The 143,568-nt window shown below is 45.6% G+C and overlaps 2 protein-coding genes and 1 non-coding gene across 9 annotated transcripts; 1 reads left to right on the top strand and 2 right to left on the bottom strand.

Moving 5' to 3' along the window:
* Positions 1-12,465: 12,465 nt before the first annotated feature.
* On the bottom strand, positions 12,466-25,373 carry Pigv (phosphatidylinositol glycan anchor biosynthesis class V). Of its 6 annotated transcripts, none has more exons than XM_057785306.1 (4): positions 25,041-25,373; positions 22,015-22,130; positions 16,794-17,915; positions 12,466-13,891 (listed from the first exon to the last, which is right to left on the bottom strand). In XM_057785306.1, the coding sequence occupies exons 2-4, from the start codon at positions 22,090-22,092 to the stop codon at positions 13,622-13,624; spliced, it is 1,470 nt and encodes a 489-aa protein (XP_057641289.1). In that variant the 5' UTR covers positions 22,093-22,130; positions 25,041-25,373; the 3' UTR covers positions 12,466-13,621. The 6 variants fall into 6 exon arrangements, with proteins under 6 accessions (XP_057641289.1, XP_057641288.1, XP_057641290.1 ...); XM_057785305.1 differs by having other exon boundaries at positions 24,757-25,070; XM_057785307.1 differs by having other exon boundaries at positions 22,015-22,163; positions 24,763-25,070.
* Positions 25,374-33,291: 7,918 nt separating this feature from the next.
* Arid1a (AT-rich interaction domain 1A) lies at positions 33,292-113,719 on the bottom strand. 2 transcript variants are annotated; one of them, XM_057783663.1, is made up of 20 exons: positions 113,656-113,719; positions 80,560-80,772; positions 78,009-78,464; positions 75,650-75,766; positions 51,163-51,403; positions 50,820-50,909; positions 49,767-49,934; positions 48,808-49,120; positions 48,028-48,173; positions 47,823-47,932; positions 46,057-46,266; positions 43,892-44,099; positions 42,399-42,531; positions 42,063-42,238; positions 41,445-41,595; positions 41,233-41,367; positions 41,057-41,153; positions 39,712-40,603; positions 39,276-39,406; positions 33,292-36,292 (listed from the first exon to the last, which is right to left on the bottom strand). In XM_057783663.1, exons 2-20 carry the CDS (start codon positions 80,758-80,760, stop codon positions 34,571-34,573), a joined length of 5,697 nt encoding a protein of 1,898 aa, XP_057639646.1. In that variant the 5' UTR covers positions 80,761-80,772; positions 113,656-113,719; the 3' UTR covers positions 33,292-34,570. The 2 variants fall into 2 exon arrangements, with proteins under 2 accessions (XP_057639646.1, XP_057639645.1); XM_057783662.1 differs by lacking the exon at positions 113,656-113,719 and adding an exon at positions 110,225-111,391.
* On the top strand, positions 82,959-83,077 carry LOC130884543 (5S ribosomal RNA). The gene has a single exon (XR_009058066.1). It is a non-coding gene; the product is annotated as a 5S ribosomal RNA (ribosomal RNA).
* Positions 113,720-143,568: the final 29,849 nt, after the last annotated feature.

The raw sequence follows: 143,568 nt of genomic DNA, 5'->3' as shown, positions 1-143,568 counted from the left end.
AGAGGGAGTTCCAGGGCAGGTTCTCTATGAAGAGAACCCCCTGCATCAAAGAAAAAGAAAAAAGAAAAAAAAATTCTTTTCTTTTTTGATTTTTTTGGTTTTTAGAGACAGGGTTTCTCTGCAGCTTTAGTGCTTGTCCTGGAACTCACTCTGTAGCCCAGGCTGGCCTTGAATTCCACAGAGATCCACCTGCCTCTGCCTCCCGAGGCTGGGACTAAATGTCGCCACCACTGCCTGGTAGAATCTGTAATCTTTATTCTTTATTTTCTTATCATCTTGGTGAATATCATCATGTATACTGATGGAAAAAAAAACTAAATAAGGGTGTTGGAGCAATGGCTCAGTGGTTAGGAACACAGCCTGTTCTTCCAGAGAACTCAGGATCAATTACCAGCACCCTACAGTGCCTCACAATGGTCTGAAACTTCAATCCCTCTTCTGCCTTCAAGGACACTGCACACATGTGGTGCAGACAAAACACCCACATGCATAAAATGAAAATAAATTTAAAACCTTTTTGTTTTTTTTGTTTTTGTTTTTCAAGACAGGGTTTCTCTGTGGCTTTAGAGACTGTCCTGGAACTAGCTCTGTAGACCAGGCAGGTTGGTCTTGAACTCACAGAGATCCGCCTGCCTCCCGAGTGCTGGGATTAAAGGCGTGCGCCACCACCACCCGGCTCTAAATTTAAAACCTTAAGGGAAACAACTGAATACATACCTAAGCTATCTTGTATCGCCCATTGAAAACTCTAGGACCCGACTGCAGCTCTGGAGGCACATGAGCACTCTGTACAGTGGCCTCAACCTTCTTTTCTTTCTTTCGTTCGTTTCTCTCTCTCTCTCTCTCTCTCTCTCTCTCTCTCTCTCTCTCTCTCTCTCTCTTTCTTCTTTTGTTTCCTGAGACAGGGTTTCTCTGTGTAGTACTGGCTGTCCTGGAACTCACTATGTAGACCAGAATGGCTTTGAACTCAGAGATCCACTTGCCTCTGCCTCCCAAGTGCTGAGATTAAAGACATGCACCACTGTTTCACTTTAGGGCAACAACGGATGGGAGACCGTGACAGGCCACGGGAGGCAGCCCATTCCACCACCCCAGGCCTCTGTGGATCCCAGGTGAGTGGGAGGCGGTGGGTGAGAGACCTCAGTGGGTTGGTGGGCAGCTGGTCTCACAAGCAGCTGCAGAGGGTGAGAGACAGATAGGCATGCCATGCAGAGAGAGGGTTTGAGTAAAGTTTACTCAGTAAGTTATGGAAGGAAAGGGAAGGGGGAAAGATAGAAACAGAGAGAAGGGGAGAAAGAGAGGAGGGGGGAGAGGAGAAGAGGCAGCAGCCACCTACTTCTTCCTAAGACGGACAGAGAGCTCAGGCTACAAGGAAGAGCTACTTGCCTTGGCTGAAGGGGGGAGTGGGCAAGGCTTGTCTCTTAAAGGGATAGGACAGACCTTTACAGCCACCACCACCTGGCAGTTCTCAACCTTTCTAATGCTGTGACCCTTTAGTGCAGTTCCTCATATTGTACTGACCCCCAACCATAAAATTGTTTTGCTGCTACTTCATAACTGTATTTTTTTACTGTTATGAATCATAATGTAAATATCTACTATGTGACCCCCAAAGCAGTTGTGACCCACAGGTGAGAACCTCGGCTCTGTATTTAGTCTACATTGAAGTCATTAAAAATATTTTCTTGCTGGGTGGTTGTGGTGAACAGCTTTAATCCCAGAACCTGGGAGGCAGAAGCAGGAAGATCTCTGTGGGTTTGAGGCCAGCCTGATCTACAGAGTGAGTTCTAGGACAGGCAGGGATAAACAAAGAAACCCTGCCTCAAAAAATCAAAATAGCCGGGCGGTGGTGGCGCACGCCTTTAATCCCAGCACTTGGGAGGCAGAGGCAGGCGGATCTCTGTGAGTTCGAGACCAGCCTGGTCTACAGAGCTAGTTCCAGGACAGGCTCCACAGCCACAGAGAAACCCTGTCTCGAAAAACAAAAAAAAAACAAAAAAAAAAAAAAAAAAATCAAAATAAATTAAAAAAATGTTGCCTTCTGGGCCAGTGAGATAGGTCAGCATATAAAAGCACTTGATGGCCGGGCGGTGGTGGCGCACGCCTTTAATCCCAGCACTCGGGAGGCAGAGGCAGGTGGATCTCTGTGAGTTCGAGACCAGCCTGGTCTACAAGAGCTAGTTCCAGGCCGGGCGGTGGTGGCGCACGCCTTTAATCCCAGCACTTGGGAGGCAGAGGCAGGCGGATCTCTGTGAGTTCAAGACCAGCCTGGTCTACAAGAGCTAGTTCCAGGACAGGCTCCAAAACCACAGAGAAACCCTGTCTCGAAAAACCAAAAAAAAAAAAAAAAAACACTTGATGCCAAGACTGGTGCCCAAAACCCATATGCTAGCAGAAGAGACACAATTTTCACAAGCTGTCCTTCAACCACCAAATGCCTGCAATGGCCCATGCACCCCACACACACATAAATAAATAAGTTCAATTACAATTTCCTTTCTGCTTCCCAGAGCTTGGCTTTTATAGTTTTGTTTGTTTCTTTTCTTCGAGACAGGGTTTCTCTGTAGCTTTGGAGCCTGTCCTGGAACTAGCTCTTGTAGACCAGGCTGGCCTTGAACTCACAGAGATCCGCCTCTGCCTCCCAAGTGCTGAGATTAAAGACATGTGCCACCAGTGCCCAGCAGCTTTTATAGTTTTCATATTTATTTTATTATATGTGTATGAGTGTTTTGCCTACATGTATGTATGTGCATCATACATATGCCTGGTGCCCATGAAGATCAGAAGAGGGCATCAGATCCTTGCAACTGGAGTTACAGATGACTTTTAAGCCACCTTGTGGGTGCTGAAAACTGAACTAGGTTTCTCTACAAGAATAACAAATGGCCGGGCGGTGGTGGCGCACGCCTTTAATCCCAGCACTTGGGAGGCAGAGGCAGGCGGATCTCTGTGAGTTCTAGACCAGCCTGGTCTACAAGAGCTAGTTCCAGGACAGGCTCCAAAACCACAGAGAAACCCTGTCTCGAAAAACCAAAAAAAAAAAAAAAAAAAAGAATAACAAATGCCCTTAGCCATTGCCATCCCTTTAGCCCCTGTCACAAGCTTGAAGCAAGAGAATTGTTTTCAGTTTGGTGTATATGACAAATTCCAGGCCTGTAAGGGAGATTCCATTTCAAAATAAAACAAAGTTCGAAAACAACAACCAAAACAAAAGTAAAGGAAAGGAGGATGGAGGAAGGAGCAAACGCTATTTCGGGCCTGTAGCGGAAGCTCTGCAGCTCTCTGGTGGTGACTTGTGCTGAAGGACCTGAGCGGGTTGTCTGTCTCTCTTCTTCTGCCTTTTTGAGCGATGCCCTAACTGAGTAGTCCAGGCAGGTCTTGAACTCTTAATCCTCCCACCTCAGCATCCTGAGTTTACAGACATGTGTTACCAGCATCCTGGCTTCTTCTTTCTTCTGCAAGGATTCAGATGCAATCAGATGACTGTCGATGGCTCTTACGGTTGGTTATCACTGTCAGGTTGGCACTTGGTCACGAATAACCACAGCTGATATTTGGTTACTTGTGATGCTGTGTGGCAGGAACTGAGAGCACTGAATACTGCATTGGCATGGAGGTTAGCATCCAAACTCTGTGACATGGCAAAGCTGGTTTCCAACTCTCATCTGTTTCCTTGGGACCCTTCCTAATACCAATTTTCTTTTTTTTTTAAAGATTTATTTATTATGTATACAACATTCCTTCCATGTATGTGCGCATGCCAGAAGAGGGCACCAGATCTCATTATAGATGGTTGTGAGCCGGGCGGTGGTGGCGCAGGCCTTTAATCCCAGCACTCGGGAGGCAGACGCAGGGGGATCTCTGTGAGTTCGAGACCAGCCTGGTCTACAAGAGCTAGTTCCAGGACAGGTTCCAAAGCCACAGAGAAACCCTGTCTCGAAAAACCAAAAAAAAAAAAAATAGATGGTTGTGAGCCACCATGTGGTTGCTGGGAATTGAACTCAGGACCTTTGGAAGAGCAGGCAGTGCTCTCAACCGCTGAGCCATCTCTCCAGCCCCCTATAGCTATTGATTAAGTACACAATTGTTAACCAGGTATGGTAGCCCACATCTCTGTGACTTTGATGCTAGCCTGATCTAGACAGTGAGTTCCAGACTAGCCAGAGCTACATAGTGAGACCTTGTCTTTTAAAAAAAAAAGCAATAAGCCGGTCAGTGGTGGTGCATGCCTTTAATGCCAGCACTCGGGAGGCAGAGACAGGAGGATCTCTGTGAGTTCAAGGCCAGCCTGGGCTACAGAGCGAGTGCCAAGACAGGCTCCAAAGCCACACAGAGAAACCCTGTCTGGAAAATAAAAAGTGATAGCTGTAACGGACGACTATGACTATGTGGGTAGGTGAGGGTGGAAAACTAGGAGAGCCAAGGAGAGCGCAGTTGGCAGAGTGCTTGTCTAGTACCCAGGAGGCCTTGGTTCAGGTGTGATGGCACACACCTATAATCCAAGAACTTGGGAGGTGGAGACAAGATGATCAGAATTTCAAGGTCACCGGGCAATGGCAGCACCCACCGTAATGAAACTGGATAGGCCTTTTATTGGCACTATATCCTGGAGAGTCTAAATAATGTTGGCTATAAACTTGCCCTTTCTTTGAACTGGGCATAGTGGCACACACCTTTAATTCCAGCACTTGGGAGGCAAAGGCAGGCAGATTTCTGTGAGTTCGAGGCCAGCATGGTCTACAGAGTGAGTTCCAGGACAGTCACAGGGCTACACAGAGAAGCCCTGTCTCAGAAAACAAACAAACAAAAAAAAAAAAAAAAAAAAAAGGAAAGCAAGCAGGAAGCACCTGTGCATAAGGACCAGGGAGTGAAGCCAAGAGCTTGCATTTGCTGAACCAGGGAACCCTGGAGGGGCTGGGCAGAGCGGCTCCACCCTTGTCTCCGCACTTGCTGGTCGCTGGTGTCTGTGGGTGGGATGCTGTGGAGCTGGTTCTGCGACTTCTGCTGGGAAACACACCTCCTAAGTTCATTCAATAGCAGCTGCAGGAAGGAGCTGCAACTGCAAGACAGGAGTGTTCGGATCCTAGCCCTCACATCACTGGAAGCCAGCTCAAGGAGCAAATCACTCCTTTCCGCCTCTGGCCTCACTATCGCCCTCTCGCGGCCTTTATTAGCAGAGCCAAACACTAAGCTTAGCTGCTGAAAGTGGTTATGTGATTTTCTCTGCAGAGAGTTAGTGTCTCATAGCAGGAAAGGGAACAGGGGTGGGGAAAAGAAGAATTTGCAGTGCAGAGCTAAAACAGTAGTAATTAGCATCAGAGAGGTCTTTATAATATGTATATGGAGCTGGACAGTTGGCTCTTCCAGAGAGCAAAAGTTCTATTCCCAGCACTGACTCACAGAGGTCTGGAACTTCAGTCCCTGGGGAATCCGGCGCCCTCTTCTGGCCTCTCTGGCCACTGCATGCACATGGTGCGCAGACTTGCATGCAGGCAAAAAGACTCATTCATCAAATACATGTTAAAAGATATACATTTGTAGCTGGGCAGTGGTGGCACATACCTTTAATCCCAGCACTCAGGAGGCAGAGGTAGGCAGATCTTTGTGAGTTCGAGACCAGCCTGGTCTAACAAGAGCTAGTTCCAGAACAAGCTCCAAAGTTACAGAGAAACCCTGTCTCAAGAGGGGAAAAAAAAAAAAATATATATATATATATATATGTATGTATGTAATGGAAAATTACATTTTATTATTCATTGTCTGCATGTGCGTTCCTGCCCTAGTGCTCATGGCAGCTGGAGGACAGTTTGCAGGAGTTGGTTTTCTTCCACCCTGTGAGTTCTGGGGACTGAACTCAAGTCATTGGGCGTGGCTGCAAGTGGCCACTGAGCTGACCCTGAAAACTATATTTTAACCCCCATAAACCTTACAACTGTAGACCCCCATATAGGAAACCAGTGGTGAAAGCTGACCATTTCCCAAGGAGGCCATACTCTTAAGGCCCAGCCAGTCATCACAGGAGAACTTCCAGAGTTCCCTGTCCCAGGAAGGAGGGGAAGCCAAAACCAACAATGGGCCAAGGAATCCTTCCAATAGGAAAATCAGGGGCTAACCGAGGAACTCCCCCTAGCCCCGGGGAGGGTTTGCTCTGCCTGACCAGTGAGAATTCAGCAGGATTTTGTTTCAAAGACCCGCCCTCCCTTGCTTCCCTTTTCTGAATGGAAATCTTACCCTCTTGCCCCACCCCCACCGGTGGACACCGGATGTATCTGTGTCTGTCATTTGTTACCAGCGACTGCTTGAGAGACTGCGTGTAGATCGATGGTGACAGGGACTTGGAGTAAAGTATTCTGTAAGAAAAAACAGGTATTTGGCTCAGAAAGGCATTGACATGCAAATATCTGAGTCTTCATCTTCCTGAACACTGGGCCAAGCTTCACTTCCTCATAGGGCCTGCCAGGTTTAGCAAGTAGAAGTACAGGATTTGAATTTCAGATAAACAACCAAGAATTTCTCAGCATACGTATGTCCTGTGCAATATTTGGAACATGGTTAAAGTAAGAAATTATTCATGATTACCTGTGTTCCCTCTCTTGCTCCCGATGTGGTCACGTGGCAGGTTTGCTCAGTGCAAGGTTGTTAGGAGCAGTATGTCCTCCAGGCTGGCCCCTCAGTGTGTGTGCTTCAGGAAGCAAAGACTGGCTTCCCAAGGCCTTGACAGGATGGGCCCCGCTCCCCAAACCTGTACTAGACTACAGTGTGAACTAGACAGAGACCTCTAGGTCAGAGAGATGGCTCAGTGTGTTAAAAGTTGCTGGCCACGTGACGAGAGGGATTTTACTGCTGTTAGAAGAGGACCAACTCCCAGGAGTTCTGTGTGTTTGTGTGTGTGCGCATGTAGGAGACAGAGACAAAGACAGGATGCAGGACACAGTAGGACGCAGTAGCTCATTGCTTTAATCCTGGCACTAGGGAGGTGGAAGCAAGCAGATCTCTATGAGTTCTGGGTCAGCCTGGTCTGCATGTTGAGTTCTAGGCTGGACGGGGCTACACAGTGAAATCTTGTCTCAAAAATGGACTTCTTAAGAATGAACCACTGAATTTTAGTAAGTTTTTTTTTCTTTTGTTTTGTTTTTCGAGATTTGGTTTCTTGTGTGACAGCCCTGCTGTCCTGGAACTCAGTCTGTAGACCAGGCTGGCTTTGAACTCAGAGATCTGCTTGCCTGTGACTGGAGTGCTGGGATTGAAGGCAGCTGTCAACATGCCCAGCTTTAGAAAGGGCTTTTTTTGTGGTTGACAAGCTTACCTTCATCTTCATTCCTAACCCTTATATTCAATATCTTTTTCTCTCTTTTCTTTCCCCCTCTTCTTCTCTTCCTCCTTTTCTTTCTTTTTGTAGTGGGGACTGAATGCAGAGCTTTTTAAAAAATTATTGGGAGCCGGGCGGTGGTGGTGCACGCCTTTAATCCCAGCACTTGGGAGGCAGAAGCAGGCGGTTATCTATGAATTCGAGACCAGCCTGGTCTACAAGAACTAGTTCCAGGACAGGCTCCAAAACCACAGAGAAACCCTGTCTTGAAAAACCAAAAAAAAAAAAAAAAAAGGAAAAAAAATTATTGGGAGTTAGGTGGCAGTGGCACACACATTTAATCCCAGCACTTGGTGTGTGGGGGGGGGCAGATCTCTGTGAATTCAAGGCCAGCCTGGTCTACAAAGGATTTCTAGGATAGGCTCCAAAGCTACACGGAGAAACCCTGTCTCGAAAAACAAAAAACCAAAAACTAAAATAAAAGGACTTATTTATTATGTATACAGTGTTCTGCCTGCATGTATGCCTGTAGGCCAGAAGAGGGCACCAGATCTTATTACAGATGGTTGTGAGCCACCATGTGGTTACTGGGAATTGAACTCAGGATCCCTGGAAGAACAGCCAGTGTGCTTAACCTGTGAACCATCTTTTCAGCCCCTAAATCCAGCTTTTTATATGTGGGTTTTGGTCATCAAACTTGAGTCCTCATTCTTGCGTGATAAGCAGGGTTTTTTTTTCTTTTTTTTTATGGTTTTTCGAGACAGGGTTTCTCTGTGGTTTTGGAGCCTGTCCTGGAACTAGCTCTTGTAGACCAGGCTGGTCTCGAACTCACAGAGATCCACCTGCCTCTGCCTCCCAAGTGCTGGGATTAAAGGCGAGCGCCACCACCACCCGGCCGTGATAAGCAGTTTTATAGAATGAATTATCTCCCCAGCTCTTCTCTCCCCTCCCTACGTTATTTGCAGCTAGCAATGATGTTGTCATGTTAATAACAAAGACGTTGTCACTATGTACTATCCGATGCACTGTTTGCAGGACTACTCTGTGGCAGGCACCCATGCTACCACACCCTTGCAGTCTGGTGCATTAACTTTCCCTGGGGAGATATGAGCACATGCCTGTCCACCTAAGGCAGGGCACCAGCAGCAAACCTAAGATACCAGCTTAGTGAACCAGTGAGTTTAGTTAGGTCAGCCAAGAGGCCAACAGGAATGCAGGCAGCTTCAGGACCAAAGAAAAGTGCCCTCTGCATCAAACATCCATTAAAGGCTGACATATCCCCAGGGAGGGGAAAGACCTTGCACAGGACCTCTCCCTCTGTGCTCTCTCCCTCTGTGGGGGAAACTTAATGGGCTTGAGCCTGTGCAGATAATCACTGGCCAATGTTAAGGTTGCAGCAGCCTTGCTAAGTCTGGATGATTTACAGATAAGAGGGCCAGCCTTTGCCCAAAGCCTTACTGCCCCCCCCCCCAACTCTCTCTTCGTTTGGAAGGTCCCAGCACTACTGAACACTTCTCTGTGGATGGCTCCTGCCCCCTCCCCTGGGATGGGAGTCCACTTTTCCCAGCACATGAACGATACCCTCAGCATGACCAAAACACGCAACTATTCTTTTGTTAATGTGTTTCTAAAGCTTCCCATTTGGTGCTACTGAATTTTCACAATTATTCTGCAAGACTGCTATTCCTTTCCATGTTCAGTGCACTTTCTCCTCCGTCCCAGGAAAAGGAAATCACACACACACAAAATGACATAGATTTTGTATGTAACCCTCTTTTGTATTTCAAATAGATCTATACTAGTTAATATGTAAATGGTATATAAATAACTGTTGTACTTCCCGGGCGGTGGTGGCGCACACCTTTAATTCCAGCACTCGGGAGGCAGAGGCAGGCGGATCTCTGTGAGTTCGAGGCCAGCCTGATCTACAAGAGCTAGTTAGTTCCAGGACAGGCTCCAAAGCTACAGAGAAACCCTGTCTCGAAAAACTTAAAAAAAAAAAATTGTTGTACTGTTATTTAGGAAGTAATAAAAATAGCCAATATATTCAGTACTGATTTCCTTTTTCAACCATTTGTTTCTATTTTTTATTTGGTTGTGTTTCTGTTTTGTTTGTTTTTGGAGACAGTCTCATTATGCAGTCCTGGCTGTTCAGGGACTTGCTATGTAGGCCAAGCTGGCCTCGACTTCACAGAGATCTGCCTGCCTTTGCTTCCCAAGTGCTGAGACTAAAACCCTGCCCCATTCAACTATTTCTGATGGGTGTGCTAGTACACATGGACACTCCCAACCTGGAGGATGGAGAGTTCCAGGCCAGCCTGGGCTATGTAGTGTTTAAGGTCAGTATGGAAGTAAGTCAGTACCAGGAGATGTCTCAAAAATCCCAAAGTAACATTTCCCTTACTGTCCTGAGTGACTGAGTTTGTGGATAAGAAATCTTTAGGTGCCGGGCGGTGGTGGCACACACCTTTAATCCCAGCACTTGGGAGGCAGAGGCAGGTGAATCTCTGTGAGTTCGAGACCAGCCTGGTCTACAAGAGCTAGTTCCAGGACAGGCTCCAAAACCACAGAGAAACCCTGTCTCAAAAAACCAAAAAAAAAAAAAAAAGAAAAAGAAAGAAAAGAAATCTTTAGGTAAGGAGGCACAGATGCCTGAAGTCAGACTTGAGAGTTCCATGTGTGTTTCAAGTTCACACAGCTCATACACGGTGGGCTGATCCTGAATCCGGATCTTACAGTAATACCTTGGCTCCCTTTAAGCTGATCTCTCCCCTTGCTTGCTTGTCTTGACATCTGCTGTAGTCCTTCTCTGGCTGGGGCTGTAGTTCAGTGGTACAACACTTACCTAGCCAGGACCCAAACTCTGTCTTCTGCAAGAGCAGCATGCACTTTTTACCACTGAGCTACTTAAAGTTTTTAAACTGTGTTTCTGTTTCCAGAAGGCTTTGGGTCCCCAGGGGGTAGAGTTACAGGTAGTTCTGTACTTGGATCTTCTGCAAGAGTAGTACACGGGCTTTTAACTACTGAAGCATCTTTCCAGCCCCTCCTTTTTTGGGGGGAGGCACTGAGGCAGGGTGTCATCATGTAGCCCTGGCTGTCTTGGACCTCACTCACTCTGTAGACCAGGCTATCCTGGAGCTCACAGAGATCTGCCTGCTCCACCTGAAGATTTGCAGCACAGTAGTAATTGGTCTGCACAACTTTTCTGCTCAGCCTCACAAGTGCAGGAAATGCATGTGTGTGCATCACACCCTTAATTAAACCTTTAATCCATCCTCGATATAAAAAAACTCAAGTAGAGTCAGGCAGTGGTGGCCAAGCCTTTAATCTCACCACTAGGAAGGTAAAAGCAAGCAATCTCTTGTAAATTTGAGGCCAGCCTGGTCTACAAAGTGAGTTTCAGGACAACCAGAGCTGTTACACAGAAAAACCCTGTTTTGAAAAACAAACAAAATTCAAGTAGAGAGATAGGAAGCCAAAAGTGTCCCCTATGCTTTAGAATTTGCCACCTCTGGACCAGCAGGAGGGCTTTTCACTACCAAATCTGAGCCCCAGAACTCACATGAGGACACTTCTGACTTCCCTGTGTGTGCTGTGTTCATGCTCACACACACACTAAAAGTGTTGCTTTTAAAAGAATTTACCACTTCCCTAGTGACTGCATCTGTGTACTGGTCAGCAACTCACTACAGACATTTGAGGTGTGCCTGGGTCTTCCTTAGCCCAAAACAGGCATTCATAAATAACCGGCAAAAAGAATCCATTTACAATCTCTTAAGCTTCACATTTTTAGGTCCAGACTTCCGCTCCAGAGGGAAGACCAAACCCCCCCTCTTCTCCCACCTTCATTAATGAACAAAAAGACATCTACCTCTCGGTCTGCGGAGATCTGGTTTGTATTTTAGCAGGGTCTTAGAAGGAAATGACTTTCTCTAAACTGCAGGCGCCCAACCCAGCTGCGGCATTCTTAGACCTCGGGTAAACAGGAAGCTTCCTGCCTTGGGCCCTTCATGTTCTTCTCAGACTATTAAAGACTGTTAATAGGCTGGTAAAAGGACAGCTGCTGGCCATAAAGTCAGCCCATTCCTTAGAACCCTAGCAACCAGCCCTCCCAGGTCAGTGAGACCACGCCCTTCTCCAGGTGTTGCTCGCCAAGAAGGGGTCCTCAGGTGTAGGGTTTCTGGGGTGGTGAGGTCTAGAGACAAAACAATGAGAACACAGCCGCTCTGTGGGAGGTGAGTTGCCTCTCCCAGGAGGGGGACAGTCGCTTCTAGTTAGTCCCCAAGAGGAGACAAAAGTGAAGCAGACACCAAGGGATCCAGTGAGTGCTCCGGCAAACGGGGACCCCAGATCCACCCACAGTAATTTTGGGGGGGAGGAGGGAGTCCTAGGATTTGCAGCTGCGGGTGAAGAGGCGCAGTCTTTGCCAGCTGGAGGGACACTAGGGCAGAGGTGATCGTCCTTTGCCAAGAAGGGCACTCGGTGTCTTGGCAGAAGGCAGAGGGCTGCCCCAATCTGTGTACATTTTCAGTAGCATTTGACTCTGGACCAAACGCTTGGCTGTGCTAGTGCCGTGGTGATGGGTGGGAATGCTCGTTGGCCAGGCTGGCTGGAGGCTCCCACGGAGGGTGCTGGGCCTCAGCCAGGAGCTTCCCTTCAGCTGGCAAGTTGAGCTTTCTGTCACGGTTGGAGGGAGTGTGTCCAAATTCCAACTCTCAGCTTTCCAGAAGCTGCTGCGGATTGCCATCTGTTTTGAAGAAGGCTGCTTATTGGAATTTCTGGCTCAGTGGGAAGAAGGATCACGATACAGAGCCAAACTCACCTGGCTCAAGACAGGAACAGGCACTGCTGGGCAGGGCCAGCATTCTCTAAAGGCACTTCCTGCCTTGGCATTCTGGGGTGCTGGGAAAGGTGGGAACCATCCCCCTCATCAGTGACATTACTATTAGTAACCAAAAGAGCCAGGCAGCAGGCACATGACCCCCTTGGACTTGGCTACAATGATCCCCATCAGGGCTGTGGTATTAGTGCCTACCAATCAAGCAGGAGCTTTTGAGGAAGGAAAGAGTGGGTGTCATTACTCCCAATGGCAGCTCCTACTCAGGGCTGTTCCCAGGGGTGGTGGAGGGGCTCTAACTGATCAAAGGAAATGGAGGACTTTCCACTAGGGTCACATTTGAGCCTCCAGGTGTTCAGATTGGGATCTGTTTAAGGTAACCTCAAGATTCAGAGCAGGTAAAAAGCTCTGGAAGTAGTTTAGGATGACATAGTCGGAACATGAGGATAAGGATCCAGGGTTCGGATCCTGTGCTCTGCTCCAAATCATTTATTATTGAAATTAGGGCCTCACATGCTTTATTACTGAGTTCTAGCCAAGCCCTATAATTTATAAAAAGTAACTTAGCAGAGCCTTGGCACACACCTTTAGTACCAGCACTCAGGAGGCAGACAGGTGGATCTCAGACTAGCCTGAACTACATACACAGGGGGACCCTGTCTTAACTCCCATGATCCACCTCTCTCCCCAAATAAAAGGTAATTCATTGCAAATACAAGTTTTTAAATTTTCATAGTGAGTAGGATTTTTTTTAATTTTTTAATATTTATTTATTTTATGTATATAGTATTCTGTCTGTGCGTATGCCTGCAGACCAGAAGAGGGCACCAGACCTCATTACAGATGGTTGCGAGCCACCATGTGGTTGCTGGGAATTGAACTCAGGACCTTTGGAAGAGCAGGCAATGCTCTTAACCGCTGAGCCATCTCTCCAGCCCCAGTGAGTAGGATTTTTAATATAAATGCACACATCATAAAGAAAACGTTTCACTTAGAGCAGGTGGTTCCTTTTTCCTTTGCTGAACTGTCCCCACCATCTTGGGGGGACCACGCTGTTGCCTAGAGCTTTGATCAAATATTTAAATTTACACATGGGCAGCCAGATGTAGGTAGAGTTAGAGGCCAGCCTGGTGCGAGTTCCTAGACAGCCAGGTCTACAGAGAAACCCTGTCCCAAAAAACAAAAACCTTCCACATGGGTCAGTAGGAGGGTTAAGATTGTTTGATGCTGCTGACCCGGGAGATTCGAGGCGGCTCCACTCAGTAGAGAAAATGCTCCTTCTCTAAACTTGTTCCACCCTGGACAAGAAGGGGCTGGCTGCTGTGCTCACACTCTCCATTCCTGCGTGGCCCCCAGGGGTCAGGGTAGATCCTAACGGACATGCGCTAGGGTGTGCAGGCAGTCCAGCCAGTGTGTTTGGAAGCTTTCAGCCCCTGGGTTAAACCAGCTTCCAGCTTGTCCCTCGAGACTCCAGGTCAAGTCCAAGGCAGGAAGTTGCAATGGAGTAGTAGTCCCAGGAGCCAGTACGTCAGGAAATAGCCTAGGATGCATCTTGTGACTGGAGAACAGGCCTTCCAGTTGTACAAGAGTTTCAGGATACAGTTTCTGGGGGCCTTTATTCCTGGTGGGGCGTTTTCCTCAGGTACTGTGTCCACAGATCTCAACAGTGGCTCTTGATTCTGAAGCAAGTGAGCTGGAAACCAGTACACAATAGGAGTAGAAGAGCCCAAAAATCGTGTGAGAACCTAAAAAAAAAAAAACTGATTGGAGCATCAGCGATGTGACTGCAGATCTTCCTGAAAGAATGGTGTACCGCTAACCCAACCTTGAGTTACCAGTAATCAGTCTCAGACCAATTACCACAATAACGGGCCAACCAACACTAAAATCTCTATAGTGTCTGATTTTAGTCCACAACCCCTAAATTTTAGTCTGGTTCATTCTTCCCCATCTCACAGTTCTGAGCCAAATCTCCAAGGGCTCTCACCTACCTTGCAGACTCTGAGCTAGCCTGGCACTCACTGAAAAGCTGATCCAGTCACAGACCCAGACGGCTATTTTTTACGTTCCCTAACCATGTGGCTCAAATAACATCACAAACTGTCAATCCCTGCCTGTGAACGAAGGACAAGACTTACTTTCAAACCCCTGATCCTGTACTGACACCACCACCAAACACTGGACAAGATGTTTATTGCCTGTGCTCAAGACACCCTAAAAGACCACCATGGCAGTCTGTGTCCTGGGGAAAGGCTCCAGAGAAGCTGTGTCTACTCCTACATTGCAGCTGAACCAAGTCCTCTCACAGCCTTCACACCTCTGCTTGTGCCCACCCCGTCCCCACAGCTGCCTGGAATGTTTTGTAGATAGGATTTCAGTAGTGCAGGTGACCTCAAACTAGTACCTGACGATGGCCTTGAACTGATCGCTTGAGTTACTCAAAGTAGTTCTCTGATTGGCTAAACTTTCTGCCACCAGAGGTCCCCCTGGCTCTGTTTCCCTAGCACAAATATCATAGATGAGCACCACGCCTGTTTTTTTATGTGGGCTATGAGGTTGCAACCTCCTGTGTTTGCACCATAGGCATTTCAGCAATCCATCCATCTCCCCACTCCTACATGCTTCTTACCTGAGGGTTTTTTTTAACTCTTCAGAACCCATTTTAAATATGATGCTTTAGTGAGTTAACTACTTTTTCACATTCACAATAAATACACTGATTGACTGTGTGTGTGCTCAGTTCTCTTCTACCATGTGGATGCCAAGGACTGAACTCAGGTCAATCAGGCTTGGCAGTAAAGGCCTGTACTTTATTTCAGTGCTGGAGACTAAGATAGGACTCTCACATGCTAGGCAAGTGCTCCACCACTAAATTATACTCTCAGTACAATCTGAACATTTCATTGGATTCTTTTTTTTTTTTTTTTTTTTTTTAGTTTTTCGAGACAGGGTTTCTCTGTGGCTTTGGAGCCTGTCCTGGAACTAGCTCTTGTAGACCAGGCTGGTCTCGAACTCACAGAGATCCGCCTGCCTCTGCCTCCATTTCATTGGATTCTTGAGCAGGTTCTCCAATGTTGTTCTAGCTGGCTAGGAATGGACTACAAAGACCAGGCTGCCGGGCGGTGGTGGCGCACGCCTTTAACCCCAGCACTAGGTAGAAGGAGGCGGATCTCTGTGAGTTCGAGGCCAACCTGGTCTACAAGAGCTAGTTCCTGGACAGGCCCTGAAGCTATAGAGAAACTGTCTTAAAAACAAACAAACAACCCAGGCTGGTTGGCCCAGAACTGGGGACAATCTCCCTGCCTCTGCTCTGCTTCCCAAGCACTGGAATTACGTGTCATGTCTGGGGTTTTTTTTTTTTTTTAAATGTGCATTGGTGTTTTGCCATGGGTGTCTGGTTCCCTGAAATTGGAGTTATAGACAGCTGTGAACTGTCATGTGGGTGCTGGGAATTGAACTCAGGTCCTCTGGAAGAGCAGTCAGTGCTTCTAACTGCTGAGCTTCTCTCCATCCTGCTTGAGTGGATTTTACTTTTTGTTTGAGATAGGGTGGCATTTTCCTTTAATCCCAGAACTTGGGAGGCAGAGGCAGGTGAATCCCTGTGAGTTCAAGGCCAGCCTGCTTTACAAGAGCTAGTTCCAGGACAGCTAGGACTGTTGTTGGACTCGAACTCACAGAGATCCATCTGCCTCTGCCTCCTGAATGCTGGGATTAAAGGCGTGCGCCATCATCACCCAGCTGCATATATATATATATATATATATATATATATATATATATATATATTTTTTTTTTTTTTTTTTTTGGTTTTTTTGAGACAGGGTTTCTCTGTGGCTTTGGAGCCTGTCCTGGAACTAGCTCTGTAGACCAGGCTGGTCTCGAACTCACAGAGATCCGCCTGCCTCTGCCTCCCGAGTGCTGGGATTAAAGGCGTGCGCCACCACCGCCCGGCCTCTCATTATTTCTTTTTTCTTTTTTTATTTTTTTTCCAGCTGCATATATTTTAAAAAATAACAGTAGTACTATAATTTGAAACAAATATGGTTTCATATAGCCCAGGCTGACCTAAACTCACTATGTAGTAAAGAATGAACTTAACTGTTTTTGTTTTTTGAAACAGGGTCTCACTCACTGTATAGCCTTGACTTGCCTGGAACTCACAGAGCTTCCCCTGCCTCCACCTCCCAAATACTGGGATTACAGGTGTTTTTTTTTTTTTTGCAGCGTGGGGAAAGAACCCAAGGTCTTTGTGCGGTCAGGCAAGCAGCCTACCAACCGAGCTGCACCCCAACCCCTAATTTCATCTGTCTAATACGTCTGTCTCTGTGTTTACACCATAAGACTCATTAAGGCAGTAATTTCAACCTACTTATATCCTATCCTCAGAGTTCTAATTTAGATTCTGGAACAAAGAAAGCCCCAGGTCTGTGTTTGTCTGGCTATTTAGCCTACGCGGATCTGAACTGCTTTGTAGTCCAGGCTACCTTCAATTTAAAATCCTCCTGCCTCAGTGCTGGGATCATAGCTGCGCCTAAGTATACCTGACTGCCAACAGTTGTTGACTAAATTAGGTATGGGCCATCGAGAGAGAAAGTTACCACCCCCTGCTGTATTCAAGCAGTCATTCCAGGGAGAAACCCACCTCACCTGAACATGCATGCACAGCCCTCCAAAGAGCAGCAGCACTGCAGCATGGACCAGGTACACAAACACCTTTGGACTGAGGAAGCCAGGATGGGACTTCTCTAGGGTCTTACTATTCTTGCATCTTTGCAGCCCAAGTGTAAGGCAGAGCCGAGGGTGGGTGGTCACATATGTCCAGGTTGCCCACACAACCAGTACAGTTACTGGTGTAGCTAGTAGAAAATTGGGCACCTGCCTGAGCTCATAGTATCGCAGAAGGCCAACATTCCAGTAGACATCCTGGATATAGCTGTATATTAGGGGAAGCTCCCAGGAGCACCATGGGGGCTCATTTTCTCCTGTAATCCGGTAGCCTTTGTCCACAGCTAACTGTACTAGAGGCTCAGGAATGGAATGGGCAGAGCCTGGTAGGCAGAACTGGGTATAAGCATAATACTGAAAGAGAGCAAAGGGAAGGCTGACAGTGAGTGCGGACAGGCAGAGAGAGGCCATCAGCCTGACGAGCTGTTTCAGGGGGTTCAGCACCATAAGAGAAGAGAAAAAGCCTCTGCACTGAGAATATAGGAGGAAGCCGACACTGACTAGCCCATTGGAGCGCACCCCAGTGGCAAGAGCAAAGAGCAGCCCACTTGCCCATCTCCGGCCCCTCTCCAGCTGCCCCATGGCGCTGAAAGTCAGGAAGGCAAACAAAGCTTCCGAGTAACCAGCTGCCAAGAAAACATTGGCGGGGCTGAGGCAGAAGAGCATGGCTGCATAGTAGGCCTGGCGAGGACAGTGCAAAACCAGACAACCCAAATCATGAAGTGTGAGTGCAGCCAGCACAGAGAACAGGAAGTTGAGAAGTGCTACTGAGACCAGCAGGCAACTGCGCTGGCTCAAGAGGCCCTGCAAAGGTCTCAGCAGTTCAGTTCCCATCAGCAGGGCCAAGGGGAAACCAGGGAAGAAGGCAAAGTTGTGCTCATAAAGGTAGCCGTGCTCAGCAATAAACAGGAAGTGTTCTGCATCCCATCGAGACAGACCACCCAGGAGACCTTCCACAATCTGATCCACAGAGCCCGAGGGGGCCAGGCGGGGAGGAGAAAAGGCATCAGCGTGGTGATCTGGGACGATGACATTGAAGAGTGCCTGTAGGGTGAAGGAGAACCAGGGTGTTGGTAAGTAACTGGAAGGAAAGAATTACCATTCAATAAAAAGGGAAAACTGACTTGACGGTATGGGGTGTGTGTGCGCGCGTGTGTGTATAAGGAGCTCCAGTGCTAACTAGTTAATCTAGCACAGAGGTCAACCAAGTAGGAAGATGCCTGAGTCTACAAATGAGAAGTCAGATCAGAATTCATATAAACTGGAAATGGAATAGGGATGGTACTCCCAGGTGTGAGAATGAAGGAACCTGCCTGGGAAGGAAGGAAATCCTGAGATGGAGCTCATCAAGGATGAGGATGGAGTCCTCCTGACAAGGAGATAAGGATCCAGCAAGGAAGAAAGCAGGAAGCCGAGCAAACTGGCATAAACCTTGAATCTCTAAACTCAGGAGCTAGAGGCAGGCAGGTATCTGTGGGTTCCAGGCCAGCCTCATCTATACAGTGAGTTCCAAGAACAGTGAATGATGGTGAGCTGTGGGAAGCCCAGGTCTTAGAGAACAGTGTCTTAGAACCAAGTGAAAACCAGGACTGAGAAACTGTTGAATGCTGCTGACAGGCCCCAAGTAAGACAGGAACCAAAAACCGATCACAGACTTCAACAATGAGAAGGTCGCTAGTGACTGAGTAGAGCTACTTCAGTGGAACAGAAGGGAGCAACCACCGAGCTAACCGAAGGGGAGAGGGAGCATGCAAAGATCTGCAGAGTTTTGCTGTGAAGATGAAGGAGAAATGGGGTGGCAGGGTTGAACAACCGAAAGTAGAAAGGAGGGCTGGAGAGATGGCTCAGCGGTTAAGAGCATTGCCTGCTCTTCCAAAGGTCCTGAGTTCAATTCCCAGCAACCACATGGTGGCTCACAACCATCTGTAATGAGATCTGGTGCCCTCTTCTGGCATACACACAGACAGAATATTGTATACATAATAAATAAATATTTAAAAAAAAAAAAAAAAAAAAAGAAAGTAGAAAGGAGTTTCAGATGTGGCCGGGGGCTCAAACTTGAAACAGAGCTGAGAATGGCCTTGAATTTGATCTTTCCGTCCCTGCACGACCCAGTGCTTGTTATAGATGTGTGTCACCATGCCTGGTGTGTGTGTGTGGGGGGGGGGAGTGAGAGATCAGTGTTTGCTGTCACTGGAATAAGTCAGTGAAAAGAAACCACGGAACAGGAGGGAGGCTGGAAGGAACTCTGGGCAGGGAACAGGGGCAGCACCTACTGGACAGAAGAGGGAAGAGACCTCACCGGGAAAAGCTGTTATAGATGTGTAAAGAGCCTGCAGAGACAGCTTGTGGGAGGTTCTCTTTCCACCACATGGAACACAGGGACCAAAGTCAGGTTATTGGGTTTGGAGACATGTGGCTGCCCTCTGAGCCATCCTGCCAGCCCTGGGTATTGAATTTTTAAAGTTTTCATTTTTATGTATGTTCATGTGTGTGTGTGGCAGAATATAAAATCCAGCGCCTCACACACGCTAAGTGCAAATTCTACCATTGAGCTCCATCTCCATCCAACACTGCATTTTTTAGAAAGTCCCCCAGGTAACTGTGATGTGCAAAAAACATTTGAGATAACAGGAGGGAGGGTGAGTGGGCTATGGAAACTCATCAAGATTTTCAGGTGGTATTAATGGCTCACTTGATCTTGTACTTTAAAAAGGCTAGTTAATATACTTGCATTTTTAAAAAAATGGGTAGTGTAGACACAAAGGCGGCAGACCACTATGTTCACCAAGACTCAACTTTTGTCTTATGTATAAAACAGGGATAATGGAAGAAGAGAGTTGCATGTATGCATAGGAATGATCACCACAAAGGAATAGATTCAGCTTAGGAAGAGGAAGCTGAAGGCTGGTGGGCAAAGGCCAAAGAAACATGGTAGGTTCCATGGATCACAAAGCCAGAGAACGTTACGGAAGGTCTGAGGAACAGGGACGAGCAGCAGAGACAAGAGAGACAGTGGCCAGAGAACGAGAGAAGCCTTGACAGACTCTCGGGCAGGGGTTGGCTATGGAGCACCACTACGGGGAGGTGGAGACAAGGTGCCTGAAAGAAAGTGGGACGATGACCTGAGGATCAGGGTGCCGACCATATCATCCTCTTACTACTGAAACCATAGATGTCAACAGAAGACAGAATGCCTGTGAATCGGGAGTCAAAGCCTTCACTGACAGAGACGCGGCAACAGTGGCAGTATCTAGGGATAGAATCCGCTAGCATGAGCTTTTGAGCTGGAAGGGGCAAGGAGAGAAAGTGAAATCCAATTTATTGTTAATGTCTTTCTGCCTCATTAGGTTGTCAGTTACTTGAAGGAAAACATGACCTTTCACTCATAATTTAGCACAGTTTTGGGAATAGGTACTTACTATAATTTTGGTGGCTGAGCTTCAGGGATTTGATTAAATATACTGTTTCCAAAATCCCGCTGAACGAGAACGCAGCTGGTCCTGGCTCCCTACCCTAGATGCTGACTTGCTGCACTGCTCCTTTGGCTCTGCCAGGAACTCAGCTGATGCTGGTCCAGAGCCATCACTGAGTCAGGCTCCCCAGCCTAGCAACAAGAGCACTGCCCAATTAAAGGCTCATTCTCTTTTTGGTCAGTTTCTTTCTTTTCTTTTCTTTCTTTCTCCCCCACCCCCACCCTTTTAGTTTTGTTTTTCCAAGACAGGGTTTCTCAGTGTAGCTTTGGCTGTCCAGGAATTCACTCAGTAGATGAGACTGGCCTTGAACTCACAGAGATCTGTCTGAGAGCTGGGATTAGAGGTGTGAGCCACTACTGCCTAACTCTTTGGTCAGTTTCTTCATCAGGCCACTGCAAAGAGTGGAAAGAAATGGGATGGGGGTGACAATCACAGGTAAGAGCACAGCCTTCAGGTTAAGGGCCCCAAAGCCAAAAGAACCTGAAGTGCTTCATTTAATAAGGAGGAATAATTCAGAGCTAGAAGCTCAGAGGGAGGAAATAAAACGTTTCTACAAAGGAAGCAGCTAGGAGCCCCAGATATGGGTGATAAAGAAATATATATCATGGGTTGGAAAGATAGTTCAGTGGCTAACAGCATTGACTGTTCTTCCAGAGGTCCTGAGTTCAATCCCCAGCAACCACGTGGTGGCTCACAACCATTTACAATGAGATCTGATGCCTTCTTCTGGTGTGCAGGCATACAAGCAGACAGAGCAGTGTATATAATAAATAAAATAAATCTTAAAAAAAATAGACATCATTATATCAATACAGTAACTCTAGGGTGTTGACAATGATCATAAACTCATAGACCTGCCAGACGCCGGTGGTGGCGCACGCCTTTAATCCCATAACTCGGGAGGCAGAGGCAGGCGGATCTCTGTGAGTTTGAGGCTAGCCTGATCTACAAGAGGTTGTTTCCAGGACAGGCTTCAAAGCTACAGAGAAACCCTGTCTCAAAGAACAAACAAACAAACAAACAAAAAACAAAAAACCTCATAGACCTACCAAGTATAAAGCACTAGACCTACCAAGTATAAAACACTAAGCTAGGCACCAAATAATTCATATATATGTGACTTTGATTAAAGTATGTATCAAGGCAGACTAGGGAAAAGGGTGGCAAAGGGCAAACATACTGAGAACTGAGTAGCTAGGACAGCAAGTGGGGAACCATTCCTGACAAATATTCATAGATGGTCTCAGAACTTTGGAAGGGCTTCCTCTCTCCCAGTCCACTAACACAGTACTCAGGCTCCAAGTCAGGGTGCCCCAGCAACACTTTGAGCTGTTACAAACACCTCAAAGTATCTCTGTTGGTGAGACCATCAGATAAATAAAGTCTGTGAGAAAACCTCTAGTTTGGATAGGGAGTTAGGGAGCCTGGGGTCCAACTCTAGCCCTTTTTCTTGCTACACAGCTTAACGTGTCTGGTTCACGTGTAAGACACAGGTTAATACCACTATTAAGGCTCTTGCCCTCTTTTCAGCTGCCAGGTCTAAGTCTGTCTGGGTCCAACCACATGAAGAGGTACAGCAGGAAGTGGAGAGGTGAGGACCATTTATTCTACATTACTAGCTCAGTCATAAGGCAACAGCATGTTCAGAGCAGGTGTCAGAGACTGACCTGTAGCGTTAGGGTCAGGATGCGGCAGCTGACTGCAAATCTCAGCACCTCTTTCTGGGATGGGTCCAGGGGCCACATCCTCTCGCCACGTCTGAGCTTCCTCAGGCTTCTAAACTCTAACACCCAAGGAAGAAAATGTCACACATGGGCTGAAAGAAAATAAATAATATTTTCTTCACAGGAGCCACCCCCTTCAGCACTTCTATGACAACATAACCATCTGACTTCCCAGAGGGAGACTATCTTGAAGGCAGATGGATCACTGGGTGTCACTCTGAAACACTGTATTCTAGTATTCAGGTAATTTTTACACAGATAAGCAAGAAGCTGAAAAGTTAAGTGTCCAGAAGTTTTAAAAGCCTGTTGAATGCTTTTATATAGGAGTCAAGTCCCAACTCTGTCACTGGCAAGTTCTCATTTAGTCCCTCTGAGATTCATTTATATGTACTATCCCCACCCACTCCCAGCTCCCAAATCCATCACATGGCAAAACGGACTAAACTAAAAGTGCCACACAAATCAATGCTGTGGCTGCTATTATTTGGCGTGTGCCCTTTCCCTCTTGCCCAGAATAATAAACTAATTCCCAAACCAGAGTCCCCAGAGTGGGGCACAGAACCATCTTAGAAGCCTGTAATAACTCCACATGCCAGCGCAGCTCTGTGATGTGTGTTCAGCTGGTCTGTTAAATTAAGTGGAGAAGGGAAAGGAAACCGCTGCTCGGCAGGACTTCAGCCAGCTCCCATTGCTAAAACAAACTTAGGGCAAGACAGAGTCTACCACCAGGGAAGGAGTAAACGGCTATTTCCCATCTCCACAGGGGTGGCAACAATGTACAAAAACCAAAGCTATTACCAGACACAGAATGCAAGTCAAGGCATTTTCTATTCTTTTTCTTCCTTCCTTTTTTTTTTCTTTTTTGTTTTTAAGCAGTCATGGCTCCTACAGTGTTGAAGCAAGAACCACAAACCTCCTTTTTCTTCTCTCAGGTGGCTAACACCTCCCAAACTTTTAGGTTCCACTTGCTTTCTGCAACGTTCTGATTCTCACCAGCGCCTGATCACCACGCTCTCACAGCCTCCTCACGGCCTCTTGCCCTGACATACCACTGTCTGTTCTGTATGAGGACAGGGACGGGCCCGAAGTGTAGTCCCGGGAAGAGCAGGGAAGCTGACATCTGTACTGTGTTCTGAAAACAGGACGCAGCATGGTCAGTTCTCTGACTCCAGATCTAAATATCACCGGTCCAGATATTCCTCCCGTCACAGGTCATGTTAAAAAGAAGATGGGCCGCCGGGTGATGGTGGCGCACGCCTTTAATCCCAGCACTCGGGAGGCAGAGGCAGGCGGATCTCTGTGAGTTCGAGACCAGCCTGGTCTACAGAGCTAGTTCCAGGACAGGCTCCAAAGCCACAGAGAAACCCTGTCTCAAAAAAAACCAAAAAAAAAAAAAAAAAGAAGATGGGCCAACATGTAAGGGCACTTGTCACCACAGTGACCCACAAAGCTAAAGGAGAGAAGGCACTCCCACACGCTGTCCTTCCACCTCCTCACACAGGTGTGCCATGGCACACATCTAGCCACACACATATACACAAACACATGCACACAAAATAACAATTAAAACAAACAAAGCAAAGCAAATGACAAAGTCACAGAAGCCATGGGAGAAAATAAAATCCTCTGCCAAGGGAACAGGACTGGCTAACGGCGACAGTACTTCTCACTTGGCACAAGGGGGCACCTAACGCTTGCTTCATCACCAGGAGGCCAGGGGGAAAAGGAGGGCCCCTCGCGAGTCCCAACTCCCGCTTTACCCTGGGAAGTTCAGTTAAAGTTAAGCTTCTGAACAGCCCCAGGAAGGAGTACTTTTCTGACTGCACATGTATCTCCAACACAAGATTCATTAAACCCAAAGAAATCACAGAAACACGCACACCCAATCTCTTCTGTCCTAGGATAAATTCATTGTTTTTTCTTCACCAGCCTCCCCACTTGCATGCACAAGGGAGGCAGGGAACAGAAAAATACTGAATCCACCTCTTCCTCTTTTAAAACCTGGCCTCAGTGGCCACAGGAGATGCAACCCACTCTTAATTTTCGATCAAACCAAGTAAAATCAGGAGTCAATTATTCCTCTAGCTATTTGCCAATATCCGTTTGAACGAAGTCCCTCGCCAAATCACACTCTTAACTGGTAGGACGCTTAGAACCAACAAGTTTCATTCTTTAATTTTCCCGTGAGATAGACTTTGGAGATCTCATTAGACACTAGCTGGACGGAATATAATTACCATTGCCATTTTATGGATATGAAAACTGAGGCTCACTGGAGCCACATGACACACCCACTACTTTTAAAGTTCCTCATGCACTGCTTCCTAAAACCTTATGCCCAAAGTCATGAGCGCGTTCTGCCACAAACACAAAGGGTCTGCATTCCTTTCCAGCCAGGACAACCCAGGTCTCCAACACCTAGCCCAGTACTTCTTTCGAAGATAGCGCATGTTGCTGCTGGAAGCTTATGGTGATGGGCCCTATCTGGGAAAGCCTGTTCAACTGGAGCCCTGGCCTCTCCAGGCAAGGCTAACATCTCGGTGGGGTGATGCGCTCTGACCAGGGTGCTCGGGGACAGAGGCCTCGCGGAGCGCACGGCCTCCTTCTACTAAGCCCCACGGGGCCTGCAGCTCGTTCCAGCCTGTTCTTTTCGGACATACTTCCTACCCGGGACGGGGTACTGACCCTCACCCCAAGGCAGCCACGGCCCAGGACTTCGTCCCGAGGGAACCACAGGGCCGGGCCAGGCAACAGGGCCGGAAGCAGACGAGGGCCGGAGGCCGCAAAGGAAGAGGCGGCGCCGGGGGCCGCTATGGCGGAGGGGCGGGGCTCCTCGCGGCTCTACAGCCTCCGCCTAATTTCTCTCGGCCTCCGTTTGACAGCTTCCCTCCCGGGAGAACTCCAGAGCTCCAGAGCTGGCGCCGGGTCTCCGCGCCCGCGCGTCCAGACCACCCCCGCCGAGCTCAAACCTCAGCACCTCCATCCGGGTCCCGGGCGTCCTGCGCCTGCGCGCTGGCTCCTCCGACGGCGGCCCCGCCCAGCTCCTGCCCGGACTCGGAGCGCCCCGCCTCCCTGCTCGGCGGCCATGTTGACCCCGGCTGGGGCGGGGGCCGAGGGTGTGCGTCTGCCCTTCCCGGAGTGGTGACACCTGAGGAGTCTGCCTCTCGCTCGCCGTCAGCGTGTGTGCAGGCGTCGCGCTCTCAGCCGGCGCTCGCGCCCCAGTCCCATCCCGCTGTGGGCCAAGGCTGGACCGGGTGCTACCCCAGGCCTGACCAGCGCAGCGGGAGCCGCACGTTCTCTCCTGTCCCGCCACACCAGCTCAGCACAAGTCCTGGCACACATTACACAGTATGAATAGGCCAGAGACACCCCTTGTGGCTTTTTTTTTGTGGCAAGCAGCGATACCCAGCGCCTGGGCGCGAAGAAAGTGGGGGATCCCCCCCTGACTTTCCCTTCCTCTGGCTATGGAGGACCTCTGCCCAGCTTCAGTTCTCAGCCCACCTCGGGTGGCTGCAGAGGACGAGGAAGGAAACCTCAGAGAACACCCCCGAGGACTCCTCCCTCAAGCAGTTTCTGTCGTAGGAAGTGGCGCCAAAAGCAGAAAAAAAAAAAAAAAAAAAAGGAAGCCAATTCAACAAAACCGTCTGTTGGGGAGGAGCGGCCAGTTGGTACCCCTGTAACGGAAACTGTTAGAACGACTTTGCACCCTCCCCAAAGGAAATAGATAATAAATCCTTCTCCGTTGGATTTCTTCTTTCTCAGGATTCCAAAGCCGCCTGTGGTTTCAGTTATCTGTCCTCTCAACGTAGTTTGAGTCTGGGTTAACCTCTGGCCACAACCCTGGCTGAGGGAGGGGTTTATCTTCTGCAACAGCCACTAATGTGGGTGGGAACAAAGAGATGGTGGCTATCTCTCCCAGCAAAGAAAACTAGCCCACATCAGTTTGGTGGAGGCTCAGGAGCTGTATCATTTCAGAACCGGGACTTAAAACTGCCCCGTCCGCTAGCTGTAAAGTGAATAAGGCATAAAGCACATTTTAGTGGTTGGTGAAGAGAAAAAAGGAGTTTACAAAGTCATTCTTTCAGGTTTTTCAGCGTAGAAACAGCGCCTTGGTTGCCAGTCGCGTGAGTGAAATGGCAACGCCTCTCTGGGCACACTGGTGACTAGGGCCCAAGGTTGTGTGACTTGAATCTCTAGAGGCTCCCACCGCAGCGCTCTCTTTCAAGGCAAAACAGAGAAATCAGCTGCTCTTGTTGTGTGAACTCATGGGGGAAATGCTCAAGGCTCTGTCTGTCCATGTCAATTCCCTCAGAATCCACGTGTAAAAGAGGCAAGGGGTCCTCTTGTGAGCAGTGAGACTGTTTGCTGAAATACCCTTTGGGGCAGAACTTTGACTAGCTCTTCGGCTGCACTTGACTGCAATTTTCCCTTCCTTCCTTCCTCTTGAGTCCTCTTCCTCTTTCTCCCTTCCTCCCTTCCTCCCTTCCTCCCTCCCTCCTTCTTCCCTTCCTCCCTCCCTCCCTCTTTCCTTCCCAGATACCAACCCCTCCTCTTCTGCTCTGTTTCCCGGTTCATTTTCTGGCTTCTGCACCTACAGGAAAACAAGGAAGCTGAATGTTGTGCTTGCAAAGCCCCGACACCAACACCGAGGTGGCAGGGTGGCACGGGAGGGTTGTGGGGCTCCAAGGCTGTGTGAAAAGGTGAAAGAGGCAGCTCCTCCGCGGTTTGCCTTCACAGTCTGCGGTTAAAATGGAGCCTGCAGCAACACAGCCAGCTGAACCAAGAACTAGAGAGGGCAAGGGAGCCAGCCAGCCATGTCCCTGGGCTCCAGAAAGACTACACCTCCCACCTTGCATTAAAAAGGAAATACCTGACACCAACTGGGAACAGTTTCACAATACAGGTTCCTAAGCTCATCAATGCCACTATTTCTAGAATCCTAAAAGGCAAGAGGATGACATCATTTTTGTTCTTTGAACTTGCCTGCCTCTCACTATTTGCTGATCTTTTGATGTTTATTTTTCTTATTATTTTGCTTGAAACATTATCACATCAGACCATCCTTTGGCTTCAGAGACAAAGTATATCCATCCACATCCACCACCCTGTTGTCTGTCACTTACTGTTTTAGCCCCAATTATTTTATCCTGTCCGTATTACTCCAGTACCTGCTTTCCTCTTTTGGAATATTAACTTCTGAAATACAATGGAAGACCAGGGCAATCTTTCAGCCAAGTTATTAGAGCACTTGTTGGTGACAGAGTGCTTGACCTAGACTCAATCCCTAGCTCTACAGAAACAGTTTTGTGTATGATGAATGAATCAATTTAACCTGAGGCCATATTTTATACATGAGGAAATCAAGGCGCACTAAAGGAAGTGCCCAAGGTCACACATGTCTTGAATTCAGGTCCCAGCCTTCCAAGCTGGCTCTGTTAGTATTATTATTGAGACAAAAGTCTTGCTATGTAGCTTAGGCTGGCCTCAAACTTATGATCCTCTCTGCTTCAGCCTCCTGAGGGCTGAGATTACTACATGTGTGAGGTACCATGTCTAGCTACTTAATGTTGCTGTAATTGTTCCCAAGTTTTTGCTTTCTATCTCTTCCTGGCTAGGAGTATTTAGAAACTATTTATACCCTATATGAGGTGCATCAAGTCCTACTCTTACCTACCGTCTCTTTCTTCCATTGGGTCCATACCACAGGCAATGAGGAAGATGTGTTCATAAACCGTTGCCCTCAAGTGATTTATGAAGTGATTAGCAGAAAATTATCTTTAAAGACAGACTGTTCCAACCCCATGTCCAAAGAATAGTTTACCTGCTGAAGATGGAGAGAAGTCAGGCTCACCTCCCTGAAGCATTCTGACAATGTATTCCTTGTAGCTTCCTTGCCTTGTTCCTACCTCCACCCCTGAGATGCCTGGGCTGGGCTCAGAACGACCCAGTGTATGTATCTGCTCTCTATAGTTGTACTTCCAGGCATTCCATTTTCCAAAGCAAGCTGGGCGGTGGTGGCGCATGCCTTTGAGCCCAGCACTCAGGAGGTAGAGACAAGCAGATCTCTGTGGGTTTGAGGCCAGCCTGCTCTACAGAGTGAGTTCCAGGACAGCCAGGGCTGTTACACAGAGAAACCCTGTCTGAAAAAACAACAAAACAAAACAAAACAAAATCCCAACTTTCCAAAGCCACCTCCTTCCTATGGAATTACAGTAGCTGCCCCTGACCTGGGACACCAGATCTGAAGCCACACCATTGTAATGAAAGTGACCATAATGCCCTGATTCCTGACCATCTGCTGCCAGGGGCAAGGCTAAAGATCACGACGAGCCTTTTAGGAACTTTGACACATCTCCTCACTTGTATGTACAACCATCAGAAAGTGCCCACTGACACTTTCCAAGGATGCTGGGCGGTATTTACAGCCATCCTGATCTCTGAAATGACACTGATTAGGTCCTGGACAATTATCAGAAGTATCCTGTTTGACCTCTGCCATGTCACTTAGAGATGCTCACCCACCCCAGGTTACGAAGGCTCTTCCGTTTCCAGTTACAGGTGCCAAACACTGACGCTTCAAAAACCATGAACGTATTACAAAAACACGGCCTTCAGTGTTTGCCTTTCAATAGTTAGAAATCTTGATTCCACTGAGAAGCCTGGTGGGAAGGCCCTAGCTCCTTGGGGGTGGCAGTGGCTGCCAAGCAAAAGAGCCAATCAGCTTCAGAGTATTGTTTAGGCTGGACTTGGCTGCCGTCCAGCTCCGAAAGAAGGTTAAGGTCATTTGGGGGTGGGGTGGGGGAGGGAGGAGCCTGGGAAAAGAACTACTGGCCACACCCGGGGTTCTCTACTGGCCAGGTTCTGTTTACTTCTCAAAGGCCAATTACTCCCAGCTCAGTGGTCAGCAGTTCTCTTGGCCAGTGGTTAAGGCCAATCAGAAACTGGAGACTGGGCTAGGCTGTCCCTGAATTGCAAGAGAGCAGATTAAAGAAACCCAGGAAACAGAACTCCTAGGTAATGCTCCACACACAGCCCAGAAATGCACTTTCTAGATTGCAAAGTGCGAGTTCAAGGCCCATAGCAAAAATAACCATTAGCAGTATTACTAAGTAAAATAAAGATATGAAACGCACCCCCTTTTGTTTTTATCAGAAACCATCTTGGTTGACAAAGACTTTTTTTTCTCGGTTAGTACTAATTTGCTATTCCTGTCCCTGACTCAAATATTAACAGCCACGCCAAGTTCGATGAGTGCTTGACTAAAATTCTTTTGCCTCATGCCAAGCACACTAAAAACCACTCCCAGAAGCCTGCTGTGGATGAAGTAAGTGTGGCGTGGTACTGAGAACAACTTGGGCCCTGGTCAGGTGGGTCTTGTTTTACATATGAAAGGGAACCACTGCACTTACCTTGGAGACACAGGGCTGCTGGAGGATTATTTGCAACATATTTTGTTCAGCAGACAAGTATCCAACAAAAAACCATCTTAGACTTCACTTATGTGAATCATATTTTGTTAGTATCTGTGATTTCTCTAGAAAAAAAAATCTGAACTTTAATTTTCTTTTCTTTCCTAAGCTTTGGAAGGGATGATATAAATAGAGATGAACAGAAAGGGGATATTGCAATATTGACCAAAAAGCAACTGTATCTACCACTATGATGCCTCTTGACTAGTTAATTTTTTTTTTTTTTTTTTTTTGGTTTTTCGAGACAGGGTTTCTCTGTGGTTTTGGAGCCTGTCCTGGAACTAGCTCTTGTAGACCAGGCTGGACTTGAACTCACAGAGATTCGCCTGCCTCTGCCTCCCGAGTGCTGGGATTAAAGGCGTGCGCCACCAACGCCCGGCTTGACTAGTTATTAAGTAGATATCGTGTGCCAGGATGCATGTCAGAAAGGGACGGAGCAGTGATCCTCACACACTGCTCACATTCCGGTGGATGAAATCACAATAGGCCAGATGCTAACAAGAGCCTAAGACAAGCAAGAAGGGACCTAAGTCAGCAAGGGGAGATTGAGTTGAAAGACGAGCAAGAAGGAAGGGACCTAAATCAAGGGGAGATTGAGCTGAAACTCAGATCTACCAGCCTCTGCCTCCCAAATTCTGGGATTAAAGTTAAAGGTGAGCGATTACCACTGCTTCAGCTTTTCTTTTTTTCTTGACATTTTAAAAAAGTATGTGTTGCCGGGCGGTGGTGGCGCATGCCTTTAATCCCAGCACTTGGGAGGCAGAGGCAGGCGGATCTCTGTGAGTTCGAGACCAGCCTGGTCTACAAGAGCTAGTTCCAGGACAGGCTCCAAAACCACAGAGAAACCCTGTCTCGAAAAACCAAAAAAAAAAAAAAAAAAAAAGTATGTGTTAAATTTTGCCTGCATGTGTGTGCCTGGTGCTAGTAGAGGCCAGGCGAGGGGATCAGATTCCCTGGGATTGTGGTTACAAACGGCACTGAGCGGCCATGTGGGTGCTGGTGCTCTTAACTTCTGGTTCCTGGTAACCATGTTGGGCAGTGCCCAACTACCTGCAACTCCAGGGAATCCAAAATTCTCTTCTGGATTTTTAACCCTTGAGCCTTTCCCTACTTCCCAACCACTTCAGACCACAATTTCAATTGAGGTAGCTAATACAAGGTCACACAGCAAGTTTGAGGCCTGAGACTTTGTCTCAGAATCAAAGTAAACCAGGTGCTAAGGAATATAGGAATATGTCTACCTCTATGTGTTCTTTTGCATGTGACGGTCAGAGAAAATTCAGAAGCAGGGGAGCAGGTTCTCTCCGAGCATGTGAGTCCTGGGGAGTCAGAGGCTAGTACAAGCTGAGCCATCTTGCGAGGCCCCACTCTTTTGGGGAGGTTGAGCTACCTCAAAGCCTTGGACACATTAGGCTTGTGTTCTAGCACTGAGCTTTGAACAAAGATCACAAGACTCTGGTAGCATGAGCCAGCAGTCATCTGATTGGAGTCGGCCCTGTGGAGGGAGGGAAGGGCACCTCCACAGTAGACAGTCTGGGGAAAGTGGAGCACTAGAGAGGTGGCCGCCAGGTAACGAGCAAGACAGTCTCATGCCAGAAAGGTTTGGGATTTCTCTTTTCCTTCTCAGTTTTTCCAGATAGGGTTTCTCTCGTTTAACAGTTCTGGTTGTCATGGAATTCACTTTGTAGACCAAGCTGCCCTCGAACTCATGAATACTGGGACTAAAGGCAGGCACCACTATGCCCAGCCTTTTTTATTTCCCCCTAGAAAACAGTCTATGTAGACCTAGTTGACTTGTAACTCCAGGCAGTCTAACCTCAAACTCAGTCACCTGCCTCTGTCTGAGTGCTGAGATTTATATATGCCATTATACCCAGGGGCTCAGGATTTTTACTGTCTTCAGCATTACAGAACTTTGTTCTGACTTTAAAGGTGGGTGTTATACCCAGGCAAAACACAAGAGGGGAGGGTTAAGAATTTGGGAAAGGTTGGGCCATGGTGGCGCATGCCTTTAATCCCAGACAGGCGGATCTCTTTGAGTTCAAGGCAAGCCGGGTCTCTAAGAGCTACTTCCAGGACAGCTAGAGTTGTTATAGAGAAACCCTGTCTTGAATTTGGAAAAGAAGTGACAGCGTCATGAGCTCAAATTGCAGTGGGAGGACTGAGGATGACCTCCTGAAGATTGGTAACTGGTTGTAGAAGAGTCAAGGGTTGTTGTGGTAGTGCACACCTTTAGTATCAGAAGGCAGAGAGGAGGCCAGCCCTGTCTATAATGAGAGTTCCAGGACAGTGAGGTTCAAAATCACGCAAAAACAACAAAAACAAATGAGTCAAGGAGAGTTTCTGGCCTAACATGTTAGGTTGGACCTGCCATTTACCGCAAAAACTGAGCAAACCAGGCCCTCTGGGGAGCCAGAGCACGTTTCCTCTACACATTCTGCTCAAGTTTTCAGTAGTGGTGCTAAGTCTGGAGTCAAGAGAAAGGCAAACTGCAATCCAAGTGCTAGGGGCTGCTTCTAGGAAAATGGCTTAGTAACAATTTCTGAAAGAACCTCCCTTTGTCACAGTGGGTGGAGGAGGCCACCACGTAACGAGAGCATCTAAGGGGAAGTAGGATCCTGCCAAAGGTCAAGCTCCTATTTATTCTTTCCTGAAGCAGTATGTGACTATATAGTTCTGGCTGACCTGGAACTACTTAGACCAGGCTGGTGTCAAACTCAGAAATCCATCTGCTTCCGCTTCCCAAGTGGTAGGATTAAAGGAGTGTGCTCCTACATGCAGTTATTAGCAAAAGATTTTACGGTTTAATTTTATGTGTATGAGTGTTTTGCCAGCGTGTATGCATTCACGCCATGTGTGCCTGGGGGCCATGGAGTTCAGAACAGGGTGTTGGATCACTCCTGGAACTGGAGTTACAGAGGTTGTAAGCCACCACGTGGGTGCTGAGGGCCAAATCAGGATCTTTGTAAAAGTAAATTCTCACCGGGCGGTGGTGGCGCACGCCTTTAATCCCAGCACTTGGGAGGCAGAGGCAAGAGCATCTTTGTGAGTTCGAGGCTAGCCTGGTCTACAAGAGCTAGTTCCAGGACAGGCTCCAAAGCTACAGAGAAACCCTGTCTCGAAAACAAAACAACAACAACAAAAAAAACTAAGTTCTCTTAGTCACTGAGTCATTTCTCTGGCTCTGGTTAAAGATTTAGTTTTTTTTTTTTTAAAAGATTTATTTATTGATTATGTATACAACATTCTGCCTCCATGTATGCCCACACGCCAGAGGAGGGCGCCAGATGGTTGTGAGCCACCATGTGGTTGCTGGGAATTGAACTCAGGACCTCTGGAAGAGCAGCAGCCAGTGCTCTTAACCTCTGAGCCATCTCTCCAGCCCCCTAAAGATTTAGTTTTTAAGTATGTGTGTGAGTCCGCATGTGGGTCTGTGGATATGAGTCCAGGTGTCTGGGTCTGTGGATCTGAGTCAAGGTGTCTGTGTGAGGGTCTGTGGATGTGAGTCTAGGCATCTGTGTGTGAGTCTGTGGATCTGAGTCTAGGTGTCTGTGTGTGGGTCTGTGGATGTGAGTTTAGCTGTCTATGGCTCAAGTCAGATGTCAGACCCCATAGAGTTGGACAGAAGGCTTAAGGTTGTGAGCCACTCAAACATGGGTCTTCTTAACTGCTAAGTCATCTTTTCAGGCATAGGTAAAGTTCTTAAATAATTTGAAAATAAAAAAGCCTCACAAAGTCTTACCAAGATTTAATGTACATTTATTCTTAACACGTGGAACATATAGTATAAAGATTTCATACTGAATAAATGATATTCATTAAGCCAAAAAAGGAAAAAAAGGAGGAATTTACATCAAGTTTTTAGCTACATTGTTGAAATACAAATATGCAGATTTTATCACTGAAAAAATCTCAATGTGTTTCTTCATCAGGAACTTCAACTGAACCTAGAACTTTTTCACACCTCGATTAGAAAGGAAACAAAACAAAACAAAAACCCAGAAAAAATAAACTATAAGTTGATTGGCTGCCGAGACAGCAAGGACTTTTTACAGAGACCTGTACAGCATCGCACCAAGGGGGGCGATGTCTGGCAAGAGATTAAATAGCTGTGTCTCGCTTTGTGCAGGTCACCAACTTGTTAACTCGTCATACTATAAAGGGGTGGCTGGGAAGGGGACCAAACTGTGGCGATTCAAGGGTATGTGCAATGTACAACATCATATATATACACACGTGGCAGCGCAGCCGCTGCAGCTAAAGGTTAAAACCAGTTCTAAGAGGTGATCTCAGGGTTATTCATACAATCAAGGAGGAGAGAAAGAGGTCAGGGTGTTGTAGGTTCACACATGATACTTTGGGGGAAAAGCCTTTTTTTTCTCCTCAACATTTAACTAAAAACATTTTTTAAAAACTACAGCTTGCTGCTGACCCAGCGTCTTCTCTCATTCCCATGTGAGACATTATTATTACAGTATGTTTACAGTATCAGGTGTACAGTACAGTACATGAAAGGGTCTACACTCTACTGCACAGGCCTCTCCAGTGAACAGGGTCTGCTCACAACTGCGAACGTCTCGGCTCCTGCGAGATTGTGAATGGACAGCAATAAACCACACAGTTCAGCAGTCACCTTTTGTCCTTCAGGGTTTTTTTGTATTTTTTTTCCTTTTTTTAGCCATTAAAAACAGTTATGAAATGTGGCATCCCGTTGATGCAAGAACCAGGAAAGCCATTTTTCCCCAAACTCACTGTAAACAACAGTAACTTTGGTTAAAATAAAAAAGTCTTCTATGTAGGCAGAGCTTTGTCTTTTCAAATAGGGTAGGGTCCTGAGGGAAGCAGGTGAGGATGAGGAACAGAAAGGTGTTAGGGAGTGGGGGTGGGGAGAGACTTTCCCAAGGGAGAAGCTGGACAGCACAGGGTAAACTGGATTCTGAGGTGGTTTTGCATAAATAAAGGGCAACAGTCAGTTTCTAAGTTCTCCACACACTCACACACACACAGGGAGGGGAGGTGTCCCACGGCTGTCATGACTGGCCAATCAAAAACAGTACATCACAAATGACTTGTGAAACCAATGAGTTCATCAATGGTGATACCGAGATGTCCAACAGCCGTGACTCATACAGAGTGAACTCTGAGTGGTTCTCGTCCACCTTTGCCAGGGCAAGCAGTGCACGGGCAGCCCGCCGCATCATGTCCACACTAGTTGGTTCAAAGGGTGGGTTCTGCATATGGAGGAGGCTGGCCTGGCTCTGCTGGAACTGTGTGGCAGCAAGGCTGTCCTCTAGGAAGCCTAGGAGGTTGCCGATGCTGCCCTTCTGCACCGCAATGGCCCGGGCTGCCAGGCTGTCCCCCTGTGCCAGATTGGCCAGCAGTACCACAGCCATCTCCCGGCATACTGGGTTCTTTCGATCACTGAGGAAGCGCACCATGGTACTATACAACTTCTCCAGGCGGCTAAATGGGGGCGTGGCCAGGATCAGGTCCACATTGTTGTCCTGGATGCTGAGCTTGCTGAGGGTTTCTAAGACCAATCTCTGGGGAGAAAGGACGGCATTGGGGCCTAGGGTGGAGAAAGGGTCCTGGGCTTCAGCTGAAGGGCAAACTGCCCAGTGTAGGAGTCCGTCCAGCACAGGCAGGCAGATGCTTTCAGGGTACGGGGATAGGTCCAGCTGCCCCGAGATGTTGGCCAGCGTGACCAGCGTGTTTTCCCGGAGCATCTCCAAGCAGTCCCACCACCACTCCACCTTGTCACAGCTCACCCCTTGGTCCTGCTCCTCCTCCTTCTCGTAAGTTAGTGGTGCCTGCTTCCGCTCTGGATGCTTATGGTGCAGTAGGATCAGCTTGCCTAGGATAAGCAGCAGCCCTGGGTGTTTGGACATCTCAAAGTCGTTGCCTGGCACAAATGACAGGCTCCGGATGGTATTGGAGACGCAGACACAGCGCTTAGCAAGGGAATCCTGCCAGTCCAGAAGGGTACACAGTGGGGTCTCATCCTTACTGTGGGGCTCATCCTCTAAAATCTTGATGTTCCGGTGGCTCTGTGCTGGGCTAATGCCAAATGGAAATTTGCTGCTCTCCTTGGTGGCCTCTGCACTCTTTGTTCCCTCATCAGTCAACGTGCTAGACCGGGTGGACAACATGTCATCCATAGTGGCTGTGATCCTTTTTTCTGGAAGGGCATCAGGCGGGGGGCCCTCCTGCTCTGCTGTCCCTTGTGTACCCTCTACTGTTGTGAGGTGTTTCCGAGGGGGCGTTGGGCAGGGCACATAAGGCCGGGAAGGCAGCAGCTCTACCTTGCTCTCAAAATGGGTCTGGATATGCTCAGTGGTATCCCCACCACCAATCCGCCAGTGCAGCAGGCCACTGTCAAACTCCTGCACACGCCCAAGCTTATCTGAGCAGTCCACCACAAATGGGTCGTTCTTCTGCACAATCTTTACTGGAAGCTTGTCAAACTTACTGACTAGCTTCTCCTCACTATTCTCTGAAGCTGGCTTATCCTTGCCTAAGAAGGCCATCTCCTCATCATTTTCAACCACTTCTTCCTCCTCCTCCAGTTTAGAATCTAGGAGTTCTTCATCTTCTTCCTCTGTGGGGGCTGGACTAGACACCTTGCTGAATCTCCCAGGATCTAATAGTGTTCTCTGTCCTGGGTCCCCCACCTCATACTCCTTTAAAATGCCAAAGATCTCAATCAGGCATCGACGGAAATATTCCACAAGGAGCTCTAGCAACCCTGGGAGCTGAAAGACAGAGAAAAGGAAATAAACCAGGGGAAGAGTCCGTGACCTGAGAGTCCCGAAGCTCTATCTAATTGTTTTCATTTCAAGCTAACCATCTCTCACTTAGGAGGTAAAGCTGTCCCCTTTATAAAGGCCTCTGCCCGGGCAGACTGTAGGGCTTCACTTCTCTCACCCATCTTCTCACAAAAGGAGCACAAAGCCTCCCCTCTGCCCAAACAATGGCCGCATAAGCCTGCCCTAGCAGGCTGGAATTGTTAGCCACACATCAGTACCGCCCAACACCCTGAAATCTCTTCTTTCTGAATGAATGTTTGCTTTTTACCAGGTCCCTGATCACTGCCACTGCCCATCTAGGGTGGTCTCTATACTTCATGGCCATATGGAGCCCAAGTCGAAGCATGCTGGGATAAGCCCTTCCCAACACAAGCTAGAAAAGGAACACACTGTCAACAGATGTTCATCTAGTCTCCACTAATTTTCAGTAAGATTCACTTTTGGTTGAATTCCTTTCATCCACCTGATTTTTGGAATTAAAAAAGCCTTGGTTTGAATACTGCCTTTCCCAGAAGTTAGCTGTATAAAATGAGGAAAACCTGCAAAACTTTATAAAGTTGTTCTAGGATACTGAAAATCATGAAAATTTCTTTCTTTACTTTCCTGCGTACAACAATATCATTCAATGAAAAGTCAGTCATGCTTTGGTCAGCTTCAGGGCATCACAAATGTAAGCCCAGTTCAAGGCTAGTCTGGGCTATGTAGGGACACATACGGTGTAGGGTGCTGGAGAGATAGCTCAACTTGGGAGGTAGAGGTAGGCGGATCCCTGTGAGTTCGAGGCCAGCCTGGTCTACAAGAGCTAGTGCCAGGCAGGCTCCAAAGCAACACAGAGAAACCTTGTCTCAAAAATAAAACCAACTGCCGGGCGGTGGTGGCGCACGCCTTTAATCCCAGCACTCGGGAGGCAGAGGCAGGCGGATCTCTGTGAGTTCGAGACCAGCCTGGTCTACAGAGCTAGTTCCAGGACGGGCTCCAAAGCCACAGAGAAACCCTGTCTCGAAAAAACCAAAAAAAAAAAAATAAATAAAACCAACTAAATAAATAAACAAAACAACAACAACAAAAAACCTAACCTAACCAACAAAAAGCTGTAAACCTAGCCTAGCTGGGTAATGGTGGCATGTGCCTTTAATCCCAGCACTCAGGGAGGGAGAAGCAGGGGGATCTCGTGAATTCAAGGCCTGTCTGAGCGAGTTCCAGGACAGGCTTCAAACCACACACACACACACACACACACACACACACACACACACAAAATAAAATAAAATAAAAAGAAAAAACAAAACAAACAAACAAACAAACAAAAAACCCCTAATTCTAGTTCTAGGAGATTCAACACCACTAAATAAGCACTAGACATATAGGTGGTACACAGATACATTCAGACAAGACAGGCAGACACATACACACACAGACACCCCAGATATATAAGTGATAGACACATGCAAGCAAACACACACACAGACACCCCAGATATATAAGTGATAGACACATGCAAGCAAACACACACACAAACCCCTCCTCAACCTCATGCAAGAAAACTAAGACTAGCAATGCCTTCATTTACTTAAGAGTATAAATGGGAGGGAGGGGGAAACCTGCTATGGTCACAATGACACAGATACCACAATGTTATTTCTGGTAGATTGGAAATATCCCTAGTAGTCTATCATACTATCTAGGTAAACAAAGATGACTTTGAACATCTGATCTCCTAAATGCACACCTCCCAAGTGCTGGTATTTGTGTGCCACCACACCTGATTTATGCGGCAATGGGAGTTCATCTCTGGACCATGCACATGCTAAGGAAGCGCTTCACCATCTAAATTACAGTCTCCAATCTTAAATTTCTTTTTAATTAAGCTATAAATAAAATCCTTTAGAGTCGGGTGGTTGTGGTGCACTCTTAAAACCTTGTCTTGAGGCCGGGCGGTGGTGGCGCACGCCTTTAATCCCAGCACTCGGGAGGCAGAGGCAGGCGAATCTCTGTGAGTTCGAGGCCAGCCTGGTCTACAGAGCTAGTTCCAGGACAGGAACCAAAAACTACAGACAAACCCTGTCCCGAAAAATCAAAAAAAAAAAAAAACCAACCAACCAAACAAACAAAAAAAACCTTGTCTTGAAAAGACAAGATAAAATCAATATATGGAAGGGAGGAGGGAGGACTCCAGGAGGAGGAGTATGACTGCCCGCAAGAGGGAGGTGGAGTCAGCTCTCTCTCTTTACATCCTAACATGGGAACTACACTCGGTCTCCACTGGCAAGTTCCATCTTGCTGGATTACTTTCTTTTTGTTTTTTGAGCCAGGGTTTCTCTATGCACCCTTGGCTGTCCTGGAACTCGCTCTGTAGACCAGGCTGCCCTTAAACTCACAGAGATCCTCCTGCCCCTGCCTCCTGAGTGCTGGTGTGTGCACCACAAGCACCAGGCTGCTCCCAGCTCAGAGTAAGTAGTACCTTTTAAGAGGAGGCAGAGGCAGGCAGATCTCTTGAGTTCAGGGCCTATAGAACAAGTTCCAGGAAATCAGAGCTACACAGAGAAATATAAAAAATTTTCTCAAAAAATAAAAGCAAAAACCTTCCAGTTGAGCATCTTAGCTGGGCAGGCTAAGATAGAAGAACCAAAGTCTGAGGTTAACCTGTCACAAAACAAAACAAACCTCAACAAGAGCTGGAGCAACAATAAAACCCCAACAACAACCTTGCTCCCAAACAAAACTCTTTCGAACTTAACCTTACACTAACAACTCATGTAAATTAATACTGTTCCCATGTCCAGTGTAAAGGGAAGCAAAGTATACACAAAGATTTCCAGCAAAGTGACAAGCGTGTTAGCTGAGGCTGGCTTTGTTCTTGTAGTCACTTAATATTACGGACAACAACAATGTCCAAGTCCTCCCCACCCTGCCCAGAACCTGTACTCACCTGACTGAGGTTGAAGGTCATAATGCTGTTGTCATCATATAGGAGGATGTTAATGGTGTCTAACGCCCACGTGCTCTCTGCCAGGAGCCCAGACTTGAGGGACATCATTACCCGCCATGCCTCCGGGGTTCCTGAAATAAACCTCTATGTTGTCTATCCACCAAGCCCTGGCTGGCTAGAGGCACCCTAAGCCTGTCCCGTTAGTCAGGCTATTCTGACTTCATTGCTTCTAAGCTGCCCAGGACACCAGTATGTGGCAGAGTCCTAAAGAAAAACCTAAAATCAGCTTATTTCTTCCACCCTTCAAATTCTTTTCCTTTATTTCAGTAAACACTCTAACTTATTTAAGCATATCCAGAGTATCAGGATGGAGGGAACCATGTGGAAGATGGAAGGGGTGGTAGGTTCAGCCACCAGACCAGGGAGCGCTCCTTACCAATGTCTTTCATTGTGAGCCGCCTTCTCTGCTTCAGCACAGGCTGGGTAGCTTCCACAGAGCCAGGTGGGAAGGTGATATCCCGCCGAATCATAGGGGGCTGCACAGGGGTGGGTGCTATGTGTGACGCAGGTACTGGTGGACCTGCCTTCTGCATTTTCATGCCAGAGTGCAGGAATGGAGATTTGCTAGGAGAGGTGCGGTTCTCCATTGGCCGGACAAGGGGAGCGGGGCTGGATACCTGAGGAATGTGATTCTGCATGCTCGGTGGGGGCTGGTAGTTAGATGGAGGGGGTCTTGTCATGGGGGGTACAGGGGCTGAAGGACCATATGGAGGTTGGCGTGTGCCATGGGAAGGCCATGGGCCTTCATGGTTGGCCCTCTGATCTGTGTGGAGCATTTCATCTGTTCGGTTCACACCATGATACGCAGGACCCTGGGGGGCAGAGCCTGTGCTCTGTCTGTTGGCATAATTGTAGGTCATGTCATTACGCCCCTGCCACATGGTGCCTTGCTGAGCAACCTCGGCTGATGCCTGTATAGGGCCGCCCATCATTTGTGGTGGCATGTTCTGCTGGGCATTGGAACCAGGAGGTGCAGAGACCCGGTCTCGGCCAAACTGGAATGGAAATTGGTTCTGGGGGCCGCCTGCTGGTCGGCGCTCAGTAGCAGCGGTGGCAGCAGCAGGATAGGCATTGCTGTACTGGTTGTACACATCTTGTTGAGGGGAAGGCTGGGCAGCTTGTTGCTGGCTGGCAGACTGGGACTGAGCTGCAGGCAACTGTTGCTGTTGAGGCTGCCCTTGCCCAGTGCTATATGGCACACTGTACATCTCCCCTTCATGCCGCTTGGCAGGAGGGCCATATGTGCCATCCATTGGCCTCTTATAATTCTAAGGCAGAGAAAACACAGGGCAAATTAATATTGTGTATTCAGTCACAAAAATAACAAGTGCTATGGATGTCTTTCACTAGACATTAACTCATTTTTCTTTTGCTCCTTTGAAAGACAGGACACAGATGCCAAGAGAACAAAAGAAAACACCTTTGCAAATTATCTTTTGAAGCTGCTTCTGAGAGCAACCACTATTTTCTCTTCTAGGGTTCTCCCTCCAAATAGAAAAATAAGTAAAACTTCAAATCCAAATACAATCGGTTTCTAGCCCTTTTAGAGAAAGGAGAGACTTGACACACGGAGGATTCTGAGATCTGACTCTCTAGGTAGAACAACCTAGTTGGGCAAGAGGAATATCAAGGTAGTAGGCAAAGTGGATTTTGTAGACTTGGTTGCTTACTGCTTTTATGGGGAACCTGTGGGGTAGTGCATTCCCAGTTACCCTCCTTACCTGTTGCTGCTGTTGATACATTGTGGTCTGCTGGCTGGGGAAGGGGCTGCTGGAAGGGGTGCCTTGGGTGGAGAATTGATTGCCATAGGAATCATGTCTGCAGAAGACAAAGTGGGTTAGAGTGGAGAATGACAAAACATGAGCCAACAATGGTAAAGGAACAAGGACCCACTCACCGTTGCTGCTGCTGTTGCTGCTGCGGGGGATAGCGGCTAGGAGAATACATCCCCGAGTCTGGGGTGGAAGGCATGAGATTTGGCTGGGGAGCCCCAGTGCCCATATTTCCTTCAGGCCCAATTCCAGGCTCCGTCCTAAATAAAATTGGAGAAGGGAATTGAGTACACCATAGCTTGGGAGCACCAAGGGCAGGACAAGTGCAGTGGCTTACCTCACTCTGTCGTAAGGACCTCCATAGGGATAGTGCTGTCGTGGTCCCATAGCCACATTTCCCAGCCCAGGGCCAGCAGCACGGCTGTAGGGGTCACCCATCCCGCCGTTGGGGCCCTGCCCTGAGGACATGAAGGGATCACTTCCTGGGGCTGAGTATAGAAAGGAAGGCAATGAGAAAACTGGCAGGTTGGTAGGCTAGGCAAGCTATATAGATAGGCCTGTCCCAAAGTTCCAGGCTCTCTACAAAACATGGTTTCCTTTCTATTGCTTTTCTGACAGCCTCAATGGAGAAATACAAAAGCCTCTAGAGCGGCTAGGGAAAGCAAAAGAAGAGAGAGGTCTTAAAAAACAAAACAAAACACCCCAAAATGGAATCAGGTGGTTTAGGATGTAGCTCAGTGGGAAAATGCTTGCTTAGTATATGTGATTCCCTAGGTTTGATCCTAGCATCACATCAGAAAAGAAAGAGAGGAAGGCAGGCAGGGAGGAAGGGAAGGATATGATCAGGGGATAGGATACATAGAAAAATCTTAGAAAGCTACCTCAGTAACAACACCAAGCCACTCAAGCTCTCATCTGCACAAACATAAGCCAACAACACCTAGCAGTCAGTCACCTTTCCTCATGCTGCCATAAGGATCCTTATTTGGCTCATAGGACATGCGCCCCATCATGTCAGAGGTATTCATACTGGGCTGGTACCCAGGGTTTGGAGTCATGGAATTCCGCTTCTGGAATGTGGGGTCACTTCCATCAGGAAAGGCATCCTGGATTCCAACTGAGTTGCTCCTGCTGCAAAGTAAGAAAAATGAATGAAACCCCCAGTAGACCAATCCCTCATCTAAGTCAAGAGACAGAGGAGTCACTGCTGGGCAGGTTAAGGCAGGAACCGTCCTTGGACTACACGTTCCACCCCAAACACACTCTGAGCTCTACTGCTCATGGGCCTTACCTCATGCCTGGTAAGGGGGGAATCTGACTATGTGGTGTAGATGCTGGAGTTGGAGGCTTCAAGTCTCCTCCTTCTGCCATAGAACTGCTGGTTGACTGAGGAGTTTGTGGCCCCTGCATAGATCCTGATCCCGCTGTGGACAGAGATGCAGAGTGAGCAGCTTACTTGCCAGAAACATATTTAACTCTCACAAAAAAATGAATGCTGTAGAATCTGGGGTGTGCGCATGTGTATATGTATGAGTCTATCTGATTTCTTTTGAGACAGGATCTCATACTGTGTAGCCCAGGGTGGATGAACTTCTTATCAGCCTCCAGAGTGCTGGGATTGACATTGTGTCACCTTACTATTTTATGTTTGGTTGCATTTATAGCTTAGAAATGAAAGAGGATGTGGCCATATTTCACCATGCCAGGTCATTAAGTTACAGGTATTTCCTGTCTGCCTTGCTTTATTCTCTAAAGAACTTATCTGATATTATAGATACCACGATGATGGTGAAACAAAAAGTAAAACCCAGGGTGCAAGAGTCACACGGCCAGAGCCTAAATGTTTGTTTGTTTCTTTCTTTCTGTCTGTCTGTCTTTCAAGATGGGGTTTCTCTGTAGCTTTGGAGCCTGTCCTGGAACTAGCTCTTGTAGACCAGGCTGGCCTCAAACTCAAAGAGATCCACCTGCCTTTGCCTCCCGAATGCTGTGATTAAAGGTATGTGCCACTACCACCCAGCCAGAGCCTAAATGTTTCTATTAAGCACTCAGTACAATGTCATACTCAGGTTTCAATGTTCCTTTAAAGGCATGAGCACAGAATCCCTAGTTAGCAGTGCTTCCACGGGTCACAGCTTCCCAGCATTGGGCACACATGGACAAGCCCCCCCCCCCCAGCAGATGAGTCACTTCAGCACCGCATCACTCTCTGAGGTCCACGACAGGGGACATGTGTTTGTTCCCACCTTCTAAGGCCCAAGCTAGCCTAGGCCCCAGCCTCCTCTGAGAAAGGAGGGTAAGCAGAAGCACCCCTATCATCAAAAAGTTCCATTCATATTCCTTCCTACCCCTCCTTCCATTCATTACCATCTTAGCTCTCTGGAGAATTTAGGGCTCTAGTCTGAACAGCATTCTAAGGCGCTGACATCAGCAGGCCAACGCTCCCAGATGGCCCAACCACACTGCTATTTGTCAGTTTTCCCTCACTCCTCAGCTGTCCCTCCCACTCACTAGTTTACAAACATTTGGCAAGATGCCAGGTGTACAACAGGAAAATTAGAAAGTGAAAACTTAAGACTGCAGCACAGCACCTCCCAAGGGAGTCGCCACTGTTGCTCTTTAGTCTGCCAACCTGCTAAGCCACGTGGATGGGTAAAACACACATCTCTGGCATCTGTTCTGCTCCCTGAAGGGAGGCGGGGGAAGCACACCACTACTTAAGGAACCCTGCAGGCTCTTAGGGTTACGAGCCTCAAGACTGGCAAACCCTTGCTCACCCACTCTTACCAGGAGAAGGAGGCTGGATCTTGGGCTGGGACTTCTTGGAATCAGCAGCTGCAAAAATGTCTGGGGGAGGGTCTTCTCCCCGCTCAATCTTGCACTCAAAGGCATAGAGACACTGGATATACTGCTTCTTCAAGGAGCTGGCTGCACTGCTTGATGTACCCACATTGAGGTTGGTTGCAAGTTCTCGCCATTTTTTGTTCTTGTTGACCTTTAATACCAACCAGAAGAGTCAAAAATATACTTGACCTGGCCTTCCAGCCTTCAAGCTACAAGACCAAACTGGTTGCTGCAAGAAACTAAAAAGTTCTAAGTAATTGCAGATACCACCACCAATACTGGAACAGAATCCAGCATTTGGTCTTTATGCTCCAAACCTTGGCATCTGATAGGCTGACTTTGTTAAGCTAAGGACTCACAAGATTGCCATCCTCCAGTGTGAGGTAACGACTGAAGAACACTGGGTCCACAGTTTTTTCTCCTTTCTCTCAGCCATGGGGCACAGTGACCAAGACCATTTCTAAAGGCTCCTTCTAATATAGCCTGTGCTAGCTGGGCAGGTTTCTATTGTGTAGTCTTTGGTATTTTTGAGACAGGGTTTCTCAGTAGCTATGGAGCCAGTCCTGGAACTTGCTCTATAGGCCAAGCTGGCCTCAAACTCAGATCTGCTGCTTCTGTTGGGATTAAAGGTGTGCACCACCATGCCCAGTTCCACTGTGTATTCTTTTTTTAAATTTTTTTAAAATTTTTTGGTTTTTCGAGACAGGGTTTCTCTGTGGTTTTGGAGCCTGTCCTGGAACTAGCTCTTGTAGACCAGGCTGGTCTCGAACTCACAGAGATCCGCCTGCCTCTGCCTCCCGAGTGCTGGGATTAAAGGCGTGCGCCACCACCGCCCGGCTTCCACTGTGTATTCTTAAACACCATTGGAAACTTATCCCTCTAGTGCTGAGAACACTGATATTGCAGTACTGGTCCAAAGAAAGATCACTGGATTGTGATACAGGTGACCTGGGAATCAGAGAGAGCCCCTACACTGAAGGGAGGTGACCATGAAGAAGAACATCTAAGGCGGTGATGATGATCGTGGCACCATGGCTGTCTTTACAGTCAGCAATGGTCTGTGTAATTCTGTTTTTCTCCCCCAACTCCCATGCCACATGCCCCATCTACTGGGATGGCCCCATCACTAATCAGTCAGCCAAGCTCAGAGATTAGTCTTGCCGTTCTCAGCATCTTCACTTATAGACAAGTTCTGTCTTTAGAATACAAAAGCAACTAGATTTCCTTTTCAAACTGGAAGACAAGCACGGGCTCAGAGATTCCTTCAACACCTCTTCCTGTGTTCAGTGAGTTCAGGGGCCCAACTACCAGAAGTAAGGCAAAGGTATTAAGCACCAATCTGCTTTGCTACAAGCTGTACAAGTACCCAACTAGAGTGAGAAGTAGGAATGTTCCAGGGTCACCTCAGCAGCCCTAAGTGGCTTTGCTTCCCACGCCAGTTCTATGGCAGTTAGCATGTGCCCTGTTTTGTTCTGTTTTCCTTTGTGGGGGAGGGTAAATCATAATGGACTGCTAGCTGGCTTCGTTCCAGTCACTTTCTTTTCTGCTGGTGACAGCTGTTTTCCTTTTCTGATTTAGGTTTGGAATAAGTCTCTCCCTGTCAGGCTCTTCCACTCCGCACCCAGGAGTTTCTGGTCTGGACAATAAAGAAAACTTCACAGAAGAAAATCCTGAAAGGCTACACTATCAGTCAGCATAGCCTCACAAGTGAGCCTTCCAGCAAATGCAAACAAAACGGCAAAGCATACAAGGGCATTTGGAGCAAGGACTGACCCAATCTCTGAAGTAACAGTATAAAATAACTTGACACATAATTTTTCACCATTCTGCTTCTTCCTCCATAACAACTTAGAAATTCTACTTCTGAGATGTTTCTTGAATTCAAAGGGTCAAGGAATCTGGCTGGCGTACCAACTTACAGACCAAATGACTCAGTGGGACCCTTGATAAAGCTTTCTTCTCATTATTTCTAACATTTGGCAAGACACATTGTCCCTGTTTTACCATATGATTTGCAGACATGGTTAAGGTCACATGTTTGAAGTGTCTAAGAGCACTATCCCTGTGAGATGCATGATGCTTTCAGAAGCCAACTGTCTGGTACTTACCTGAGTCAATCCACCAATCTCCTTCACAGACACATAGAGGCGATAGAGGTCCAGAGGTTTCCTACCCACAGCAGGCAGATTAGTCATACCCATGGCCTTTTCCTCTGTGAAGGCCAGGTAGCGGTCCACCCACATCTTCCTCTCTGGCTCACCACCCAGCTCATACAACTTGGTAATCTTCTCATTGGTTGTAGTAGAAGAGCTGGATTTCTGGAGGGGTGGGTCAAAATCAGAGACTCATCAAAGCCAAAGCCTATGTACACAAAGGGCATCAGAACCCTTCTCTGCCCCTCTCCCTTTGAGAGAGCAAGTCTTCTAAGAACCCAGGCTGGCTGTGGAATCCTCCTGCTTTGGTCTCTTCAGAAGTTACTGGTTCTTTTATGGCTATTCTAGATGTACAAAAGTTCACTAAGATGGGTTTGGTTAATTTGGGCATGTGACTTTTTATTTGAAAATTTTTTAATATTTAAAAATTACATCGTGCCAGTGGTTATTTTGTCTATAGATATGCCTGTGCACTACATGTGTCTAGTTCTTTTTTTTTTAAATATTTATTTATTATGTATACAACACTCTGTCCATGTGTATGCCTGCAGGCCAGAAGAGGGCACCAGACCCCACTACAGATGGTTTTGAGCCACCATGTGGTTGCTGGGAATTGAACTCAGGACCTTTGGAAGAGCAGGCAATGCTCCCAACCTCTGAGCCATCTCTCCAGCCCCATGTGTCTAGTTCTTATAAGACCGGAAGAAGGCATTGGGTCGATCCCCTGGAACTGGAGTTGGAGTTGAAATGTGTGTGCTGGGAATTTTTGAACTTATCCTCTGGAAGAACAGCCAGTGCTCTGATCACTAAGCAATCTCTCCAATCCCCTAATTACATTATTTATTATTATTATTATTATTATTATTATTATTATTATTATTATTATTATTATTATTATGAGCCAAGTCTGGCTATCCTGAACTCTCTCTGTAGAACAGTCTGGCCTGAATTCAGAAATCCACCTGCCTCTGCTTCCTGCATGCTGGATATGGGCCAATCCTCCCACCTAAATTGTTTTCTTTTTTAAAAATAATCAAGTACTAAGTACGGTGGTACATGCGTTTAATCCCAGAACTCTACACAGTGAGGTCCAGGACAGCCAGAGCTACATAGTGAGACCCTGTCTCAATTGATGCACCAACAAAACAGATGAACAAGGCAGGAGCTCACCAGTTAAGCATGATTGTTGTTTTTAGAGGACTGGAGTCTGGTTCCAAATTAGATGGCTCACAAGTCCCTGTAACTCCAGCTCCACGGGATCAAACAGATCCTCTTCTGGCATCCATAGGCATTTGCACATATACACACATGAGCACACACATGCAAATCCTAATAGCACACCTAGATCCAACCTACAAGGTGGTCAAGAACTGAAATCCCCACCATTTTTGCTGCTCTGAGTCTAGGAAGTCTAGGAATAGAAGGGCAGCCAGTTGCCTACATCACACATTAACATCAGTGGATAAACAGAGGAGGCTAAGCATCAACGAGAACATGCTATACTGCGGAGTCTCGTGCTTTCTCTATAATGTGATATAGACAGTATGCTGCTACTTACACAGAGATCCTATAGGTTACCTCAAACAGCTGCATGAGAGATTATTCTAGAACTATTTATGCTTGGGGAAATTTTCTTGTCATTCTCTTTCATTTTTCCTTCTTATCATTCGGTGAAGAAGGTAAGATATAAAGCTGAGAGGACCGAAGACAAAAATTATTACCTTAGATTTGGATTCAGTCTTGGGTGTCCCATCTGCCTTGTTGTTCATTTTTGTGGCTGGAGTTAACTTAACATCCCCAAGGCCCATCATCTCTGGGCTGGCTGCCATCCCTGGAAAAAAAGAAAGAAATTCAAGTCCAACAGATTTTGTTACAACTTAAAGATTCTTGAAGAAATCTCTGGGATAAGCAATGAATTATACTTACCTGCTGAATTGTTGGCCATGGTCCCACCCATAGGATATGGGGGTCCCTGAGGGTTGATCATGCCAGCCATACTATTAATCCCCTGTCCATAGGGAGGTCCAGTTCCCATCATGCCCCCTTGATTCATATTCGGGTAGCCTGGTGGCCTAAGGAAGACGATGGAAATTAATACAACAAAAGTTTAGGTTAGATTTAGCCATGAGCTAAATAGGGTTGTACAATCATCTCAGAGCAGAAAAGTCTAAGTCTCTCAAACCAGACTCAGGCCACACCTAGTTATTCTTATCTTCTATTTCCCACAAAAGGTTCAAGGAAGGCTTGAGCTCCATATACCAAACACTGAAGGGGTCTAATCCTTGGAGAGTAAAGTCCTTCCGGTAAGCAACCTCTAAAATTGCTGCATTTCTACTTAAAGGCCCTCTTTATGGCAAAAGGCCTATAAGACACACTCAATTCCAATATTTATTTGTCATGCTGAGCACCCAAATCGGAATTCAGCATTCTCTCTCCAATCATCCTTTCTTGCCCAGAGTCCAAGTAGTTAGGACTATAGATATAAGTTCTAGGCATATACTGTGCCACATCAATTTTTACTCTAAGATCCTTAACAAGTGTGTGTGTGTGTGCACACATGTGTGTCTCTGTTTAAACTGTAAGAAAAGAGTATTCTGAAGATCTTTCAATAAAATGTATGTACATAAATCTGTACATGCACACACACAATGTTTTGCTCTAGGACCAAATGTATACATGAACATCCCTTCATTTCCCAAGTATTACCTGTTTTGGATAGAGTTGGCAGCAACATGCATGGCAACAGCAGATTCTTGAGTTTTCCGGTTCATTCCCCCTGGTGGGGGACACATCCCTGACCCAACCTGAGGTGGCATGTTGGCCATATTAGGGCCATAAGGCCTGTTGCCCATTGATGCATGAGTCATTCTCCCTGGAGGAAGTGTGCCATAAGGTGGGATTCCAGGTTGCCCGTGCATTTGACCTCCAGCACCCATAGGGTTCATACTTCCAGCCATGCCTGCATTGGGGTAGTTGGCATTGGGCAATGCATTATAGTTAGGCTGCCTGGGGTAGCCTCCTGAGAGGGAGGAAAAGAGGACAGAAGTCTTGGTTAGTGAGCCCTAGTACTTATCAAATCAGAAACTCCAAACAATGAGAATCAATCAATATTTTGGTCAGGAAACGAACAGCTAGCTCTATGGTTTAAAAACAAAAAGTAATAAAGGGGAGGCCAAGGGCATGTGAGGATATGTGTCTGTTGTCCTGCTCCCAAATTGGGGAGTGGGGTTTATTGCAGATTAATTGCAGGGCTTTGAGCATACTAGTTAAGTGTTATATTATTGAGCCACACTCCAGCATGACTGCCCAGCACAGATAATGGCTGGCTCTATCACTATCCAGGCCTTTCAGATTCCAATAGAATGTTTTTTTTATCTACATATTCTTTTTGCTCCCACCAAAACATTTTATTTATTTGCGTGTATGTTTGTGTCTATGAATGCACACAGATTCACAGCACAGTTCTTTTACCCGATAAGTCATCGTGTTGGCCCAGAAATTCAAAGACCTTTTCAAGGTGACAGAATTAAGTGAAGACAAGATGGAACTTTGTCTTGCTCTACTTCAGGGTCTAAGCTGGGTAAATAAGCCAGGAGGACCCCAGCTGATACCATAGTGGCTGTTTTCTCCTCTCATCTGTCTCCTTCACTTGGTAGCCCATTTACCTTGTGGCCCATACTGACTCCCCTGGGGGCCATAGCTCCCCATGGAGTTCTGCTGGTAGGAGCCCATGCCTGTGTGCATCTGTCCTCCAGAAGGCTGACGTGGAGATAAGGCCGAGCCGGGCTGAGGGGAAGTGTACTGGGGCATCTGAGGGTTCCTCTGCATATAACCTATTTGTGGAAAAGTAGCCATGTAATTATCTCTCACTACAGTGGAAATAAATACTTTCCTCATTTTGCTGAGATGTTTTTTTGGCACTGAATCTCATTTACCCCTTCAGGTATTTTTTTTTCTTTTTCGAGACAGGGTTTCTCTGTGGCTTTGGAGCCTGTCCTGGAACTAGCTCTTGTAGACCAGGCTGGTCTCGAACTCACAGAGATCCGCCTGCCTCTGCCTCCCGAGTGCTGGGATTAAAGGTGTGCGCCACCATCGCCCGGCTTCCTTCAGGTATTTTTAAAGTGATATGTCATTTACAGAGGGTAGACATATCAAAATTTTTCTTTGAGACAGGTTTTCTCTGTGTAGCCCCAACTGTCCTGGGACTCAGGCAGTACACCAGGCTGGCCTTAATCTCAGAGATCTGCCGGCCTCTGCCTCCCCAGTGCTGAGAATAAACGCGTGTGCCACCACCGCCCCATATCAACTTTCATGCTGAAAAAGAGCACTGACCAAACAAACAAACAATGTAAATGATCCAATGAGTAAAGACATTAATGCTGAGTCTTCAGAAAACGCTTACTAAAATTAGGCAAGCTACCAAAATGCTAGTTAGCACTGAGACATGCAGAATGACTACTGGGGATGCAAACATGGCCAAGCTCATTGGAACTTCACAGTTTGCTGCTGGAATTATTCTAAGCATTCTGCAACGTGGGTCTCTCAAAGTTACTGCACAGGGCAGTAAAGAAAATGCTTTAGCACCAGGTACATTCAATTTGTAGCCTGTGGGACAGTTATGAATTTGGCCTAGTGTATTTGTAGTTGACATCATGTCACACTATCAATGGTTTATCTGACCTTGCTAGCCCTCTCCCTATTCCAAGCCAAGTTCTCACCTCGATCTTGGGCAATGCTTGATTGGTTCATGGAAGGATGCATGATGCTGTCCGATTGGCCACTGGGTGGCCGAGGTGGCATCTGGTTGCCTGTTATAGACAAAACAAGCACAAGTAAATGAACCATGGCTCAGCCTGCAAATTAATTCTAGCTAAGAGGTAAATTTGGAGCTGGAAATGCCTAACACTTCCTATGTCATCTATAAAGAGGTATCTACCCAAAGCTTTCCCACTTCCCCCTTTCAAATGCTAAGAAAATCCATGCAGACATGAATCAATGCTCCCTTACATCACTAAGACCAGCCAGTGTTCCTTCTTCCCAAAGACCAATACTTGAGGGTACCTGGCACTGCAGCAGGCGAGAGTGGTCCTGAGCGAGACTGAGCGACACTGGCAGGAGAGCCAACAGGGGACGGGGAGGGGCCTCGGATGCCAGGCAAATGAGGGGAGGTATGAGGAGAAAAAGGAGACTGAGCTGGATTACTCTGCTCTCCTTGGCTGCTGGAAATCCCTGATGTGCTCACGCCAGGACTCAGAGCTCCTTCTGTCCCCATGGGGAGATCATCTATTGAACCAGAGAGATCCTGAAACACAGACATAAAGATATAAATTAGTAAAAGGAGGGCAAACACACTACATGCTTGGTCATAGTACTAGTTTCCATAGAGAAAACTTCACTAAGGACCACAAAGAATGCATTTGTGATTTGGTGGACATTGTAGACCCAAACTATCAATACTTCTAAACAAGGTGGTACACATTTGTAAGTCTAGCACTTAAGAGACTGAGACAGTTTTATTGTGAGTTTAAGATCAACCTGGACTACATAGGAAGAGCCTGTCATAAGACAAAACAACACACACACAGAGCTGTGGGGGTACCCAATTCAGCCAGACTGTTCTATACACAGAGAGTTCAAGCCAATTAGGAGACCCTATCTCAAAACAAAACAAAAACCAGTCATCTACCTGCTATCTAGCCAACCAACCTATCTTAATTCTGATATTGTAGCACAAGTATCCACAAACATTGAAAATGTTTATCAATAAACCTCTATTTATAAAAATGGGTAACTGGGCTATAAATTGTAGTTTTCTGGTCTGTTCTAGCCCCAACCAAGACCTTGTAACACATCTGGGAATAGGAAGTGCCCTTTCAGTGAGACTGGGCCACTTTCATATCACTGTTCTGTTTACCAATTGTTCTAATGATTTCCCTTTGATTTTTTGTGCACTGGTGTTTTGTCTGCATGTGTGTCTGTGTGAGGGTGTCAGATCTCCTTAACTGAAGTTACAGACAGCTGTGAGATGTTATGTGGTGCTAGGAATCATGCCAGGGTCTTCTGGAAGAGCAGCCAGTGCTCTCAGCTCCAGTCCTTCCCTCGCTCTATTGTAAATCTCCATTACCTAAGGACTCTTTCCACCCAAATCTCTCTAACACATGGTAGAAGAGAAAAGAAAGGATATGGAACATGGGAAAGAGAATCTCTTAAATGCCAAGAAAGTCTGGCACTAAATTTCTAACTCCTGATGGACAGAAGTTTGCCAAATTAACAAACTCAATGTTCTGTTCGAGGTAGCAATCGGTTCCCTCAGGCACTATAGTCCTTACTCCTTTTAAAGCTGGTAGTTTCTGAGATGACCTCCTTGCTTACTGGGATAAGAAATTAGTATAGCCGGGCGGGCGGTGGTGGCGCTCGCCTTTAATCCCAGCACTTGGGAGAAAGAGGCAGGCGGATCTCTGTGAGTTTGAGGCCAGCCTGGTCTATAAGAGCTAGTTCCAGGTAAGGAACCAAAAAGCTACGGAGAAACCTTGTCTCGAAAATCGAAGAAAAAAAATTAGTATATTCTGTAGGATAATAAAATCAAATACCCATTTTATTTATTTTTTTAAGACAGGGTCTAATGTAGCCAAGGTTGGTCTTGAATTCACTATATAGCTAATGGTATCTTTGAATTTCACCTCCACGTTCTACAAGTGTAGGTATGCACCAGGAGAGTTGACTTTCAAGTTCTATTCTTATGCATTTATTTTGCTTGTGTTTTGATATGGTGTGTACACTTGCACATGTAGACACCAGGTACTGTTCTCAAGTGTCATACACCTTGTTGTTTCTTTTTTGTTTTGTTTTGTTTTGTTTTTGTTTTGTTTTTTGAGACAGGGTTTCTCTGTAGCTTTGGAGCCTGTCCGGGAACTAGCTCTTGTAGACCAGGCTGGTCTCGAACTCAGAGATCCGCCTGCCTCTGCCTCCCAAGTGCTGGGATTAAAGGCTTGCGCCACCACTGCCCGGCTTTGTTGTTTCTTTTTAATTAAAGATTTTATTTACTATATTATGTATACAGTGTTCTGGCTGCACACTACAACAATGGCACTAGATCACATTATAGATGGTTGTGATGTGAGCCACCACGTGGTTGCTGGGACTTGAACTCAGGACATCCAGAAGAGCGGTCTGTGCTCTTAGCTATCATCAGTCCAACTCAGTTTTTTAAAGACAAAGTCTTCAAATGGAACTGGAAGTGAATAAGGAGACTAAGATGGCTAGCCAGCAAGTCTCAGGATCTGTCTTATCTGTCTTTGCCTTTCTGGCACCAGTTTTACAAAAGAGTGTGTACTACCATGCCTAGTATTGTTCATCTGTTTTTTTGAGAAAGGGTTTCATACATGCCTGTCAGGTAGAAACTTTCCCAACTCAGTTCACTCTCTAGCCTCCAAACCTGAAATCTGGTTCTGTTCATCTGGCTTTGAAAAATTAAGTGTTCTTTCTGGACCGTTTGTATTCATACAAGTAAAATACAAACATTATCTCAGTAAACACATTTCAGATAATGCCTAAGACCCTCTTGAATATCTTTTGGCTGCCCTCAATAGTAGATGGTTCATGTCCTTAGAGACTTTAGGAAGAACTGAGAAAGTACACAAATGTCCAGGACACACAGCAAGGCTACAGGTCAGCTGCACTTCTGTTAGAGAGCAAAGTTCATAACAGACCTAATAGGTAATTGCTCAGCCTTGGCTGACTGAGTCCAGAAACACCCTACACATTCTGAAGAATGTTATCAGTTTTCATAAAATGTCTTAAGGTCCTAGAAGAAAAAATGCTTAATAAGCTACTGTCAATAATAGCCCCACGTCAGATAGGATATCCAACCACAGAATGTACCAAGGAAGGAAGTATTAATTTGATCTCTCTTGATTGGTCTAAAACCAACTTAACAACTTGTTATATTTGTCAAATGGTAACTGCTCAGCACAGCGAACATTGGTTTGAAATGATTCTAAGCAGAACATTTAAGAATCTGAAAGAGCAAGAGCCAATATTAACAACAGCTACTATCTGACCAGCTGTTACTTTGCAAGGCATTTGTGTTTCACTCTGTCATGATCCAACACCCTCCCCTCCCCCATTTCTTTTCTCTCATTATTTGAGAGGGTCTCAAATAGCCCAGGTTAGCCTCACACTCCTTAAGTACCAAAGGCTGACCTTGCATTTCCCAATCCTTCTGGCCTCAATTTCTCACGGGCTAGGCTGGGGCTCACTCAGCCTCCTTTCCTCCCTCCTGCCACCCTCTCTTGATACAGCTTCTCGCAGGGCAGTTCAGGTTGGACTCAAACTAAGTGTGACTTTGAATTTCTGATCCCCTGCCTGTATCTACAGATAAATGCCACTGTACCAGGCTCAGTCTGAAATTTTCTTTCTTTCCTTTTCTTTTTTTTATTTCTTTTTAAGACAGGGTTTCTCTGTCTTGTTTTGGAGCCTGTCCTGGAACCAGCTCTTGTAGACCAGGCTGGCCTCGATCTCACAGAGATCCACCTGAGTGCTGGGATTAAAGGCATGTACCACCGGGTTTCTATGGCAACTAGTGTGGCTACTGGGATTAAAGATGCGTGTTACCACTGTCTGGTCTATAAGGCTGACCAGTGGAGCTGTTTTACTCTGATATTCAGGGAAGCTTTATTTGTTAAAATACAAATAAAATGCCACTACACACAGCTACATACATAAACACAGGCAAACCCCACTCACAAACATCCACTATACACATATAAATTAGTTTTTTTCTAATTTGAGAGAGAGAAGAAACAGCATTATATAACATCGAAGCAGCAGGAAATGTTGAACATATTTATTAGCCCCGGCATTAATCACATGGTAAATTTTTTTTTTTTTTTTAAATTAGGAATAAGGGTTTAAGTCTCCCAAAGCTGCCTCCCAAACTAACCCTGTTGTGGGGACAGATACTACCCTGATCTCATGACTTTTATTGCTTGGGACACACCTCTGCTTTCTACTCTACAAAGAAGCCAGTTTTTTCAGGTCCTGTTTCACAAAAAGCTGACATCTGGATCAAGTCAGACCTCCAGTGTGCCTAACAAGTCAGGTCTCTACAAACATGCTCACACAGACACAGTTTCCTCAATCTAAGCCCCTATTTTCTTCAGTAGGGGCTGCCTTTGGCATTTCAGAACCCCAAGTTCTTAAAATGCTACCAAAAAGACCCATGTAATAAGTATTTCTTGGGAGAGGAGGGGGTTGCCAAGCGAGCTGTAGCAGTGCCTCTTTAGTAGAAAGCTTTTCCCCTGGGTTTGCTCTTCTCCAAGTGTAATCCCATTGAGAGATGGGAGGCGAGGATCAGCCCACTCAGTGCCCTTGCCAGTTCCAAGGAAGCAGCGAGGCCAGAAGAATTTCCTCACGTGTTTCCAACGTGTTTCATGAATTTTATTGCTCATCTACCATGCAGATCAAAAGCGCTGGAGCAGGTCCAACTATTTCACACAGAATCTCACACTCCAGGCTGGCTACAGCCCCGAAAGCCTTCATTTCTTCACTTGAAATACTGCCCAATGTTATTTTGGGATGTGACCTGACAGAGGAAGCCCATAGGGACTCCATGACGATAACTGTTCCAGCTGTGATTGGTTGCCCAGCCCTAGAGCGTGCCAGCATCGGTTTGTCAGACTCTGCTGACAAACAAAACTCAGCAGCTGACACCTTCTCTTCACGCCACAACAAAACCGTGCCTGAAATCACAGTCCATACCTCATGGTGGAGTTGGGGGCTCAGTTCTCACAGGGAAAAAAGAAAAAAACTACAAGATCCATCATGAGCCAGCTTCCTGGTTAAACAGTTAGCTACTAGTTTAGGGTTAAAGAGAACAGGAAGATGATCTCCCAACAGAACTATGCGAGGATGATAAGACTAGCAATCATATACTCATGGAGTTCTTGCATCTATTTAGTTTTGAGGAACTTTTACCTAGCTTTGTGCTGTTACTGGCAGGTAAAACGTAACAGAACTAGCTAAGGGCTGAGGACACTGCTCACTTGCATGCACTTGATACTCAATATGGAGAGGAGGAGAGAGCAAGCCAGGTAAATCCTACCCTGTACACAAGCACTCTGAATGATCCTTATTAGAAAAGTCTAAATTCTTAACAAGAAATAACCAAATCTATGCTGTTAATTTGTCAGTTCCCCTATAGTACAGTCCCACAGACTCAGAGACACAGCAGGAAGCTGCTCCCAAGCTAAAGAATAAGAAGAAATCCTCAAGAACTCAGAAGAAATGTGGGGGGGGGGGGGAACGGACCCTCACAGGGCAGAAGGAAAGAGGAAAAAACAGATTCAACAAACTCAGGAAAAAGGACCGAGACAATTAATTTTTACTTAGAAAACTAAGAGATCACGAAGGTTTAAGCAAGGTGGTGTTTACAATCCAGGAAGGAGGATTAAGAGTTCAAGGCCAAGCCGGGCGGTGGTGGCGCACGCCTTTAATCCCAGCACTCGGGAGGCAGAGGCAGGTGGATCTCTGTGAGTTCGAGGCCAGCCTGGTCTACAAGAGCTAGTTCCAGGACAGGAACCAAAAACTACGGAGAAACCTTGTCTCGAAAAATAAAAAAAAAAAAAAAAAAAAAAAAAAAGAGTTCAAGGCCAATCTAACCTCTAACCTACAAAGTGAAACCTTATCTCAAAAAGATAATTTTTGATGCTATCTTAAAACAAACAAACAAGAAACCATGCTCCTCATTTATCATTCAAGGGTAGTACTTCTAGAACAGGCAAGCTGGTATTGGATACAACACCAAGAATGAATCAAAACACGGAACAGGGTGTGCCTCTTCTTAGTCAGGCCCTCTGCTAGACCAACTTTGTTCTAATCCTATTATCAACCAAAAAGATAAAGCTTAGATAGAGAAATCAAGATATTTCTGTCTTCTAGACTACAAGTCTTCCTACTTTGCTCCATTCACTTGTTTAGGGACCCCATTTCCCAAGCAAAAAGACGGGAAGGCCCCTTACTGAATATTTGAAAGAAGGCCACTAAATAAGCTTTAACTCAACTCCCACCCTCCCCAACAGGGCAAAAGAGCATTCCTTTAAACAATGACCAAGTTAACTCACTTCTTCCTTACCAAACCATACAAAGAAGGAGGCCAATTGCTTTAAATGTCTTATAGACGCAACAACTCTAGATCACAGTCGATTTCTGCCTTGGGAAGGTTAAGATTAGATGCAGTAGTGTGCTCTCACAGCCCTAGCTACCTGAGACAGAAAAGGAGGAACATCCAAGTTCACAGCTAATAAATATGACAATACAAAGAAACCCCAATTTCAGAAACAAAATCTAGATTTACACACCTAAGATCTACCAGCCATTCTGTTAGATATCTATCTTATTATTTTCTTTTTTTTTAATATTTATTATGTATACAATATTTTGTCTGCGTGTATGCCTGAAGGCCAGAAGAGGGCATCAGACCTCATTGCAGATGGTTGTGAGCCACCATGTGGTTGCTGGGAATTGAACTCAGGACCTTTGGAAGAGCAGGCAATGCTCTTAACCGCTGAGCCATCTATCCAGCCCCTCTTATTATTTTCTTCTGTTACTTTTGAGAAAAAGTTTCATTATGTAGTTGATGCTGGCCAGAAACTCTTGAATAGCTCAGATTGGCAGTCTTCCTGCCTCAGTCTCTAAAGTGCTGGGATTAAAGAAGATCTAGGAGATGTATACGGTCACATTTGGCTTTACAATATCTACTTTAAATCAGGAGCATAGGATAACTTCGTGGTTCATAATCTTCTCTATACAAGTGAGGTTCTTAATCATTCCCACCCACATCCAGAGCTGAGGAGCAAACCTAAGGTCTAGAGCTTGCTAGGCAAGTGTCACCATTGAACTACACCTCCAACTACTTTATCCCAGCTCTTCATTCCCCCACCCTCCACAGGGTTTCTCTGTGTAACAGTTCTAGCTGTCCTGGAACTTGCTTTGTAGACCAGGCTGGCCTTGAACTCACAGAGATCTGCCTGCCTTCTGAGTGCTTGGGATTAAAGGGGTGTGCCACTGCAGCCAAGCTTTTAACTTTTGATTACACTCTACTGTAGCCCCTTCTTTTATACTGCACCAGTGAGTCTGAGAAACTAAGCAGGATTGGACTATTAGCGACCAGAAAATGCCAGTCACACAAAAGACAAGATGCTTGTTAAACGCTGCCTGATGAATAATAGTCTCAAAATATTCCCCACTGGAGTCAGTCAGTCTCTAATGGTTATCTCATCTTTATCCCCATTCTTTCTTTTTTTGAATTTTCAGGACAGGGCTTCTCTGTTTCTCCGTGTAACAGCTCTGGCTATCCTGGAAATCAATCTGTAGGCCAGGCTGTCCTCAAACTCACTGCCCTGCCCAGTTCTATTCTACCTTTTACGTGGTTTGGACAGGTACTGCCATCCAGAGCAGCGACTCTCCCATCTGAGGAATGAGAAGTACATGGCTCTGAGACTTAGAGAAGCTGTTGCTAGAGTCAGAGCAGTCAGGAAGGGATGCCTGAAAGGGGCTCTTGGGATGGAGGCAAGGCTGCTATCACTGAAGAAACATCACTCTAACTGTAAGGACAGCAAAAGAAAGACCTGCTGCTCCCTAAGCCCCACCCATTGGGGGTGTATTCGCCTTGGGCTAATGTTTACTGATAAATCTTCAGGGCTGATCCCAGCAGCCCTTTTTTCTCTGCTTTTCCTGTTCTCCCCGGGGAACCTGTGGTCCTGTAAGTCTATTTCCTTATTAAAGCTGTATATATTTTTATAATCTGTCTACATTCATTTACGTCGCCACATTTGGCGTCCAACGTCGGGCTATTTTGCCCTCAGCAAATCTCAAGGCAGGTCTGACTCTGGATGGAGGCTGAGGGTGCAGCTGAAGAAAGGGTTTAGGAAAGACTGTTATGCTGCTTACATTGCTGTGCTTGAAGCTCCTGCAAACAGCAGCATGGCTACTACAGCAGCCATTGATTTCAGTTAGAGGTTTAACCACATTGAATGCTTCTGCTCAACGTCTGTATGTGTACCCCCACCCAACACAAGGAGCTGGCAAAGGAGAGATGTGAATATACTCTCCATAGCTGTCCTTATCCCCAGGAAAATTACACATACCATCTCCAAGGAGGTAAATGAAAAAAGGGAGGAGCCCCAGTCATAGGAGGCAGTCTTTAGATTGCTCTAAGTAAAGACCCACAGTTCGGAAAACCTTTTAAATCAGTGCTTGGTATTCTTATATGGACCAACCTAAAAACTGGGTGATTTAAACCCCACTATATACATGGATCCTGTCTCCCTCAAAGGCTTCTCATGTGAACCAGAGAGAAACATCAACTTGGTAACTACCCCTTGGCCAAAAACACCTATGGTGTTCAGGTAGATCTACACAGAGAAAACCTGTCCCGAAAAACTAAAACCAAACAAAATCTATGGTGTTTTTTATATCATTAGCTAATCACTAGTTAACAGACTTCCATCTGACTGGGGGTGGGGTGGGGATTATACTCAGACCTGAGCCTGAATTCTATCAGTGCACATTAGTGGAATAGGGTGTTCTAACTCCAGTGGGAAACAAGGGCATTAGAAAGCTAGAAAAGGAAAGGACCCAGCAACCGCTGTTCTCCAAGTCAAACCTGTCAGGAAGGCTAAGCATACACAGCCTGCTCCACCAACAGCATCAGTATTGGCCTGGAGCTCAAGAAGAAAAGGAGAGGAGCAAGGAGAGCATGAGAAGTCCTACAGAGAAGAGGACATTGTCTTAGGTTCATCTGACTCTTCCCTCAGAACCACAGCAACCAGAAAGCAAGGAAGGCCAACTGGGAAGACTAAGTTAGCAATGTGCTGAACATAAATTGGAATTAGGGACTGACAGTCTCCAGTTTGTAAAGATCCAAATTTATATTAGCCAGATCTTTGCTACCACAGTCAGGATAAAAGTCTAAATATCTGGGTAGAACAATTAGTAGATCTGATAATGGGGAACAGACAAGATTCTGAAGGCAGAAAAAGCAGTCACCAACCTCAGTGTCCTTTAAAACCAGGACAACAAGGCAGGGGAGCCTTTGTCAAGTTCTAGAAGACAATGTGGTGGAAAAATCCAAACCTTCTTATTGCTTCCTATCAACACAATTTCTTTTATTGAAACCTGGTTTTTACCCTGTCACCAAACTAGTGGGAAATTACTTTAACCCACCTCAGAAGACAACATTCAGAATCTCTTGTATGTCAAGCCTGGCCTTCAGTAACAGATCTGCTGATTTTAAGCCTTCAATCCCTAGGTTCCTACCTCTGAAAAGGCATGGTTCCTCAGCATCCTTGGAAAATGTCAAATGGAAAGACGCTACCAACTTGGAGGTGGCCTCTACTTCATGGTAATCAAAGATTATGTCACAATACTTGTCAGTTCCATGCTGGTACTATGTGAGGAAGACGGAACCACAGGTGATGGACAGCACCAGAACATACTGTGTGGGCTTAACACAGCATACAGATGGACAGCAAGTGCTTAGGAATAAAAAAGATGACTCCACGCCAAGGGTCTTTCCTTCTAGACTAAATCTGACAGATTCTAAGCTTAGCTAAAGGGTGTCCCCGGTAGTTTCTTTACAAAGAAGGTATTTCTAGGTAGATTTGGCTTATACTTCCAAAAGTCCACCTACCCCACCACACCCCTGATTCTGAAGGCAGAAAAAGCAGTCACCAACCTCAGTGTCCTTTAAAACACGATTTCTTTTATTAAAACCTGGTTTTTACCCTGTCCCCTTACTCAATAACAAATAAACAAAATAACGGTAACGACGGATTTCTGGGCTGGCTTTCTGATTTGGGTTGGTATGCTCTGCAGAGCATTATAAAAGCGCCAGAAATGGACTGGGAGTACGATGTTCCAGTCCCATGACACAAAGGCGCCAGACTCACCCGTGAGCCAACTCAGGAATTCAGAAGACTCTGGGTTTGAAGACCTCGTTGCTTCCAGAGTAAATGCTGCTTACATCTTCCCACAGAACAGACCTAAATTCAGAAGCTACAAGCAGCTCTGCTCTTTACCTAGAAATGCCACCCTAAGTCTCTCCCACACCTCCTTTCCGTTCTCAAAGCAGTTTCTGAATACTTAGCATTCTCTCTCATTCCCTTACCCTCTCTGAGGTCCACTTATTCATTTAAAGGATCTCACTGCTGTTTCTTTGCAGGAATTGGTGCCAACAGTAAAAATAATGCACTGGAAGTGAGAGAACCTCACGTTTTCTCTTACTCAATAATATTTATTATCCTCTAGCACTTCATCTTTTCTGGATCTAATTTCTCCATATGTAAAGTGGGAAGCGGGAAGATGGAGGGCAACAGTGGCTGTCAGTGTGGTTAATACTCATTCTGCCCACATCTTACCTTTTTCCTGTATAAATTAAAACAAAAACGAAAATCTTAAAGAAGCTGGATCACGTCCCTCAATCCTTTCCTCATTATTGAATGTTTCTCTACAACCATACCCAAGCACAGGGCTCAGCACTAAACACTCCGCTTCAGTATTGAAGTGACCCCACAAGAGTAGCTACACAGGAAATAGTACAGATTTAAACAGAGTACAACTCTGTTAAGCAAATGATTTTCTTGGGGGTAGGAGGGAAGTCCTTTAAATATATCAGTCTAGAATCGCCTCCTTTCCCTCTTTTTACAACCTCCCCGAACTCTCTCTCATTCTAAGCTGAGCTTTGTATGTGTATGCTGGGGAGGTTGTACATGTGTATATGGTGTGTTGGTACATGCCTTTAGACCCAGCATTTTTAATCCCAGGCAGAAGCAGGTGTAGATGGATCTATTTGAATTAGAGGCCAGTCTGTCTTCATAGGGAGCTCCAGGTCAGCCAAGGCTACATAGTAAGACTCTGTGGCAGGCAAGCTTTGCATTCCTATGTTCTCTATAGGCTGTTCTGAAGACAGCACTAGGAGGATAACCGCGTGTCTTCCTCAATGGTAGAAAGCATGTTTGTAAGCAGCGGTGCACACAACACGGAACTGCGGTCTTAACAACCTAGAGCACTCAGTGGGTAGGGAAGAGAGCCCCATAGTTAAGTTTCTGGTCTATAGCTTCCTCTAGCAGTTTAGGGACAAACTGAAAAGCAAGTCAAAGACATGTGGTATTTTTCCCATCAGTCCTCTTAGGTCTGACCAACTCAGGAGTCACCATATTAAAAAGTTCAGCTGCTGCCGGGCGATGGTGGCGCACGCCTTTAATCCCAGCACTTGGGAGGCAGAGGCAGGCGGATCTCTGTGAGTTCGAGACCAGCCTGGTCTACAGAGCTAGTTCCAGGACAGGCTCCAAAGCCACAGAGAAACCCTGTCTCGAAAAAACCAAAAAAAAAAAAAAAAAAAAAAGTTCAGCTGCTTTTTAAACTGAGGTTGTTCTAAAGAAAACAAAAGGTTCCAGCAACAAGAATCTGTGTGAGACACACAGGCAGGAAGCATAGCTCAGCCACCAGAGACTAGAATAGAAACAGGAAATGGGCCCAGGGACAAGCATGCAGTTATGTGCAGCACAGGCTCCGGAAAGCACCAGGCAGGCAGTATCAGGGCTAGAGCAGTGTGACTAAAATGAAGAAGTGGATTGGCTGGCTCTGCCAGAGAGCAAAGCGTTCTAGAAAAGGATGGCTACATATACATGGTACACCCTGCTCTGAGCAGTCTCAGCAGACCTGGCAGAATGAAGGTGGGGGTGGGAATTCCTTTTCAAGGCTGTGAGAGCATTCTGGTTCAATTCCAGATGTGGCCTGGCCGGATGGTGAGGTAACAGATCACCCTTTTGTTTACTAAAACTGCTCCCAGTATTTGTCACCCTTAGAGTATAAACCAGGAAATCAGGCATGGACTGTTACTAGGAAAAGAACAAAAGGGAATAAAAACAGCGTGATTAAAATCTTTCAAATCTCCCAAACTTTTAAGCATTCACAGCATTTGTTGCTCCCACTGATAGAGCACAAAAAAGCTGGCCTCTAAGCTCAGCTAGGTAGCAATATCTAGGATCATTTCATAAAGGCTGACTGAATACATATCTAAACTCAGCAGGTAACTGAGGTCACAGAATTTGAAGTACTCAAGTAGAGGTAAGAGGCATGAAGGTCTATGTCCCAGAAGACATTGCAGTGGAGGCTTGAAGCCACAGCAGAAATCTATATGGTCTTTAAGAACAAAGGGCTAAGCATGCTGCCCACTCGAGTATCCTAGTACTTAGGAGGCAGGACAGGGGTTCAAGGATAGCCTGGGATACACAGAGTTCCAGTCCAGTATCTGTTACATAACAAAACAACAAATAGAGAGAAACGGACACAAAGAAATAAAAACATCTCAAACAAAAGGAATGCAGCAAAATAAATAAATGAATGAATGAATGAATGAATGAATGAATGAATGAATGAATGCAGCCAAACAAACCAGGAATTATGAGAGCGTTTAAGGTATAGCAGAGGCTGCAGAGTGGTGCTAGGAGCTGCAGCCCCTGAGCCGGGATCTCAAAAGCATCCATAATCAAGCTATGCTATCTTATAACTAGAGACTATTTACATGGTCAATAAATTGTACTTCATTCTAAAATCTCCAGCGTGGTGTTTCCTTATTTCCTTTGAAATTATTTCCTTAAAAATTCCTAACTCTGGGCTTCTAAATCATTAAACAAGAAGGGATTCTTAAGAGTTAGACCAGCCAGGTGTGGTGGTAACACCTTTGATTCCAGCACTCTAAAGGTGGAGGCAGGCAAAGACAAGCAGATCTCTTCAAGTTTCAGGTCAGCCAAGGTTTCATAGTAAGACCCCGTCTAAAACAAAATGATCTCAAAGGACACATCGACAACACAATCCCTCCCCGCAAAGCCCAGGAACCGAGGGCACTGAGTGATTGCGAGCACCAAGGACGGGATTTGCTGGAGATTTGTGTCTCCTAGAAATGTCAGAAGCGACTCCCATGAAGAGTCACCAACATCGCTGCCTAAATCTGACTGGAACAGGGCAGCACCATAGGCGTTTAATAAGGAGGAGAAAACTATGAAGCAACAACTGAAGACAAAAAACTACAAAGAAAGAGTAAGAAAAATATTCTTCTCCAGGGAAGAACACAATTAGTTACCCAAAACCAAATTGCATTCCTGAAAATATAAACATAAGGCTGGAGAGATGGCTCAGTAGTTAAGAGTTAAGAGCCCAAGATGATCTTCCAGAGGTCCTGAGTTCAATTCCCAGCAACCACAACCATTTATAATGGGATCTGACACGCTCTTCTGTCATGCAGGTACACATGCAGTCAGAGCACTCATACATAAAATACATAAAATTTTAAAAAATATTTAGAAATGTTTATTCTGTAAATTGTTACATACAAGTAACTATACAGACTAAGCAAGTTGAATTTAGAAATATATAGATACATATATATGTAACAACAATTAAAAAAAACACCAATAAATCAGGGATGATGCCTCAGAAACTGCATTCCCAAACAATTTCCATATCACAGGACAATACTTTGAGTAGCAGGGAGATGGGGAGATGCTTTGTCATACAGGGGTCTGCTCCCACCCAATGCCTATTCTCTGTAGTTCTCCAGACTGTTCCTTCCTCAAGCAATCCTACAGGTCACCCTGAGGGACAGTTACCCTTTCATATCTTATCATCTGGGATTCACAAGATCTGGGAAAACAGAAGTGAAATGCAGGTCAGCAAGATAACTAGCAGTAGAAGCCTGAAGGACCCTAACTAGATCCCTAGAGGCCACTTAGTAAAAACTCCAAAAATTGTTATGACCTGCAGGAAGCACTGTGGTATTTGAGAATGCACACAAACACATACATAGTAAACAACTGTGAAGTGCAAATCACCCACTGGTCTTCCATTAGGACAACTCAAATAAATGTTTTATGGTAGAGTGCAGGGTGTGGTGGCACATGCCTGTAACACCAACACTCTGAGACAGACGCATGAGGGTTTGATATCGGAGAATAGGCTAAACAGACAACTGAGAAATTAAGAGTACTGGCTATTCTGTTGGTGGGCCTGGGTTTAATTTCCAGCCCCATGGGAACTGAGGCACAGTCTTCTGTCTCCTGCAGGTAGCAACATGCATGTGGTACACGGGTATGGACACAAGAACACCCATACAAATAAAAGTAAAAATTCAAAAAACACAATGCTGGAAAGATGGTTCAGTGGTTAAGAGCACTGGCTGCTCTTCCAGAGGATCCTGGTTCAATGCCCAGCACTCACACAACAGCTCACAATTGTCTATAACTCCAGTTCCAGAGAATCTAACACATTCACACAGACACACACACACACAGCAAAATACTTAATGCACATAAAATAAAAGTAAATAATCAGTCGGGCAGGGTGGCACATGCCTTTAATCCCAGACAGAGAGGTAACAGAATCTGAGTTGGAAGACAGCCTGATCTACAGACTGAGTTCCAGGATAGTCAGGGCAACAAAGAAACCCTGTCTCAAATAAAGAAATAAATAAAATGTAAATAAGCACATAAATAATTTTTTAGGAAATCAAGAACACTGAAACAGAGGAAACTATCTTGACAAACAAAACATGATTCATCTATCTATGCCATTATACTGGGAGGCATGCTAAAGGAAATGCTTTACTTGAAATATCAGCTGGATTTAAATTATGATTTTGACTTTTGTATTTTTCAGAGAGAAAAAGAAATGGGTCTATTTCAAATCCTGCTTCCTGGGATCACAGATTTGGACTGTAGCTGTTTTCAGGTCTCCCTCCTACCTTCTTAGATTCCGAATCTCTAAGATAGCAATTCCTCCCTAGACTTTCCCCTTTCTAGAACACATAATCCAAACTGGGACATTCGTCAGTGAAATCTTTTTTTTTTTTTTTTTTTTTTTTTTACTTTTTAGATTTATTTGTCCAAACATGCCTCTATGTTTGTATCAGTACCACATGAACACCTTGTGCCTCAGGTCAGAAGAGGGTGTTGGATCCTCAGCACGAATCATGCGGGTGGTAGAAACTTAAGATGGGTCCTTTGTAAGATCCCCAAGTGTTTTTTTTTTTTGGTTTTTTGAGACAGGGTTTCTCTGTGGTTTTGGAGCCTGTCCTGTAACTAGCTCTTGTAGACCAGGCTGGTCTCGAAATTCACAGAGATCGGCCTGCCTCTGCCTCCCAAGTGCTGGGATTAAAGGCGTGCGCCACCACCGCCCGGCTCCCAAGTGTTCTTAATCACTGGGCCATCTCAAGCCCACTTTACGTAAGTAATATCTAAAGGCAGTTAGAAATTCCTCTTTCTGTTTCATCTTGGCATTAGTTAGAAATTCCTCTTTCTGCTTCATCTTGGCATTAATAATACTCACTCCTACCAAGTCAGGGATACAGGATTTAGATCTTTGCCAGCAGGCTTTTTGTATTTGGGGGAGTAGTGTTGACACATGGTTTCTCTGTGTTGCCTTGGCTGCACTGTAGATCAGGCTGGCCTAAAACTCAGAGATCTACCTGTCTCTGCCTCCTGGGTGCTGGGATTAAAAGTGTGTGCAACCACTGCCAGGCCCCATCAACAGTCTTTTAAACCATATTCTCAGGCAGGGCAAAGAGGCCTCCATAAGCTAAGCCAGGAGCATCAGATTTTTTTCCTCCAGATTCTATAATCAGTCTGCTAGCATCTTTACCCTTTCATCTTCTGTCCTATACTAATGAAGCAGGGGATCTGGGCTGACTCAGCCACCTCTCCTGTTCGGTGGCTATCAATTGCTCCTTCACTGTGTGTGGTGGAGCACCTGTAATACTCAGGACTCAGAAAAAGGATCGTCAGTAGGTTTTAGGCTACCCAGGGTTAGCTACATGAAACAAGAAAGAGAGGGTCAGCCAGGCGGTGGTGGCGCACGCCTTTAATCCCAGCACTCGGGAGGCAGAGGCAGGTGAGTTCGAGACCAGTCTGGTCTACAAGAGCTAGTTCCAGGACAGGCTCCAAAGCCACAGAGAAACCCTGTCATGAAAAACCAAAAAAAGGCCGGGCGGTGGTGGCGCACGCCTTTAATCCCAGCACTTGGGAGGCAGAGGCAGGTGGATCTCTGTGAGTTCGAGACCAGCCTGGTCTACAGAGCTAGTTCCGGGACAGGCTCCAAAACCACAGAGAAACCCTGTCTCGAAAAACCAGAAAAAAAAAAAAAAAAGAAAGGAAAGAAAAGAAAAAAAGAAAGAGAGGGTCAGAAGGAGAGCGGGGAGAAACAAGAGGGTTCTTCATTATTCCTCTGTTCATTTTCTTTTCCTATGTAAAAAGGATCCCAATAAAAATGCTTCATGACAACCCACCTGTGTGTTTGCCTTGATACGGACTATTTTCCCCTTTCCTTTGGCTCCAGAAATATACAATCCTGGTCCTATGCCGATCGTGCCGATCTCTGTGGGCTGCATCCACCTGGTGACTACAGGCCCTGTTCAGGGCCCCATCTGGCTCCTTTCTCTATACTCAAATCCTAGCCCCCGAGGTCTACTTCATTCTTTGGTTTAACTATTAACTACCATGCAAGACAGCTCTCCAGCATCACCCAGAATTACTCCTATCTAGGTTTTAGTCTTTCATCTATGACTTGTAACTAGGCATGTTTCTGGATCTTAATAAAGCTAATTACTCTGTAACATAAAAATGGCATTTGGCCAGAAAGATGAGATAGATACCCTCCCCCTTTCTCTGCCCTCCAAAGACCAAACTGGTCAATCAATGTTTTAAATTGTGCACCAAGTACAGCACATTTATTTTCAAGTCTATAAATTCTTTCTCGCATGTGACTATGCAAACAGTAGAAGGAGCAGACCTTATCACTAAGTTTAACTTTTTGTACTCCCTTATTCTGACCTGAGGCTTTTCAACCACAATGCACACTAATTGTTTTCTTTCTTTTTTTTTCTTTTTTGTGGTTTTTCGAGACAGGGTTTCTCTGTGGCTTTGGAGCCTGTCCTGGAACTAGCTCTTGTAGACCAGGCTGGTCTCGAACTCACAGAGATCCGCCTACCTCTGCCTCCCAAGTAATTGTTTTTTAAAAAGCAAGCAAACAGCACCTCAAAACAACTGCCTTCTGTAGGCCTTTAACAGCAGATCCCAAGGGCTCCAACCCTCCTCTCTATTACTTCCCACTCCAGGAAGACTGTCCAAGTATGTTCTGTGTCTTCAGTGCACCCCTTCCACACTCTTATTGTCCTCTTTGGTCAGCTACCTTTTTTCTTTCCAACATCTCAGATATATCTACTCTAGAGCACACTCGGCTTCTCATTATGGAGATACACTTGCCTCTGAGTACTAAGATTAAAGTCATTCACAACTTCACTTGTCCAGACTTAATTTTTTCAGCTAAAATTTCATTAAGTTATTTGGGCAGGCCTTGAACTTGGAATCCCCACGCCTCAGTCTCACAAACAGCTGTGCCACCAAGCCCATCTGTGCGGTCATAAAAAGGATCACTGACTTTATCAAACTGACAGCACTCATCAAAGGACAGTCCGGGCACCTGCTCTTCTGTTAAAAGTTTTCCTCAAGAAAAGTTGACCAGGGGCTGGAGAGATGGCTCAGAGGTTAAGAGCACTGCCTGCTCTTCCAAAGGTCCTGAGTTCAATTCCCAGCAACCACACGGTGGCTCACAACCACCTGTAATGGGGTCTGGTGCCCTCTTCTGGCCTGCAAGCATACATGTAGACAGAATATTGTATACATAATAAATAAATAAATATTTAAGAAAAAACCTGTGAAATGTATATTTGCCGGGCGGTGGTGGCGCACGCCTTTAATCCCAGCACTCGGGAGGCAGAGGCAGGCGGATCTCTGTGAGTTCAAGGCCAGCCTGGTCTAGAAGAGCTAGTTCCAGGACAGGAACCAAAAAGCTACAGAGAAACCCTGTCTTGAAAATCAAAACAACAACAACAACAAAAAAAAAAAAGTTGGCTAGAATCCTGGGTTTTGATTCCAAGAGAAGTCAAAAACAATCTTTAGTAACTATTTCCTTTCTATCATAGTTATAGTTAAATGTGTGCCAGGTTTTACTCCAGAAATGGAAAATTTACCTACAAAATATATCAAAAAGTAGAAGCTAGGAGACTGGCCCAGCAGAAGAGCACTTTCTGCTATTGTACAGAATCTGATTCACTTGCCAGAACACACATGGCACTTTATAAACACCTATAACTTGAGCTGCAAGCATCCATATATACATGTATGCAAACAAAAACACACATCAAGAGTAAATTTTTTTAAGAAAAATAACAACCTCCTCCGTATGCTGTGCATGTTAGCATAGATCTGAAATCTCAGCTTTTAAGTGGCTAGAGACGACGAGATAAAGATGACCACACATACATATACGCATATCCATCCTCATCCTACAGAACACAAAAGAAATTTTATGTTATAACATTAAACCTACAGATAAAGCTGGGTGGTGGTGACCTACGCCTTTAATCCTAGCACTCAGGGAGGTAGAGGCAGGAGAATCCCTGTGAGTTCAAGGTCATCTTGGTCTACACAGAATGAGTTCTCGGACAGCCAGAGATACACAGAGAAACCCTGTCTTGAAAAACAAAAAATTCAAACAAATAAACCAAAAACCATATAGCAAGCAGTGACATGTCCAGGTCCCCCTCCCCATCCCTTATGGTACACTGTTATGGACACTCTTGGAAGGGGAAAAAAAAGAACTAAGAGCCTATAGCAAGACAAGAGAGAAGTTAATAGAGACCTGGAGGTTAGCAACAAGAACAGAATTGATGCAAAAGGCTTTTCTAGTCCTTCCTAAAATTTTAATTTAGTTTTACTGTATGTATGGTACCTGCATGTGGATGTACAAATGCCGCGGCACAAGAGTGAAGGAAAGAAGACAATGTAGAATTGGTTACACTCCCTCTACATTACTCAAATTCTGGGGATGGAGCTGAGATAGCGCCTGTGCAGTAATCTGCTGAGCCACCTCTCAGTCCCCTCCAAATCCTTTTCTGAGGTAGAACTAGATTTGGTGGCCTTACTAAGGAAAGGTAATGGAAGAGGCCCAGTGACAAGCGTCCCAGAGCAGGAGAGCTCACTGAGTATTAGCTATGTAGTACAAGGGCTAACCTAAGAATAAGTTGCTCTGAGGCCTCACTTCAAGACAGTCTGTTGCTTCTAAATTAGGGGTTAGGAAAAAGAAGAGAGAGGCTAGAGAACAATTTGGAATATTTTATTTCAAAAGGTGCCATCCACCTTGTTTTTAGAGACAGGGTCTCTCATTGGCAAGAACTTGCTGGATTAGCAAGCCAGGATTCTTTTGTTTCTACCTCTCCAGTGTTGGCATTATTAAACACTGGCCACCTTTTACATGGATGCTGGTGCTCAAACTCAGGTCCTTGTGCTTGAAATGTCTACCAACTGAGCCATTTTCAATTCACTGTCTGGTCAGGTGAGGCCAGTCTGGTCTCCATGTTCCAGGACAGGCTCCAAAACTACAGAGAAACCGATTCCAGAAACCCTATCTCAAAAGAAAACAACAAAACAAATAAAAAGCTCTACCTAGTGCAGTGTGTTCCAACTGTGGCATTTTAAAGTGGAATCAACAATAACAACTAAAAAATGCAAACTTTGACGCCGGGCGGTGGTGGCGTACGCCTTTAATCCCAGCACTCGGGAGGCAGAGGCAGGCGGATCTCTGTGAGTTCGAGGCCAGCCTGGTCTACAAGAGCTAGTTCCAGGATAGGCTCCAAAACCACAGAGAAACCCTGTCTCGAAAAACAAAAACAAAAAAAACAAACAAAAAAAAATGCAAACTTTGGTGTATGACTTTATACCAACTGAATCAGAATTTTCATTATGTGCCATATAATTTTAATGCATGCCAAAAAAGTGGAAGTTAGCTCTATCTATCTTCCCTCGATAGGGTTTTTAATCTTGTACTCATTTTCCATGTCCTATCACAGGCGTATTTTCAAGAATTTTCAAGACCAAATATAAACAAACAAATATGTCCCTGTTTTAAAAAAATTAAGTGTGTATTACTCTGGGAAAGCGCACACTTGTTTAAACAGCTGCTTTTTTTTTTTCAAAGATAAGGCTTCACAGGATAGCCTCTAGCATGATCCCATCTAACCTTCCTAGTGCTGAGATAATGGGTATCTGCCAACCACAATGCTCAGCTAAAGAGAAAAGGAATTCACACACACCTCATATGGGCTTGTACCTAAGTGTATATACATTTGCACGATTGTACATGTATGTGCAGGGGAGATCAGGAAAGAGTTCTATATTTCCTAGAGCTGGAGTTACAAGCAGTCGTGAGCAGCTTGATATGAATGTACGCCTGCCCAAACAGAATCTTTAAAAAAACAGCTCTAGGCACAAGTGGTGTCGCATGATTTTAATACCGGTTGGTACATGCAAGGAAGAAGGAGGTTCCAGGTCAGCTTAAGCTATATAGTGAAAACCTGACTAAACCTCTCTCCTTTATCTCTAAACAAACAGCCCCAGAACTCCGAGTCAATCACAAATCAGACATCAGTTTTCAGGCTAGTCTCCAAAGATTCTGCCTGGAAATGAAGGAGAATCAAGACCTCACCTGTTCCTTATAAGGATCTTCTTGACATAAAACGGCAAACTAATGTATAAGGTGGATAACAAACCTTAACCTCATTTCCTAAGGCCATGATCAGTAAGGCCAAATACTTCCTCTAAAAAGGAGTATGGACCAGTCATGTCTCCCCTAACTTAGCATTAAAAACAACAATCTAGCCGGGCGGTGGTGGCGCACGCCTTTAATCCCAGCACTCGGGAGGCAGAGGCAGGCGGATCTCTGTGAGTTCAAGACCAGCCTGTTCTACAAGAGCTAGTTCCAGGACAGGCTCCAAAACCACAGAGAAACCCTGTCTCAAAAAAAAAACAAAACAAAACAAAAAAACCAAAAAACCAACAACAATCTAGTAATAGGGCCAAATTGTCCCCATCAGACACAGAGCAACATTATAGACATCTCATTTATTTATTTGGGGGAATTATTATTTAATCACAACATCTCTCCCCTTTCCCTCCCTCCAAATATCCCCATAAACTTCTTCCCACACTTTAAAATTCTTGGCTTCTTTTTTCACTAGTTGTTTATTAAGGACAATTTTCAGGTTCATTTCCAATGAGTTGAGAACCTATCACATGCCAGGCACCATGGCAGTAGTAATAAGCAAGACCCACCAAATCAGCCTGAAGTAAGCATGTGTTAAATAAGCCAATTTAAGTCAGGCATGATGGCTTGTGGCAATAGTCAAAAGCACTTGGGAACCTGCACTACACATTGAGTTCCAGGCTGGTCTAAGCAACAGCAACAAAGATCTATCTAAAAACAAAGCAAATCAAGTATAAAAATAGCCTTGGGGGACGGCGGTGGTGGCACACGCCTTTAATCCCAGCACTCGGGAGGCAGAGGCAGGCGGATCTCTGTGAGTTCGAGACCAGCCTGGTCTACAAGAGCTAGTTCCAGGATAGGCTCCAAAACCAGAGAAACTCTGTCTCGAAAAACCAAAAAAAAAAAAAAAATAAAAATAATAAGCCTTGGTTTGGTAGCATGCACCTTTAATACCAGCACTCAGGAGACAGAGGCAGGGCTTAAGGCCAGCCTGGTCTATGGAGTTCCAGGACAGCTATGGCTACACGAAGAAATCCTGTCTTGAAAAACCAAAATAATAAACCATGGAGCTTCTACCACAAAGCAAATGACCTGTTTGGCAGGTTCCATAACAGAAGCCCAAATCTGGAAACTGCACTTGTTCTTGGGGTTCCCAGAAAGACAACTCTCCCTATTCCTGGAAGGTTGACTTTCATTCAGTTACTGAATCAGATGGTTTTAGGTTCCCATTCATTAGAAGACACATTAGCATGCTTGCCTATAACCCTTCTCAGGAAAACACCAAATATTTTCCAATCAAAAGGTCAGCAGATCAAGGTTAACCTGAAACTACATAGAGAAACTTTCACAGAATCAAGTCACAGAATCAAGAAGCCTTTTGAAGGTCAGCAACTTTATTACAATGACGGAAAACCATCAGTCTGAGTTTTGGCCCCAAAAATACACCATCCAGATTTGGCCACAAATACATAAGGGATATTTAGACATTCATGTCAAATTCGGGCGTGAGCAAGGTGCCCAGTGCATTTGGTACCCAATGATGCAAGCCTGGTGACCTGAGTATGATTCCTTGAACCTACATAAAGGCGGAAGGAGGAAATGGATTCCACAGGTTGTCCTCTGACCTGCAGGTGTGCACTATGGTACGTGGGTGCACACAGACACTGATCAAAAGGATTCCTAGACAATAGTGAGAAGTATTTTTCTTGTTACTTTGGTTGTTTTTCTGTTTGTTTATTTATTTAATTTTTTTGCTTTATGGTTTTGTTTTTGTTGGGATGACAGATCTCATCCCAAGAAGAGCCCTTCTCTCGGCTTCAGGAGCCTGGATTAGGTCTCTGCAGACAATGGGAAGCTTTGTGATGAAGAGCTACCACTCTCTATGTGTCCATAATAGTCTAGGAGCTAGCCGAGGATGGTAGCTTATGATGATAATCTCAGCACTTGAAAAGCAGAGGCAGGAGAATTACAAGTTTGAGGCTAGCAAGGGATACATACCTATTGAAATCTTAACTGACAACAAAATAGAAGACCCAGGTGCCATCTCTCTAAAACCTGAATAACCTGGAAGGTTGCAAACATCAAGAAGCCGACATAATTTGAAACAGACTCTCACACTATTAGCCAGGGTGACCTTGAACTCAGAGAGATTCTCCTACCTAAGGTCCTCCAGTGCTCAGATGACAACCATAGCCACCACAATTCTTCCTGATTTTAAAAGACTTTCCTGTGCATATGCGGAACTACTTAACCCCTAACTGAAACAGAATTTGTAAAAGTGAGCTTGCTACCTACAACCTATTTTATTTGTGTCCAAGAAACTCACTTTTAGAGGCTTAGACTTTGCTCAGATGTAGTAGTAAAGGCCATGAGCAAACATTCCCACAACAGCCAGTAGGTATCCAAGCATTTCCTGTACCCTCTGGAATGATTACAAAGCCAGACACATTAAGCCTATTATAAACCAAGCACACCTCTCTATTAATCAGCTATATTAATCAATCAGCTATTTACTATCACTTAAAGTACCTTAGTGTCATTTTACAGATGTGAAAACAAAGGCACAGAAAAGTGATGTGGCTTAGGTACAGGCTACAGGCATGGTAGCAGAATTAAGAGTTACCGGAACTCTGCCTTCAGATTTCAAACACTTGGTTTTTTTTTTTTTCTTTTTTTGGTTGAGAAGGGTTTCTTGGTGCAGTCCTGGCTGTTCTGTAGACCAGGCCTGCCTCTGCTTCCTGCGTTCTGTAATTAAAGTTATGTGCAACCACCACCCGGCCAAACACATCTTTTCTAAACACGCATTTATTTATTGGGTGTTTCACAGCACACATGTGAGGTTGGAGAACAACAGGTTATCAGGCTTGGAAGCAGGTGTGCATCTTTACAGCCTACCCAAAGCCCAAGCTCTAAGCTGTACTGCCTTTCTTTTTCCTTTTCCTTTTTTTTTTGGATTTTTCAAGACAGGGTTTCTCTGTAGCTTTTGGTTCCTGTCCTGGAACTAGCTTTTCTAGACCAGGCTGGCCTCAAACTCAGAGATCCGCCTGCCTCTGCCTCCCTAGTGCTGGGATTAAAGGCGTGCGCCACCACCGCCTGGTGCTGTACTGCCTTTCTGAGGGATGGTCAGTTAACTCCACAAGCACACATTTGATTCCATAATCAAGTAGTTAGACATCAAGCACTCTAGAAGACACACATTCACAGAAAATCATCACTAGAACAACCACTTCTACTCAACTCATGCTCAATGTGACATTGCAAGCCTGAATGTATGTACCAAGGTACTACCCATTAAACTAATTTAAAGCAGAATCTAAAAAGTAAGACCTGAAAAAGCAAAGTTAAATAAACAGAACTAGAGAGATGGTTCATCAGTTAAAAGTTCTGGATATTCTTGACAAGGACCTGGGTTTAATTCCCATTCACACCATTGTGAAACTCTAGTACCAAGGGATCCAATACACTCTCCTGGCCTCGGAGGGCACCAGGCATGCATGTGATGCACAGGTATATGTTGAGACTGAAGTAACATTTAAACTAAGATAATTTAAAAATTTTTAAATGTCAAAAAAAGAAAACAAAACAGAGCAGAGCTTCTTACATCTACATTTTCTGTCCCTTCACACACAAGAGGCCCAAGATTTTGAGAAAACAAAACAAAGGCTGTAAGTGAAGGCACAGGCAGGTAGATCCCTGTGAATCTGAGACAGGATTACACACAGTCACAGAACAGAACAAAAGCAGAGGCTGGATATGGTGATGTATATGTATGTAGCTAGGTGCTCTGGAAGAAGCAAGAGGACCAGGAATTTAGGGGTCACCAAAACATCCAAAACCTCTTTTAGTTTTTTTCCCCCTCTTTGGTCCATCACCCTTGCCAGATGGTAGAAATACTCACAGGCAAGCTGGAGGGTCTCGACTGAAGACTCAGGTTCATATCTTCTTGCCCTCCTTTACTGGAGGTCATTGAGGGGGCTGAGGATGCCTGAGATCCAAATGAATCTTGAGAAAGCTCCTGTAAGAAAAACAAAAAAATCTGTGAGGCCCGTCCCACATGGTGACACACACCTTAAATCTCAGTGCTTGGTAGGGAAAGGCAGGCAGATCTGAGTACCACACCCTATCTCTAAAACAATAAGCAACAACAACAATAGAGAAAAGAGAGCGCAAGCGTGCAAGAGAGAGAGACCCCAATAGACCAACCAGACTGGGGCTGGAGAGATGGCTCAGCATTTGTTGCTCTTGTCGAGGACATAGGTTCAGTTCTCAACATCCACACAAAGGCTCACAACTCACAACCATTAGTACCTCTATCTAGTTACAGAGGATTCAACACCCTCTCCTGGTCTCTGTGGGAAACAGGCACACACAAGGTACATAGGAAATCATACAGGCAAAACACCCATGCATACACACAAAGAAAATCCTAAAGAAAGAGAGCAGGCAAGCTTGCTTCGGGATAGAAGAGCTGTGGTGCTTTCTTACACAGGAGAGTCATGTGTGAAAAGTGCAACTGCACACACACATAATTTCACCTGACAACAGTTTAAGCTGTTATTCTTAAGAATGTCAAAGAATGCCCAGCACTAGACAGGTTACAACAGAATTACAGCAAGTTCAAGGTCAGTCTGGGCTACATAGTGAAGAATTGCCACAAAAAAAAAAAAAAAAAACCACCCAAAAAAACTAAAAAAGCCCCCCAAACACATTAATGTCAACAGTGGAATTTGATGGTATTGTTGTCTATTTACTGCTACCCAAGGAGAGCCATTTCTTGGGGTTGAAGGCAGAAATATAACTAACTGTAAGTTTAATATCTTATCAAGCAATGGATTAAGCAATATGGTTTGTTTAAAAACAATCAAAAAATGAGGCTAGAGCCCCTATCTAAAATGAGAGTACTGACAGATGATTTATTTTTCTTTTTTTTTTTTGGGAGGGGGGGTGTTTCACTGTAATTTTAGAGCCTGTCCTGGAACTAGCTCTTGTACACCAGGCTGGCCTCAAACTCACAGAGATCTGCCTGCTTCTGCCTCCCATGCGCTGGGGATTAAAGGTGTGTGCCACCACCAGCAGGCACAGATTATTTATTTAAAAAATGTCACCACCACATAAAAATACTTAAAGAGTCAGTCATTTTTCCTCATGGGGCTCTAAAAAGAATTAAAAGACAGCGGATCTCTGTGAGCTTGAGGCCAGCCTGGTCAAGAGCTAGTTCCAGGACAACAGAGCTACAGAGAAACCCTGTCCTGAAAACCCAAAACAACAACAACAACAGCTCCCCCCCCAAAGATTTATTCTCTAATTCTTAAAATCAAAACCACCCTCAAAAATTAAGAATTTCAGGGGGCTGGAGAGATGGCTCAGAGGTTAAGAGCACTGACTGTTCTTCCAGAGGTCCTGAGTTCAATTCCCAGCAACCACATGGTGGCTCACAATCATCTGTAATGAGATCTGGTGCCCTCTACTGGCCTATAGGATATATGTAGGCAGAATACTGTATACATAATAAATAAATCTTAAAAAAAAAAAATTAAGAATTTCAGAGTTGGGTTTGGTGACACAAATCTCTAATCCCAGCACTAAAGGCAGAGTTAGGCAGATCTCAAGTTCCAGATCAGACTTTGTCTAAAATAAACAAAAGAGCCGGGCGGTGGTGGCGCACGCCTTTAATCCCAGCACTTGGGAGGCAGAGGCAGGCGGATCTCTGTGAGTTCAAGACCAGCCTGGTCTACAAGAGCTAGTTCCAGGACAGGCTCCAAAACCACAGAGAAACCCTGTCTCGAAAAACCAAAAAAAAAAAATAAATAAAATAATAAAATGAACAACAACAACAAAAAAACAAACTTTAAACAGAGAATTTCAGAATCCAGAATATTCTGCGCAACAGAACAGAATGGCAGCAAAAATAAACTGCATACAGTACAGCTAACTAAGTGATTATTTTGGAAAATGATCAAAGTTTTCCAAATCTAGATGCTTACATTCTTGATATGCTGATTGAGAGGGTGGGAATCAGACCCACTGCCTTTAATTTCCTGTCTACCGGATTTTCCATTGCTTTATTTTTTCACAGTAAGAACTACAAGTCTTTATGTAGTTCAAAAGGGTATACAATCAATCAATCAATCCCGATATACATTTCCCTAGCGTTTAATTGGCTTTTATGCATATGCATATGGAAAGTGCTGTCATGACACCAAGTTATAAGCTGCCTCTGGTTGAGCACAGGTAGGACAAGAGGCAAAGCCACTCACCTGTGGTGGAGGGAAGCGCTGCTGGGAGTAGGCAGTTTGCTGGGACTGCTGAGGCTGGGGCTGAGGATATGCAGCCTGCTGGGAGAGCGTCGAGGATGCTGGCTGCTGAGGTTGCTGCTGCTGGTAGGGAGACTGTGCCTGTGGTTGTTGTGAGTAGGGGGGCTGGCTCTGGGGGTGCTGTTGTGCAGTGGACTGCTGGGAGGGGTACGGAGTTGGGGACTGCTGATGTGGAGTCTGGGATGGCTGCTGGGAATACGGAGGCTGAGAGGACTGAAGCTGTGGTTGCTGAGTCTGCGGCTGCTGCTGATACGAAGGCTGCGCATGAGGGGTCTGGGATGGTGGTTGCTGGGAGTAAGGTGGCTGTTGTTGCTGGGGATGAGGACTTTGCTGGTTATAGTATGGAGTCTGGCCCTGCTGACCATAACCACTGGGGCCTTGCTGTCCATAAGGTGGAATCTGTAAGAAAGAAAAGATACTTTTAGAACTGACTCACCTAGATGAAGAAAGGTGATGAGCAGAGTAGTCAAGTATCATCACATACAAGGTCCAGGGGTCTTCTAGTCCTCTCTAAACAAAGTCTCAAAGAATGGCCAAACTTATTTACACATAAGACTGAATTCACCCACTAAAACTGATGTTTTATTTAACATTTGGGCAACTCACACGAGCTCAAGAACAGTTCTTTTCCCCAGTGAGCCTATTCATTTTTTATCATGGCCTAAGTTATTTTTATGTTAGGAATTTTATTCTAACTACAATGAAGAGGCACTAAATGTCTAGTGCAAACAATTGAAGGAATAATATTTAGTAATCTGAATTGTGTACAAATCACTAAGATACCTTGGCTCTCTCTTTCATTTAGTTTCATTTTTAAAATATCTAGGGGCTCAGTCACTGTGTTTGCCTACCATGCACGAAGTCCCCAATACTACACAAACCAGGCAGGATGAATTCAGCTTATCTCTACTTCCATCCCACTACTGGGGATCAAGAAGCAGGCGATCAGGAAATTCAAGGTCATTCTGGAATGCATTAGAGTTAGAGGTCAGCCTGAAATCTGAGATGACACAAGGAGAGAACTCCATGTCATCCTTTCTCATAGAAAGACAGCAGGGAGTGATAGCTTACATCTTTAGTCTCAGCACTTTGGGAGGCAGAGGCAGAGGCAGGAAGAACAGCCTGGTCTACACAGAAAAAAAAAAAAAAAAGGATAAAGAAAAAAAAAGCTGGGTGATGGCACACTCCATTGATGCCAGCACTTATGAGGCAGGCAAATCTGTACAGTCGAGCCTGGTCTACAGAGTGAATTCTAGGACAGTCAGGGCTATACACCCATCTTGAAAAACAAAACAACAACAAAAGAAACATGTATAAATTTCGTCTGAAGACATTGTTTGATTTTTGCTAAAGTTTTGGAAATAATCTCTGACTTCATACAGTCTTTATCTTTTTTAAGTGGTAGAAAATCTGTCAACACAGAAACAAGGAAAAGATGATAGATATTGGGGTAGCAATATGGCTTAGCAGATAAGACACTTGCCACCAAGCCTGACGACCTGAGTTCAATCCCTGGGATTTATCTGAGCAAGTAGTCCTCTGTTTTAAGAACTGGCATTCTGCTCTCATGCCCAAGTAAATGATAGTAATATAATTTTTACAAAGGTGACGGTGCAGGGATTGTGGATGGAGCTAAGTAGCAGAATCCTATCTAATACACTTGAGGGCTTTGTTTAAAGTCTCAGCATGGAAAAGCAAAACCAACCCCCACCCCAAACAATGGCACGGAAATCAGATAGACTGACATGAGAGAAGTCTCATCTGTAACGGAATTGTCACACCTTTGCTGGTCATTACAGCTCCTTCTTTCTTCCACACTCCGTCCCTAAACATTCTCTTTTAACTCAGACAGCTTATGTTACAGGCCAGGAGAAAGGTAAAGGCCTCCTCACCAACAAGGCAAATGGCACGAATGGTTTCTACTATAATAGCAATAAATAGATCCTTATTCCATTTAGTCTCCCAAGGGAAGACCAGCCAGGTAAGAAAAAAAAGGTAGATTGGGTACCAATCCCAAAATATATTGAGACAGAAAAACACATGTAGATGGTAACTATGCCCATACCCGAATAATCACGCAAAACTATATTACAACACTGTTTGACCAATAGCTTAGGTGTATTCCTAGCTAGCTCTTACATCTTAAATTAACCCATTTCTATTTATCTGTGTTATCACTATGAGGCTGTCTGTGGCTTACAGGTAATGTCTTGCCATCTTTCTCCTTTGGTGGCTACATGGTGTCACTCTGTTCAGATTTCCCGTCTGGCTTTACTCTGCTAAACCATTGGCCAAAACAGATTTATTCATCAACCAATAAAAGCAATGCATATACAAAAGAATGTTCCATATCAGACAGACAGACATAGGATAGTGCGCACTATCTTGTCTTGTCTATAGCTAGCCTACGGGCATATTTAGGGGAGGTCTGAAAGCCATTCTAATCCTCACACAGCAATTTTAGACAGCAAAGAAGGTCAAGGTCATCATATACCTGCTGTGCATAAGAGAGGCCGCCCATGGCACTCTGAGCCCGGCCCTGCATGGTCATTGGGTACCGCTGTGGAGTCTGGGACCCATATGGCTGGCCCGGGTACCCATGTCCTTGTTGCGGTCCAGAAGGAGGTCCCTGTTGTTGTGAGTATGGGTTAGTCCCACCATACGGCTGAGGTCTCATCTTTCCCATCTGATCCATTGGACTGGATGGCTACAAAATAAAGAACATTTTCATTAATCTCAAGTTTGCACAGCCTCTGGCCAGCATGAACACATAGAGGTCTTTTAAAGTCCACATGCCACATAAGAAACCAATATCATGGAAAGGTAATGGGACAGATCCAGTAACCCTTAAGGAGTCATTCAACTCTTCAGAACTTAGAATTTTATAAATAAAATGATAATGCTATGTAAAAGCATTTTAGAAGGTTCAAAAACTGAGATACAGAGGCATCCTAGAAAACTGAAAAAGAGATGGGGTGGAGCTGGGGGAGAACAGATTCCATAGTCCATTTTTATTCGCATGTTTGTAATGCTACGTATGGCACAAAGTAGTTCAATTTATGGTTTCTTTAAATGAGCAACAAGGCTAATAACTGCTGAAAGAACAGTAATGAAGTTGGAGCCTTATTTATTTCAAGAGAAAATCCATTTCATTTAAAACTGAGAGAATTAGAAAATAAAAAAGGACATATCCTTGTCTTCTCAAAGAACAAGATATAAGGCTCAAGAAATGATCAGTAGTTAAGGAAACAGAGTTTGGTTCCCAGCATTGCGTGGCTCACAACCACCTGTAACTTCAGCTCCAGGGAATCTAATGACCTCTTCTTATCTTAGCAAGCACACATCCCAAAGCACACACGCATGCACGCAACAGGACATATACCCACACAAACACGCTGAGACACAAATAAAAAGAAACCTTTAAATAACAGTAGCAAGCTATAGGTTGAGTGTGGTGGCACACATCTCTAATTCCAGCACTTAGAAGGTAAAGACAAGATGATCAGCAGTTCAATGTCATCCTAAGATGCAAAGTGAGTTTGAGACCAGTCTGGGTTAAAGGGGACCCTGTCTCAAAAAGCCAAAAGGAACAAAGTACAACACTAACAACATAAAGCTCAAAAGTTCAAAGCACAGGCATCAATGTACAAATACAGCTTTATAGTTGGGCATGGTGGCTCACACCAATAATCCTAGCTTAGGAGCCCTCAGCTAGATAAGGAGTTCCAGGACAACTTGAGCTGGTAATGAGACCCTGTTGATTGATAGATAAATAGACAGACAGACAGACAGACAGAAAGGAGAGAAATAAATAAATAAACAAACAAACTTGAAAATTCATGTGATTTTTCCAGTCCTTTATGGTGTGACAGGTTCAATCAGCTCATTCACTTTCTAACATAGGTTCATCTTACTGGTGCTACAGAAGACAGTCCTAACAAACTTTCCTCTGCCAGAGATGCCTGTCTGTATCTTCTTGTGATATGAAAAAGGAGAATTCTTATAAAAATCTCTCAAATACACTCAGTTGCAGGATACGTTCAGAGCCTAAAACAAATCTTGAAACAAAATCTTAAATTGGGAGTAGGGGTAAATTTAAGTATTGTAGGTGTAAATATCATTAACTCTCAAATGAAGGTCAGTAAATCAGCAGCATACATCCAATCACTTGGAGAGCTTGTCAAACCACAGAGCACCGGCATCCATGTGTGGTTCAGTAGGTTCAAACAGGAACTAGGATGTGCATATTTGTAACAAGTGCCCTGGTGATCATATTTTTAAGAAGTACTGCTGTAGGGCTGGAGACTCATTCTAGTAGGAGGCTTTAGGTTCAAGTCCCAGTTTGGGGAGGATGGAGTCTAAATGTGGGTGTTTGGGGGTGACTACAGGTCTAGATCATCCTTGTGGTTCTTTTTAGTTCTATTACTCAATAAATAATAAATTACTTGACAATTTAAGATGTGTTTCATTTAAACAATTGCTTGCCTCTTCCTTCCTCCATCTCTCTCTCCTTCTCTGTATTTACTATACTAGAGAAAGTACAGCCATTGAGAAGGAATATCCAACTATCAAGAACAAAAAACCCAGAAACTAGTGGAGGGCTATGGTGGGAAACACCTGTAACCCCAGCTACTTAGAAGCTTGAAGCAGGAGCGTCACAGATTCAAAGCCAGGCCAGTCAGAACTACATAGATGTAGCTTTGTTTTGTTTTCAAAGAAAAACAAAATGAAGCAGAAGCAAAGTTCTCTCAAACTATGGATAAAGTTCACCTAAAAAGGTAACCATGGTGGGAGCACTACTTCCTTCTCAAACTAGAGAATCACAGGAAAACTGCCGCAAATCACTATCCTTCAAGGCTATCTATTTCCAACTATCTTAACTTCTACATCAGAGTCTACGGCCATACCACCCTGAACGCGCCCGATCTCGTCTGATCTCGGAAGCTAAGCAGGGTCGGGCCTGGTTAGTACTTGGATGGGAGACCGCCTGGGAATACCGGGTGCTGTAGGCTTAAAAAAAAAAAAACTTCTACATCAGAAGCCTGAATAATGCTTCCAATCAGATTTTGTCACCTACATGGGTTATTTTGAGGCCATTTAGGACATTTAAGTCTAACAGAAATTGGGCTAGTGAGAAATAGCACAATTTTCCTCAGTATGAGTGGCAATAGTGCAGAGACTGGGGAGTGAGGGGAAATACTTCAAATGCCATACATCACACCTCACCTCCTTCCAGGTTACATAGGCTGTCTGGCTGAGGCCCTCAATTGAAGACAATGAGAGACTAACTAGCACACTCTGGCTATCTGTCTGCCTAGGCTGGCCGGAACACCAGGAGCAGCTATTACTTACCATGGTGTCACTATGGAGCTTCTACAGCAATGTCTATCAACAACGGCTGCAGATGAGAATTTTCCATGAAGCTTCACAAATGCACAGACCTCAAGATTCCAATTTTGTTGGTGTGGGAGGGCTTGAGCGAGCCCCTCCCCACTTCACACCCATGATTAACTGGAAACTACTGATACAGTAAAGCATTATTCAAAAAAAAAATGGACTGTCACCTGTTACTATTACACACTTTTAAAATATGAAACGTAACTGGAGAACTGAATTATTTTTCAGCGAGACAGAAGTTGCTACATGTAGACCAGGCTAACCTCAAATCAGCAATCTCCTTGCATTAGCATCCAAAATGCTGGGATTAAAGGTGTGGCAGTTATATTTTGTTATTTTTATTGTTGTTTTGTTTTGTTGAGATATGGTTTCTCTGTATAGCTCTTACTGTCCTGTAATATCTGTAGACCAAGCTGGCCTCGAACTCAAGAGATTCACTTGCTTCTGCTTCCTGAGTATTGGGACTAAAGGTGTGTGCCACCACTGCCCGGGTAGTTTTATTATTTGTATACTTGCTTATTTTTTGCAGTCCTGGGGATTGAACATAAGGCCTGATGCATGCTATATAAATATTCTGGCCGGGCAGTGGCAGCGCACGCCTTTAATTCCAGCACTCGGGAGGCAGAGGCAGGCGGATCTCTGGGAGTTCGAGGCCAGCCTGGTCTACAAGAGCTAGTTCCAGGACAGGCACCAAAGCTACAGAGAAACCCTGTCTCGGAAAAAAAACATAATAAACAAACAAACAAATAAATAAATATACTGCCACTGATTCCTCGTTTTACTTTTTATTGAGACAAGGTCTTACTATGTTGCCCAGTATAATTTCAAACTTCAAAAAATAGATTTATGAGCCGGGCGGTGGTGGCGCACGCCTTTAATCCCAGCACTCGGGAGGCAGAGACAGGCGGATCTCTGTGAGTTCGAGACCAGCCTGGTCTACAAGAGCTAGTTCCAGGACAGACTCCAAAACCACAGAGAAACCCTGTCTCAAAAAACCAAAAAAAAAAAAAAAAAAAAAAAATAGATTTATGGCCGGGTAGTGGTGGCGCACGCCTTTAATCCCAGCACCAGCCTGGTCTACAAGAGCTAGTTCCAGGGGGCTGGAGAGATGGCTCAAAGGTTGAGCCATCTCTTGGAGCTGGAGTTATGGACAGTTGTGGGCCACAATGTGGATGCAGAGAATCAAACTGCAGCCCTCGCAAGAACAAGTGTTCTTAACAGCTGAGCCAGCTCTTCAGCCTCTCAACTTGAAAGCCTGATGCTCCTACCTCAGCTTTGTAGTAAATGGAATTAAAGGTTTGTGCTGCTAAGCTTAGTATCTTCACTTATAGTTACTATTATTAACTTTATTGATAAAAATTATTTATTAATTACTTCTTTTAAGTAAGGGTCACAATTATCTTAGGAAGGCAGGCCTCAAACAAGCTATATCAAAAGATGACCCTGAACTGTTGGTTTTCCTGACCCCCATCCAGCTTCTCTAAATGCTGGAACTAAAGGCATGTGCCACCATGTCTATGTAATGTGGTGCTTGGGATCAAATCCAGGGCAAAATTTGTTAGACAAGTATCCTACCAACTAAGTTATCCATATAATCATATATGACTAGTGGCTACACTACTACAATGTAGTTTGAGAGCAATGTTTCTAAATAATTTACCATTTCCTGCTAAATATGGCTCCAAATTTCCTATAAAACTCCACATAATATTAACATACAGAAAAAGTAAAAAGTGTAGCAATCTGGGGCTGGAGAGATGGCTCAATGATTAAGAGCACTGACTGCTCTTCCAGAGGTCGTGAGTTCAGTTCTCAGCAACCACATGATGGCTCACAACCATCTATAATGAGATCTGGTGCCCTCTTCTGGTGTGTGGGTATACATGGAAGCAGAATGCTGTATACATAATAAATAAATAAATCTTTTTTTTTTTTTTTTTAAAGTGTAGCAATCTGATAGACTTGGGTTCAAATCCTAACTCACTGTCTGGCCTTAAACACTTTAGTTCATTACTTACAATGCACACAGTGAACAACTTCCCACAATCTGCTGTGGGATGCTCATAATCATGCCTATAATCTCAGCACTTGAAAGCTGAAGCAGGAGGATCACTATGAGTTTCATACAAACCAAGACTACAATCTCTAGGCAAGCCTGAGCTACAGAATGAGACAAAAAAAAAAAAAAAATCCCACAGTGCTTAGTTAAATGTTCAATAAATGACAGTTATTATCAATGACGACAAACCATTTCCCCACCCCCAATACTATATATTCCAAGCTATATGTTCTGCTTCTTGATTCTGCAGTCTTATTCACAATGGCTTCCTCTCACCCCAGTGCTAGCAACTGAACTTGAAGGCCTTGGGTATGCTCTCCTGATGTTCCACTCTCAGAGCTACACTGGCTTCTAATAGCACAACTCAACCTTTCAACATACAACAAGATGTCACTTTCAGCACACTTTGAATCTTTCATACTTCTAAATGACCTACTGCAATTTTAGTAAACATTATAAGGCTTAACAGTGATAACTAACAACTACAAGTTAGTTTTGCTTTGTTTTGAAATGGCAAGAAATCTCACTGTTGCTCAAACTGCACTTAAATTCGTGGGCTCAGGACTCCTAGGGAGGAGAGGAAAGAGGTGAAAACGCAGTCTGGATGTAAATTTAAAAAAAAAGATTCCAGACTAGCTGGAATTACAGGCATATACCTCCACTTTGGCTAAGTTCTTCTGGGACACAAGAGTTCAGGCATTTTATTTTCAAAGTCTTCTCAATAACCCAAGAACAGGGCTCAGTTCTTGTTCAACTGCAGTGATGTGTACTCCACCGAGAAAACAGTTCAAACTATCCAGACAGACGGTGAAAGACATCTTCAATCCCAAAATAGGTTATGACTTTGGGGGCAGAGAGGAAATATATACTGAACTGAATTAGAAGAAGGAAAATTAGAAAAGGCATGAAGGAACACGGACATTTTGAGACAACTCAACCTGTATTAGCAAGAGTTCCAATGAATACCAACCCCACACAGTCAAAACCTAAAAAGTTACAGTGACATGGTGGCACCTACCTTCTCTGCACTTGGGAGGCTAAGTATAAAGCCACTATGGGGGGCTGGAGAGATGGCTTAACGGTTAAGAGCACTGGCTGCTCTTCCAGAGGATCTGAGTTCAATTCCCAGCACCCACATGGTGGCTCACAACCATCTGAAATGAGATATGGCGTCCTCTTCTGGCCTGCAGGTGTACGTGCAGTGCACTCATACGTAAAATTTAATGCCGGGCAATGATGGCGCACGCCTTTAATCCCAGCACTCGGGAGGCAGAGGCAGGCGGATCTTTGTGAGTTCAAGACCAGCCTGGTCTACAGAGCTAGTTCTAGGACAGGCTCCAAAGCCACAGAGAAACCCTATCTCGAAAAAAACAAACAAAAAAGGGGGGAAAAAAAGCCACTATGGCCTCACAGTAGGATTTAAAAAAAAAAAAAAAAAGGTTAAAAGTCTGCTATCACATAAGAGCTATGTGTTCAACTGAATAGAGAGCTTCCTACAAGAGTTATGAGGGGCTCAAGAGACTTCTGTTTCAACTTCAGGAATATTTGTAGACCCCAAATAAAGGGGCAGTCCAAGAACAGTTTCTCAAAATGAAACTAACATTTTTTTGGTCATCAGACTCGCTCCTCTCATCAAAGGATCATCATGATCAACAGACCATGCAGTTTATTTGGCAAAGGAAAATATATTCAGCTCAAACAACTAAACAAAGCTACAGCCGGGCGGTGGTGGCGCACGCCTTTAATCCCAGCACTTGGGAGGCAGAGGCAGGCGGATCTCTGTGAGTTCAAGGCCAGCCTGGTCTACAAAGGGAGTTCCAGGACAGGCTCCAAAAGCTACAGAGAAACCCTGTCTCGAAAAACCAAAAAAAAAAAAAAAAAAAAAAAACCACAAAGCTACATAGGTTCATATCAAAAGAGACTCTTAATTCACACTTCTGAGATTTAAAAATATTGTGGAAGATATGTGGTTTGTAGTTAGAGAAAAAACGGGCATTATCTAGTCTCTTAGAGGGTAATATTAACTCTTCACTGATCAGTTTTACTGAAACAGAAAATTTTCTACAACATGTAAAGTAGAAAAGCCAGTCTCAGTAGTCAGCCGCCACAAAGGAGAAGATGGGCACACCAAATCGGCTGCAAAAGAGCCAGAGATTCCACTCTGGGAAAGACAGAGGAAATCCTTTCAATGGGAAACCACAGGAGTAGATTACTATGATTACACTTCAAAAGCAAAGGCTCTGCCATAGAGACACATAATTGAGAGGAAAACGCTGGCCCTTGATCAGGGAAGTCAGGCCCCCTGCTATATACTATCCTGCATTCATAAAAAAATAAAAATAAAAAGGGGGAAAGAGCCATAAGAAAACACATCTCAGTCTACCACTTAGCTCCTTCCAGATCACTGGCCAAGTTATAAACTGCCTGACAAATGAAAGAATGCAGTTTAGGGGCATCAAAGGCAAGGACGCTTAGCAGGCTTATCCGTCTGAATATATTCGGTACAAACAGCTTGCAGACTAACCAACCACTTGCAGGGTTCTTTCCCCTGCTCTCATCAAATGGAATTACAAGTACCTCCAGACCAGGTGGCTACTGGAAACACAAGTTTCTCAATGCACCAAGGAAAGCCACAGTGACCCTGTGAACTGCTGAATGTAACAAATTGAGTTTTACGGTTCATCAGGGTTAAGCATCAGATAAACAAAAGTAACCAGCTTCAGGACACTTAAAAGATGAAACATAGTTGCAAATTTTCTATCTCACTGTGAGTCACTGAGAGCAGACAAGACCAAGCACTAACATTTCCAGACATCAAGAGATAGCACTCCCAATATCATGTGGTAGTAGCATCAGAAAAAAGAAAAAAAGAAACTAATTCTGAAAGAAAAGTCTGAGAACGAATCGACAGTGCCAGGCCAAAGGTGCACAGAGGAAGTGATGAGAAGTGACCTTTATAGCCAACAGTGCCCAGCAGTGCCAAAGACTAGAAGGAATAAAATAAAGTTGGGCCAGGGACCGCCAAGAGTATCCATCAACAGAAGTTCTGAGCAATACACATTTGTTCTTTCACTCTAAATGCCAACTAGTTGGTGCCAGGATAAACCTAGAGCCATCCATACCCTTGAATTTTGGACCTCCACGTATTATTTCTTACTTCTTGTGCTTTCAATTTATTCCTGGCCAGATTTGTTTATGAGTTTTAATAATAACAATAAAAAATGCATCCCTGGCTCTTTAACCGAAAGAACCCCCTAATTGATTCCCACAGTAATTAACCTGCATTTTACCTCCGAGAGCGGTAGTTAAGGAAGTCGGCACGGCTATTTATAACTCAGCTCAAATTGAGGGCAGACTGCCTAAAATCTAACACATCCCAGCTGTACTCCTGTTTGAACTGGGGCCAAGGGAATTTTTTAAAGCAATCTTGGCACCGAATGAATGACACCAACAGTATGAGAGCGCGAGTGGTTGTGTTGTGGTGACGTAGCATTGGAGGTGGAGGGGGGGCAGTGTACTGTGATCCCTCTCGTGCATGCCTGCTGCCTGAGTCCCAGTACAGTAAGCTGGGAACCGCCCACTGAGAGCCAAACACAGGAAAAGGCTTTTCCTGTGGACCGCCTTGAAGTGAGAAACACATGGCTAATCTGCATAAACTCCGAAGCCACACCGCCCCTGCCAGGAAGGTTAGTGCTCGTAATCTCTGGCCATGGAGCTGGCTGCCTGGGAAGACTTGGACTGGCGCCTGATAACCCAGAAAGAGCCGAGAGAACAGATGGGTAAGGACCCCAGCAGAATACAGCCCCGGGTCACGTGACTCGCCACATGGCCCCGCCAGCACAAACTATTGTCTGGCTGCAGAGCTCCTATACAAAGGCACCAGGCCTCCGCTTCCTGTGATTCTAGGGACTGGCAGCAGCTGTTCATCAGTCCCAGAGGGGACCCTCCACTATTAAGGGGCACTCCAGGCAGAGGTAAGTACAAAAGTTAAGGCCTCTCCCAACCAGCAAATTTTCACTTTCCCTGCCAGCTCCACGGAAATCACTTAGATCTTAGGAAGTAGGAGACTTCCCCTACAAGAACAGCCTTGTTCCCTGGTACATAAATTGACTAGCATAAATCACTCCCATTGTCCCGTTTCTCTATAACTAGACTATCCTGGCCTTCCCCTCCCACCATGACACCCACCCATATACCATGGCTTTAAAGACATCAGATTCCTACCTAAATACAAGATAAGTACTATGAAAATCAGCTCAGATATGTCTATACTGAGACCCTGCCTCCTAACTATACAGGGGTTTGAGGTGGTGTCTTACTATCTTGTCCAGGCTGATTTCTACTCTTGGACTCAAGTGATCATCAGTAGTGCTGAGCCTACAGGTAGTTATGTCATACTTTTAAGCATGGGAAACATGGCTAGATCCCAGGACAAAAACCCACTCCTAACCTCCTGTTTGGCCTTACCACAGCAATCTCAGCCACGGAGAAATGGAAATTAGGGAGGGTAGGGAAATGACAGTCTTATCACATGCGCTAACATTTTATCCAAAGAGTCAGACCCACCTGGCCTAGGAGTCTCATTATTATCTTACAAAAGATAAATAATAATTCATTCAAGTTCTGAACCGGTGGTTTGCAACTGCCCCTCCCCCAAGCCTGTTTTGTTCTTAAATTCTTTCAAACTTTCCCTGTGTTCACAAGGTGAATGAGATCACACTGGCAACATATCAGGTAAGTAAGCTGTGGCTAGACCTGAGGAGGTCTTTCCAAACCTACACTACCTCAGGATACAGAACTCGCTGGGCATGGGCTGACCCATGCCTAGAATCCCAGTCCTTAGGCCACAGCATGTTCAAGAGTGGTGTGGGTTCCACACAGCCAGTTTGGGGAAAAGTGGGGGAGCTAGATTCTGACTTTAAAAGGGGGGCGGAGGGAGATACTTGGACTACGGATCTCTATCCAGACCAAAGGAACATAGAAATTTTAGTAAGGTTTTGAAAAGGCAACCAAGCTGGGCAGTGGTGGTGTACAACCAACCACATGGCAATATACAGATGAATAGAAATGGATTAATTTAAGATATAAGAGCAGCCAGGTGGTGGTGGCGCACGCCTTTAATCCCATAGTGTTTCTAATTTCTTTGTTCCTCAGTTTACTCATCAAGAGAATAGAAGTAACTGGGCAGAAGAAGTAGGCGGATCTCTGTGACTTTGAGGCTAGCCTGGTCTACATAGTGAGACCTTCTTCCCTTCCCCCCTCCCCACACAACATTCATGCAGGTGATGGAGACTAGAAAACAAAGAATAGCCAGGCATGTGGTATTTCATTCACAATTCTCATTCCATCACTCAGGATTCCAGTTTGATGCCAGCCTTGGCTACAAAGTGAGAACCTATCTTTAAAAACAAAAACAACAACAAAAAAAACTCAAAAAAGCACCAGGGAGCTGGCTCAATGGGTAAAATGCTTGCTGCACAAGCATAAAGACCAAGTTCAGACCCAAGCACAGGAGTGGGTGTCTATAACCTCAACACTGGGTAAGCAAAAGACAGGTGGATCTAGGCCAGCCAGTCTAGCCAAAATAACAAGCTCCCGGTTCAGTGAAAGATACCATCTCAAAAATAAGATGGAGAGTGACAGAGGAAGGCACCCAACACAGACATGCATGAGCAGGAGCATGTGCGCGCACACACCACGTCAAACACACACACACAGTGGGCTGAGGTGCAGTTCAGTCTAGCATGTGAACCTAGATTTGATTCTGCACTGAAAACAACATTACTATCAAACAAGCATATGATTGAAAGCACTGGGTTCAATTTCCAGCATCCACATGGCAAATTCACAGTTCATTTCCAGGGATCCATGGCACCAGGCACACAAGTCGTGCACATATATATACACATATATGCATGAAGGCAAAATACCCATACACAGAAGGAAAGAAAGTAAATCTTTAAAAAGGGGGGAGGACTATTATATACACCACGATAATAGCATCCTCCGGGTTTGAGGGACTAAGTGAACCAAGGATAAAGCACACCTTCCATCCACATGAACAAGCTCCAGTCTAGGAGACTGGATCCAGAAACACTCACTTCTAGACAGGGATCAATCTTTTATGTTAAACAACTTTTCAAGGATGGAGATGTAGTGCTGGGTTTAATCTCCAGCAAGGAATAAACTAGGAAGAGGAGGGTTGTGACACACCTGCAGTTCTACCACTCAGGTGAAGGCAGGAAAGAGGATCTGTAGTGCAAACTATCTTCAGCTAGAGTTGAGGCCAGCCTGACCAGCATTAATAATCTCTCAACACCAAACAAATGCAGCCCCTAAACAGACAAGCTCTTCGGTATGGCCTTTCCTGTGAACCATGTATAAAATGAGAATTTTGAACCTTTCTACAAAGAGTCTCTAATTTTTTTCTTCCACCATACTACTACCACATAAGATAGTAGGTATAATCACTTACCCTTGCCTAATGTATATACCTAGACAGCATGTAAGCCCCAGGAGGTAGCAAAGCATGTGTGTATGACTCAGTGCCATGTCTGTCATCTAACACACTTAGATACCTTCATCCTGCACAAGTCTCAAATTTCCAGCAGCAAAGCTTAGAAACCAGAAAAATTGCTGGGCAGTGGTGGGGCATGTCTTTAATCCCAGAACTTGGAAGGCAGAAGCAGTCAGACCTCTGAGATGGAGACCAGCTTGGTCTACAGAATGAGTTCCAGGACAGCCAGAGCTACACGAGAAACCCTATCTCAAAACAAAAGCAAACAAACCCACCAACATACAAATCAGACATCCAAAAGGTTGGCCAGTCTAAGTCTAAAGTATCACCTACTTTCAGTCCATTTTCCCAGAGGAATTTATTCAATTCAAAGAAAATCCTTTTCTTCCAGGAAAGAATTCTGACACTGCAGGCAATACTTTCAGAAGAGGCGATGATACTGGTGACACTAGCCACTCTAAGTGTTGTTTTTTTTTTTTAACCCTAACAGCTAAATAGTACAAAGACACCTGCTGGCAGAGAACACAGCGTTTTATTTTAAAGCAATAGTTGGAGTCAGGTCTGGTAGCTCACGTGTAAGGCAGGAGGACTGTTTTGAGTTTGAGATCAGCCTAGATTATTTAGAGCGATCCAGGTTACTCTAGTTTAAAGTGTAAAATCCAAACTCAAACAGCAAATAAAATAAAATAAATAAGAAAGCAAGCAAAAGCCGGGCGGTGGTGGCGCACGCCTTTAATCCCAGCACTCGGGAGGCAGAGGCAGGTGGATCTCTGTGAGTTCGAGACCAGCCTGGTCTACAAGAGCTAGTTCCAGGACAGGCTCCAAAACCACAGAGAAACCCTGTCCCGAAAAACAAAAAAAAAAAAAAAAAAAAAAAAAAAAAAAAAAAAAAAAACAAAAAAAAAAAAGAAAGCAAGCAAAAACAAAGCGAAGCCACTATTGCAAAATGATTTACCCAGAAGTTTTTCCCCTCTAGTGCATTTATTATAAGCACAGCCATGCTGATATCTATTACTAGTCACTCGCACTTTCTTCCTCACCACAAAGACCTGCAGGGGTGGGGACTCCGGGCCCTGAGTTCACAGCACAGGGTCTGACAGTGGTGCAGCTCAGGAAGCACCTGCTGATTGATGAAACTGGACTAGCACATAGTAGGTACTCATGAGTTAAACATTTTGCCCTAAGACTTTTTATACTAGCAAAACCTCAATTTTTGTACACTTAATCTAGGTGCTATTTCAGCCTATTAATTCCAATTAAATGAGGAGTTTAAGAGTACAGCCTTTGTTACACAAGGTGACACGACTTAACACCAAAACAAGGCACTTGCACAGGTGGTATGACCTGACAAAGGAAAGGCAGGTACTTCCTCCCACTGCCATCCTCCAGTGCATCTACTAGGAAAAGGACACTGGTATGGGTGACTCCATAAGCTTGGGGGAGTGCAGTTATCTTGGTGCGTGTCATATTTATCATTGTGTGATATGGCACAAAAGGAGTAGGGGCAAGGTCATGTAACCTGACACAGCTTCATCGGGAAGAGCACAAGCACTGTCCAGCTCTTCAGATTACTTTTAAAATACTCATCCAGACCCAGTATCTGGTTTGCTGACAGTAGTCAAACCAACAAGCAAAGGCAGAACCTATCTCTTTCTTTTGTAAAGGCACAGACTACACACACAAACACATTTATTAAAATTAAAGACACTAAATCTTAGTGCATAGTTTTTTCTCTTGCCAAAGTTTTCCTTCTACACTAAAAAGGCGGCTGCAGAACAACACTGAAGAGGGGACTTTATTCACACACAGACGTGTACAGCAGGTTCTGCACTGTGACTAGAGCAGCAACACACTCCATTTTAAGTATCTTGGGCCACTCCCCTAAAAAGCCATTTTTTCAATGAAGACCCATCCCAAGTCTACTGACACTACAACAGACACAATTACAGAAGTTAAGGAAGAGCTAATCAAGCCAGGTGGTGGCGCAGGCCTTGAATCCCAGCACTTGGGAGGCATAGGCAGGCACGTTTCTATGAGTTCAAGACCAGCCTGGTATACAGAGTGAGTTCCAGGACACCCAAGGCTACCGCCAGCCTTATTCCAGGTGTGCCCAAATCATAGGATTTAAGGCCAGCAATTTGCAGATTGGTAATGATATAGTCTAGCAAATTCTCTACTTCCTTTGAATGCATCCAAAGTATGTTGCTCATACTGCTAAGCCACGGTTAAAAAGAACATGTGTGCACACGGCTCAGCTTCAAGATTCTCACCAGAAACACGTGAGACCAAAGTCACCAGCTGTCTTTTCAGAGGCACACTGTCTGTGTTCTCTCTTTGCACTCTGGCCAGGTGACCATGCTGAGATGGATACTGGCATACTAAACTACCATGAAAACTTAGCCAATATCTTATCCTCTTTCATCTCCTCCTCTGGCTCATACACTCTTCAGAAATGATCTTATTTCAAGGCACTAAGAATGTCCCTTAGTGTATGTGTCTGGGCAGGTGAGCCCAACTACTTCAATCATATTTTTTTTTTTTTTTTTTTTTTTTTTTTTTTTTTTTTTTTGGTTTTTCGAGACAGGGTTTCTCTGTGGCTGTGGAGCCTGTCCTGGAACTAGCTCTGTAGACCAGGCTGGTCTCGAACTCACAGAGATCCGCCTGCCTCTGCCTCCCAAGTGCTGGGATTAAAGGCGTGCGCCACCACCGCCCGGCTCTTCAATCATATTTTACTTTAAACCATTACTAGTCACCAGAGGTTTTTCTGTTGGGGGTTTTAGAGAAGTCAATTCCAAGTTGCACTAGGGAGCAAGGACAAGAATCACAAAGTGAAAGAAAAACAGGACTGTTACAAAGCTGTTCTATGCCGACTTACCCCCAAAAAGTAGGGAGGCTAAGATTGTTCTCTAGACAAAGAAACAATAACATGAGGAACAAAGTGCTAACCATTTAGAAACTCCCACTTATTAGATAAAAGTGGCTCCTCTCTTTAATTATCCAGACCTTTGGAACAGAGGTAAGTTGTAAGACACTAGGGTTTTCTCAGAAATGTTGTAGTAGCCGGGCGGTGATGGCACACGCCTTTAATCCCAGCACTCGGGAAGCAGAGGCAGGCGGATCTCTGTGAGTTCGAGACCAGCCTGGTCTACAAGAGCTAGTTCCAGGACAGGCTCCAAAGCCACAGAGAAACCCTGTCTCGAAAAAAGAAAGAAAAAAAGAAAAGAAATGTTATAGTAGAAGTGGTACTACTTGCAACTCCAAGCTTTGTACCAACTCTAGCATGGTAAAGTTCCTGGAGCATCTCGTCTGTGTGCTTTATATTCTACTACGTTAGACGCCAAATGAAGGAATGAAAGGCATTGGAAGAGAGTAAAGGAATAAAGCCAAAAGCAGGAGAATGAGAAAATGAGTTAGAAACACATCTGTACAACACAGAACTCCCTATTAAAAGTATTCCTCTATATAGACAAGCGTCAGTTCACAGGTCACACTGTCAGCCTCCTGTCCTGGGTGGGTCTCAGGCGGCAAGGAGAACGTGGTCTGCAATATATTGGTTTCTAGGGGAAAGGACATATAAATTCCACTTGACATTGTCTGTCTTAGACAGCTTCGGTGTAACCACGGTGGCTGCCCTGAAATTTACTTTGTAGACCAGGCTGGCCTCGAACTCACCCATATCCACCAGCCTCTATCTCCCAAGAGCTGGGATTAAAGTGTACACCACAACTACCAGGCCTACTTGAGGTTTTAGAAAGCACACATGAATTACAACACTGGCTCTCCACTGGGTACTTGAACTGTTAAATGTTTACTGACTGACCATTTTCGCTATTTCCATTACACTGTCAAGGACAATCTTGAATAAGAAGAACTCTATACAACTGGAGACAGGTCTCAGCTCAATCATACACTCCTCAGACAGGGCTGACCCACTTCAATGTTGGGATAACTTGCTAGGATTCTACTTTGCTAGAACTTCAAAAGGAACACAAGGAGAAAAACTTAAGCTGGTCATTAGAGTTGGGCATGAGGAAGAGAGAGAAGTTACATAGAGAATCACATTCCTGGTCTCAGATCAGGGAGCCATCACAGGCAGAAGGAACACGGCATTTAACTAGTGTTGAAATACTGATGCTCTTTTTTTTTGGGGGGGGGGGGGGCAGGATCTCATGTAGCTGAGCCTGTATTTGAACTCCTGATCCTTTTGCCTCCCTCCATTTCCCAAGTGTTGAGATTAGGTAAGCACTAAACTGGTCATATTTGGAGACTATCAGACATACCCAGAAACAGTCTTTTTTACCTTCCTCCAATTCCCAACACCATAGATACATATTATTGCCATGTCACCTCATGCAGAACTAGGAAAACCAGCAAGAGGTCAGTTGTAAATAAACAGAATATGGGTGCCATTCCATTAGAGGTCATCACCACTGAACAGGAGATGATCCAACTATTGTGTACATGGGCTAAATGTTTGGAATGTTGGGCTAAAATGCCTATGCTGAAGTCCTCACCCCTAATGGGATGGTTTTAGAGAGTGGGGCCTTGGCCAGCAACTGGATTTAGCTTGGATCACAATAGTAGATCCCCATACAAGAATTAGCACTTCCCCCCTCCCCACCCTCTTTTCTTTGTTTTTTTTCAAGACAGAATTTCTCTATGTAACAGTCCTGGAACTCACTTTGTAAACCAGGCTGATCTCAAACTCACAAAGATCCACCTGTCTCTGCCTGTGCCACCACGACCCGGTGGATTAGCACTTTTCAATGGCATTGTGAGGCCCTAGTGAGAAGATGCTAAGACCATAAGCAAGGTTTGAGGCCAGCAAGGTCTACAGAGTGAGCTACAGAACAGTCAGGACTACACAGAGAAACCCTGTCTTGAAAAATCAGGAAAAAAGACCACAAGCAAGCCGGGCGGTGGTGGCGCACGCCTTTAATCCCAGCACTTGGGAGGCAGAGGCAGGCGGATCTCTGTGAGTTCGAGACCAGCCTGGTCTACAAGAGCTAGTTCCAGGACAGGCTCCAAAACCACAGAGAAACCCTGTCTCGAAAAAAAGAAAAAAAAAAAAAAAAAAAAAAAAAAGACCACAAGCAAGAGACCTCACCTAGAATCAAATCTACTGACATCTTCACCTTGCACCTCTAGACTTCAGAACTGTGAAAAATGAACGACACATGGCTTAAGCCACAGAATCTACAGGGTTTTGTTATTTAGTAGCCCATAAGGCTTTCTAACACAACTTCAAGCACTTTTACAGCCTTTTCTCTATCCAGTAACACTTTCATCATAGAAGACAGATGTATCTGAAACATCCATCTACAGTATAATTAGAAGCACCTCAGGCAATTCAGATATGCCCTGAAGCTTAGCTGAGTGTAGATGCACAGTGCAGCACTTTTCAACTTCTAGTGTCCACCAACCAGGACAACCTAAAGAACTTATCACAGCATATGTGAAGTTCTGGATTCAGGGTTTCAATTTCTAAACAAGGCCACCGGGGTAGTCTCTCAAACCAGGCAGGTATGGTGACTCAGGAGGCTTCCACAAGGCAGCTGGTGCTATGTAATAAGATAAGACCCTGCCTCAAAAGAAAAAGGCTGCAGCAAGAAGCTTCACTGAGTTGAGTTTCTGGCCGTGCAGGCCTAACAACGAGTTTGATCCTGAGAATCCAAGTGGAAAGAAGTGAATCCGCATCACAAGGTTGCTCTCTGGCCTCCGTGTGCACTGTCACACATCTGTACCCACTCACTGTACATACACAGTGAAAAGATTTTGGGGTGGGTTGTTTGTTTCTTTTTGTTTTTGAGACAGGGTTTCTCTGTGTAGCCCTGGCTGTTCTAGAACAAACTCTCTCTGTAAACCAGGCTGGTTTCAAATCCGCCTGCCTCTGTCTCCCAAGTCCTAGGATTAAAGGTGTGTGCCATTACCACCCGGCAAAAAGAAATCTTTTTAAAAAAAGAAATCTTTTTAAAAAAGAATTTCCAAGCCGGGCGGTGGTGGCGCACGCCTTTAATCCCAGCACTCGGGAGGCAGAGGCAGGCGGATCTCTGTGAGTTCGAGACCAGCCTGGTCTACAGAGCTAGTTCCAGGACAGGCTCCAAAGCCACAGAGAAACCCTGTCTCGAAAAACCAAAAAAAAAAAAAAAAAAAAAAAAAAAAAAGAATTTCCATAACCTAACAGTACTTTTACTCATCTTTGGTTCGTATTACAGCCTACAAAGTTATGTTTTCTTTCATCATGTGGTTTAGAATACAGAGAAGAGAAATAGCTAATCTAAAGTCTCACGGGCTAAAGAAAATTTAAAACTGGACTTAGGGCTGACTCTCCTATGAAACTGTATATGGCACTTAACGTGTGCGTTCACTTTACCCAGGTGGCAGATAAATACAGTAATGCCCTCCTCTCTAACTGGAACTCCAAGTTTCTGAAAAATAATTATTCTATAAATTCTATCTTAAGAACCCAAATCCTATCCCCAGTCTCAAAGGTGTCTCCTGATAACGAACGGCTCAAAGGACCAGTTCTCTTCCCAGGAACTGCAAGACAGCAATAAATCAAGTGTCATGTCCACTTATAAGAAACCCAGAATAGCCCGGCGATGGTGGCGCACGCCTTTAATCCCAGCACTCGGGAGGCAGAGGCAGGCGGATCTCTGTGAGTTCGAGACCAGCCTGGTCTACAAGAGTTAGTTCCAGGACAGGCTCCAAAGCCACAGAGAAACCCTGTCTCGAAAAACAAAAAAAAACAAAAAAAAAAAAAAAAAGAAACCCAGAATAATAAAACTTTAAATGGAAAAAATGGACAGAGACAGCATCTAGATATAGTGTCACAGTAATCAAAAGCTAGGGCTCTGACAAACCTTGATTCCCCTTAAACAAACTACGACCCCTAAAGGATGTTTTGTAGTTCTATCTCTATGACTGGAAGCCAAGAGGAATAACAAAATCTGCCTCTTCCAAGATTTTGATGAAGAAATTACTGAGAATCAAACACAATGTTTACTCAGCACACACTAGGTCCACAGTGCACACACAGTAGCTGTCTTGGACACTCAATGCAAGCATGCTAGATGCTACTTCAAAGTTAGATCTCAGTAAAGATGCCTGGCCCTGAGCAATGTTTTGAACAAACTGTTCCCTAAATCCATTATAAATGATATAGTTTTCTTTGGCAGCCTGGATTCCTAAACAGGTAAGTTGGAAGCCAAAGCACAAGTCATCTAAACTGGATGATAAAAAAAGTTTCAGGCTTATTGGGTGGTGGTGGCAGGCACCTTTAATCCCAGCACTCGAGAGGCAGAGACAGGCAGATCTCTGAGTTTGAGTTCAGCCTGGTCTACAGAGTGAGTTCCCACGACAGTTAAGGCTACACAGAGAAACCCTGTCTGGGAAAAACAAAAGCAAACAAGAGTTTCAGGCTCTAGACTAATGTGGGACCAGCCTGTGAATTCCACAGCCTCAGGATCAGAACAGAATGCTGTCCAAAGGGCAGAGAGAAAGCAATTTGTATTTGCCAAAAAAGACATGGGCAAAACAGCAACCAATCGCCAGCATTTTTGCCTAGGTAACCTGCTTGCTAAGGACTGAAGAAAGCTGTAATGTCCACTCCAGAGAAGGGATATCACTGGGTAGAAGCTCCAAAAGAATGTACCCCAAACAATGCCGTCTTTAGTCCTCTACCACACAGCCAAATTCATATTGTTCTTAAAAATCAAAGTACACCAGACTTGAGTCAGGCCCAAACGCACTCTTGCTGGGAAAGATCCCGAGCACGCTGTGCGCTCAAGGAAAAAAAGGAGGCAAAACAAAAACAAGCACATGACAAATGGGCTTTTTAAATAAGTGATATCACACAGACCCCTCACACTCCCCCGCTGCAATCACACTGGTGCTAGATCTTTTGGGGTGGAGGTGGGGTCCTTTTAACAGAGATAGATAAACAAGCAAGCTAAAAGCTAAGTTTAAAGTGAAAAGCATATAAAAATCTTGGCTGCTAGTGATGAGCCACAGAAAATCGTGAGGGAAAAGGAAATTTAATATCTAACATTGCAGACTTGGGAATACAGAAGCAACAAAGCCTTAAGGACACCCAAATGCAAGGGGAGGGGAACTCTTCCTCTTCATGGGGGTGGCAATTCAAGCAGTCCACTGGGCCCTCAAACCACACAGCCCAATACCCAAAGCCCTTTAGTATTTAGTATCAACATAACTTCCTGGAGGACAACAAAAAACTGTCCTGGATTACTGGGTGATTTCTAATATGCACCATAACCAACACTAAGTCAACATTTAGGGATGGAATTTCCCACTGAAGCTTGCTGGAATGCATTCTTGGCATCAGGCTTCTTCCCATTCCAGTCTGCCCCTAGAATATGCAGAAGCCACTGGGAAATAACTCAACCTGTTCAAAGACACTCTCCCTAATATGCACAAGTGACCAACAAAAACTCCCCAATATTTCCTTCACATGCAATTTAAAAAACAAATCAACAAAACTTTCCTCAGCTGTGTGGTGGTGGTACAGGATTTAATCCCAACACTCAGGAGGCAGAGGCAGGTAGATCTCTGAGTTCAAGACCAGCCTGGTCTACAAAGCCAAATTCCAGGACAGCCAGGAATACACAAAAATCCTGTTTCAAAAAAAACTAAGAGAAAATAATTAATAAATAAACGAACAGTTAAAGTGACTGAAGTGAATGATTACCCTAACTTGACTCTTGTAAAATGTGGGGCTGGGGCTCAATGATTACAAGTGCTTACTGCTCCTGCAGAATGCAGAAGACTGGGTCAGTTCCCAAAACGCACAAAGCCAGAGGCAGGCGGATCTCTGTGAGTTCGAGGCCTGCCTGGTCTACAAGAGCTAGTTCCAGGACAGGAACCAAAAAGCTATGGAGAAACCCTGTCTCGAAAAATCCAAAAAAAAAAAGAAAAAAAAAAAAAAAGCCGCACAAAGCAACTTACTACTACCTATAACTCCAGCCCCAGGGGTTCCAATGCCCTCTTCTGAACTCAGTGGGCTCAGGCAAGAACATGAAGCACATACATACACTCAGGTACGCTTGCAGAAAGTAAATAGTTAAAAGATACAATAAAGTAGGGCGGGGTGGCGCACGGCTTTAATCCCAGCATTCGGGAGGCAGAAGCAAGCAGGTCCATGAATTTGATCCCAGCCTGGTCTACAAGAGCTAGTTAGTTCCAGGACAGCTAGGACAGAGAAACCTTGTTTGGGGGGTTGGGGGGGGGGTTACAATAAAATGTGAGCTTAGGGAGTTCATCTTCAGATCCAGGACAGATAACAATGATGTCGAGTGCTGGACTGCTCAAAATTCACTTTCCAAGAATGCAAAAGCCCCAAGGCAGAAGAGAAATTAGAAGAGATATTTCTAAATTAGAATCTGTATTCAAGATTCCATACTTGCAGGGCTGAAAAGATGGCATAGTGGGTCAAGTTGTTAGTTTAATGAAAAGTCTGACAAGCTTCCCTCTCTCTCTCTCTCTCTCTCTCTCTCTCTCTCTCTCTCTCTCTCTCTCTCTCTCTCTCTCTCCATGCACATTCTATGTAAAGGTAGATGGAAAGAGGTTTATCAACTCCACAAGGTAAGCTGTCCTCTGACCTCTCACTCTGTGGCAATTTTATACACACACACACTTTTAAAGATTCCTATCCACTTCCAGGAGGAAGCATTTTTTGTATTGTAGTGGTTTGACACTGAACACACAATTCACACTTGGCTATTAAGCATCCATTGATGGTCCTTAACAAGTGCCAGGTCCACACACAAAGACGAGTATGTAAGACAAATAACAATCATTGGATTTCAGAGGCTCCATAAGGAATAATCATGTTTTTGGCCAAAGTCAATCTATAAACAATATTAAAGACCATTTCTCTGAACGGACAATGGCAAACTGCATCTATCCATCAGGCCATCAATCAATATTATAAGATCTAAAGCAACTCGGTTTGAGCACAATTCCCACCTCTTCAGAAATAACAGCAGTGTAAGAGTCCTAAACAGGTACTTCATGACTAGAGAAATGGCTGGGTAGTTAGGAATTCTTCCTGTTCTGCCAGAGGACGCAAATTCTGTTCCCAGCACCCACTTCGGCTGGCTTATGACCCACCTGTAATTCTAACTCCAAAGGATCCAACCTGCTCTTCTGGCACCTAAACACATGACATTTACTCACGCAAATAAATGCAACAATACTACTAATTTTCTTAGTATTATTTCATCAGCTAACTTTAAGAATGTCCCGGTCAGGCCGGGCGGTAGTGGCGCACGCCTTTAATCCCAGCACTCGGGAGGCAGAGGCAGGCAGATCTCTGTAAATTCGAGGCCAGCCTGGTCTACAAAGGGAGTTCCAGGAAAGGCTCCAAAGCTACAGAGAAACCCTGTCTCGAAAAACCAAAAAGAATGTCCCGGTCAGGCAGTGGTGGTATACACCTTTAAACCCAGCACTTGGGAGGTAGAGGCAGGAGGATCTCTGTGAGTTTGAGGCCAGCCTGGCCTACAGAGAGAGTTCCAGGACAGGTCCAAAGCTACAGAGAAACCCTGTCTCAGGAAAACAAAAAAGAATGCCGTCCAGGTTTACCAACCAAACCTGAACTACCATGATGACTACAGGCTGTCCAGAATCCCTAACTCTGAAGTTGTCAAGACCTTTCAAATGCAGAGTTACGACAAATATATCCACAAACAGCTCTAGAACTTAGCAGATTCCAACATAGCCATAGGAAACAGTACTACAGTGAAACCATTCTTTCAGGAATTTTATGGTTAGTATGCCATCTCGAAGTCACTGTGACACTAAGGTAAACTACAGGTCCGGAAATGGCTGTACAGTTTAAATTCTATGAAGTTCATGAAATTTGGAAAATCATTATGGATAAAGGACAAGTTAATATTTTGGAAGCCTCTATCTAGTCTTCCAAATCCCAAGCCCTAACTGATAAGAGTAGAAACCTCACACCTGGTCCTCTCTCTTTTAAATTCTTTCCTATCCAGTATCTAGTCAGTGTTAAGTGTTTGTGCCAGTTTTCTCAGGCCACTGGAGTCTCCAGATCTTCTGACCTGAAGTGGGAAAAGCTACAGGCAACCAAAGTCAGCATTATCTAAGTTTCTTTTTTCTTAATTTTGCTTTAAAAACAACCTGATAGCCTTTGTAACAGAGCTGAACCTAAAAATTATCATCAGGGCCATAATTACCTTCATATTCCCTGCTATTATCTGAGCTAAATCAAACAGGTTCTCACAGAAACACCAATCTTTAAAAAAAAAAAAAAAAGACCTTCACTTCTTGTGAAGTAACTGGTATCAGTCAGTGAATTTAGGTTGGTTTTTTGGGGGGAAGGGGTTAAGAAGAGGGTTTGTGTGTAATAATGGTAGTTGTGAGACAGAGTCTCACTATGTAGATCAGGCTGGCCTCAAAATCAGAGGGATCCACCTGCCTCTGCCTCCAGAGTTTTGGGATTAAAGGTGTGGGACACCATCCCTAGATTGGAGGTCTTAGTCTTAAAAGACACTGACAAATTATTCTGACCACTTCACAAGGCGACTGAGTCAGATTCTTTTTTGTTTGGTTTTGTTTTGTTCTTTCTCTGTGTAGCCCTGGCTGACCTGAAAACTGGTTTTATAGACCAGGTTAGTCTTAGCAAGTAGGTTTATAATGCACAGCTCAACAAGAGAGGGAGTGAGGCTGACACTGAGCCTTCAGTATCTTTCTCCTTTCTGGTATTCTAGAAATGTAAATCCAATCCAACAAGACCTCATGCCAAACTACAAATCCTTTTCCAAAGGAACAAGGTTTTAACTCAAAGTCTCCTAAGCCAAGCTTTTGGAACACATTTATTTCACTACTGAAACTTAGAGCATTCTTTCCAAACTTCTGTCGGCTTTTTCTACGTAACTGCAACTGACTTTTAACAGGGTTTTGTGTCTTCAACTTAGCAAGAAATCAAACCACAGAGGTTCCCTTCCAGGATGGCATCTTCTACTTGGTATTAGAACTACCTCTCCCATTTCTCTGTCCTGTCTGTGCTGCTCCACAGCACTTTCTTCGTCCCTATCCCTTTTTAAGCAGGGTTATTTTTTATTCCTCAGGAGGCAACTAGCATTATCTTTGCCTGAAAACTGTTTATTAATTTGCCTGTCAAACATTCTATAGAGCCGTTTACATCTTACTACAGAAACCTCCTGGGTACATATTGACAGCTCAGCAAGTATTTACACAAAGCTCTGAAACATTTGGCTCTTTCAGAGGCAGAAGCTGCTGTGTCAAGCCGAGAATCAAATACCTTTTCTTCTACCTTTTTTCCTCCACTAGAGAAGCAAGCTTCCCTCTAGCACAGCTCCAATCTGCAGAAAGCACACCTCTACACTACTAAAAGGAAAGGAAGAGAAACTGAGGTGTGTTAGGGGGAAAAGCACTTCCAGGACTACAGCAAGACACATCCTTACCCTTAAACAGGGTAAGGGAAGACAAATGACCTAAAGAATTTACAGTCTAACACTTAGTTTTTCCTCTTCCCAGCTCAGGAACTTTGTTTCTCTCAGCAAAACTTAAAGGGCAAGTCCAGGCACTCAGATCACAACCAACTGCCCAAACCAGACCCAGACCTGCCTCACCGCTCAGCCTCTCCAGAGCTAAATGCTACCTCTTCTCCTACTCTAACCACCCCCCTCAAAACAGTGAGCTGATGTTAAATTGTATCAATATCCACTTCCTATCCCACAACAGTGACTTGCCTCCTGGGGATCCTGAAGCCATTATTTTCAAGTTTTAATGAAGTCTGCCTAGTATTTCATTACCTTAACTGCTGCAAAAAAACTCCAGCCAGGTGAAATGACTAATGACAAACAGATTAACAGTTTTGAGACAAGTTTTTCTTTGTAGCACTCAACTTCTTTGAGCTTGTTCCTGCAAATCCCAGGAGATAAAAACCTTGAGTTCCTTAAGCCTAGGGGAAGAAAGATAACTTAAAAACACCACTGAAATTCAGGTCCAAACCTTAACTCCCAGGAAGACTGAGAGTTTGAAAGTCAATCTGAGCTACACATCAGGACCCAAGCTCCACAGACCCTAGGATCTCTCTCTCTCGCTCGCGCTCTCTCGCTCTCTCGCTCTCTCTCTCTCTCTCTCTCTCTCTCTCTCTCTCTCTCTCTCTCTCTCTCACACACTCTCACACACACACACACACACACACACACACCCGGGGGGTGGGGGGTGCCGCTGAAAAAGGAACACTATGGAAGACTATGAAAGAAACCAACGAGCTTCAACATAAAGCAAGCTTAGCTTATTTGGTGCACCAGCTAGCTTCATTTAACCAAAAATACAAATGACTTGCCCTGGGTCAGGTTCATGAGGAACCTAAGCCTCCCTCACTCTTGAGCTATAAATTCTCTAACCCTTCACCACTAGGCAACACAACTCAGTGTGCAGTTAAGGACCAATCTAAACAAGCAAACCAAAGAACCAACAAAGATAAAAGCTAGGTGGATTCTGAATCTCTTTCAGAGCCCCAGGAATCACAGTTCACTGGAAGGGTACTTATCAATTTATTCTATATGCTTTATCGGGTTGTTTGTGATGAGACAGTTTCTTGCTACGTAGCTCTCTCTGCCTGTCTCCAGAAACAGAAATCGCATGGTCCCTCAGCCTCCTACTGGATTATACATGTGCATGGTCCAGCAGCCTCCTACTGGATTACAGGCATGTGCATGGTCCCTAGGCCTCCTACTGGATTATACACTTGTGCATGGTTCCTCGGCTTCCTTACTGGATTACAGGCATGTGTATGGTCCCGCAGCCTCCTACTGGATTATGACCATGTGGTACACTTTTTTCCCTCTTGATACAGTTTCCCTCTAGGTAGTCCAGGCTGGCCTGGAATTCACTAGGTTAGCCTTAAATTCAAGATCTTCCTGCCTCAGTCTTGTGAGGCTTGGAAAACAGGAGTCAACTTCCATTCCTGGCTCTTGAACACCATTTAAAAAAAAAAAATCTGCATGCTGCCATTGCTTCTAAAATTTAGAGAATTTAAGCAAATCAATACAGTCTTTTGGAGGTGGGGCCAGGAGAGGGCCTAGCCCATTACTTTGTTAGCCTAGTTCTCCAGCTGCTGCGTGAACACCTAGTGTGGCTGACATCACACCTGTATAAACTGATCCAACAGACTACAGCAGAGGGAGGCTTCAACTGAAGGGGAAAAGTCCTCACCCAAATCAGTACAGAAGAAGTCAACCTTGCTGCCTCCTCTCTCCTCACTCCACTACCCCAGGTCCCTGCACCACCATCATCCACAGCAGGGAGAGATGAAGTCTCCACCACTGGATCTTCTCTATGTGGTTTTCCTGGCCCCTTCTAAGAAAGAACCCTCACTTGTTCTGTATCACAGCCAAAACAGGCATCTGTCACATATCCCGATAAATCCAGGATTCTCTTATGTTTCCCAGAAGTCTGGAATATTAGTGTCCAGCAGAAACTAACAGCCTTGCTTCTACAGTCATATCCAGAACTATTCATTTTAGCTCTGCTTGGTTTGGTAATCGGAGTCTCTGTGGATCAAGCTGGCCTCAAACTTCCGATCCCTCTCCACCTCATAAATACATGCGCCACCACACCAAGCTATATTTCATTTTTTATATATAATAGACTAGTATTACTCAGGATATACTGCTAAAAGTGACCTAAGTAAAAATCTTAACATAAACTAACTCCCTCAGGCAACCTAAAACTCTATTGTCAGTCCCATATGAAACATGCTACTGGTTATTAAAAAGGATGAAGGAAAACTTTGCTGTGATGGTCCTAGTCCCTATGAAAAACACGTACTAATCTTTATTTCTTAAAATCAAAGTCAAATAACATCATCACCTTACTTAACCATGTGCTAGGAAAAAATATTCTTTTGTTTTGCTTTGAGACAGGATCTCTCACTGTACAGCCCTGACTAGTCTAGAACATTCCATGCAGACCAGGCTGGCCTGGAACTCACAGAATTCCACCTACTTCTGTCTCCCAAGACCTACCACACCTAAGCCTAAAAAAAATAGTCTTTAAACTATGATTGGGTTGGGGAAAGGAACGACCTTCCTTAAAAATACTCAGGGACTAGCGATATAGCTCAGTTGTCAGAGTGCTTACCTAGCATGTGTGAAGTCCTGGATTCAACCCCCAGCTCTACATTAAAAACCTGGCCTAGAGCTGTAGAGACAGATGATGGTTCAGCAGTTAAAAACACTTACTGATCTTGCAGAGGACCTGGGTTCGATTCCCAGCACCCACAGACAGCTCACAACTGTAACTCCAGTTCAGACACATAGCCACGTCTGGCACCTGTATACATCTGGTGCACATAATTCATGTAGGTGCACAATCACATTCACATAAAAGTTTTAAAATCTACAAAAATAGAATAAGCCTGGTGACACATGCATATATAGATCCCACAACTTTGGGGTGGAAACAAGAGAATCAAGAGGTCAAAGTTGTCCTTGCTTGAGTTCAAAGCCAAGAGACTCCAAAGGGCATGAGAGGTTTATCCCCAGGAAACCCCCTGCAGCCCCCAGACTGCACATCTGGAGCTGTACTATCTCGACCACAAGTCACCGTTCTCCAGCTCATTCCCTGCATCTCAGAACTGAAATGAAACTGAACAGAAAATTTACTTTCTGAGTGCTGGGACCTAGTGTGATCAAAGAGAGTTAAAAAAAAAAAATTCATCCAACAGCAGCAGACTCAAGATTCTAACCAAGGGCTGAACCTACATTCTTATCATGTCCCCCGCACAGAACATATAGCCACTACCTAGACATGGAATGCTCAATTATTTAATGACCAAAACCAGAAATTACTGTACTACCAAAGTTGATTTAAAAATAAATAAAACATAGCTCCCGCCTGTAATCCTAGCACTTGGGAGGCAGAGACAGGAGTTCAAAATCAACCTAAGCTACATAAACATTGTAAGTTCCAGAACATCCTGAGGTACACAAGACTGACACAAAACAAAACTCAGTTTTTAATAAACCTTGACACCCACTCCTGATTATTTCTTCTAAAAGTTCAAGAAAGGAAAATTTCTTAGTCAAAACAAAGCGAGGAAAAGCAGACATAAGACATACATCGCAGAGTGACTGGAGAGGCTGTGCACACTGTCTTCTAAGACAGAACTTATCCTCGAGACAGCAGGAAAAAATTCAGTATGCCCCTATTCTCAGAGATGAAGACCACTGGACAAGACCGTAGCATCGCAGGAGTGCTGCCTTCCATGGCTATTTTCAGAGTTCCCAGCTCAACAGAAGAGTACAAAAGTAGTTCTAAAATGAGGGGGAATGCGGGAAATCACTGTCCCACAAACACAACCCAGCACAAAGGTACAGCTGCTGGGAATGGGGATCCGAGAACATCCCTCCCCTCTGTGGAAATATCATGTCCTTCCCAAAGCACCAAGGAAGAGGAAAGCAAAGTAAAATCAAACAGATTGTAAGAAAAGGTACCAAAAAGTGACCATCATAAATAAGTGGCATTGTAGGTCATATCTTTACACCCTGAAAGATAAAAGGGAAAAAAGAAAAGAGGTACACAACTTAAAATACAAAGAAAAGTACTGGCCAATCTCGATTCTAAAGCCCTAAAAAGAATGCTGACAAAACAATATTCCAGGAAAAAGTCATAAATTTCGTAAAAAAGGACTTTTAGGAGACAATCCCTCTCTAAATCTGGAAGACATCAACATCTCTTTCAATTTAGTTCTTCTCTCCAAAGTTCAACTAACAAAAGAAAAGTGTTAACAAGATTCAACACGTAAACAAAGAAAGACGCAAGCTATGCTTAAAAGGGAACTCTTGATCCTAATATCAAATTCTGTCAGAAAGCTCTAAGCAAAAATATTAACAAAACCCATCTTCTTCCCCTACAGATCCCCACATTTGCCATTCAGTAAAATAATTTCAGTCCTGTAAAGTGGAACAGTGTCAAAAATTACTCAAGACAAATGTATCCTCAGAGCCATCAAAGAACTCATTTATACCATCAGGAAAGTCACAAAACCAAAACAAACAGCAAACCCATTGTAGAGAAAAACCCAGCTACTGTTCCAACAACACAGAATCTATTTCAGACTGCATAAAACAGAACAAGCAAAATAAACCCAAGGTACAAGCGAAATGCCATCGCCCCCTCTTTTGTTTCAGGCACAATGTAACAAGGGCAGCCTGTCTGGGGCTCTGCTCCTGCTGATACAGTATTGCTGCTTAAACCTCCCTCCTCAAGGTCACAGCCAATTTCAGCTCTGGAATAAAAGGAGGATAGCGGCAGCGATGGTTTGGGTTATCACTGGCAGAAAAGCAGAGTGTAAAAGTTTATGAGCTCATCAGGATTGTTGTACCATTACATCAGAGGCAATTATAAATGGCCAAGAGCAGAAGATGGGGAGCCAATCAGATCACAGATAGGATGTCAACCTAAGACCAACTGTCTCCTGGCTTTGACAGAAGGATTTTACCTCCATAATTCAAATCCCAAACCAAAGCAATCTGCACTTACTACTCCAATCACTCAGCTGTTTACCAGCACTTCCAGAGAGAAGCCCAGGCAACTGGGCCGGCTGAGCCAAAGACAAGAGGCGGCCCGGGCGGCCCAGGGCGAACCACGGTCGGCCTCAAGCTGCCCCCGAGCAGGCCCCAGGTCTCCCCCGAAGTCCCCCGAGCCCTAGGGGCCACTCTTTAAAAGCACATTTTAGGGGACGGCCTAGAGGAAGGCAAGGGGGACAGAGGAGCGGCAGGTGAGCAAGAAAACGTTGCTTCTTTCTCCTGCGTTCCTGACACTGCCTACACCCCTACCCTGGACCCCCAGCATCCCCTCGCCCGGGCCTGGCCCTTCCAGGCCCACTTTGCTCCGCACCCCCCGAAGACCCCCAGAGTTCGAAAGGACGAGCCGAGAGGGAGAAACCGGACAGACACCTTCGGAGAAGCCCCACACAAAGGCTGATCGAGGGAAGGAGAGGAAGGCAGACAGGCAGCCATTTTAAGAGAGAAGAGCCAGACAATGGCAGCTCCCCGGCAGTGGGGGCCCAGGCCTGAAGGGAGCCCACGGCCAAGGCCTGCTCCCCGAGGCCGCCACCCCCCTACCCCCCGGCCCCGCTCGCCCCAGCCCCCTCCCCACTCAGCTGTGTACCTGAGGGGTCCGGGCGAGCGGCTGCCCCCCGCCGCCGCTGCTCCCGGGGCTCATGGGCGCGTGGTGGCTCCTTTGTTGGGCCCCTCCCGAGGCGGCCGCTGCCGCCGCCGCCGCCGCAGCCCCCCAGCACTGCGAGGCCATGTCCGCCGGGCCCTTGCCCGCGCCCCCGTCCTGGGGCCCGCCGCCGTAGTCGCCCCCGGGGTAGCCCTGGTAGCCCCGGGCCGAGCTGGGCGACGTGAGCAGTTGGTTGAGGGTGGGGGTGGCGGTGGGCTGGGGAGTTCCCCCGCCGGCCGCTGAGGGGCCGCCTCCCCCCATGGCCCCGAAGCGCTGCTGAGCGAAGGACGAAGACGACGAGGAGGCAGAGGCGCTGGAGGAGGGAGGCGGCTTGGAGCCGGCGGTCGCCGCGCCGGAGCCCGGAGTGCCACCTCTCGGGGAGCTCAGCGCGTAGGCCTGGGGGGGCGGGGGGTAGGCGCTGCGGTTGGGGTAGTAGGAGTTGTACTGGTGGTTGGGGAAGCCGTGGTCGTGCGAGTTCTGCTGGGGCCCGGCGTAGGGCTCCAGGCCCCCGCCGCCGCCGCTCTGCAGCGCTGCCAGGCCAGGGCTTTGTTGTCCGCCATGTTGTTGGTGGAAGACGGCGGCCGCGGCGGCGGCGACGGCAGACGGGCTCCGGCCGTAGGGTGGCCCGAAGCCGTAGGCGGGGGGCGGCAGGGCGGCCGCAGCTGAGTGAGGAGGCGCCCCCACCCCGTCGCTGTTACCGCCGCCGCCGCCGCCGGGCGGCTCCGGGAGGTTATTGTTCAGGGCGGGCCTAGGGCCCGCGTTCCCGTTCGAGTTCTTCAGGTCCGGCTCCGCGCCGGGCCCGCCGCCGGCTCCTCCAACGCCGCCGCCGCCACCCCCATTGCTCTCGGCCCCGTCCTGCAGCTCCTTTCCCAGCGGCTGCGGCGGCCCCACGGCGGGGCCCTCGCTTTCCTGCCCGGCGGCTGCCTTCATTTCCCCGCGCTCGGCCGCTGCTGCCGCCGCCTCGCCCCCCGCCTCCTCCCGCTGCTGCTGCTGCTGCTCGGCTTTCTTCAGCTCCGAGGGCGGCGGCGGCGGGTTGCCCAGGCTGCTGGCGGCGGCGGGGGCGACCTGCGCGGCCATGATTCCCGCTGTCTCGTCCGCGGAGAGACCCGGCCCTGTCTTCGTCTTCTCCCCCCCTCCCACCCCGCCCCGGGGCCGAGTCCCCCGGGCTGCCCTCCCCACCCGCCCGGGCGGGCCTCGCGGGGCTCCGCTGCTGTGCTGCGCTCGCTCCTCTCCCCCCCGCCCCGCCGGCTCAGGCTCCGGGCTGGCGGCGGCGGCGGAGGAGGAGGCGGCGGCGGCGGCAGCCGAGGCGCCGGCGGCTCAGCTGCTCCCGGCTCTGTAGGCTCGGGACCCGGCTCTCCCGGCTCATTCCCCCCAAGCCCTTGCCTGGGAATGAGGGGGGCGGTGGAGGCTCCGCTCCCCAGGGCCTGGCCCCGCTGTGACTCTCCGCTTTCTGCTGCCGGAGAAAGGAGGGAGGGAGGGAGGGAGGCGAGGGGGAGGGGGCGGGAAGGGAGGGAGGGAGCAGGGGGGGAGGGGGGACCCGGGACGGGCGGGCTGGAGGGCGCGAGGCAGCGGACGGGGCGCCGGGAGGCAGAGTAGGAGCGCGGCTCTGGCGGGCGCCCTGCCTCGCCTCCCCGGCAGCGGCTCGGGCCGAGGCTGCTGCGCGGCGGAGGACGGGCGGGCGGGCGAGCGAGCGAGCGAGCGAGCGGGCGGGCGGGCGGGCGGGTGGCGGGACTGAGCGGCTAGAGCGCCCCACTCTCCTCCGAGTCCCCCTCACTCCGACACGAGGCTCAGCACTGCCATTTTACCCAGCGCCGTCGCGGCCTCCCGAAAAACCCGGAGTGGAGCGCGGAGCGGGCGCAGGCCGTGGAATGGACTCGCTCCCTTCCCCTCACAAAGGAGGAGGGGAGAGAAGGAGCCGCGGCGGCGGCAAGCCCTCAGCCTCTTTCGCTCGGCAGCGCCGCCGCCGAAGGCTTCGGGGAAAACCCGGCCCGGAGTCGGTGCCGCCGGAGCCTGCGCCGCCTCTCGCGCGGCGTTCCCATCCCGGCCTGTCCCCTCCCGGCCGCCCCGAAGGGAGCGGGCCGCGTGAACTTTACCCGCGCCTGCAAAATTGGCCTGAGCCCGAAACCGCGGCCCGGGCCTGACCCCCTGGCACCGGGCCTGGTGTCTTGGCTGCGACTTAGCACGTCGCCAGCACTTTGCTGCTTCAAAGGCTCTCGCAGACCTGCACGGGAGCCCCAGCTGAGGGGGACCCGCTTTTCACCCCCTTGGGCTAGCCCCAAAGGAGGACTGACCATTGTTCAGACTCGCCGTCCTCCCAGTCCCTGCCCTCATTAGCCCGCCCTGACAAGGCCCTGGGGGCATGAGGTCTGGATTAGCCCCATTTTACCGACTGACAGAAGGGAGGGGACTGCCCAGGTCACTCAGAGTCAGAGGGCAGAAGAGTGTGGCGGTGAAAAGTGGAGTCACCAAAGCTGCATCTTATCTACTTAGCCAAAGAAAAGGAGAGAGAGAGAGAGAGAGAACACTCCAGTTGTGAGCAAATTCAACAATGGGATCAGAGTGTCAGAAGGCGTTGGAATCAAACATGGGCATCCCACCACCTCACTTTAAAGATGGTGGCTACTGATCCTTGGAGGCCTAAGACAGTCCTCCAGGCCCACCAAGCTCCATAAGCTCTTCCTGGGAACCGCGCTCACAGGGTCAGCAGCCCAGTGTCCTGAGTCAGAACCTCGGAAGACTGGGAACAGCCCACAGCAGGGGCTCCAGGGACGGGCAGAACCTCAGTGTCCAAAACCACTGCAGAAGAGGGATGCAGAAAATGGAAACCGTTTTCTCTTTAAAGAGAGGAAAAGCAGAGCCTAAGAGGTCACAGAAAGCGGATGCCCCTCAGATCTGTTGTCTGTCCCAAGGTGTAAAAACTCCTTGAAGTTTACCAGAAACCCTAAGGCCAGGTTTATCTGAAAAGATCAAGGCATTCAGAGTTGTCGCCTCTACAGGCCTTGCCAACCCCACAGCAGCCTTTTCTTCTCTGGCAGGCTTGGAATGCTGTGACAGGGCATGCTAGGAGAAACCTGAGGGAATACCTGCTTCTCACCAGGCCAGGGGGGCCGGCATCGCCCACAGAAGCCCTCTTCCCCCTCACACTGCATAGATGGAGACTTGGGCCACAGGACATCATTTTAGAACTTGTGGATTCCACGGCCCCTAGAGTTCTGACCACTCTAGGTCACCACAGATGATCCCCAAAGGCTAAATTGAGTTCTACCCCCAAGGAAAATCAAGAACATTCTACACTACAAACCTTCCTTGTGATCTAGAGTGGGGAGCCGGCCTGAGCCCCAATGCTTACCCATCCCCCAACGAAGAACCAAACGAACCTGCCAAGATGATGGGACTGGCTGGTGTGGACCAGGGCCCTCTTTCCTTCACAGTCCTCTGGAGCAACAACTCCACTGGTGCATTAGGTCCTACAAACCAAATTATAGGCTGCCTCAGAAATGGAGCTTTGCTATTTAATCAACGGCCTCAGAGCTGCCAAACAGTCCTGAGTCCCGCACACAAATGAGGAATTTTTTACATGCAATTACCCTGCCATTTTCCTCAGAGCTGGGGTGTAATGGGAAACCTGGAGCCCAGTGAAAATCTGGAAGCCAGAATGGATTCGTCTTCAGGGAAAGTCCACATGGCCTTCTTCCATGGCCGGGAATATGAAAAGCGCCAAAATCCCTTTCCCTACACGTGGTCACGCTGTTTTGAAAACAGCCACCATTTTAATCTAGCAGTGAGGCAAAGTGCATAAAATACATCCACCTGGGTCAGGAGAGCGAGTGTTTCTCCCCTACTTTTTTTTTATGCCAAATCTTTGGAGTCTTCCACTCAAAGCTCTACAGCATTAAGCTCAGGACTGCTGGGCTGAGGAACTTTCTTAGAAACTGGTCCATCCGCTTTCCCCAGGGGCACTGGGACGGGAAAGGGGGAGGGGAGGAGCGGGCACGTGGCTGGCCCGAGCAGCGAGACCCCGACTCGGGGCCGTGGGTCCTCCCCTCGGTATTTTTCCCCCCAACTGCCCCTGCCTTTTCACCCCACACCCAGGCAGCTCAGGAATCCCGGCGCAGATTAGGAGGCTAGGACAGCGCTCCCCTCACGAAAGCGCCTCTGCCACCGACAGCCTGATGGCAAATATGGACTGAATCGTTGACATGGAAACCGGACTAAAGTCTCGTTCGCTCGCTCTCACAGGAGAGTTCTTATCGCCGAGCCCGGCAGGACGGCACTCGGCAAAGGCGGACCGGATCCGGGACTGCGCGGATCGGGTGCCGATTCTGGGCGCCGGAACTCCGGCGTCTGCCACAGCCAAGGAAAGGGGGCTGGGCTGCCGGCAGCCAGCGGCTGAAAATGGCAGAGGATGTGCTCTCATTTTCTCGAGCTGCACAGCGTGCATGGATTGGGCCCGCGGATGAGGGATGAACCTAGGAAGATCCCACACAGTCAACCGCAAAATGTGGAAGCTGGGCCCGGAGGGCTCGCTAGAAGAAAGAAACGCTTGTAGGGAGGACCAGTGCTTCCTCCCTCGCAGTTTGCTCACTCTCAATGCCTGAAACACAAAACTCCTCAAACAAACAAAAGGTCGGCCTCGTCTCCCCGCAGGCCTCCGGCCCCTGCTCCACTCGGGCCAGGACGGCGCTGGCGACGGGGAAGGGGTCGGCAGGGCTCCGGGCTGGGGCGTGCAGAGCCGGGCTGTGGCCCCCGCACATTCCCGCCGTGGCGCCGCAGCAGACACCCAGCCGAGCGCTCTCAAGTGCGAACTGGAGCTGCGAGTTTGAGCAAAAGGGCAACTGTGTCAGTTGACGGAAGCCAGAAGCAGAGTTCAAAGCCTGGCGTGGATTTCCGTCTGGAGCCGTGTTTCTTAAAGTTTGTAACTCCGTGTGAAGAAACAGCCCCAGCGGAGGCTTTGGGATCGGTGTGAAAGTCTAGCACTACCATCTGACAGTGAGCCGCAAAACTTTGGGCTGCACATTAAGCGAGGAAAGTGGATTGAAGCTAGAGTCAAGGCAATTCATTATGCTGCCGGCTCGCAGACAGGAGCGGTAAGATATGAACTGGATTGTCTCGGCCCGGGAACGGAGTCCGAATGGCGCTCACCGCTCTTTCGCGGTAAACTTGCGCCTGCCTAGGACCTAAGAAGATGCCCAAAGAGCAGGCCTTGAGGCTTCCAGCTTGGAGCGCTCTCACACTGCTTTTCTGGAGTCCTTTTCCATTCATTTCAAAGTCTTAAAACAATTTGGGAGATTGTACATTCTACAAAAATAATAAAGGACCCATTTTAAGAAATGTTCATTTCTGAATAAGACTTTTTCTCTCAACGAAGAAAAATAGCCTTGGGCATAAATCCACTGACTTTTCATGTTAACACAAGAATTATCTTCACCACCAGCTCTCTCACAAAGTGAAATACAAAATAAAATAACTGCAGTTCAGTGGTAGGGTCCCTCGTTTTGTATGGATAAGACCCTGGGATCTGATTCCCAGCAGTGCTCAAATAATAACGACATAAACTAAATACAGGTCCGTGCTGGTTCTGGTCTGTGGATGATTTCAAATAAACATAACTCCCAAGGTCAACCTGACAGAAGGAAAACACCAAGTCTTTCACAGTTTGCTTTGGAATCTCATCTTACTCTCGACTTACTGTTTGTTTGTTTTTTGAAAAGATAGTAAAACAATTGCCAACATTTTTTTAAAAAGTGATTCGAGTTTTATGTAATTACTGGGCAGATCAGGATTGTGGGGAGTGTCATCAGAAACAGGGTCTCACCTATTGGCCAGGCTGGCCATGAACTTGCCTTGGTCCTCGGCCTCAGTTACGAGGTTCTTCGTTACCCCACCCGGCTCACATCAGCACTTCAGAATTCTTGTTTCTACTGAGTCTCACTGAAGATTTGTGCTCACCAAATGAACAAAAATAGTGTTTGAAAACCTGTTTCCAAAGAAGCTAGTTGGCTACAACACCGTCATCAAAGTCGAAATGACCTTTCTGTGCGTGGCACCAGGAAGGGCACAGCCGCAAATCCCGAAACCAGTGGGAAGTGATTTTGTTTTGTTCTCTAAAGCCTAGTTAGGAAAAGCTTCACAGTCCATAGAAGATAACTGGAAGAGAGAGCATTAACGCCAAGGATGGAGAAGGAAGTCGGAAAGGATAACTCCAGCCTTCCCGGAGACCATCTCTCAGCCCTTCTTGCTTGCTTACTTCCTCACCAAGGTGGGCCCCAGTGAGGGAGTTCCTCCCAGCAACTCTGAAATGGATCTGGAATGGAGTCTTCTGCTCCTCCCCAGAATCTGTGGAAAAGATATAGAAAGAAGCAAAACACAGTAGGGGGGCAGGGAGCATAGGAAAAAATGGAGGGAGGAGAGCATGCCCTCTGAGACAGAGGCAGCTGAAATCCCAGATGCTGCGCTGTTCTCCACAACACAACCACTTCAAGGAATCCCCCACATGACCCTCCTAGGCTTTTCATGGTAGAATCAAAGACAATCCAAAGGAATCTTTGAAGCATGAGACAGGAAGTGAACGGCCCTCGGGGAAAGCTTTCTGAGTAGCTTTGGTTGGCTTTGAACTGATCTATCACTGCTGAGAAGGATGTCTTCCAAAGATGAAGTGGGCCCAGCCCCCAGGGTAGTCATGAGACCCCTTTCTCTGGTGGTGATGGAGCAGGGACACCACAGAAAGCTGTCACACTATCACTTGCCTTCCTACAGAAGCAGCAGCCTAGTTTGTCATGGCCTGCGCACCATGAGACCACTGTAGCCTCTGAAGAGGACATCACTGCCCGTCCAGCTCTGCTAGAGATGAGAATGAACCAACACCATCTAGCCTATTCAACAGATCCTTTAGAAACCATGCACGCACCGTCAGTCACACTCACACATGGCAACATGTATATATACACACACACACACCGGCACTCAGACACACACTCATACACATTTACACTCACGTACACTCAGACACACACACTCAGACACATTTACACTCACGTACACTCACAAACACTCAGACACACTTACACTGGCGTACACTCACACTCAGACACACACTCATACACACTTATACTCACATACACTCAGACACACACTCATACACACTTACACTCATGTACACTCATATATATATCCAGCATATTGTGTTTCGTGACTGGAGCCCATCCACACAAGAATATACAATACTAGCCTTAAACACTGTATTTCTTTCCTAAACAAACAAGAATCTAGAATACACTTGATGTACTGGAGATTGAACCCATAGCCTAGCAGCATGCTGGACAAGCGTCTATCATCTATCACTGAGATATCTTGCAGCAAAATTATACTTTTACATATATATATATGTGTGTGTGTGTGTGTATGTATGATAGTCAACTTAGAAACTGAGCTGTATCCTCAGTCCAAGATAACACTTTTTTTTTTTTTTTGGTTTTTCGAGACAGGGTTTCTCTGTGGTTTTGGAGCCTGTCCTGGAACTAGCTCTCGTAGACCAGGCTGGTCTCGAACTCACAGAGATCCGACTGCCTCTGCCTCCCAAGTGCTGGGATTAAAGGCGTGCGCCACCACCACCCGGCAAGATAACACATTTTTTTAAGACTTTTTAAAAAATATATACTCTTATGCTGTGCGGTGGGTGGTTTTTGCCCTTAATCCCAGCTCTTGGGAGGCAGAGACAGTCTAATCTGTGTGAGTTCAAGGCCAGCTTGATCTACTCAATGAATTCCAGGACAGTCAGGGCTACAAAATGAGACCTTGTCTCAAAAACCAAATCAAAAAGTAATCTTATTGATTATCATTATCGGGTTTTTGGTTTAGTTTGGTTATAGATTTTCAAGACCAGGTTTCTCTGTGGCTCACTGAGTTATGCGGTAGGCATGGCACAGCATCTGAGCAATGTTCCGAGCAGGGCAAACGGTCTCTACCCTGACTTTCTTGCAACTGCTCATCTTCAGTCCCTAGTTGCTTGTGTTCTTCGGACCCAGTTCCCACCAACATCAGCCTTCTACTCAGGCCAGAAGTCTTGCGTGGTATTCTTTCACCCCGATATAAACACTGTAGCTTGTTGATATTAAGAACATCCCAAGCCGGGCGGTGGTGGCGCACGCCTTTAATCCCAGCACTTGGGAGGCAGAGGCAGGTGAATGTCTGTGAGTTCGAGACCAGCCTGGTCTACAAGAGCTAGTTCCAGGACAGGCTCCAAAGCCACAGAGAAACCCTGTCTCGAAAAACCAAAAAAAAAAAAAAAAAAAAAAAAGAACATCCCAAGGCAGTATTTACAAACTTCATTAAGTTCCTCCACCCTTGCTTGGCTTTAACCCTCTCCTAGACTACTGATAAATGCTGCAGAAATTGCGTTTATTGCTACTTCTTGGCGGCAGAAATTTCCAAAATTCTACAGTGAAATTCAGCAGAGAGGGACTAGAGAGATGAATCACCAGTTACAGAGAAGAACAATGGAACTTGGACCCCCGCAGGTTGGCGGGGGTGGGGAGATGACTCCAAACCACCTGTGACTCCAGCTCCAGGGGTTCCCCTGCCTTCTGCTCTTCACGCACGTGCGTGCTTGTGCGCATACACACAGAGACACCCACACAAATAAAAATGATAAAAAGTAATCTTTAAAAAGGAAAGAAATCCCCCAGAGAGCCCTGTAATACAACGGAACCAGGACTAAAGGTGGTAGCATAGTCAGGCTGAGCCCCAAGAATTCAAGGCTACCTCCTGACAGCTGCCTGTGGACACTTCATATCTCAGCGACCTGCTGAAGGAAGAGCGATGAGTTTAGGTGTTTCTTCTCCATCCCCCCAATAGGCTATCTATCGGACTGAGTCTCCCTGCCAATCACCTCTACCACACACACACACACACACACACACACACACTTCTGACGTTGAACTTTAAAGTGTGATGGCAAAGGATAAACACTTAGCAGGAACAGCAGGAGAAGAGTTTTCTAAACAACAGAGCTCCTTGACAGTAAGAGACCTTGATGTTCCGCTTAGCTTGTGTAGATACTTCTTTAATTTTTTTAATTCCATGCCTTGCTTTGTGCCTGTTTGGGTGTCCAAACACAGGTCCTCTTGCTTGCATGGCAAGCACTTTGGTGATTGAGCTCTAGCCATAGACTCTAGAAAAATAATTATATTTATTTTGTGCATATGACTATTTGACCTGCATGTGTGTAAGGGCGTTCATTGCCTGCATGTCTGGTACCCTCAGAGGCCAGAGGATCCTGGGTACCCTGGAGCTACTGACAGTTGTAAACTGCCCTGTGGGTGCTGGGCACTGAACCAGGTCCTACACAAAAGCAATAAATGCTCTCAAACACTGAATGAAATCCAGCCCCAGACTTTCATTTGGAGGGGTCCAAATGGTTATGCCTATTTCTAAGCAGCAATGTCCAAGAAAGATACATTGTTTTTTGTGGTTTTCTGCTGTGTTGACATCCTTTTTTTTTTTTTTTTTAATCCCCAGCCAAATTACATTCATTTCCCAGTCTTCCCAGGTCTTTTGTCCTCCAAACCTTTGAGAATCCTCCCACCCCTCCCCAAACAAACAAAATGAGAAACCTGCCAGGTGGTAGTGGTACACGCCTTTAAACCTTTAATCCCAGCCCTCAGGTGGCAGAAGCACACAGACCTCTGTGCGTTCAAGGTCAGCCTGGTCTGAGTTCCAGAGAAACCCTAAATTGAAAAACCAAAAAAAGAAAAAAATAATCACACAAGTCCAATTTGTGTTGCCCATATACTCACTGGTCAACCTCCCAGCAGCCAGCTCCTTAAGGAAAACTGTTTTTAAATGTTTGCTTGCATTTCTCTCTCTCTCTCTCTCTCTCTCTCTCTCTCTCTCTCTGTGTGTGTGTGTGTGTGTGTGTGTGTGTGTGTGTGTGTGTGTGTGCAGGTGCCCACCAAGGCAACAGAGGGTATCAGATCCCCTGGAACTGGAGTGAGAGGCAGTAATGAGCCCTCCATGAAACGGGGAACTGAACTCTCATCCTCCTCACAGCTGCAAGAGCTCCTCATCCCTGACCTGTCCCCCCACACACACACACACATACCTGTTCTTTTTGTGGTCAGTTCATGTAACTCAGTCTGGCACTGAACTTGGTAGGTAGCCAAGGATGGCTTTGAACTCCTGATCTTCCTGCCTCTACCTCGCAGTTACTGGGAATTCAGGCAAACACCACTGCCTCTGGCTGAATGGCTTTTTCTTCACTGAAACCAGTCAGTGATTTTTCTGCTTTTTGGTTTCGAATGCCAATCCTCTCATTCAGTTCACTATAAGTGGATGTCTATTTAAAAGGAAGCAGCAGCCAGGCGGTGGTGGTGTATGCTTTTAATCCCAGCACTCGGGAGGCAGAGGCAGGCGGATCTCTGTGAGTTCGAGACCAGCCTGGTCTACAAGAGCTAGTTCCAGGACAGGCTCCAAAACCACAGAGAAACCCTATCTCGAAAAACAAAAACAACAAAAAAAAAACAAAAAATAAATGAATAAATAAATAAATAAATGGAAGCAGCATACCTCCAAATTAGAATAGGCTTTTTTCATTCAAAATGTATATATAGATTGGTAATATAGATCAGTAAGAGAACACTGAGGTCCTGAGTTTAATCCCCAGTATGGATGAAGAGAAAGAGGATTTTATTTAGAACTTGGGGGTGTAGCTCAGTTGGTAAAGCCCACCATGCACAAAAGCCTGGCTTCTAGGTTTAATTCCCAGCCCCATTTAATGCAGGGGTGGTACTGCATACCTGCATTCTCAGCACAGGGGAGGTAGAGGCAGGAGGATCAGAAGTTCAAAGTTATCCTCAGCTACACAGCCAGCCTCAGCTACATAAGACCCTGTCTCAAAAAACAAACAAACAAAACAAAACAAAAAAGCCACATTATTTATAAGTTCCAGTGTTCTGACCAAGGTGTCTCATTTTCTAAGAAAACTTACAAGCAAATAGAAAAGGAAAACAAGAAACAATTAAAGCTGCAGTGTTTCTCTGGAGGGGTAGCGCAGGCCTTTAATCCCAGCACTCAGGAGACAGAGGCAGGTGGATCTCTGTGAGTTCGAGGCCAGCCTGGTCTACAAAGAGAGTTCCAGGACAGCTAGGGCTACACGGAGAAACTCTGTCCTGAACAAACAAACGAACTAAAACAAAAGCTACAGCGGTTCTCGTTCTCTGAGACTTCTAGGAGGATTTGAGGAGTCGAGCTGTCCTTTGAGATCATGGGCATAGTCAGGAAAGGTGTATTATTGCTGCTACCTTTAGGCTTTACAGTTTAGTATTGCCTACCCTTAGAGGAGAAGAGATTTAAGGGAGCCTCTCCAGTCCTCACACCCACACCCCAAAAGCCATTTTTCCTCATTTTGTCTCAGGGTCTCTAATACTTGAGTTCAAGGACCTAACGGCACAAAAATCTCCCTGGTGTGCTGTTCAGGCCATGCAGTCTGTTCCCGAGGTTCAGGCTTCTGCAGGGCGCAGTGCCCTTGCATGGCATGCGAGGATCACGGCTGGGATTCCTGCTCAGCTTGGAACCCTGTGCTCCCAGGGCGGCTCTGTGGGAATCAGGAGATATTTGGTCTACTTCTTTGACTGACTGGGTTTAGAATAGTCTTTGGTCTTTGTAACGAGAGAAACAACTGTCCACCAAAATGAATGGCTAAGATGCACCAAATGAAATAATGCCCTTAATTGGACAGATGAGAATAGAAAGAGCAAGCCTGCCTTGGAGTCCACTTGGCTGCTAGAGAAAGAGCCCTTTGCGCACGCGAGATAGAATCATCTTCCAGCCTTTCAGGCCTCTCCATTAAGAGATCAGAATTTGGGGGTGGGTTTCAAAATTAGTGACCTGGGAAGTCCCAGACCAACGATCAGCACTTCCTCACTCTGTGACTACGTGGCCGCATCCCTTGCCCCCAGCGTCTGGTTCCTCAGGTCAGCCTTTTCAGAAACCTCCTCTAGCATCCACGCAAAGCAGAACAGTTCATCAAAGACATCCTATTTAAGGCTCTGATAAAGAGATGATAAAGAGACGAGTGTGTAAAACCCTATGTTTTCTTCTTCAATTTGCAAATACATGTTTAAGAGAATTCTCTACTCAGTTTTCCCCCTTATAAACAATGTCAGTAAAGCCAGTTGTCCACTACAGTATTTATAAAGATCGGAATGATGTTTACCTTAAAAGCTTAACCATTTGCCAGCTGGGGGCATCGCACTCATCTACAGTTTAAGAAAACAAATACAGAGCTGGGCATGATAGCAGGCATCTGTTATCCCAGCACTTAGAAGGCAGATAATCCTGAAAGTTCCAGGCCAGCCTGGTCTCTGTTAGTAAATTCCAGGCCACCTGGGGCTGAGTAGCTATACTCCTATCTTGAAACAAAACAAAGTGACTTCCAGGACTACCACGACTCCTTTACTAAAGTGAGGCACTGAGTTCAGGTCCCCAGCCCCTACATAAAAGCCCAGCCAGGCGATGGTGGTGCACATCCCAGCACTCAGGAGGCAGAAGCAGGCGGATCTCTGAGTTCGAGGCCAGCCTGGTCTACAAGAGCTAGTTCCAGGACAGGCTCCAAACATACAGAGAAACCCTGTCTGGAGCTGTGTGGGGGCGGGGGGGGGGGGACTGTGTTCCTGTAAGGCAGCCGAGGAGGGACTTGTTGGCCAGTCTAGCCAAACCAGTGAGCTCCAGGTTTAAGAGAAAGACCCAGTCTCCAAAAGTAAGTTAAGAGCACTTGCCGCTTAATCCCAGCACTTAGGAGGCAGAGGCAGGTGGATCTCTGTGAGTTCGAGACCAGCCTGGTCTACAAGAGCTAGTTCCAGGACAGGCTCCAAAACCACAGAGAAACCCTGTCTCGAAAAACAAAAACAAACAAACAAACAAACAAACAAAAGAGCACTTGCCGCTTTTACAGAGGACCCAGGTCTGGTTCTCAGCACCTACATGGTGGCTCACAACCATGTAAATATAGCTCCAGTTCCAGGGGATCTGATCCCCAGTCTGACCTCTATGGCACCAGGCATGTGGTGCATATACATACATGCAGGCAAAACATACATAACATACACAAAAATAAGATCTTTTTAAAAACCGGGTGGGGTGGTGGTGGTGCACGCCTTTAATATCAGTGCTCAGGAGGCAGAGGCAGGTGGATCTCTGTGACTTCGAGGCCAGCCTGGTCTATAGAGAGAGTTCCAGGACAGTCGAGGTTACACAGAGAAACCCTTTCTTGGGGGGAAAATTTTTAATTATGTTTTTAAAAAGAAAGGATAGAGAATAGAGGACGAAGTGTAAACTGGACCTTTGGCCTATACATGCGTCCATCTGAAACACACACATAAGTACAGAGGAAAACTAACTAATCCTTAAATCTCCATACTCGCATATAGGGGACTCTGAACTCACAGTGTTAGGCGTAGGAAAGAGGTTACATTTTGCAAAAGTAGTTGTCTTGGTTTTTTTTTTGGCGGGGGGAGGGGGGATTGAATTCCCAATGCCCCTCAACAGATCTTGCTAGTGACTGCTGGCATTGGCTGCATTTTCTTCCAGAGACTAGAGAAGACAGACAAAATTGGAGGAAAGAGAATCTAAAACCCAAAAGAAAACAAACAAGTTGAGCAGCGTCTCCCATCTGTCTCTGTCACTGAGGAGACTAGGCCAGGCAGAGAGAGGACAAGGCGCTGGTGTGCATGGTTGTGCCTCTCGGTGCCGGGGTTGGAGTGCCTAGGGTGGGAAGCAACAGTGTCACCCTGGCCAGCAGTGTGCTTGAGATGTCATCTCAAGAGTCCTTAATGCCTCTGCTACAGGGAGGCGAGAGCCTTCTGGGGAGCAGGGCGTTCTAAGGTTGGGTTTTCCAAATTACTTCACCTACTGAACCATAAAGGAAAAGAAAGCAAAAAGACCCTAAAACACAGTGAAGGGGATTTGAGGAAAATACTCTCAAGCAGAAGAATCACTTTTAGCACGCCTTTCATGCTTGCACTTGAAAGGCAGAGGTAGGGCGATCGCTGTGAGTTCAAAGCCAGCCTGGTCTACGTAGTGAGTTCCCGGACAGTCAGGACTACGTAAAAAGACCCTGCCTCAAACAAACAAAGAAAGAAACAAATAATAAATATCTTTTAGGTAGGGTGGCACACACCTACAATCCCAGCACCTAGAGGGCTATATAGCGAGACCCTGCCTCAAAACTAACCTTTTATCAGCATTCACTAGGTTGAGGCAGGAGGATTGCCATGAGTTTGATACCAGCCTGGGCTATCTACTGAGTTTTAAGTGATCCTAAGCTATAATGCAAGGCCTTGCTTCAAAAAAAACAAAGCAGAAAAGAGGAAAAGGCTGAGGCGATGGCTCAATGGGCAAAATGCTTGCCAGGCAACTGCGAAGATCTGAGTTTCCATCCCCTGGACACAGCGGCACACATCTGTGTTGCCAGCATATCTGTGGAGAAATGGGAGGCACGAAGAGGACAGTTCCCAGAAGGTCAAGAGATCCCATCTTAAAGGAGGTAAAAAGTTGTGCTCTAAACTGACAACCCCTCTGTTTTGACCTCCATACACACACCCCGGCCCACGCAAAATATGCATACATGAATACACACACAAACACAAGGATTCAAAAATAAAACCAAGAAAAGTAGCCTTTTATTTATTTATTTTTATTTCTTTTCTCAAGATAGGGTTTCTCTGTGTCCTGGATGTCCTAGAACTGAATTTGTAGACCAGGCGGACCTCAAATTTAGAGATCTGTCTGGACAGTGCTGAGATTAAAATGTATGTCACACTCATTAGGCAGTGGTGGCACACACCTTCAATGCCAGCACTCGGGAATCAGAGTCAGGTAGATTTCAGCCTGGTCTACAGAGCAAGTTCCAGGACAGGTTCCAAAGCTACACAGAGAAGCCCTTTCTCACAAAAACAAAACAAAAAAGCAAATGTTTCTATGTCTGACAGGAAAAATATTCTTTGTGGATTTTTCTAGAGCTCTAGAGAGCAAAGCCTTCTTCAAATGGACAAAGGAAAAAAGATGTGTTTTGCTGGTGATTGAACCTGACCTCCTACATACTAGGAGAACACTCTACTGTGATGTTCCCTGCACCGCCCTCCCCACAATGGAAACATCCCTTCTGCAAAATGTCAAGATGGAGAAGACATTGAAGAAAATAATGCTCAGCCCAGTGGTGGTGGCACACACCTTAGATTCCAGCACTTGAGAGGCAGAGGCAGGAGGATCTCTCTGAGTTCAAGGTCAGCCTAGTCTACAAAGAGAGTTCCAAGACAGCCAAGGCTATGTGGAGAAACCTTGTTTGTCCTGGAAAACGAAAGAGAGGAGAGAGAGAGAGAGAGAGAGAGAGAGAGAGAAGGAAGAAGAAAGACAGAGAGAGAACAATCTGGTCCTGGCCAGGGTTCTCATCCCTCTGCAAAGCCCCAGTCTTCAGAATTTTAATCTTCATTCTACACAGCCTGTGGCCCAAGGCAACAGCTGATCTACTCCTATCTATAGAATTGCTTATTTCACGCGTGTTGTACAACCAGGGACACACACGTATGTTGGAAAGGCTTTCCTTCCATGTCTATGTAGGCTAATGATGAGGCCTTGGGTGGAGTTTCCTTTTCCAGCGTCTCCTGGGACTTCACAGCTCAAGTGGACCTGGCTCTTGGCCAAGCTTCCTTCAGACACCTGCAGGTGCTGCCAGTGCTGCCACCTTTTGCCCGTTTCTTGAAGTTAGTGGACAGTGGGTCAAGCTCTCTCTTCATCCGAGTCAGACCCTTCTTTTGGCTGTTTCTCTGACAGTCAAGGCTGCTGCTCACGAGAGAGCGTCATCAGGAGTGGTCAGGGGTGTAGCATGCCGGACTATACCCCGGCATCCGCGAGGGACCGAGAGGCAGAGAACGAGGCATGTGCGTGTGTGCAAACGCACGTGGGGCCGAGGGGGAACTCCGCCTTCCACTCTCTTCCTGATTCTCTGGCTCACATTTCTCTCCTTACCTCACTTTCATTTCCCCAATTTGCTCTTCACACACCAGGGAACGTAACCGCCTAGCAAAGCTTGCTTCTGCATGGCCTGGCTCCTGTTGCCACTTCCAGGGATCACAATATTGGTATATTTGGACATCAGGTATGCTCTAAGTGACCTCTATTTAAAAAAAAAGAAAGAAAGAAAAAGGCAGTCTACAGAGTCTGCCCATAACACAGAGCAGAGTTCAGATTTTCTGTTCCCCCAAGTGAAGATGCTCGTTTCTCATAGAGGAAGCTTCCCAATGCCAAGTTTTCATCATGAATTTATTTGAACTAAATGTCATTCCCAAAGAAAACTAGCATAGCAACAGAGACACCTTCCCTGAGCGCGGGAGCCTGGTTCTGAGACCTTCTATCAGTGACTTGGGGGCGTCTAGCTCCTCTATAGGTTATTATCCACTGCAGTGTATTTCTGGGGAAGCCTGCGCGTCTCTCTACCTCACATCTTTACTCCTGGGAAGGGCAGTTCAAATCCAAGCTCACGAACCTCAAGCCCTCATGGCTGTTCTTTTATATCCATTTGAGGAACGTGGGTGAGATGGTTTGGCAGCCTGAGGCCCCGACTTCAATACCTAGGACCCACAGAGTGGGGGGGGAGAGCTGACTCCTGCAAGTTGTCCTTTGACCTACATACACACACACACACACACTAAAAACTTTTTGTTTGCTTCTTGTTTTTTTTTAAATATTTATTTATTATGTATACAATATTCTGTCTGTGTGTATGCCTACAGGCCAGAAGAGGGCACCAGACCCCATTACAGATGGTTGTGAGCCACCATGTGGTTGCTGGGAATTGAACTCAGGACCTTTGGAAGAGCAGTCAATGCTCTTAACCTCTGAGCCATCTCTCCAGGCCCTGCTTCTTGTTTTTGAAACAGGGTCTTTCTACATAACTCTGACTGTCCTAGAACTCATCCTGTAAACCAGGCTGGCCGCGAACTCACAGAGATCCACCTGCCTTCTGCCTCCCGAGTGCTGGGATTAAAGACCCACCACCACCTCAGGACAGAATAGGAAGGCAGATTACAATCTTCATAGGCCTGCCACAAGCCTGCCTTAGCCCCCACGTGTCTTCTTTTCATCACGCTGTGTAGCATCCTCTTCTTTTGTGAACATCGATAGTTCTGTTAAGAATTAGCAGATTTTGCCGGGCGATGGTGGCGCACGCCTTTAATCCCAGCACTTGGGAGGCAGAGGCAGGCGGATCTCTGTGAGTTCGAGACCAGCCTGGTCTACAAGAGCTAGTTCCAGGACAGGCTCCAAAGCCACAGAGAAACCCTGTCTCGAAAAAACCAAAAAAAAAAAAAAAGAATTAGCAGATTTTGCGGGGCAGAGGTGGCTCACACCTTTAATCCCAGCACTCGGGAGGCAGAGGCAGGCGGATCTCTGTGAGTTTGGGGCCAGCCTGGTCTACAGAACTAGTGCCAGAATAGGCTCCAAAGCTACACAACCATTTAAGTCACGGCTAAAATTGCCCAAATCTTTGTCATATGTATAAATTGAACACTACTGTTCCCCAGCCTGGGCTTTTAATCATTCCCAATTTTCCTTGTGACCCTACCAACAGTTTCAATTTTCAGAGTTCTGAAATTGATTCAACTAATCTGAAATCACCCAGTTCCTGGTGTCTGCTTTCTGTTTACAAAGACTGAAGACAATACATAACGTCCTGTGGCTTTGGAGCCTGTCCTGGAACTAGTTCTGTAGACCAGGCTGGTCTCGAACTCACAGAGATCTGCCTGCCTCTGCCTCCTGAGTGCTGGGATTAAAGGCATGTGCCACCATCGCCCGGCTCTCTCTCTCTCTTTTTGACATTGGTTCTCACTATGTAGCCAGCCTGGCCTGGAACTCATTCTGTGTCCTCTAGCCGGCAGACAGAACACTGTATACATAATAAATAAATACAACCTTAAAAAAAAGTCTCCTGGAATCCCCAACATTCAGGAGGCAGAGACAGGTGGAACTCAAATTTCAAACCCAGCCTACTCTACAAATCAAGTTCCAGGACAGCACAAAGAAGCCCTATCTTGTGAAAACAAACAAACAAAAAACAAAACAAAGCAAAAACTTCAGAGGTTGGAGAGACGGCTCAGTGGTTAAGAGCACTGGCTACTCTTCCCGAGGAACCAGCCCCCACATGGCAGCTCACAGTTGTCTATAACTTCAGTTCCAGGGGCTCTGACACAAAATAATTAAGGCCAGCATTTGGGAGACAGAAGCAGGAAGTGGACTCCTCAAGTGAGTTCAAGGCCAGTCTGATTACCTGATAAATTCCAGCACAGCAGGGGCAGGGTTGGAATACCCTGTCCCAAACAAACAACAACAAAATAGGAATGGAAGCTGTGGAACTTCACATTAAATTTTATACTTTTGGTGTCAAATACATTTGATGCATTTATCCTCCCCATCCCAGAAAAATTCATTACAAAATTAGAACTAAAAAAAAAATAATTAAAATTTAAATTAAATCAAAATATTTTTTTTTCGTCACAGGGTTTCTTTGTGTAGCCTTGGCTGTCCTATAACTCGATTTGTAGACCAGGCTGGCCTTGAACTCAGGGAGTCATCTCTGTGTGAAGGCAGTGTTATAGTGCGTTTGCTAGGGTGGTGTTGAGGAAAGCGGACACTGACATCAGAGAGGGTTGGAGAGCTCACTGAAGAAGAGGAGACAGTGCGGTCACCATTATGCTGAACCCATACCAATCAGAACCCAGACTGCTTCCTAGACTGACAGAGGACAGAAGGGGTCTGCACAGCAAACACTGTGAAAACTTGAGTGACTGAGCATTCCAGTTCACGGAGGCTGTACCACTCTGGGACGTTCTCATCAGAGGCCAACACACCAAGACCACTGGCTTGCTGACTGTCTCGTGGTGTATCTAGGAAGAAATAAGTCTGGAGGCCCTTTATGTAACAAAGAGTACATATACATTTAAAATAATTTTTCGTTGTTTCTTTTTTAAGTTGAAAAAAGAAATAAACCTTTATTGTATAGAAATTCATATAGATATATATAAAATCCCCCCAAAGATTTTTCCATCTTCCTCCTGTTCTTCAATGCCTCTGATATAAAGGACATTATCATACCTTATTAGAACTTCACCCAGGCTGGGTGGTGGTGGCGCACGCCTTTAATACCAGCACTCAGGAGGCAGAGGCAGGCAGATCTCTGTGAGTTCGAGACCAGCCTGGTCTACAGAGCTAGTTCCAGGACAGGCTCCAAAGCCACAGAGAAACAGTCTCAAAAAAAAAAAAAAAAAAAAAAAAAAAAGAACTTCACCCAGATGTCTAGACAACACACCATCTATGTATTCTCCTGTATTTGTAAATTGTGTGTTTATGAATGCTGTACCCCACTAGCTACCTGGTCCCACCCCGCTGACCTCTCAAGATTGGAACAGCTGCCACCACTGACCAACACCAAGAGAAAAAGTCCACTTAAAAGAATTTTGAAGTTAGATAAAATTTTGTTAGCAAGGGATGATAGTACATGTCTATATTTCCAGCACTTGGGAGATGGAGGCAGGAGGATTAAGATTTCAAGACCCCTCTCACTACATACATAGTGAGTCAAAGGCCAACTTGGGCTCTGTGTGACCCTGTCTCAAAACAAAACAAAATAGCAAGATTATAAAAGAAAAAAAAATCTATAAACCTGACCATTTGTGATGCAGCAAAAGGATGGTTATAGCTTGAGGTCGTTTTCGGAAACATGGCAGGTTTGAGGCCAGCGTGGGTGTGTGAAGCCCTGTCTCAAAAGAAGAAAAAACAGAATCTAGTATTTAGATGTAGGGCAGAGTGGTGGAGAGCATGCTTAGCATGCAAGCCCAGAATAGTAAGTAGATGGGTGGATAGATGGGTAGATAGATAGATAGATAGATAGATAGATAGATAGATACATACATACATACATACATACATACATACATACATAGATGATAGATAGATAGATAGACAGATAGATACATAGATAGATAGATAGACAGACAGATAGATAAATAGATGATAGATAGATAGATAGATAGATAGATAGATAGATAGATAGATAGATAGATAGACAGACAAAAAGACAGATACTTTATCCATTATGCCAGGGTCAGATATACATAGTTCCTTGACAATAAACAAGAACTACAAAAACTATAATAGCCCTACTTTAGATTTGTAAAAATTTCAGACAAATAGACTTTAAGTAACTTAACTAAACTCACAAAAGTATTAAGCAGAATACCTAAGACTCAAACCAAATTTTGACTCCAAAATTCCTTTAATTATTTTATTTATAATATAAAAAAGCTGTTTATAAAGCTATTTAATCCCAGCACTCGGGAGGCAGAGGCAGGCAGGTCTCTGTGAGTTTGAGGCCAGCCTGGTCTACAGAGTTCTAGACAGCTAGGGTTGTTACACAGAGAAACCCTGTCTCCCCAATAAAAACAAACAAAACAAGCAAAAAGGCTGTTCATAGCTGGGCAGTGGTGGCATAATCTTTTAATCCCCACATTCAGGAAGCGGAGGCAGACAGATCTCTGTGAGTTCAAGACCCCCCTGGTCTATGGAGCGAGCTCCAGGACAGCAAGGGCCTCCTTATACTATTGTTGCTAGATCTCAGAGACTATTTAGAATGCAGTATGGTAATGGTGACCAACTTGACCATGGACTCAGTGGTAATAAATGTCAGCTAGCTAGATCCATAATCAGCAATTTGTTTTAGAAGAGAAAATAGAAGTGGTTCTTCCTAGGGGCTAAAATTTCCCTAGAGAAAGGTTGGAGTAACGTCAGATAGACAGGCTGGGGCCCAAAACTAAAATGGTAAAGGCTACTGTTTGCTGGTCCCGGCGAAACAAGTCTGTGATCCTATCTCCTTGGGAGACTGAGGAAGTAGGATCACAGTGATTCCAGGCCAGGGGGAGATTTTGTTTTGTTTTGTTCTTTTTGGTTTTGTTTTGTTTGTTTTTCGAGACAGGGTTTCTCTGTAGCTTTGGAGCCTGTCCTGGAACTCACTCTGTAGACCAAGCTGGCCTCGAACTCACAGAGATCCGCCTGCCTCTGCTTCCCGAGTGCTGGGATGTAAGGCGTGCCCCATCACTGCCCGGCTCAGGTTGAGATTTAAAGCCAGACTTTGTCTCAAAGAACAAGGCTGGAGAGGTGGCTCAATAGGGGAAGAACATTTGTAGCCCAAGCATGAGCGCCCAGGGGCCCTCTGGTAGGAAGCATGCTTGCAGCTCCAGAGCTGTGGGCTGCAGAGGTGGGAGGATCGCTGGGTCTGAAGGTGAGTCAGAGGTAAGCTCCAGGTTCAGGGAGAGACCTAACCTCAAAGGCATGTGTGCGTGTTCACTGGAACACACACCCACACACACATGCACATACGCCGGAGACACCCACCCCACACACAATTAAAGTGAAAAAGAACAACAAAAGGCTAGGGCCAGGGATGGTAACAAAGATCTGTGATCCAGTATTCAGGCGGTTGAAAATGCGCGTGAGTATAAGGGCTAACCTGGGCTATACAGTGTCAGAAACAAACCGACAAGGATTGAGCTCTATAAGATCATCTTTATTAGTTGCTAAATAAAAGCCAAATGGGCAAATATAGGCCATACAATATATGAGAAAACACAACCAGGATACAAACAACAGTGCCAAGTTGATAAACGCAGTTAAGACTTCAGTGAGAACAAATTTGGTCTTCCAATTGGACATCGTGGATTGGACTTTTAGCTTAGCTGGTAGATGGCTTGCCTGATGTGCGGAAAGCCCTGAGTTTGGTCCCCACTACTGCATAAACCAGTTGTAATGACGTCGGTTCCAGCAGTGATAATCAGGTACAGATATTGAGAGGAAAATTAAACTGGTCTTTGTGATTTGTCCAGAGGATGACAACACAGCCTTGATAACTCTTCTTTTTTTTTTTTTTTTTTTTGGTTTTTCGAGACAGGGTTTCTCTGTGGCTTTGGAGCCTGTCCTGGAACTAGCTCTTATAGACCAGGCTGGTCTCGAACTCACAGAGATTCACCTGCCTCTGCCTCCCAAGTGCTGGGATTAAAGGGGTGCGCCACCATGGCCCCGCAAAACACTGTGGGGATTTTTTTTTTTTTTTGATAACTCTTCTTTAAAAACAAACTAGAGCCAGTGGTGGCACACGCTATTAATCCCATCATCACTCAGGAGGCTGAGGCAGGCGGATCTCTGAGTTTGAGGACAGCCAGGGATCCACAGAGAAGCCCTGTCTCAAAAATGGCTTCATGGGTAAAAGGCACCTGTTTCCAAGTCTGGTGATTTAAGTTCTAGGTTGCATCCCTAGGACTCAACAAGATGGATCCCTCTGACCTCCACAAAAGTGCACACACAAAAATCAATTTTGGTTTAATTTTAAAACTGTCATTGTGGCCGGGCGGTGGTGGCGCACGCCTTTAATCCCAGCACTCGGGAGGCAGAGACAGGCGGATCTCTGTGAGTTCGAGACCAGCCTGGTCTACAAGAGCTAGTTCCAGGACAGGCTCCAAAAAAACCACAGAGAAACCCTGTCTCAAAAAAAAACCAAAAAAAAAAAAAAAAACAAAAAACAAAAAACAAAAAACAAACTGTCATTGTGGATGATGTGTGCGTTGGGGTGGATGTGAAATTGAGGACAACGTTTTGGAATCAGTTCTAGGCAGAGTTCAGGTCCTCAGGCCTGCGTGGCAAAAACCAACTCTCAGGCACCTCCTTCATGCTACTTCTAATCTTCTTCCTCTGCCGCAAAGCAAAGGGGCTAATAACTCTCCTTGCCCCGTCGCCAAACTTTCTTGGCTTTTATTTAATTGCTCGTTATTGCTTTGTTTTGAGTCAGGGACTTCCTACATAGTCCAGACTGGCCTTCAGAGCTGCAGCTCCTCCAGCCTCAGCCTCTTTTGTGCCAGGGTCACAGGCACCAGTCACGCCACACTCACTATTGCATGTTCACGGCCGGTATTTTATAAAAAGGAATCAGGCGGTCAATCCTGCAGGCTGTGAGGAGACTGCCCTGTGAGGGCCCTACGGCTCGTTTCTACCATCACAGCGAAAGTAGCCACACCACAGACAACCAGAGAGCGGCCGGCCGGAGAAGAGCACAATATTTTTACAAAAGCGGATCAATGGTATTGCTAAACCGATGGGCATGGTTTGCTAACCCTGCCTCGCGTGGATCCTTTCCTCCAAACTTTCACGCCTCCGTTGCCATATTTGTTCTTTTTGTTGTTTTTTTTTTTGGTTGTTTTTTTTTTGTTTGTTTGTTTTTTGAGACAGGGTTTCTCTGTGGTTTTGGAGCGCCATATTTGTTCTTAAAGTTCACTCCCACTGGCTAGGAGTGCCTGGAGGGCATGTGTTCTCTCTGAACCAAGCAAAGTTTAATTGGCAAATATTCTCTGGATGTTTCTAGAAGAATGGCAGAACTGGGGCCCAAACAAAGCCAGAGATGCTAACACACAATGTAATCTGACCCCTGCCCCCCCCATCATGTGACCAGGCTGTAAACAAAACTACTCCAATGGGCTTTCCGGAAGTCTGATTTCAGTCAAAAGATTCAAATATCTGGGCTGGGTGGGGTGGCTCACGCCTTGAATCCCAGCACTCAAGACAATCTCTGTGAGTTTGAAACCAGCCTGGTCTACATAGAGTGTTCCAGGCCAGCCTCAAAACAAACAAGCAAAAACAAACAGTAGATACATTGGGAACCAGTCTCCAAGTTGGTGGCTCCCAGGGAGCCTTACTCCCATATGCATAATGCATATCTCCCTGACTCCAGGCAGGATTGAGATAAAAGTGGGTACCATCTGGGGCAAGTCACAAGAAATACTGCAGTCTCTCCCTTGTTCTTTCTTGGATGGCATTTTTACTGAAAACTAACTTGCCTTTGTCAGGTCAACCTACCTAGAGGCCCACGGGGAAAACAAGTGAGCCCTCCCGCCATTGTGCCCCTGGAATGTTGTGTTTGTTTGTTTGTGCTGGGACTAAAGGCGTGCGCCACCACCGCCCGGCTTAGAGTCAGGGTCTTACAAATCCCAGGCTGGCCTTGAACCCACCACGTTGTTGAGGATGACCTTGAACTCCTGATCCAAGGTTTCCTGCATAGGAAGCAAACACTCAACCAACTCCATTACACCCCAGTGCTAGACGGTCCCCTGAAGGGCCCCTGGTGTTCCCAGTCTTCTGCGAGTTCTTTCTCTCCCCACAGCTGCCATGAGGTAAGCAACTTTGTCCCTCACTGTGACACTCTGTCTCAGCACACCAGAAACAGGCACCAATGGCCATAGTCTGACACCTCGGAAGCCATGAGCCAAAATATTCTGTTCCTCCTTACAAACTGTTTTCTTTGCTATTTGTCATGTTGGCAAAGAGCTCACAAACCTCGTGAAGAAGCCTGAGCCACATCACCGCCAACTCTGGACTCATGGTAAGATGGGAGATAATGTATTAGTTACTAAATTTGGGAAATTTGTTTTCTGTGGGGGTTTTGTTTTGATTTGTCTTTTCCCAAGAGAGGGTTTTTTTCTGTGTAGCCCTGGCTGTCCTGGAACTCTCTCTGTGGACCAGACTGGCCTTGAACTCAGAGATTCACCTGCCTCTCTGCCGCCCAAATGCTGGGATTAAAGTTGTGCACCACCACTGCCCTGTGAGGGGAAGATTTTTTTTTTTTTTTTTTTGGTTTTTCGAGACAGGGTTTCTCTGTGGTTTTAGAGCCTGTCCTGGAACTAGCTCTTGTAGACCAGGTTGGTCTTGAACTCACAGAGATGCGCCTGCCTCTGCCTCCCGAGTGCTGGGATTAAAGGCGTGTGCCACCACCGCCCGGCACCCTTGAATTTTCTGATGTGCCTGTTTCTACCTCCAGAGTACCAGAATTATAGTCATTCATTTACTTCACCAAATTTTCTGGGGCTCTGGGGTGACACACGACTTTAATTCGAGCACTCAGAAGACAGAGGCAGGAGGATCTCTGGTGGTTCAACGCAGACCAGGTTGGTCTAACCGAGTGAATTCCTGTGCAGTCAGAGCTGTGTTCAGAGATCCTGTCTCCACAAACCAAAAACAAATAAAAATCTAAAACTTCCCAAAAATAACTAGACACAAACCAGCACGTGAGGTAGTATGTGGATTCCCGGGGAAAGTGTTCGGTTGGAGCCTGCTCTTTAGTTCCCACACAGCGTGAGAAGCCCCATTCCTGTCTCTCCAAACCCCATCCACTCAGAGAATCTCTGCACAAAGGGAAGGCACCGAAAAGCCCAGCTCCCAACTTTTGGCAGCTGTGGCAGCTCCTCCCCTGAAGTTGACAGCAGCCTGAAGCCCCACCTAAAGCTTTCAGCTTTTGACCGTACTTGGGGCACAAACCTAGTTTGTGGTGGATTCATCACCATCCCTCACCTACAAGCCATAATATCTCCCAGCTTTAGTGTGGACCCACCCAGGAGTTACTTTGTGCACATAAACCTGTTATACTTTTTCAATTTGGCTTGATATGGGTTACTGCGTCGGTGGAGAAATCTAATATCAGAGTACAGAAAATCTATTCGAAAGGATTTTTATTCCTATTTTCAGACAGTCTTATTACATAGCCTAGGCTGGCCTTGAACTCACAATCCTCATTTACCCACCTCTCAAGCCCTGAGAAGACGGGCAGGTGCTACCATACTGAACTTAATTCTGTAGCGGTTCACATGTCACTGTGCTGGTTAGAGTTTTGTCCACTTGATACGAGCAAGAGTCATCGAGGAAGAGGGAACCTCCACTGAGAAAATGTTCCATTAGATCACCCCCTAGGCAAGTCTCTGGCGGCATTCTCTTGTTTAAAAGTCGCTATGGGTGGGCCCAGTCCCTTGTGATGGGTGCCACCCCTGGGAAGGTGATCCTGAGTTATAGAAGAAAGAAGTCAGGAGGAACAAGGCAGCAGTGTTTCTCTGTGGCCTTTACCTCAGTTGTAGCATGAGATTCCTGCCCTGACTTCCCTTCTTGATGTCCTGGAAGCTATAAAAGGAAATAAACCCTTTCCTCCCCAAACTGTTTATTTGTCAATGTTGTTGTTGTTGCTATTGCTGTTTTGTTTTTCTGTCTAACAGATTTGACTTTCCTGGAAACTCGTTCTGTAGACCAGGCTGGCCTCAAACTCACAGAGGTCCGCCAGCCGCTGCCTCTGAGGGGCGCTCCCTCACCTTGGCTTAGTGTTTTATTGCAGCACCAGAGAGCAAAGCAGGACAGTTCCCATCACTGGGACAGAAGCAAACTGCAGCATTCGGGAGAGTGATAAATGACTTCATCAGTTTGTGGACAGACTAGAAGCTGGTTTTCCATAAAACGCTTCAATATTTAAATGTATGCCCCACTTCCAAATCATGTAAGGCTGGATGTGGGGGTACAAGGCTTTAACTCAGTACTCACGGGGTAGAGGCAGACAGATCTCTGTTAGTTCCAGGCCAGCCGGGGCTACATAGTAGAGACCCTATCTTTTTTTTTTTTTTTTTTTTTTTTTTTTTGGTTTTTCGAGACAGGGTTTCCCTGTGGCTTTGGAGCCTATCCTGGAACTAGCTCTTATAGACCAGGCTGGTCTCGAACTCACAGAGATCCTCCTGCTTCTGCCTCCCAAGTGCTGGGATTAAAGGTGTGCGCCACCACCGCCCGGTTTAGAGACCCTATCTTTAAAAAAAAAAAAAAACAAAAAACAGGGTTGAAGTTCATAGTGGTGACACATGCCTTTAATCCTAGCACTCAGGGAGAAGCAGGTGGATGTCTAAGTTTGAGGCCAGTCTAGTCTACAAAGGGAGTTCCAGTACGGCCAGGGCTACCAGGATTACATATGCACAAAGAAACCATGTCTTATAAAATCAAGACAAACCTGTAGGTAGGTTTTTTTTGTTTTTGGTGTGTGTGTTCTTGGCAGGGCTGTAGAGAAACCCTGCCTTAAAAAAAAAAAAAAAAGCCAAACATGGTAGCTTGAATTTGTAATCCCGTTGCTGGGTAGGTGAAGACAGGTATGTAGGATGGATGTGTGTTGTTGACATGGGCATGGCCTGTCAAGGATAGCAATGCCTCAGACTCATGGGGGTGACATGGTTCTCCATGGGGGAAGCTCTGAGGAATGGCTAGTCTGAGTTCGAATGCTGACAGTGTGTGCTTTCTCTCCCTCTAAACGTTTACAGACTGAAGACTGCTCCCCCAAAGAGTGCTCATACCAAGATGAACAAAGCCTGCCTCCAGCTCAGCTAAATGCAATAACCCTCACTTTCAACTGCACATAATAAGCATGCAGAGTTCCTGGGTGCAGCTTCTCCGTCAGAGAGCCCAATCTGTCCATGTCCAGCTTTTTTGTACATTATGTCTGTGTGTATGTCCTTTTACCGTTCTCTTGACACCCCAGTTTAGTGAATCCCCAGAACTGTGCAAGGACACAGCACAGATCACTGGGGTTTAATGACCCTGTTTTGAAAACAATAGAGAAAGCTGGGTCTTGCTGGCGCATGCCTTTAATCCCAGCACACCTGAAGCAGGCGGCTCTCTGAGTTCGAGGCCAGCCTGATCTAGAAAGTTAGTTCCAGGACAATTAGGGCTGTTACTCCAGAGAAACTCTGTCTTAAAAAAACTAAAAAGAAAAGGAAAGGAAAAAAAAAAGGAGTCTGGAGCCTGGAGAGATAGTCAGAGAATTCCTAGTTAGGCATAGAAATATGAGTTCAATTCCCATAGCGCACATGCAGAAGCCACATGTGGTGGTGGCATGTGTTTATAGTCCTAAGACTAGGGAGATAGAGACAATAGGCCCTCAGAGGCACTGACCTTTCAGCTTGGCCTTTCTTAAAAAACAGTGTGCGAGTGGTGACACAAACCTTCAACCTCAGCACTCAGGAGGCAGAAGTAGGCTGATTTCTGTGAAGCTGTGGCCAGCATGATCTACAGAGTGCATTCAAGAACTAAATTACTAAACAAAACCCTTAAATAATGTCTCTTACAATTTTCCCCCTTGTTTCCTTTTTTTTGTTTTGTTTTGTTTTTGTTTTTGTTTTTCTTTCTTGAGACAGTGTTTCTATATATAACAGTTCTGGTTGTCCTGGTACTTGCTTTGTAGATCACTCTATCTTCAAACTCAAGGGCTCTGCCTGCCTCTGCCCCTGGAGTGCTGGAATTAAAGGTGTGCACCACAACTGCCCGGCTAACCCACTTGTTTTAAACTTTCATTTATTTATTTATTTGAGATAGCATTTCTTTGTGTAGTCCTGGCTTTCCTGGAATTCAGAAACTCACTTTATAGACAAGGCTGGCCTCAAACTGGGAGATCTGCCTGCCTCTGCCTCCTGAGTACTAGAATTAAAAGCATGAGCCACTACTGCCAGTTAAACCTTTTGATGTTGGATGTCCTTCTGTATATATGATGCTTTTTTTGGTAAATGAATAAAGCTATTTTGTCCAATAGCTTAGCAGAGTAAAGTCAGGTGGGAAATTCGAAGAGATAAATATAGAGAGAGTAGCTAGAGTCAAAGAGACATCATGTAACTATTAAAAGAGAAAGACACCCATGAAAACATGCCAGTAGGCCACAGTCTAATGGTGATATAGAAATTAATAGAAATTGATTAATTTAAGATGTGAGAGTTAGTTAAAAATATGCCTGAGTCATTGGCCAAACAGTGTTGTAATTAATGTAGTTTCTGTATGATTATTCGGGTCTTGGCAGTCGGGAAACAAACAAACAGTCTTTGCTTATATAATGGTGCCCAAAGTGGGGCCACCTACATCCACATAAAATCCAAGAGAGCTTGAGAAGGGATTCTAGACACAAAAGAACAGAGTAGAGCACAATTTCCTGGCAGCAGCATTTTCTTGAGTGGGTTCTGTTTGCTAGAGCAAGCAGAGGTGCGATTCCTGTAAGAGAAGGTTCTCTGACTCAGTGTGAGCAGCAAAATCTACGCTGCTCTTTTAAGAGCTAACTTGCTGGTTCAGGCAGCACAAATGACTCTGGCGTTTTTTGGGAGTTCCCATTACCGAGCATTTAAAGGGGGTTTGTGAGCAAAGTGGTACAAATTGCTTAATGGTGACATAGACCCTCTGCGTCCCTGGAACTGGGGCAATAAGCACGGTTCACTGAGGTGGTAATCATGCCTCTGCCATGCTGGACTGGGTGGAGCAAACAGGCAGGCAGAACCTCAGAGTTGATCCTAGCCATGCCTGCTTAGCATTTAAGAAAAAAAAGCGTTTTCTGTCAGAAAATGATTACAGATACACAGTAAAGACAGGTTCAGATAGCCAGGCAATGGTGGCGCACGCCTTTCATCTCAGCACTTGAGAAGCAGACACAGGTGGATCTCTGTGAGTTCGAGGTCAGCCTGGTCTACAAAGTGAGTTCTAGGACAGTCTCCAAAGCTACAGAGAAACCCTGCCTCAAAAAACCAAAACATAAACAAATAAACGTAGATTCAGATTTTTTAAAAAAGGCCTCTCAAGAGGTCACAGTGTTAGATAAAAGTACATAAACTTGGGAGAGTGAAAAAAAAAAAGAGTATAAACAGTGATTTTTAAAAGTAGGTTTAAAAAATAAAGCAAAGTCTTTAAAGAGACACTAAAAGTAATATTAAAAAGTGCAGACAGTCATAGATTAAAGGAATAAAAAATAATAAGCTATGTAACGATGGAATATATACAGAGAGTCTAGATTGTGTATGTTATTGTGTTTTCTCCAATTTTTTTGACAACAGAGAGACATTTGATTCTGGGGTCTGCCAAGCTAAACCAGCATATATATATTTTAAAAGTACCTTGATTTTAAAACTTGAGTCTGGAGCTATAGAAATGACTCTGTGGTTAAGAACACTGGCTGTTCTTCCAGAGGACCTGAGTTCAATTCCCAGCACCCACATGGCAGCTCACAACTGTCTGTAACTCCAGTTCCAGATCTGCCATCATCATAGAGACATGCATGCAGGCAAAACACCAATACGTATAGAATAAAGATAAATAGTTAAAAAAAAAAAACAACTTGAGTCTAAGGATATATTAATTTGAAAGAGAGGCTCCGATTTGTTTTCACAGAAGATGAGAACCTGTGAATTCCTTCTAGGCTAATGTGATTTGATGGAACAGCATCCCCTGAAAGGTCTCTATGAACCTTAAAAATAATATGCCCAAAAAAGAGCAGGAAGCGGTTTGGAGGAAACTATGCCCAAATTCCCAAAACTGATTGTTTATAAATGTTTGTTTTCATTTAAAAGGGGTTGATTATAAGTGATTAATGGTCACAGTCAATTAAAAAAAATAATAAATAAACAGGCCAGGTATTGGTGGTATACGCCTTTAATCCCAGCACTTGGGAGGCAGAGGGAAATGGATCCTTGTCAGTTTGAGGCCAGCCTGGTCTACAAGAGCTAGTTCCAGGATAGGCTCCAAATTCTGTCTCAAACAACCAAAAAAAAAATTGTAATTTATAACAAAAAATTATGGATTGATAGTCAACTATAATAATCAAACTGTAGTCATGTTAGTTAGGTTTTCTAGATGTACAGAGATATATTTCATTTAGATAGATAATCTTTAACACTTCAAAGACCTACTGAATATAGCATTTAACAGATTTTAAGAACTTAGACTTTTTTCTACAGTAAGAATTGTCTGCTTCTGGCAGCACCAGTTACTTCAGAGAGGTTGGTTGATGGGCACTAAAGAGACTTGTTATGCATCCGGGTCTACAAGAGCCAGTTCCAGGACAGGAACCAAAGCCACAGAGAAACCCTGTCTTGAAAAAAAAAACAAAAAAAAACAACAACAAAAAAAAAAGAGACTTGTTATGACTTTGCCTTCAATGTGACAAGGCTAGCCATTTGGGGAAAAAAAAAACTGTTCTTGCCTGGATTGCTTAATGTTATGCTGTATAAACTGGACATGCAGGACCCACAGAAAAATGACTGCTGAACTTGCCTAAAGAAGGTAAGGCAGTCCTTCAGGGTTCTTGTTTCATGAAAGATTCTGCCAGACATTCTACAGGACACAGAAAAAAGCAACTGACAAACTTTGCCAGTACACAGCATAACAGATCTTCCAATTTCCTGCTTCACTGAAAAGTCTGCCAGATATTATGGGCCAGTAGGCTGAAGATACATGCCCCAACATTCCAAAAACCTTTGAGTGACTGTCCAGGCAGTAAGACATCTATGTTATTTCTAGAACTTTGGAAGTTGCTTAAAATGTACTTCCTGTTTACTTAGGTAATAATATGTCCTTCTGGGGTCTTTGAAGAGTGGAAGACAGATAGTTATAATTTTCCTTAGTTATGATAAAAGATAAATTAGATATAAAACTTTAGACTCAGACAGGATAGATGATAAAGTATGTTCATTAGTTAGCCATATGTAAAGGAACTAAATACTGCAACTATAATTCTTGCTTGTTAACTGTTTGGTATTTGTAATTTTGTTATGCTAAAGTTAAAACCTTCCTTTTTAATTAGACAGAAAAGGGGAGATGATGTGGGATGTCTTTCTGTATATGTGTTGTTTCTATTTGTTTTTTTTGTTTTGTTTTTTTTTTTTTTTTGGTTTTTCGAGACAGGGTTTCTCTGTGGTTTTGGAGCCTGTCCTGGAACTAGCTCTTGTAGACCAGGCTGGTCTTGAACTCACAGAGATCCGCCTGCCTCTGCCTCCCAAGTGCTGGGATTAAAGGCGTGCGCCACCACCGCCCGGCTTGTTTCTATTTGTTAATAAATAAAGCTGTTTTGGCCAATGGTTTAGTAGAGTAAAACCAGACAGAAAATCTGAACAGAGATATATAGAGAGAGCAGGCCGTGTCAAAGAAACTCCATGTAGCTGCCAAAAGAGAAAGACACCCACCAAAACCTTACTGATAGGCCACAGCCTCATGGTGATACAAAGATTAATGAAATATGGGTTAATTTAAGATGTCAGAGTTAGTTAAAATATGTCTGAGTCATTGGCCAAACATGTTGTAATTAATATAGTTTCTGTGTGATTATTTGTTTCTGGGCGGCCTGGAAATGAAAGAGCAGTCTCTTCTTACAAACTTCTTTTTTTTTTTTTAGGCAGCGGCTCACTCTGTACTCAGGCTCCATGAAATTTGCTATGTAGCCTTGAACTGAGGCAGTCCTCAGCCTTCTAACTCCTAGGAGTAAATGGAGATCACCGGTAGATAGGGGAAGGAAAGTAGCTTCTCTTAGGCATGGGACACACAGATGTGAAGCCACCTACTCCTAATGAACTAGCAAACCCAGAGCCAGAGCCTGGTGCATGCCTTTAATCCCAGTACTCCGGAGGCAGAGGCTGGCAGATCTCTGTGAGTTCGAGGCCAGCCTGGTCTACAAGAGCTAGTTCCGGGACAGGTTCCAAAGCTACAGAGAAACCCTGTCTTGAAAAATACAAAAACAAAACAAAACCCAGAGCCACCTGATCAGGTGCTTCAAGTCAGCGGGGCTCCTGGGTTGAGAATCACACTCAAACCTACAGACAGCTCCAGTACCGATGCATGGATGCATGATCTGGGTAATTCATGATAGAATTGCAAATTGGAAAGCAACATGCCTTAGATGGCATGCAGAAATGGCTACAGTGCACATACCATTGTTATGTTATCAACAAGTCAAAAAAACAGCAAGGTTTGTTGTTGTTGTTGTTGCTTTTTTTGGATTTTCGAGACAGGGTTTCTCTGTAGCTTTTTGGTTCCTGTCCTGGAACTAGCTCTTATAGACCAGGCTGGCCTCGAACTCACAGAGATCCACCTGCCTCTGCCTCCGGAGTGCTGGGATTAAAGGCGTGCACCATCACTGCCCGGCTGTTGTTGTTGTTTTGAGAGAGAGCCTCAGGTAGCTGGAAAAAAAACATCTCTCCTTGCGCCCCCCCCCCCCCCCCCGTGAAGATTGCAAACCCGCATTACCAGTTTACACATTGCTGGGACAGAGCCCAGGGCTTCATGAGTGCTGGGCAGGCACTCTCCCTACTGAACTACATTGCCAGGCCTATGAAATCAAATTTGAAGAGTGTGGTGGCACATGCCTTAAATCCCAGCACTCATGAAGAAGAGGCAGGCAGACCTGAGTTCAAGGCCAGCCTGGTATGAAGAGAGAGTTCCAGGACAGCTAGGGCCACACAGAGAAACCCCATCTTAAAAAAACTGAAAAGAAAAAGAAACTATTGAGAGCCCCTAAAGAGAGCTTGGATGCTTTCCCAGAAATAGCCCATTTTGTTATATCAAAATTAACATATTCTATTTATTTAACATATTCAATAATTTACATATTC

The sequence above is a fragment of the Chionomys nivalis genome, chromosome 11 (assembly GCF_950005125.1).
Source record: "Chionomys nivalis chromosome 11, mChiNiv1.1, whole genome shotgun sequence".
Lineage (NCBI taxonomy): Eukaryota > Metazoa > Chordata > Mammalia > Rodentia > Cricetidae > Chionomys > Chionomys nivalis.
This window is presented reverse-complemented; position numbering and strand designations above follow the sequence as displayed.

What these genes read in the sequence shown, in the direction of transcription:
- Arid1a (XM_057783662.1), bottom strand. Translation starts at nt 111,355, where the DNA reads ATGGCCGCGCAGGTCGCCCCCGCCGCCGCCAGCAGCCTGGGCAACCCG. An exon ending in TTATGGCAGCATGAGGAAAG is followed by an intron (nt 41,596 to 42,062) that starts GTGACTGACTGC and finishes TTCTATACTCAG; the next exon opens with CCCCAGGAAGTGATCCCTTC. An exon ending in GCTCACAATGAAAGACATTG is followed by an intron (nt 39,407 to 39,711) that starts GTAAGGAGCGCT and finishes GGTTTATTTCAG; the next exon opens with GAACCCCGGAGGCATGGCGG.
- Pigv (XM_057785306.1), bottom strand. Translation starts at nt 22,092, where the DNA reads ATGTGGCCCCTGGACCCATCCCAGAAAGAGGTGCTGAGATTTGCAGTC. An exon ending in TCCTGACCCTAACGCTACAG is followed by an intron (nt 17,916 to 22,014) that starts GTCAGTCTCTGA and finishes TTCACCCTACAG; the next exon opens with GCACTCTTCAATGTCATCGT. An exon ending in GGCTGTGCATGCATGTTCAG is followed by an intron (nt 13,892 to 16,793) that starts GTGAGGTGGGTT and finishes TTTTTTTTTTAG; the next exon opens with GTTCTCACACGATTTTTGGG.